Here is a 140886-nt window from a genome sequence, read left to right as displayed (position 1 = left end):
ATGTTGAGCTTAGGATGGAAAAAAAAATGGACCTACTTGGAGGAAGTTATAAAAAATCACACAAATACGTCTGCGAACTTGGCCGCTGTACAGCGGCGGTGCCGAAAATAGCTGCAAAAAACTGGGCTGCATCGTGGTGAGCAAAGCTTCAGAGAGCTGTGGCTTTTGCTGAAGCGTGAGGAGCAGGAGGTGACAGGAGGAAGGTGACGCCACATCTCATGGCGAGGGCTCGCTCTGCCTTGAGGAATTCACCTGGTTTAGCATCTTGCACGTTTGAAGGTCAACTTGCATTTAGTGGCTTGTTTTTAGATGGGCTCAAAAGGTATTTGCATGGACTTTGCAAACAAAAAAAACACAACATAAGTAAATGAAACACAATCTCCACAGGACATTTTGACATAATTGCTGTGACTCAACTTATTATGTAACTGTTGGTCTCGACACTTTCTTCTTGTCTTGTCTTGTGAGTGTGCTACTGGCCATTAATGGAGATAAAAGAATTTGTCAGGTATGAAGCTGAAAATTGGAATTTTCAGTTTTTTCAGTCACCCTTTCCAAATACAGCAGAAGAAGGGTCTCCACTGAGCCCTGCTGCGGGGACAGTCACCCCCCGTGGTGCTCCTTAATACCAAAACGGGGCAGGGTGCATCAGGAAGCAGGGTTTCATCCCTGGGGAACAGTCTCATCAGTGCTCATAAACATAGCACCAGGATTTAATTAAAGGTTAAATAGCTTGAGTTATGAGCGATGTAGGCTGGCTAAGGACTCTGGCTGCAGAAGTGGGGTCAGGAGGTGCAAAAATTACTTTGAAACTTCATGGCTTGATGGTAGCTCAGGTGGACACAGGTCACAGTCAGGCTGAGAAAAAATAAATATTTCAGCTCATTTCAACAAGACAGCTGTTCTTTGTATTGTTCTTTTTTAAATAAACACAACCGAGACATTTTGTTCTGATTTTATATTAATATGGGGTGATTTAAGCAAAATTCAAATGTACTTGTGGGAAATCCCCTTTAGATCTAAATCGTGTTTTCTGAGACAAAAGCGCTGTGGTGTGAAAGTTCCAAACAACTCAGATTTCAACATTTGTTTCAGTTACTCGAGATACGTTTAAGTATTTGATTTCATCTCGTTTCATGATGTAACTGAGCGATCCCTGGATGTTCATGAGCTTTTTATTGCCGGTAATCAGTGCTGGCTGGGTACAAGGTGCGGGTGACAGACGCCGTGAGAGCGGTGCCAGTTCATATGACTTCCCAGTAGCTACATAAACAAGTGGAATTGCCGCCAGCCATCGCTGCTGTACAGGGAAACCAGCTTAAACACAGCCCGAAGCCCCGTAAATGCAGGGTGCAAGGGCGGCTGCTTCCCAGGACGATGCACGATGAGTCAAGCTCAGCTGAACACAAGCGGCTGAGAAGCGATCGAGCTTCTTCAAGGGCTTGTCCTGGAGTTTACATCAGCTATTTCCAACCTTCTTTTTAGTGGCTGTGCATTTTGTTACTGGCAACTACTCCAACTAGCAAAAAAAAATAATAATAAAATATATATATGTGTATATACTTTGTTCACCTTGTGACTGAGGAAAGTCCATCTGCTGTCATGAGCCATCTCTACAAGTCTTGAGGGCTGTCCTTTAAGTGGCATCACATTGCCTTTCATTTCTAAACATCTGTATAGATAAATAACTTATGAAATAGGAATATGGGTAATTCTGATGTAGAGGGCAGCAGGAAGAGGCGCTGGGCTGAGGAAACCGAGGAACGTGCGCGTGTGCTGTGGGACCTCTGTGTTCAGGCGTGGAAGATACGTGTGAAGGTGTCCTGAAAATCCATCACTTTGGCTTTAAAGACCTTGTTTAAACGGGTGGTGCGTGCACCTGCGTGGGAAATACTGTTAAGAAAAGAGACTTCAGAGAAGGGTTTGCCTTTTTATGCCGCTTGTCAAAATCCCAACACCACTGACTGGACACTTTGCAAGAGCCTGTTCTTTTATTTTTCCAGTATTATTCTGCCTGATGGCTCTTGCCTATTAATATTGTTCAAGGAATTTTGCATCGTTCAAAAAAGGGTGAGTTTTGTGTCAGAGGGGGAATGTCCAGCTGACTGTTGGCAGGATACCATTAAGCAGTGTCTTTGCATGTATTAAAGAAAATAATCTGAAGTACATACCAAATACAACGTTTTTGGAGGACCAGAACTACCTGACTTACTACTTGTTGTTTACATTCCCTTTTCCAGAGAGTGAAAATGCCAGAAATAAAAGAGAGGAGTTACTTGGCAGAATTTCCAGTGATTTTGCAGGTTGAATTTCAAATCTGTAGAAATCTGCCCCAGGAAGGGGCCGCTGGTGAAGCTAGGGGCTCGTCTGCTCAGTTGGTGTCGCAGGGAGAGGCCAAAGCTGGAACCAGTTCCCAAAGTGTTTGTGGTCTGGTGCCTCATCAGGACTTTGGTTCAAGACATCAGGCTCTAATCAGTGAATTTTGGGTGACACGTGCATCACGAATAGTGATGACCATCTCGAATAGTGTCTGTCTGTCGTAAGGAGCTGGTCCGTCTGCCCTGTCGTGTCCACAGTCCCATGTGCTGGAGAGGTTGCAGGTACAAAACTGGGCTTTTTTTCTGTCAATTAAAGTTAAAATCAAGTTCCGTGCATATGCTAAAAAAAAAAGAAAAAAAGATTTTATTACTGGAGATGAACAGTGCACATGCTCAGAGACTAACATTAAGTGTCTTTGAGGTGGTAGGGAGAGTATCTGTGTCATTACCCCTGTTCTGCCTCCTTGCATTTTGGGTTGGGCCCCCACGTAAACACCACAGACGTATCAGCTGTTGGACTGCTTCCAGTCTGCTCCTCCAAAGTCATGCATCAGCACGTGTTGCCAGGCAAGAAAAGAAATGTATTTGGTTTTTTAATGTGCAAGTTAACAGGACGTAAAGACTTGGGGTGACTTGTGGCTGTAATACGTAATTTTTATTTAAAGTCTGTTGATTGGTTTGTTCAGTTTTATATGTGTATCTTGATAGCATGTTCCCTCTACTTCATACAGTTGTTCTTCAAAATATGAGTTTTCCATCATGCTAGTGCTGAACTTCCTGGCTCCATGCAACAGAATTTAGAAAATTATCACAAACAAGGGGTGTTTTCAAGCGGCCATCCATCATTGCCATACTTGTTATGAATAAGGACAGACTTTTGGGTTCTGATGTAATTTTGTATTCACTTAGCACTGATGTAATCTTAACTGCATCACTCAAATTCATTTTCACTTACCTAAGAAAAAAATAGGACAGTGTTGGGCCCATTTAATTTTCATCCAGAATGATAGAATGGTTTATTCAGTCAGCGAGGAGTCTCAGAATAAGGCAGATTTATCTTCTTTTGCAAGAGTGTGATAAATTTGATCGATCTGATCTTGTGGTCGTGAAGATTAGCCCATCTGATGGGGCACGGAGGTGTCTGATGTAGTAGGAGGGGTTGTTCTGAGGCCGAGACCTCTCTGTGCAGATGCTGTGCAGGCAGCGGAGACTTCTGCTGTTAAATGTCAGGCTCTCCTCCTAGTTCTGCTTCCCACCCTAGACACGGCTCCAGTCTTACGCTGCCTGCTCACGTGGAGATGTTGCATGCTTCAAGAGTTCAAAAGGGGAAGTTCAGATTTGGTTCTGAGCTCAAACAATGCTGGTGGTAGATCCAAAACCACCAAGAGATCAGGTCTTCCCTGCCTGAACGAGTGCTTCTGGCTCATTTCACATTATGAATTTTGCACGAGCGCTTCTGGCTCATTTCACATCATGTTGATTTTCTGCTGGTTTTTCTTCTGAGATCCTGGAGTCCACCATCAGCTTGACTAAGAGTTAGGTCAGGAGTCCCCTCCGTGGCTTCGTCCATGGGAGAGAGCCCAGCGCAGCCAGCCGCAGCCGTGAGGGGAGGCGAAGGGGCAGAGACCTCAGCGTCATCCTTTGCAAACTGGGCAGGATGGTGTTTGGAGCCCATGGGGGAGTGTCACTGGGAGGGGCAAAACCACTAAGATGGTGTTCTCGAAGTGTCCAAAATGATGGGTATCCCAAAGTGTCTGAAATGGTCAAGTCGCGTGGTACCCCGGGTGCCTGGAGACACCCTGGAAGGTGTGCTGCTAACCAGTATTTTTTTTTGCAATATTTTTCCCATCTTTTCACCTGCTAAGCAAAGCCTCCAACGTGGCGATGAGCAGGAGGGACAAAGCACAGCTCAGCCATCTTACACAGCACGAGGCTTTGTGTCATCAGAGTTATAGAAAATGAGATTACTGTGAGAGGTATCTCCTCGCAAAGGAGATGTGTCCGAACCTATCTGACACCTGAGGCCACCTGAAATCAAACCTCGGTGCTGCCTGCTGAGTGTGCTACTTTGGAGCCGCTGGAACTGAGCAGGCAAGAAGGACTTGGAGGCTAAATTTTGTTATTGGCTTGGTTGAAAGGTACTTGAGTCTTTTGAACATTTCTGTTGTGTCAAAAACCACAAAAATGTAGAAAATTTCACACAGAGACCATGTGTCCCATCCCCTTCACGCATCTCGCCTTGATTTCTAGTCTTGCTGTTTGGTTTGGCTAATTTCTAATCTTTTTTTTTGAGCCTGTAAAGGGAAATTTGCTTTCTGATCTCAGTAAGACATAGATATCCAAACACTTCACTCACCCTGGGTAAAAAAATATTATGAGATGCTCCAGCCTTTAAATATTCTGGCTCCTGGAAGCAAAAAACTTCCTACTTTTATTTTAATTAAAGTTCATTCTTGGGTAATCAATCTTTGCCGTTCTAATTCAATATAGTGTGTGTGATGTGGGACTTTGCAAAAACTACGTCTGATTTGGTCGCTGTGTTCTCTGTCCCACTGGCCCTGATGGAGGGACTAATGTTTCCCTGTAATCTTTCCAAAGTTCATCTTCCTATTCAGTGTAGTTCAAAACCTTCTTCATTAACAAAGAGAAAATTGTGAAGTTTTTCATCTTACATTTGATTTAAAGATATAAAGGATTAGAGGGGGTTGAAAGCAAACAAAAATATTTATATAAATTATCTCTTTTCACATAAATTAACCATTTTTTTGTGATTTTTGTAAAATTGCTTTGCCCTCTCCTTTCTGCTCTGCACTGCTTGCTCCCTTTTCTCATCTGAAAAACTTTTTCTACACTTTGCAGACAAAGTTTTTCTGTTTTCTACTGAAGAAAGCCGGGTGTCTTTTGGGTTCTTCTTTTCCTTTGGAGACAAAGTGAAAATTTCTCTCACATCTGCTATTTTTCCTCTGCCAGCACCCTCATTTTTCTGAGCCCTTTTACAGTGCCTCCTTGTTAGGGGACGGAATGATTCCAGTGATAACGTAGATGTTTATTTTGGGAGAAAATGTGAAGTACTGCTCAGGAGGGACCGCTTCTTTTGTGTTTTCCCACAGTAGATCAGCATTCCCGAGCACGGGGGGTTTCCCCCACGGACCTTTATCATCTCCTGGCTGCGCGGACCGTTACCGGCCGGTGGATGAAGTGTGACGAGCAGAAACTCTCTGTGCACAGCCCGAGTGTCGGGAGATGCTGCTTCTGCTCCGCTCCTGCCCCAGCCTGACACCCTGTTGTGACTTTCAAGCAAATCACTCGCTCTCTTCGCAGCTTCCTCGCTCGCAGGGAAACTTGAAGCTTTGGTGGTGGATTGGCATGTCCTAAGTCATGGATCTGGGAAATAACCAGCCGGAGGCTGGAGCTTATTCCCATGCCACAGCCATCCCTTGCGTCTTCAGTGGCTCAGAACTCCCCGTCTTGGTTCATATTTCTCATTATACACAACTTGCTTGAGTTTCATCACTTAGGTAGCCATAAACTCCAGAGCTTCAGGCACCTCCCCACTCTATTTCTAGCCAGCAGCAAGCCCTGCATTAGTCATTTTGTGATGCTCCAAGCCATCGCACAGGACAAGGCGGTGGAAAGCCTGCGAGTCCCAGCGCCGACCGACACCTCTGGCTGGTTCTTATTACAAGCTGGACGGTGTGCGAGGTGTGTCCTGTCCAGGAGTTTAAACGTTATCCCGGGTCATGAGGAAAGCAGATCTAGACAGTTAAAGCACCTTAAGACAGTGCAGGGGGTGAGGAATATGGGAAATTATATTTTGTGGTGAGCTGGGTAGGATGAAGTGGATAAACTTTTGGGAAGCAGAGACTGTGCCAAGAACTTCCACAGCTGTTGCTGGAGGGCTACAAAATTTGAGGCTCCCTGATCTAAGTTTTCATCTCCCAGCTGGATTGCAAGGAGAGAATTTTTGTCTTGGAACTGACTTCAGTGTAGGAGCATTAGGAAAATGCAGTTCTATGTCTTCACGTCTTGCCATGCCGAAGCCTTCTGCAGGGCAGACCCTACTGTCCACCTCAAGGTTGTGAGATGAGTGGGTGGTTGGCAGGGTGTCGGCAGACCTGCCAGAGGCTGCTTCAGTGACTGTGTTTGGAGAAGAGCATTACAGAATATACCAGAGGTAACACTGTCAGCTGTCTTGATGTCAGTGTTGTAAAAGCGTGTGTGTGTACATATATATATATATATATATATATACATAGACACAACACTTGCAGGGAGAATAGATATCAGAAATTAATTCACTTTGGCCAAGAAGGAATAATTTTTATCAGCTGATCTAGAAATCAGTAATATTCAATATGTTAACATTGTCCCTTTCCTTACAGCACTCGATATATGGTTTATAGCCAGAAGAGGCCTGGGATGAAGCCAAGGCTGGGAAGCCTTCCCCCTTGGAAGCAGGGATGCGGATCCTCACGGAGCAGCAGTTGATGGTCTGCACCCCAGCAGCTCTGGCTGGCAGCTGGGTGATGGTCGTGGGAAGCTCTCGCCGTCCGGCGGCTGTCAGGTGTCTAATGTGACAAGGGGACACCCCAGGGAAACGTGGAAGAAAGACGGTCGAGTTAGTCCTGAATCCGAATTCAGGTTCACAGCCACGTGCTTTGCAACTGGTAAAGATTAAGATCTTAATTTTGGCATTTCTTGTGCGTTCGGCAGCCAGGACACAGCCCGTGACTGCTCTGTGTAAGAGCCTTGGGAACGCTGGCATGTAGGATGTGTGTTTTCAGGTCGCTTCCAGAGAAGTGGGTTCATTTCGATGGAACCAGCTGACCTTTCGATGGAACTCAGCCGTGTTGTGATGGGGTTGAAGGACAGTTTCAACCTTACATCGTCTCGCTGTCGGGGGTTTTGACCTTGCTCACACATCTGTTACCGCTTGATTTATCTTCACTGACATTCAGACTCTGATCCTACCAAGATCATTATCAGACTGTCTCTGCATTTCAGTGGCCAAAGGCTCAAAAGCCAGGGCCCCCAGCAAGGGCTTCCTCTGCCTAACACAAAATAAAGACCAATCTGTGCTGAAATAATTCATCCCACTTTAATCCCTCTTCAGGAGGTCTCTTTGCCTTCCTGGAACCACCTGGTTCATTAGAAATTGGGCTTTTGAATGTATTAGAAATGTAGAGCTCATATTCCCACAGGCACGTGGGGACATGGCCGAACACATGTGCATATTGTATCTTAAAAATCTAATCTTCTGGGTTTGTCAGACTTTTTGAAGAAGGTTTGAAACAGGGACCAGTTTTATCTCACACAAGTGATTGGGTCCTCACTCAACTAACTGTGCAACTCCAGATAGATTTCTCGACCTAAAATACAGTACTATACACTAATCAGGTATTATTTAGAAAGTATTTGGTAAATAACATCTGCTGCACTGAAAATTAAATTAAGGGTGTTAAATAGGAGTTTAAAGAAAACAGGCTTGGGGGGAAAAAAAAAATCTCTGAAGATACCTATTTTAGTTCAGATTTCAAATTTAAATTTCCTCAAAGATGTTGGCAGGATTCATTACTCCTTTCTACACGTAATGTATTTGTTCATCTATGCCATTATACAGCTCCTTTCAAGCTGAATATTATACTGGAATACAGCAAAAGCCAGATTTAAGATATGAAACTGGAGGAGACCATATTTCATACTGCATAAAATGCACCTCTGGAATTTTCAGTTCTTCTTTTCTGCAGCATTACTAATGCCTTTATAAAGTATCATGGCTGATGAGCTAAAAAAAAAAAAAAAGGAAAAGGAAAAAAAAAAAAAAGAAAAAGCCCTGTGGCCTTAGATATATTCACTTCAAGTTTGTGGTTTGTATTTCCCAGGCTGCTTAGAGGTGAGCGTAAGTTCAGTCATCGCAGCGCTGCTGCTTCACCAGCCTCTGCTGGTGTTTCTAAATGACTCTGATAAAAGACTGTGAAAAATGGTAAATCGCATCATCCTTGTTATGTGTTTTAAGACGGGGCCACACCACCAGCTGTGTGTGGGGTCACGCTCAGCCTTCCCTTGCACTCCTCCTCCATCCCTGCAGCAGCCGCCGGTGGGTGCAAACCCGCTGCATTCTGCTGTGAATTGCGTAACCCCACATCTCTAGCCGTGCTGGTTTCCTCCTTTGCCCTACAAATTTCGCATTAGCTACTGGTGGTGGAGACAGCAGAGTGCTCTTTAGTGGGAGATCAAAAGCTTCACCAGGCGCAGAGCCCAGAGGCTGCTCGGGGTGGAAGACCCCAGCGCAGGATCCCCATCAGCTACAGGCTCTGAACCGAGAAATCCTAGAGCAGCACCTCACTTCCTCACTGCCTGTGCCCTCAACTGCACAACTGCTCTTTAGACCCGTTTCTTTCCAAAACACAAAGATTTTTTTCCCTCCTCAATCTTTGAGAGGTTTTACTTTAACCTCATTAAACTCCATTGCCAAAATCCAAAGCAGATTGAGTTGAAACAGCTGATAGGTGAGAATACGAGTCACAAATTGGTGCTGAAGAAACACTTGCAATAAAACAGCCTCTCCAGACGCGTCTTTAAACAACGTACATCTGTGAGTTACAGTAGGAAGACGTGGGGAGTCCCTGTGTGGCAGAGTTATGTCAGAAATTAAACTGAGCCCCATCTCTCTGGGTGCAGCCAGGGCTCTTGTCTGCTGGCTCCATGCACACGGTCGGTTGTTGTGGTGCTGGGATATATTTCTGTGTTTTATTTGTATGTAAATATAAGAAAGCAGAAACATAAACCCTCCCGTGTGCTTGGCTATTCTAAAATAAACTCACACAACCGCTTATTTTGAGGGAGGTAATGTAGATGCTACTACCATAACAAGTCCAAGCGACCCTGCTCACAGCCTGCTGTGCTGGCCTGTGCTGGCCCCGCGGGTACAAGTCTGGGGTTACGTTATTCTGGGGGTGTCCTGTGACCCCACGTGCAAACCCAATGTGCATCCACATCCCAAAGCAACCCCTGGTGCTTTAGGTGTACGTTAGGTACCGCAGCCGGGGAAGCTGCACTGCTGGATAGGAGTGCAGGGCTAATTTGCACCAGCACTTCGTTAAACCTTCCTGGCACCCGTCTGTGTTTGGGCACCAAATTGCAACGTGTCACCTGGAGCTGCAATGCTCTTTACTCTGCACTTTGCTTCTGTTGTTATGCGGTCATTTGCTCCACCAAAATAGTCCTTAAAACCTAGCACAAGTAACAGACCCTTTTGTTTTCAGTATTTTCTCTGCTGGGTACAAAACAAGTCAAGTCTGACAGCAGTAAGCCAGACTTTGCAGCTGAGAGGTTACTTTCCCTATTGCAGTTTTTGCACGAGAGGGAAAATGGTGTCTTAAACAAGAAGTGCCCCGCGAATCCGTTCCCACACGATGGTGTTTCCATCGGCACCCTGATGCCCTCGGCCATCCCGAGCCTGGCTCGGACCTCTCGCTTTCCCACTGATCGCAAAGAGTGGCTGTGCATGAAAGGAGGTGCCTGGATGTGAAACCAGCTGAGAAATATCCCGGCCACTTCCCTTTTCCCATCAGTAGATATTGCTTCAGTTCCCATTTCCTAATACTGTTGTTGGCTTCAGGCCCTTTTCACCAGTTGCTCGCCAAGGATTTCTGGACCAAGACGTATTTTAGCTATTTTAAATTAAATCTTTGATACTCCTATTGCATTTTGTCTTCAAATGGGAATTTATCATCCTTTCTACAATTTTTTTTCCCTCTTTTATGACTACAAGCAATACAAGCTAGAGTAAGATATTTACACCATGCAGGGCTCTGGCCACTGAAATAATCCCTGTCTCCTTTTGCCTACATCCAGCTTTTCCCTGCTCTTCCTTTTAGCCAGACCCTTCTGCCAGCTTTCTCTTTTATCAAACCCTGTGCCACTTCCCTGTCCTTTAATATTGAAGTAAAACGGACACCAACTTGTACCTCAAATACCCTGTAAAATTTGCAAGTTTCAGACCATTAGAAAATTGCTCAGATACTTGCGGTCACTCAGGCTGGAGCTGGCTGAGCGACACCCTCAGTCACGCTCCCATCCTCTCATCGCTATATTGCTGCTTCTGCAGTTTGGGTCTTTAATTAGTGCTGGTTCCATCACAGTGCCCAGGGGCCTTATTTTCCACCACGGATGGTGCTGCTGATTTGGGATCATAGCGCACAACAGTGAGGAGGGGGAGGAAAGTGTTCTCCTGGCGGTGCAACACACGTCTGGGGCCTGGGTGTTAGTTCTTGCTCCTACAGTACCTCTGCTTTCTCTCCCCCCAGGCTGTTAGACCCAACACACCTCATATCTGCACAAAAACTAACACAACGCAATGCTGATTTTGGCCAGGAGCCTCGGTAGTGCTGCAACATAAAAAATCAATAAGAATTTGCTTGTTTCCAAGAGACCTTTCATCGGGTGCCACCAGAAAGGAGCAGATCCAGACCCAAACTGCCCTCGGGCTCTGACAGCCCAACGTCACCCAGCTGGTCCTTCCCCACTGCCAGGTGTTGCTGTCACCAAAGCTCCTCTCATAAACCAGCTTCTGCACTGTCATGCTTGCACCGTGATGGTAAGCCAGGTAGGAAATCAGTAGGAAAAGTCAGGGTGGAACCAGTGGGGGTTTGGGCCCTGGCTCCTGAGAGTTCTCAGCTGACCCTGCACCAGCCTCAGCTGCTGGTGACGAGCAACTGTCCCAAAAAACCCCTGACCTTTGCCACTCTTATTTTCAGAGCTGTAAGGAAAAGGAAATAGGAAGCAGAGCTGCTGTAATGCATTTTTGTCTGCTGCTGGCTTCTGGTGTGCTCCGATGTGTGGCTGTTTACCTTGTGAGTGTTTTTTGTTTCCATCTGAATGTTGTAATCAGCAGCTGCAGCTCTTCATCTGAGCTCAGCGCTCTGCCACGCTCGGGGTTTGCTGGGGGGCAGTTTGGCCAGGGGTATGTCTCAGTGGCTATCAATCAGCAAGGGCTTTGCATGGTGATATTTAGCTCAGGGAGGAGGGAAAGGAGCCAGTAGATCCATTTATCTGAAAGCAGGGCTCCTGGGGCGGCAGGGCCAGCTCGGTAATGCTGAGCAGGGACTGCCCCTGCAAGATGTGCAGCAGAGCCAGGCTGGAATTGGCATCTCATCAGCTCCTCTTTGCACCAGGTACTCTGATATCATTTAAAATTTTTATTGCTTGTTTTCTAAGGGTAGAAGTGGTTGAGAGAAACTAGGAGTGCAATCCTGATGGTGGGGATGCAGTGGTTTGCTGATATCCTGGAGTTAGAGAGGAGACCCCGAGCTGATTTACTGGGACACTGGGTTGAGAAATAAGGGCAGGTAAACTGCAGGGTCTGGGTTTAATCACTCTTGATCTGGAGTTTCTAATGCCTGGTTTAGAAATATATCTAAGGAAGTTTGCATCTTGTTGTTTGAACTACATGCTGCAGATATTCTTGGGTTTAATTCCATTGTACCCTCAGAAGATGAGTAAACAAACATAATCATTTCCATGCGGTGGGTGCTGTGGGCTATCACTGAGTGGCATGAATCAAAGTGATTGAAGGACATTACTGAGGGCCCTGAAAAGGAAGAAAACAAGGAAAACATTACTGGTGGAGCTGCCTGCACCCATGTGTCTCTAGCACATTAGGAGTGTTGCATTTTAAGACAAAATGAAACTGTTTCTTCCTTTTTTTTTTTTTGTTCATTCATAGACAGAAGCCAAACTCTACCGGCTCTAGGCTTTCCTTTTCTATTTTTTTCCTCAATATTTCTGGTTTTGTCTGGCTTTCTTTCACTACACCTGTTCTTTTGTTTCCACTGTACAGGATACTTTTCCTGTGTGTATTTCTCCTGCCCTCCTGTTGCATTGCTCTGGATGGGGCCAAGCCTGAGGGCAGGCGATGTCTGTGAATGGGAATATCTGCAAACAAGGAAAGAACTTCCAAGGCACCAAGTGCCTTTTCCTAACCTGTCTGTGCTGATTCCCCTCCACTCCTATATACTTTAGTAAGAAATGAATTGTCTACTGTGGCTTATTCTAGTAATAATGCGCATTAAAAGTGCCTTCAGAGAAGCTTCCCACATTGTATACAGGGCAAGGGATCTCTTGTGCTTTAGTTTTCTGCATCTAGATTATTTTGTCTGAGAGGTTTCCTGAGAAATTGGAAGCACTGGTGAGCACAGCTGCAATAACCAAAGCCCAGGGCAGGCAGGGCTTCTCAAGACTCTGCAGAATTGCTGGTTGTGCTCTCCTTGGTGTCCCTCTGGAGACAGAAACAAGGGTGAGCAGATTGACCTCTGTGTCTTCTGGCAGCTCCAGCCTGTGAAGGTTATTCCCCCCTTCCAATTCAATGAAAGCTTTTTGTCTGATATTTCTTTGTTTGGGTGGGTGGGGGGTTTCTTGTTATTGATGACTCAGCTTTCCTCAGATAGGAAGAGTCCTTTTTTTTGAGTTTGATAAAGCAAATAGTAAGGCAGCATCTCAGTGCATAGAATGTCTTGGCTAGTGTGAAAGACTTTGGTAGAAATGCCAAGTAAAGTCTGGTTGGGATTTGCCTCTGCTTTTGAAGCTGATAGAGATGGTTTCACCTGGGAGCTTTATGCTGCTGCACTTCTGTGAAGAAACATCATACAACAAGTAAGGGAACAGCCACCAGTAGCTGTATTGCTGTGGCTGTGAGGTGTGGAGGAACAGGAGACCTAGCACCAGATTTTAACTGAAACATAATCAAAACTTCACAAGAAAATAGCTCTTCTGGGAGCATGGTCTGGAAACCAGCTGCTGATTAAAGGTGATAAACAGGTGGTAAATCAGTGTACTAGGCAGGAGGAGAAAGCAAAGAGCTGCTTGTGAACTGAACCACCTGCAATGATCTGCTTGCTGTCGGAAGAACACAGCAGTGTGGTCTTGTAGGGTAATTCACATGAGAAGGGACCTCGGGAGGACTCTAGTCCAACCTCCTGCTCAGGCAGGGTCAGCCACAAGGTCAGACCAAGTTGCCTTGGGCTGTTTCTAGTCTTGGATGGAAACTTCCCTGGGTGACCTGTCCCACTGCTTGGCTGTCCTTGCAGGAAAAACCATCCCTGATACCTTCTGCTGAGGATCTCAGAGCTGAACCTCTCATTTCAGCTTTTTCCCCTTGTCTCTCGTGCTCCTACCATGCACCCTTGGAAGAGTCTGGCTCTGCTTTCTCAATCAGGCTCTGGCAGGAGGGTGCCAGGAGCCCCCCAAAGCCTCTCCTGTGGCAGAACAAGCCCCCCTCACACCCTCCTCTTACAGCAAGGGCTCTATACCCTGGCTGTGCTGGTGGCTTCAAGCTTTTTGGGCTTATCGCTCCAGTTTGTCAACGCCTGTCTTGTACTGGGAGCCTCAAAACTGGACGCAGTATTCTAGGTGTGATCTACTGAGGGCAGGGTGGAGGGGATGATCCCTTCCTTCCACCTACTGGGTGGCTCTGAGGTGGAAAGCAGAGCTGGGGAAGTGCTGAATTGGGGCAAGAATCACGGACACGCTGGATTTGGTGTTCCTGTGACTGCAGCAGGTAGGGCCGGAGCTGCCCCCACGGCACTGACCCTCCTGTGCTGACAACGGGCACCAGCCATCAGCCCTTCCTCTGTGCTTCTTGCAGGTGTTGTGGATAATGTTGGTGAAGCATATTTTTTAAGTGACAATACATAACATGTGGCTTTTGCACAGGAGACCTCCCAGGAGCTCCTGTAGGTAGGGGGTTACCACGCAAAGCCAACGCTCTCCAAGCGTGGAGGTCTGTCCTCTGGTCTTTGCTGCATGTGGCCCCAGGCAACGCTGTCTGCTGGGTGTTTGTTGGGTCTGGCCTTGGTAGGATAATCAATGAGGGCCTGGAGGGACAAAAGCAAAGATAAACACTTACGCAGCGATGGGCCTGCCAGACCCCTGGGGTCACGAGTAACGGTTGAGTCGCTTCTCACCCGGTTGGTGAGATGTGGAGTGGAAAAGGATAAATCCATCTCAGCTGTGGGGAAAAGAGGATACCCAAGGAAGTAAACTCTTGGTTCTTCAGGTATGGCCTTACGTGATGCCCACGGGCCCTTCTGGCAACACTCCTGCTGTGGTAGCACTGCAATGTGTGCTCCAGCTAGGCACGCTGGAGAAATGCTCTGAGAGAAAGTGGCTTAGACTAAATCCACACTAACTGTGCAAGCGTTTTTACTGCCACCTCCCCAAGCGAGACAGGGAGTTTTCAACTACAGAATCGCAAACAGCCACACAGGACGCGCCCTGATTTATGCATTAAATACCAGGAAAGGCTTAAGTTCTGTTTGTCACTTAGCAGATGGTGACGGTTGCTCCAGCATGTGAAATATTTCATGCCTGACACCTCAATTCAGGAAACAGTGGTTTGCTCAGCAGAGGTACAGGAGGCAGCAAGTTGTTATCGAGTATAACATTAGCCTTTCTTGTAATTTTTCCTCCATTTACTGAGTTTGTTTTCCAGAGCAGAAAGCTGTACTGGGCTCTGCACGGAGGGCAATGGTGTAGCCCAGCTGGCACGTGCAGGCTTGGGGCACCTGCAGCAGGGGACGTGTCCCAAGTGCCAAGCTCTCGAGTGTTTTGTTGGGTTTCTGACACCATAGCAAGTTCGTTTTCCTGCAGGGCTGGGCTCACGTCCTGCAGACCTCGGTCGCTGAGGTTCCTGTTCCCCAGAGATGAGGTGCCTGAGGTTTGCTGAACCGCAGCAAGTTCATTGTGAAACTGTGCCACCAAAGTGGCTTCAGCTGCCCCTGGGTTGTTATTCTGTAAAGCAGGGTGAAGTCAATCCCTTCCAGGCCCTTACCAAGAAGTCAGGAGGTGAGCGCAGGGCTGTGCCAAGCAGATGCTGTGCCCATCCCGCAGGCGGGAGGGCAGCAGTGGGTTTCCTGCACCGTCCCCTCAACTTCAAAGAGAGACCCATGGTAAGGACAACATCTGTGTGGCCTCACAGCTCACCAGGTCCTGCACTGAAAGCAAAAGGAAACAAGCTGAAAGACCAGTGTCTTCCTCCTCACCTTTACAAGAGCCATGTGAAAAGGTCATGGAAATGATGGAGCAGCTCCTTCCAGCTGAGGGCCTGGGGGGGCTGGAGCGCAGCCCCCGCTGCTGGCTGGCACAGCTGCTCCCACCACTTCTGTGGTTGCAGAGACCTTCTAATTTCTAATGCACTTGGTGGGGATTTGGTGAGCACTAATAACCCTGGGAGAGCTGTGGAGCTGGGGCAGTGCAGGCCAGCCAGGGCTCTCCGCAGGTGGCCTTCAGCCAGCCCCTCTGAAATGCCCAAGGATGCAAAATTCCTGCAGCAACTAAGCAGCAAAAAGGAGTTGCTTGCTAAAAGTGGAGCGTGGCCCACCCGTGCCTCTCCCACAAGGTGCAGGATGGCACTTGGCAGTTCCTGGGGTGGCAGGAAAACTGTCATCATGCTGCAACCCGATACCCACAGCCTTTAAAGAGGGCTTGGGGTGTTGTTCTTGTTCACAGCAGGAACCTTCCCCAGGGCGGTTAGCTGGTTTCCCTGAAATACAGAAATTTTGCCTTTATTTGGATCTGTCTGTAAGGAACCATGCACGGATTTTGTGGCACAGTGTCAGTGCTCCAGCCTCGGCACTGGGAACAGTTGAGCATCAGCCATGGGGTGCCCTGTGCAGCTCCCCCAACCCAGGCAGGGTCCTGCTGCCGTCCCACTGTGGGGTCTGGAGGTGCTGCAAAAGGGGTAAAAGCAGAGTCATTCCTGATCCTGGGGACGGTGCCTTGAAAGGCCACCCAGCTGTGCTCGTCCCTGGCAGCAGGAGATGACACCCTGACATGGAACACAGGGAAATGTTATTTCAAGGCTTCCTCATACCCATGCGCAGTTTGAGGGTACACTCCCTCAAACACTCCCTAACCCCTGCCTGCTCGTGTAATGTAAAGGTGCACGCACTGTAATCAAAACACCTCAGTGAGTTGCTTCTCTCAAGGTGCTGATTAGGGAGATTTGCTACTGGTTTATCATGAGTAATATACTGGAGGAACGTGAGCTGGGGTCTGTCTCCTGCTGAGGGACAGGGATGAGGGGCTCAGCTGGTGCTTCCAGCAAAGCTCTTCATGCTTCTCCATGAGGGACTGCTGTTTTGAGGGAACGGAATTTTCTTGAATATAGGAATTACATTCACACTTCGCCTTGGATGTGGCTTTCAGGTGGCCACTGCCCATCTTGGAGCGGAGGCGCGGGAGGTGTTCAGCTGTAGAGGGACAACGCCAGGTTCTGAACTGTTGGGATGAACCCAGCAGCAAACCAGATCTGGGAATTAAGGCCCAAAAATTAGTCAGCTCTGCATACAGCTGGGCAAGGATATAATCTAGGTGAGCTCAAGCTTTTTAAAATCAATGGGAAAAAACTTGTCAACTCTAGCTTTAAGGGAAGATAACATTAAGAAAGGGCAGTTTCAGTAATAGCGCCTGTAATTTGAAATCTGGTCAGTCACAAGATGTAAATTAAAAATAGGTCCAAGAACGTACCTATTAATTGTTGTAGGCTTTTAAAATCCTCTTCATCTTCTTGATGGTTGCTTTCCTCTCCCTGCCTCATGGAGAAAAAGCCAGTCAATGAGACAGGCTGACTACCCGTGAACGGAAACTGTGTGTGTACCCTTGGCAAGTTGTGCTGGTTTGGAAAATTCCCCTTCTCTAGCCTGGTAGCATTTTGCACAGCGGCTGGGAAACGGCACATTTCTGATGCAGCCGGTTGATGTAAAACTTTTGCAACTCTTGTGGTTCAGACAATGTTCTGTAGGCAACATCTGAGATGCTTCTGGTATGGCTCAGATGCCGTTGTTGATTGTTGGTGTGAGCTTGATGGATGTTATGAATTAGTAGATGCAAACTACGTGAGGTTTCTTGATGTGAGGCAGCTTGTGCTGGGATCTTGGCCCGCAGCCGGAGATGATACAGCTGTCACATGAACATTAGGCAAATGAAGCACAGCTTTGCTGTGGACCCAGCCTGCACCGGGTGAGCTGGGACCTCGCTGTGGGCTGAGGGCGGGAGGTGTGGGAAGCTGTGGGGCAGAGCAAATGGTGGCATGACTCACTTGCCCGGAGGCAGGTTGCCCTGTTACACCCCCAGGAAAGTCTGTCTGTGGGTTTCCAGAAGCGTGGAGTGTGGCATGTGGAGCTGGAGGAACCCCGGTGAGGCTCTTCCAAAGCTGATGGCAAAGGATTGCTCTGGGCAGGAATGGCAGCTGCAGGGTATAACACTGAATTATTATTTCTGTGTGAAATACATATGTGCTAACATGGTTCACTTGCTGATTTTAAATAATGCCACAGGTAATCTATGCCATCTCCCTCCAGAATTTTTTAAAAATATCCTAAAAACCAGCCACAAGGCTGGGAACAGGCCAGCACAGTCCACACTCTGCTCTCTGTTCCCTCTTCTTCAGTGATAAAGTTGGTGAAAACAAAGTTGTACCTGTCTGGACTTGGCTTCTCAATTAGTTTCTTCTGCCTGAAAACTGTTGGTGAGATCTTTATAGTGTTTAGCTCACGACAGAACAAACTCAGTGAAATATATTCTTGCAATGCAGATATTAAAACTGGGCATGTTCAATGTTTATGCCTGTGGTTAGCCTGGCTCTTGTTATTTAATAGCCCTGCTTGCAAATAGCTAATATGTGTAATGCTTGTGCTGAATTCATTTTGAATTGGGGCCAGCATCCTTATGCTGTTTTCCATCCTTCACCTCCGTGCTATCACTGCTAAACCACCACCATGCTTTGAAAGGAGCAAAACCTCCATCTACTTTCCGGTTGCCTAGAGCTTCTCAGACCATTACCCCCTGCTCCTCCCAGTGAAACCTGCCTTTTAACCACTCCCTTGCTTTTGTATTTTTAACCATTGCTCCATGCAAACAGAGAAAACAAAGTCCTTCCCTCTGGCCGTGGCTGGCGAGGCAGCTGTTTCTGCTCAGGCAGTCGTGTGCGAGGTTGAATTCCCCTGGAAGATCCCCAGAGCTGCTGCACGCATCTCGGCTTGCCCCAGCGTTTCTGTGCTTTGATGCTGTGGCCACGTGCCCGCAGCGTAGCGTGTCGCAGCTGTGTGATGGGCAGCAACGCACAAGAAGCAGGAGTGCTTGTCTGAAGTGTGAAATTTCCTGTGCTGAAATAGGTCACGAGTTCACCTGCAACAGCTGAGCGTCCTCTGCGCAGGCACCGGCAGTCGTTGCTCAGGATGCTCATGTTGTATAAATAATGCTCGTGGTGTGCCAGTGATGCGCATCGCTGCTGCACTGGCCCGGGAGTTGGGTGCCGCTTGCCAGGGAAGAGCCACCTGGCAACCTGATGTGCCACCAGCTCAGCCTTCTCCTCCCCGCTGGTTTCTGGCAGCTGAGGAGCCGCCGGGGAGCGGTGAGAGGCAGGTCTGTGCTGGGCTGGCTGCGGCAGCCTCTCACCCCTGACCCTTCCTGACGTCCCCCGCTCCGCTGGCAGGTGACAGCGGCTGCACCCAGCTGGGAACCCACTGTCAGGCTCTTCAAAGTCTTCTGTAGGAATCGTGAACAAAACGAGCGGGGTGGCTCATCCTGAAGGTGAAGAGGCTGAAGAGAGCCTGACCACTTATGTCTGCTCTCAGAGGGCAGGGAGGGAGGCTGGCTCTGCTGTCCCATTTGCTCCCTGCAGATTGGATCCCTTATGCCTAGAAATCTCCTGATAACCCTTACCCAGGGCCTGTTCCATCCATGCCTTTGTCCTGACTCATTTACCAGCCTTATGGGATGATTAACTGCCTTGTACTCATGCAGACCCTGGTAACTTTTGGCACCGGGGTCCCAGCCTGTGGTGGTTTTGGACAGGTGGGTGATGAGATCTGCACCCCTGGCCCACTCCCTGGCCCTCATCATCTCCTAGTGCTGTGGCTGCAGCTTTTCCTGGCGATCCCATCCTCCTTGTGACTCCTGTCGTGCTGTCTGTGATTCAGCACTGCTCTTCACCTTGGTCAAGGCAGTTAGTGGAGCGAGCATATGACTGTCCGTGCCTGAGTCCTTACTATTGTGCTTTGACACCTCTGCTTACATCCAGCTGGTGACCAGACATGTCTGCCAGCAGGATGAGGAGGTTTTGTAGGTTTTAGGTGATTTATGGCTTCTGCTGGCTTGGGTTCGTGTGGCCTTTGAGCGTTCAGCTCGGTGGCAGTGCATGCCACGCTCTTGTTTGAACTCTGGAAAGGGCCATGGGAAGCTTTCTCCATCCCTTCCCAGCTGCTCCCATCTCCGCCAGAGCTGTGCTGGGACAGGGTGGCCGCCCACAGCCCAACGTGGCAGGGAACCACACTGCCCGACTTTGCATCCCAATGTTATCAGAACAGATAAGATCAAAGGTTAGAGGGGAGGGACACAGCATGCAGGCAGCCTGAGCTACATGCACCATGCTGCCTGCACGAACAAACGCACTTTTATTGTTTCTTTCGCGCATGGGAAGGCTGGGGAGGGATGGGGAGAGTGAGAGAAATACTGGAAAAATGTGGGAGGAAAAGGAACTCTGACGCATGGTGCTGCGGTGGAAGAGGGTGCGGAGTGGACTGAAGCTCTTGGTGTAGGAGAAAACACAACTTAGGTACAATTTGTCCATGAAAATGTGACTTCCCTCCCTTTCTAGGGAAGCTTTTTCCCATCTAAGCTCTAAAACTGACTTTTCTGCAGAAAACACTTCTTCCCTTGGCTCTCCCAAGCCTCTGTGAGAGGTTTCTGTCCTGCAGAAGTTTCTGTCCTCCTTGTGTTGTGTGTACAGACATGGGGGGGGGAAATGGACAACGGCACAGCAGCAGAGAAATTACTTTTGCAGTCCAAGACATTCAGTTGCTATCTAAGCAATAGTTTGTCTTTGCACCACAAACAAATATTCCACTATTTTTTGCAGATATAAATTCATACCTTTGGTCTGAAGCACTCCTATCCTTTGTAGGTGTGATACCGTAAATCATGTGACTGCCTGGAAATGTGTCCAATTATCAGGATTCAATCACCATGGCAAATAAAGGTGAAACCATAATTGCAGGCTCTGCTGCCTGGCGGGCAAAGCTCACGCGAGGTGCCACCGCTCCGGGCAACCCAGAGCGAAAGGCTCCTTCAGGCAGCGTGGTGTCGAGCTGCTCGCAGGTTGCTCCTAATGAGTGATCAAATTATGAGCAGTGTGCTAAGCAGACCACAGGGGAGGAAGTTACGTTTCCCTCTAATCATGGAAGCGCATTTTAACAATCCATTTGGACAAAGGTTAGGGGAAAAGCAACCACTCTATTTATAGGGCAAGGGTTTTCACAAGGAAAAGCTGCAGTTCACAGCTGTGTGATATCCTCGCCTCTGCAGCATGGCAAATCTTTATCGGCATGATCCAAGGTCTTCTGCTGCCTTGATGCAGGATGCTGCTGCCTGGAGTCACTGTAGGGCTTTCCCAGGTTCGGGTTGCGGGACTGTTTCTGAGACTGTCAGTTATTCTCGGGAGGCTTTGTCCTGTTGACATCCTAAAGCTCTAAAACTAAATCAGGAGAAATTTGGATTTGTTTTTGAATGGTTTCAAGGTTTGCAAGTCAGCTGCAGCCCGTGATGGTTTAAGTACGGGATAAGCGGTGGAGAGGCTCTGCTGAGCAGCCTGCCAAGCTGCAGCATCAGCTCCATTCATTGCCCAAACGACCACTGATTATACAACTACTACTTTTTGTTTTCCACCACAGAGAGGTGATCTCTCTTTACTTTTACAACAGTTGCATTGCCTGTCGATCTTTCTCACTGTCATGCAAGGTTCATAGCATAAGAAAGAGCTGTTTGCCCTTCGAGCCCTGCCCATAAAAACTCTTTTTATTGCTTTGTCTGGGTTTGGCAAGGGTGAGCTCTCCTCAATGACCTGCTCTCTTGGTATGTAATTACTTCCCAGCTGAATGTAGCTGTGTGCATATTAAAGGTGAAAGCAACTCTCATTCCAACACAGGAAAGCCAGCTGAAGTTTACTGGCTTTATGAAGAGTTTGATTAGGACAGGCAAGTTCAGACGAATTCAGTGTCAAGGTTTTAGAACTATTTTCATCGCATAGCTTATGCAGGAGGTTTATCCTGAAGTGCTCATGATGCTCCTGTGGGTACGAGCAGCCTAAAGGTCTCCTTAGGTTTGCACTGAGAGAATAAATGTTGCTTCTACAAATCCCACCTGCCCTGGAGGTGATGGAGGAGCCAGTCAGGCATCGATGCAGCACAGCAGCCTCTGGGTCTCTGCTGGGCTTCGGCAAGTCACAGCCTCCTGCGCTGGAGAGCTCGACTCTGCTTTATTTTCCCCTCCCAAATTGTTCAAAACAACAACAAAATACTTTGAATTTGGCAGTTATTCAGCCAGTGAAGCAATTGGATGGATAAATTCCACCCTGTCATGGGACTTCACCACTTTTCACTGGCAAAATACCTCACGTGTGGTTGGTCACACAGGTCCCTTGGCAGGTGGCTCGGGAAAGCATCTCCCCTGTCCTGGTGAACACACACTCGGAGCGTGTCTGTGGTCCCTGGCTGGGAGGCACTAGCTGCTGTTTTCTCCTGTCCTCAAATCTTGGTCAAGCCTTTTATCTGTGAAAATTTAAGTGCTGTTTATTAGTATCTGAGTATAACTGTGAAAAACTCGCTCCTTTTAATGCATGAATAGGCAGATTAATCTCTACCTTATTTTTAGCACTGTTTGCATCATGAAAAGTTTCCCTTCTCTCTCCCACACCCTGCCCGCTGTGTGTAACAAGTTCCTAAACAAAATTGATTTTGAGAGTGGTCAGAGAGTGGAATAGGCTGCCCAGGGAGGGGGTGGAGTCACCATCCCTGGGTGTGTTTAAGGGCCGTTTGGATGAGCTGTTGGGGGATGTGGTGTAGGGGAGAACTTTGTAGAGTCGGGCTGAGGGTTGGACTCGATGATCCCAAGGGTCTTTTCCAACCTGAATGATTCTATGTGATTTCCTCTGGTTGTGCCGGTGACACTGAGCTGGTGCCCCTTCCTGGGTGCACAGAGGTGGCTCTAGACCCAGCAGCCCCACACTCTTTCCCTGGTAGTAGCTGCTGCTTGCTGGGGCACAAATCTGATCTGGTGGGTGCTCATGCACAAAATATTCCTGCTCTAGGTCTGCATCTGGTTGCTGTGCAGGGTTTTGGGTGGGTGTGATCCGAGGCAGCCCTGGTACCCGGGGGGGTCTCGGCTGGATGGATCCCTTCCCAGGAGGTGGCCCCTCAGGCCAGATGCCATGCCAAGGAGTGTGACCACTGCGTGAGGACAGCAAGGTCATCACCCTCCAGGCTGCCACCTCCACAGAGCCAGCATGAGCCCTTGGAAGCTGCTCTCTGCCTGGTGTTGCCTGCAGCTGCCTGCTTTGGCTTGCCCTAGAGATAGGGCCAGTTAATGACTAACAGGCACTGCTGTAGCCCTGCCCAGCCTCTCCCTCCCTGGGCTGCCCATCCACCTTGCTGGGCCATGCCCAGGTTGTGCTGGATCTGACACCCTCCACCACCTGCTTCCCAGGACACTGCTTTTGTCCCTTTTCCCTCGGTAAACCCCACATCTGTCCCCATGTGTCTGCAATCCGAGTCGCAGCAGAGCCTGCGCCAAGGGCGGTAGGAAACGTCCGCTTTGTTCTAGCCCTTTGGGTTGGGTCTTCCTCTCCCGCAGCCTGATATTCTCCTTGGTCCACCCTCGCTCGGTGAATGAAGTTATTCCCCAAGGGCCCTCACGGCACAGCTTTGTTCAGCGCAGGGGTTTTCCAGGCGGTGTCAGATGCTGGTGGCTGCAGCTGGAGACACATTGCATCAGTCACGCTTGGCTCTTGTCTCCCGCCCTAGACGATGCAGTAACACATCAGACCTTTCCAGCCTGAGAGTAGGGCAAATGAGTTCAATATACGGGGGAAAACCAGCTTGCTTTCCCCCTCACCTTCTGCATTGTCCATGTGTTTTCTTTTTAGGCAAACCTGAGATATTCTTCACTGCCAATCTTCTCACAGAAGCCAACAGCACTGCTGATAGGGACACCCACAGCAGGGACGTGGTGCAGGGGTTTTTCTAATAGTGTAGCCTGCAACCCTGCTCTAAGTCAGGTCTGACTTGCAGATGATGGCAGATACACACCAACTACCCCACATGTGCACAGAACCTGGGCGTCCCTTCCCGGGACAAGCAGGATTCCACCCGTCAGCTGCCCTGAGCAGAGGGGAGGTGGAAAAGGGGAGCTAAATTCTCTCCGCTTTCATGACTCATGAAAAAAAATCCTCCAACTGTCTCTGTCAACAGCACAGCTGTTTGGGTATTTTCAAGGAATCTGGAATGCATTCGCAGAACTCTCCCATGAGAAAAAGTAAACACGTCATATATAAAATGTTTTTATTAAAACAAATATACAACACATTATATACAAAAATAAAATGTACAAGAAAATAAGTCTATTACAGCTTAGTGATTTGATTTCTATGTATTACACACGAACTAGAACCTCTTCCATCCTGCGCTCTCCTGCACACGCGGCCCCGGGGCGGGTCGGTGGGGTGTTCCAGCTTGCTGCATACAGTACTGTAGGTATCCTGGTAGAGTGCTAGAAGGGGTCTCAGAAAGGCATGGCATAAATAAAGAGCTCTGCCCCTATCAGTGCAAAAATTGTTTCATGCAGCATCTCTTCAGCTATGATGTGGAACTAGATAGGGCATGCCTGCGAGCAGATAACATCCTATGAGTGGATCTGGGTAACTGTACTATGTGGAAGCGAAGCCTAAACTGAATTTTCACATTTTATTGGTCTAAACTATTTACACAGTTTAAAGATCTGAAAGATGAGCTATGTGATAGAGTCAATCAAAGACGAGAAGGCCAATTAGTGCAATTTTTCTAAGTACAATGACAGTCATTAAGCTCAATGTCACCAGTGTTGCACAGGTAAGCAGCAACCAAAACTAACAGGCAAGAGACTCATTTGCAGCGTCTCCCCTCAGCACTCCGTGGGTAAAGTGCTCGTCCTGTCTCATGCGGGAGGACGACAACAGCCTCTCCCCAGGCCTCCGGCACAGTCCCCCTTCAGCCGTACCCTGCCAGGGCAGAGCCCACAGCACATCAGCGACCCTCCAGCTAAAGCTTCACCGCCGAGCGCTGACGAGGGGCGTGCTGCAGCTGAGCATCTTCAGTGCCAGGACTCCTACTACTGAGATGGGAGTCTTTTTTTTTTTTTTAATTTATAATGGAGTTTTTCTTGCTAACTTTTCCAGGCCTAAAAGTTAAAACGGAATATAAAAGCTACTTTCTTTGTTTGGTCAGTAACAAACAATTTCCTCCATTCTCTTCAGGCTTGTCAAAAGTTTTTACATCAGAGCAGTTCATGGTCAGAAGAAGCCGGGGGTTTACAAGCCACAGGGAATGACTTGCATGCTAGGTCTCACTGTCTCCAGCCAGGAGAAGTCTAGGCTGCTTTTCTGGTCGAAGAACCTGAACTCCAGCTCTCCTAGACAAAACAAAACAAGAATGAGCACTGAATCACACACAGCAAGAGCAAAATAGTGTATGTATATGTGTGTGTATATATATAAAAATATGTCAAAAATTTAAAGATTCCTCAGATGTAAATACCTTAGACTAATATTTTGCTAAAATACTCTAAACACTCTCTATTAAACTGTCCTATTTAAGCTATTGCTAGTGGAAATTCTTCAGTTACATTGCAAGCAGTTCCTGAAAGCTGGCATAGTTTACATGTGTATAACCCTAAGACAAATCAGTAGTATACTCTTACTGGAGGCATTTTTCTCCTTTTTCTTTTATGAATGAATTCCTTACAGACTCTTGACAAGCCACACAGAAATCTCAAAACACAGGGCTGTGTGAACTCCTCTATCTACTTGCTCCCTCCCAATTAGTGTCTTGCACAAAACCCCTCGTCTGCATTGTCCTTGACCGTCAGTGGTAACGGAAGAGGCTGTACCCGAAGTCGTGTCGATCTCCCCATCCTGCTCCTTGTAGCTGTAAGTGCTGCACATGGTCTGCGTGCCCGGCTCGTTGGTGAGAAAGCCTTTCCCCCCGACGCTGGTGGCGTGCCAGTCCTGGGCTGGTTCAAGCAGCTGTAAGAGAATAAGGAGATGGTAAAACCTGCTCCTTCTTTCTGTGAGTACAACTTTATTCCTTTCCCTTAACTAGAAGACAGGTAAGCTAAAAAGATCAAATTATATCTTCTCATGCTAAATTATATAAAACTCGTTTTACTCCCAGTTAAAAAAAAAAAGTTAATGAAAAACAGGGAGGGCCAGAGCACCTTCGGTGATTAAAGTCTTATCAGTGGGATGAGCGTGACATGTCTGCAAATACAGATTAAGCACCATACATGTCAGAAGTGTAGAGAAGGGCAAAATAAAGCCTAGAGAATATCTGCAGACTCTAAAACAGCCACCTCTACTTCTAGCAGTACCCAATAGCTTCCTCTGACTTTCACATGAAGAGTAAACTATTTCCATGGCTGTGTCCTCTCCAGCTCAGGTTTGCAAAGTAGCCTGCTTTTATATTTAATTTTTCAGGCTTCCTCATTAAATTAAGGGTCTTGGATTACATAAGCGTATGTTCAGCTCATGGAGGACTGGATCAGATAGCTGCTTCCCTTCCTCTCTTGGTGCAAGCAGCAACTTTGGCCAACTTTATTCTGACCAGAAGGGCTGGTTTTACCTTAAAAATGTCCGAATTCATTTCCTCTTCATCTTCATCTGTGACTGTTTAGAAAGCATGTGGAAAAAAAAAAAGAAGAAAACATAGACGTCAACTTTTTGCACGTTAGCCCTCACTTCTGCTTCTTCACCACGCAACCCGCTTCATATCCTCTTGTCACGCACCACCACCACCTTTGACTTCCCCCCCCACCCCACGGATGACACCGAGGAGGGGCTCATGGGTTTGAGGCGGGGAGGCCCATCAGCAGCTCCATGGCCCAGACACCCCCCAGCCCTTCATCTCAGATACTCTCCAACAACCCCATCTTGGGGTGCACGGCCCCAGCCAGCCCCAACGCCTCCCCAAGACTCCCCAAAGCAGAGCCTGCTTGGTATGCGGGATGAAGATGATTTGCACCCCAAGTGAAGAACCACTCTGATACGTCCACGTTAATTCCTTTTTCCCCCTCTGGGAAGCGCGGTTTCCTCCACTGTCACTACTGTACCCAACTCTGTCCTGCTTCTGGCATCGTCTCCTTCCAGCTGCCTCGGAAACCCCCCATCCCACCCTCCCAGCTCAGAAATCTCTCCCTTTTTTACAGGCTGATCTGTCCGTGCCACCACGTTGAGCCTGTGAGACGAAGCCTGCCCCTTTGCCCCCATGTGCAAAGTACATGGCATTTTGGAGCCTTTCACCCACGAGCAGCTACTTCTGCAGGTGGCACGTGCCCTTCTGTAACCTGGCTGCTTTGGTAGCTCCAGCCATCCAAAATCCATCAAGTGGAAGCTGTTTTGTTTTTTTTTTTTTTTTTCTACAAGACAACTCTTGTTTCTCTTGATCCCCCAGGCATTCTTTTATCCCACTGCCTTGCTTCCAACCAACAGACCAATGAAAGACCAGGGTAGGAAAAAAGAAATACCCACCTTCTGAGGATGAAGCTAGGGGAGACACCTGGAGCTGGTAGAGGTCGTTGGTGCTGTCAGCCATGGTGATCTCCATCGGCGGCCTCCAGTCGGTCAGGGAGCCGCTCACCTCGCACGACGAGAGGTCTGTGGGATGCACCAGGAGTTGGCACTCACGAGAGACACAACCACCTCTATTTCCTCCCTGCCCGTCTGATGCCACAGCCGGGCCCAGCCCCAAGAGTCCTCTTTGTCTTTTGGCGCAGAGATTGTGGGTTTAGCACAGGCGGCACTTCCCACTCTGCTCGGAGAGCTAAAACTGAGTCTCACCTAAGGTGATGGATGTGCTCTCAACCTCCACTTCCTGCCCCGTGTAGTCATGAACAGTGTAGCCACTGTGGTCATCTGGCAGAGGAGTGTTGGTTAGTCTTTCTGCTGACTCTTCCGTCCTCATGTCTTCATATGGCTACAAAAATAAGGGCAAAGCATGAAAGACTTGTCTAAGAGCACACAAGTTCCCACATGCAAAAAATTAAGCACAAAAACCACCAAAACCTCTAGCTTCTTCAGCTGCCTCTACAGACACATACCTTTCTCTTGCTCCTGTTTCTTGCTTCTCTTGAAGACTTTGACTTCCTTTCTGTTAAATAAAAATAAGGTGAATGTTAGAAAGGGCTGCCTGGCTGACATTTTGGGCGAGCTCTTGCAGCTCTGAGTCCTGGTCAAGCTCTGCAACTGCTGTCACCACCAGCAGCTCCTGATCGCTTCCTGATGATGCCTTTAGGCACATCTGGAGAATCTGGGATAAAATGAACCATTTGTCCAAACCATTACCAATGGCAATAACCAGTGACTAACCCCAGTAGCACCAGTGCTACCAACAGGTCTGTTATACCCCTGCCTACGCAGAGCCGGAAATTTAAGGGGTGTTTAAGAGCAGCAGCTGTGTAACCCCAGCTGGATTGCTGTGGGCTTACCTTTCTTCTGATCCTTTGTCAGGGGCGGCAGCATCCTGTAAACCCTGACAGCACTGGAGCCTTTGTTGATGCTTTTATCCTTCACTTCTTCGATGTCGGGCAGTGAATTCATAGCACAGCGGAAGTTTGCCTTCCAGGTTTTCGGATCAGGGTCTTTCTCACCTACTTTATATCTTCCTATAAATAAGAGATGGGGTGAGTATTTAGATTTTTCAGTGCTAGTTCTTCCCACCCCCAAAAAATTCATTTTTCTAGTTTCTCTGACATAGACACTAGTAGTTGATAAAACCACCTGGGGTGTAAATCAAGACCAAAAAAAAGCCTTGTCTGAGATATTCATGGGACTTATGGAAACATAAAGCCAGCACACACCTGTATGAATGGCCCAGCTCCGGAAGAGGCAGGCGTCTTTCTCCATGTCCCAGCCATGCTTCGCTGCGTGCTTCCATGGGATTTGAAACATCATCTTATCCTGTAGTTAAACCAATAGAGATTTGAATTAAAAAAGAAGCATCACATGCCAGTTTGGAACGATGGATTTAGCCAAAGAATTCTCAGTAGCAGCTCAGAAATTTTACAAACCCTCTGCTCTATATCTTAATTAAACATCCATTGTTCCATCTCTTTTGCTCAAGGTATTTAAGGTTTTTTATAATTTCTGAAACTGGGAAAAAAAAAAAACCCACACATGGTACAGTACAGTAGAAGTAAGCTGCAGTGCCAATTTTATCCCAGAATCATTTTGCATCACATTGCATCTAATCTATTAGTATGTAATAAACTACAGCATATTTTCTAGGTACACTTTGGTAGAGAATCCCTTTACAAAGTTGTGCATAAGATCTTGCAGGAATCCTAAGAAAAACATGTCCCAGCTTAAATATCACCTTGGGATGGATGTGGAAGCCTCAGAGACAGAGCCCTGGTTCAATAAGCCCAGTGATCTGCCTGTGCTGCAGGAGCAGGGGGTGCCTTCCCAACCAAAAAATACTATGTTTCTTTCTGGCCAAATCTTAAAACTGGGAGCAACTGGGAGAGTAACTGGAGGTAGCTACTTAACTGGGACAGGAGGTGATTTGGCTCAAGCGGGCAGCAGGAGCTAAAGGAGATGTGGGAGTTTTCTTGGTTCTCCATCCCATTCAGACTGCTTTTATTGTAATTCATCATTTCCCTGCTGCGAATTTTCCCAGGAAAAAAACAGAACTGCTACTTTGTGTGCCAACCAGAGCTACTTTTTCTAAAACAAAAACAGTTGGGTTTTAAACATAATGCTTGCAAGTTTTCTCCACGTTCTTCTGCCCTCTGTGATCTTGACTCGTGTAATCTAATAAGGATGGTTGATGACCCAGAAATAAGAAGAATAACAACAACAGTAATAAAGAACCCTCACCTTGTTAATCCATATCAGTCCTGGTATTTGATTGGAATTAATCTGCATTTCCAACCAGGGCCTCATGCGCATTCTTGACACTGGCATGTTGTCTGTGAAACAAACAACAGGTCAGCAAAAATCCCATCACTATTTTAACCATTCTGCAATGTCACCCCTCCCTTCCCCTCTGCGCCCCGAGCGTTACCGCTAACGCGACCGATGCGACCAAAGCGACTTTTCCAGGGGTTTAGTTCTCTTTCAGTATCTTCCACCTGCTGGGGGGAGGGAGGGGGCAATGCTTCCCGCTCGGCCCGGCCAGCACTAAAAAAGCCTCTCAAGTTTTGAATCCTGGGGGTGGGCGGATGGCGGGGGCTCGGCCCGTGCTGCGTGGGGCAGGGGAGGGGGCCGGGGGGAGCCCACCCCCATCACCCACTTTTCCAAGGAGTGGGTGCGGGTCTCCCCGCAGGGACCGGTGCGGGACCCCCCCCCCCCGCGGCCGCAGAGAGTCACTAACTGCACGGGCGCCTGCTGTAAGAGTTTATTATTAATTAAATTGCGCAAGGAACGGGGGGGACGATCCCCAATTAACAACGCGCCCGGCCCCGGCACAACCGCGCCCGGCGCTGCGGCCGCGCAGGAGCCGGCCCCGCCGCGCAGCCCTCCCGGCCCTTCCTCTGCAGAAATAATTTCCTGTTTGCGCCGTTTTTTCAAGACAGGCAGCCCAAGATTTCCGAAACAATACATTTCTAACTTTCACCACCAAAGCGCTCGGCGGTGGCGGCGGGACAAGGGCTCCGGTGAGCGCCCGCCCCGGGGAGGGGAGCTCAAGCCAAGGCTGCGGGATCCGGCCCCGGGGCTCGGCGCTGCGGGACCCGCTCAGCGGCGGCGCGGAGCCTCCAGCAGCCGCGTCCGGCTACACCCGGCCCCGCCGGTGCGGCGGGGGACATCCCGCCCCGTCCCCTCGGGTGGCTTCGGTAAGGACCCGCGACCGCTGCCCGCCGGAGAAGGGATGCCCGGTGCCCACCCGACGGCTGCCGCCGCGATGCACCCCGGTGTCCCTAAACCGCCTCGGCACGGTGCAAACCGCCGCTGTGCCCTCGCGGCGAACACAGCCGTGCCGTGCCGTGCCGTGCCGTGCCGTGCCCCCGCGGCTGTGCAAAGCGACGGGACGGGACACACCGCGACTCACCGAGCCGAGCCGAGCCGAGCCGAGCCGAGCCGTCCACCCCTGTTGCCCGCCGACCCGCCTCTGCCGCCCGCGGGCCGCGCCCTCGGGTATAACGCGGCGGCGCCCGGGATTCCCCGCCGCCCCGGGCCCGGCGGCGTCTCAGCCAATCAGCGGCGCCGCGGGGGGCGGCCGCGCCTCCCATTGGCTGCCGCCGGCAACGTCACTTCGGGGAAATCACGCTGTTGTAGCACCAGCGGCGCGGGGGGGAGCGCTGGCCCCGCCCCTCCGCCCCCGGCCCCGCCCCCGCCCCGCCCCGCCGCCGTCCTGCTTGGGTGCGGGCTGCGGCACCGGGGGCTCGGCTCGGGGACCCGCTCAGCCCGGCCACAAACAGCGGAGAGGGTCGTTATCCCCCCCCTTGGACCCCCGCCTCCACCCCCCCGCACTCCCCGGGGGATCCAGAGCCCGTCCCCACGGGGGAGTCCTCCCCTTGTCCCCACGGAGGGATCCAGGCCTCATTCCACGGAGGGGTCCACCCCCTGTCCCCATGGAGGGATCCGGTCCTCGTCTCACGGGGGGATCCAGTCTCCATCCCATGGAGGGATCCAGCCCCCATCCCCACAGATGGATCCAGCCCCCATCCCCACAGAGGGATCCAGCCCCTGTCCCACAGATGGATCCAGCCCCCATCCCCACAGAAGGATCCAGCCCCCATCCCCACAGAGGGATCCAGCCCCCATCCCATGGAGGGATCCAGCCCCTGTCCCACAGAAGGATCCAGCCCCGATCCCCACAGAAGGATCCAGCCCCTGTCCCACAGAAGGATCCAGCCCCCATCCCCACAGAAGGATCCAGCCCCTGTCCCACAGATGGATCCAGCCCCCATCCCCACAGAAGGACCCAGCCCCGATCCCCCTGCGGGGCTCAGCCCCGGTCTGTGCTCCCCCTGCATGGCTGCTGGTCACCCACTTCCCAGGCAGTGCGGACAACTCCCAGACTTCCCACCAGCACATAGCAACCCTCATAAATTCGGAAGGGAAGTGAATGCAAAGCAGGGTCTGGAGGGGGCTATTTTGAGTTGGGTGGGAGCTCGGCCAGCGATCGGGCTGCTCCCGTCAACTCGCTGCCAAGTGTCGAGGAACTGGCCCCAGTGCCGCTGCCGTGGGACTCTGCCTTGGTACCGATTCCAAAGGGCACACATCTGCTGTGGATGGCAGGACTAAAGATCAGGGAGGGCCCAAACTGTATTTTCATTTATTCCGTGTTAGCGATTTGCAGAAGGGATGTGGTAGGGCCTGGGGTAATAGCAACAGTCACGGCTGGTAGAAAGAAGGTCAAGAGAAAAGGGAAATATGTGAAGATTGTGAGTGATGCTCCTGACCATCTCCTCTGCATTTATGTGCTTAGGTGCACCGTGATGCGCACAGGAATTGCCTGACCTCGGCAGACCACCTTTCTGGTGAGAACTGGTACTACAGACGCCGCCTGGACTTGCTGGGTCGTTGGTTTGAAAGCCTCGACAGTCAAAGGGGATTCCTCAGCCTGGTTACAGCCGGAACGTAGTCAGTTTTCAGTGCTTTCCCCATAAAGCTCCCAGCTGATCCGCTCTCAGCCACTCTGCTGCAGGGGTTTGAGACATCCAGACGCTCTGATTTCACAGCACATGTTTGCCACGGGTTGTGCAATAGCTGATAGTAAGAGACGCGCTGCCAACCATCCCTTCTCAGTGTAAATGGCAAAAGGTGGGAGGCATTTGGCAAAACCTGGGAATGTTTTTTCTCCCACCTTCCCCTGGCCTGGGCCGATCTGAAATAACGGGGTTAGAGACATAAGGGGTGACCACCGGTATCGTCCTCTTCTGCCACTCACGGCCAAAGCGTGCGGAAGGGAAATAGTGTCCTGATAGAAGGCTACTGAAACTGTCAGGATTTCTCCCCAATTCACTGGATCTGGGTGGCAGTGAGATTAGATTTGCACCCAATGTCTTCAGGGTGTCTTCAATCCAGCAGAATATTAGAGGATTTTTAGTTATTTCCTTTTCAATACTTTCAAGGCAGGTTTGATGTCACATGCAACGAGAAGGAGAGAAGTAGAAGGATGCGTGGGCAGCCTGGACAAACAGCGTGACACCATCACACTGCCTGCCTCCACTGGCAAGTTTTCTCCTTTTGTTAACACAAAGATTAAAGAAAAGCCCAAACTTGGACTTAAGTGTAGAAAAAACACCCTGTAGGTGCCCTGTGCTTTGTCTAAACTAAATTTTTTGTTTGTTTGACACTTCACGTTGTGGTAGTATCCTCCAGTCAGGTCTTTGCTCTGGGTGAGGCACCATTTCAGCGTAGAGAAAGATATAACTCATTAGGTAAATTAAACAAGTAATCAAAGGAGAGGTGTACACAGACAAGGTAGGGACAGCACTAGGACATTTATAGTTCATAGTCTGTGAGAGGGCACAGGTTCACTCCTCAGTGTAAGATGTCCAAAAATCTAGAGTAGTAAGAGGTAACATAAAAGTAGCCTGAAAAAGAGATAGCAGAAGGAAGGTATTTGAGGGTCCAGTGCAAATGTCATCTACAAAAATAGTCACAACACCTCTTATACAACCTAAATACTGACAAAAAGGTCATGTTGTCCTTCCTTTCAAGCTCCAGCCTCCCATGGTTTGTTTTTACCCCCTCAGCCAGCTTTGAGAAAAATGAATTGGGAGCTTCCTGGTCTGATGGGCCAATGTGTGCATTCACTAAATGTATCTTAAATACTTTAATTGACTGCATTTTGAGCAGTGACTTGTTTGGTATATGACTTCAGCACCGTTATGATCCTTACTGGCTATTTTTAGTCTGTACCATCGTCAGGAATCGGCAACAGGCATCAAATATATAGACCTAGAATAGAAGTGTGTGAAGGAAGGTTAACAGCCCCAGCCCTAAACCTCCACTTCTTTCCTCGGGTTTAAACCCATACAGACCCTACTCAGTGGGACTTAACTGACGCTTATATCTGTGTTCTGCCCCATAACCACACAGCAAATTTCCATGGAACATGACCTGCCCAAGCTGGGATGCCTTATATTTGTTTGCTTCTTTGTTATCTCCCAGCTGAAACAAGGAAATAACAACTTGTCTCACCCCGATGTTATTGTGTGTCAGGCTCTCCTCACACTATGGTTACAAAGCCTTTTCCTTACAAAACCAACTCCTTCCTCCCATTTATTGACACTAACAATCGTGTCAGCAGCTTAGGTAGTGTAGCGAGGATATGCACTTCAATTTGACATGTCCTTGTATAAAAGTATGAACAAGGATTAATCCACGCACCTCACAAATCAACTAATGATTGGTCATAAAACACTTCTGCTCCACCCAGTTTATCACCCAGCAAGAATTCTGATGAATGCCAACATCTCTGATGCTCTGCAGAGCTGTACCCCTGCTCCAGCTTTATTTCACAGCAGTCTTATCTCAGACATCTGCTTGGCCTTTTGGCTCTGAACACCCTCTCACGTTCCCCCTTTTTCATATTCCACCTGTGATTTGCCAATTCTCTTGTCTTCATGGTAAACTGAGAAACAGATTGATAAAATATTTTATCACATTTACCTGATCCGGGGAAACCCCAACTCTGGGACTGTTTTCCTAATGCAGAGGAAATATTTAATAATATTTTTATTCAAACCCAAATCAAATCCCCAACGGATGCTCCAGCAAGTGGTATTTGTTATCCTATAACAGGCACCTCCCCGCATCAGCCAGTAGCACCCTGAAATAAGGTGCTGTATTTCAAGTACTGCTAAAAAGCATGAACTGCGTGGTGTCAGCCACAGAGCTCCTGGTGTAGCCTACAAGAAAGGAGGGTTACGAATTGGGCCGACAGGCTCTAACGTGGTTCTTTGTTCCCTGCCTTCACTGCCATGCTTGGTTAAGCAGCTCAAGATGGCATCACTCCTGTGCTGTATAAAATAAATCGTGGTTAATATGGCCCTGTGTGCTGTGAAACGGGCAGTTTCCAGCCAAACCAGCCGAAGGCCCGGCTGTCCCCAATGACAAGTGGCACAGACTTTCTCCTCGGTGGGTACCAGCCTGGTGCCAGGGCTGCTCGGAGCAGGTTGGTTTTCTGGCAGTGCAAAAGGAGCATCTCTTCCACCTTATCCCTGCAATGCTCTTCCCTCCTCGCTCCTTGCGAAATTACCCTTGAGTGGGGCTGAGACTTACCCCCAGGCAAACCCACGAGGATCAGAACATCCAGAAACACTTTTTTGAGGAGCTGGGGAGTGAAGGGGAGAAAACCAGCACACTCCAGTGCAAAGATAGTTGCGGAAGTGGGTACTCGCCCCAGGGCCACATTCACCTCTGGGTAAGTGCGTATGCCGGAGCAGCAGCGTGGGATTCTATCAGCTTTCTGATAACTTCCCAGCCCAGGGCTCCCTTCCAAGCTGAGCCAGAGGCGGATTGCCCTTCCCTCGCGGAAGGCGATGCTGCAGGAGCACGTGTGTGTGTGTGTGTGTGTGTGTGTGTGTGTGTGTGTGTGCAGCGGGACGGGGCTGCCCCACAGCACCTCGTTTAGCGCGTGGACCACGCAGCAGCCGATGCACTGGCCCTGCGCTCGCCCGGTGCTATACGTGAGGTGTGGACAGGGCAGATGACCCTCGGGTTTACAATCCCTAAGGTGTCTTGGGGGGAAAGAGCTTGAGCATTACACCAAATATTGATGGCAGTCTTTGCTTTGAAGACTTTCTCTCCCCAGGACTCTGAATACAACCAGCAATCTCTGCAGTGGGGAATCCCTGCTCCAGCGATGGGGAGATGGGGAGATGGGGAGATGGGGAGATGGGAAGATGGGGAGATGGGGAGATGGGGACGGGGGCTGGCACAGAAAGCTGCCTCTGGCAGATGGCAGCGAGCCCCGGGAGGGAGCAGAGCCCCCGGTCTGCATGCCCAGGCTGTATTTGGGTGGGGGGAGTGAACAACCACAGGATGGAGAGAGGGTTCATGGAGGGGAAGAGCTGGAGCATGGCGAGAGAGAGCCTCTTATCTGCTTCCTCGTGGCCCTGGCTGCTTCCTCCCATCACCGCATCGCGACCTTTCCATGCCCACCAGCACTCAACAGCCCTTCCAGACCCCCGCTCTCCGAGTTTGTTCCTCCTTTCTACCTGTTTTAAGAGAAACCTGCTCTAATGCAAATCCTTTCTCATTTTCTCCTCCACTTGCCTTCCTTCCCTTTCCCCACTGAACGCAGAAACAATTACTTCTTTTTGGAGCAGCTAACTGGGGCATACAAAATGGGTGCGGAGCACTCGCTGTCACCTGGGGAATGCCACGGTCACCCACTAATGAGTACCCGACAACTGTCACAGTATCATGCCAGGGCACATTCTTCCTATGGGCTCTCTGGGCTGAAAAGGGTTAATGCAGAGCAGGCTTTTAAGGAGCAGAGCTGGAATAGCAGCCTTCAAAACTGCAAAGGGTAACAACACAAAATAGCAGCTTCTCAGTCAGTAGCCCTTGAGAGAGCAGGACTTGCTGCAAGCTGTTTCCATTTCTTATAAATGCCTCTCTTACAAAAAGGAAGTTTGGTTGAAGCACATTCAGGAGAATGAATAATGTCAGAAATGTTGAAACTCTGCCCAGATGGCATGAGGTAATACTAGCGAGCGCTCTGATCTGCAGGCTACAATAAATATATCCTGGGATGGGCCGTTTACAGTTTCCTGGAATTGGGAAGACCTATCTCAGGACCCAAGATCAATTCAGTTCTCCCCACTGATGGTACAGTGAATTTTTTAAACCAAAGCAAAATGAGATTCTGGGCTTGGTTTGGTAGGAAAAAGAGGAAATTCCAAGAATTTGACTTGTCTCCCCGGACTTTCCCCACTCCTTACTTTTCTCTGAACCTCACAGGAGGACATAGACCTTTCATGAATTATTTGCCAAGGAAAGTCCTGTGAGCTGCAGGCACCTGGCAGCTGTGACGAGTTTGCCTAACGAGGGCACAGACTTGCCAGCAGCCTGAGCGTCCCTGCCAAAGGTCAGAGACTGGCTCCTCTCCCGGTGCATGTGGGAGCCGGCAGCCGCAGCCACAGTCTTCCTCGCCGAGCTGCTGTGCCTGCCCAGAGCCCGGGGGGCAGTGGGGGAGCAGTGGGGCAGGCCTGGGGGTCCTGGCATCCCTGCAGCTAACCCCGGGGAAGTCGAATGGGGAGTCCATTCATTTTACACTGCTGAAGTCCTGCCGATGCTGCTGGGGCTGGCATCAGTAGGAAAAAAGGTGAGTTGTGTATTAAAGAAGTATTTACTTTTTTTTAATGTGCCCTTAGAGTATCCATCTGAGGGTAATGGGTCTGGCTGAGCCCACTCGCCATCTGAAGAGCAGGAGTTAAACCAAAGGCTACAGCCCACAGGGCAAGTGGCGTGTAGTGGGTAAAGCTGGTTGTGCCTCGCATCTGGCTCCGAGCTGGGAGAGTTTCCTCTTTCCTGGCCTGACGGGAAAAGGTGCCAAATGTCCCGGCTGCTGGAAGGGGAAGGACAGGCCCACCGAGCCTGGGGCCACCAGTGACAGCGGGGTGCTGGGCATCCAGCCCATCGCAGGTTTAGGCAGGGTCCAGCTCATCCGGGGGCCACCACCCACCTCCTGCCCAGCCTCCCCGTGCTCCTGCCTGCACGGAGCTCCTGCCTGCACCCTGCCAGCTCAGCCTGGTAGCTCAAGCAGGCCAGGGTACCTGTGGGCACGGAGGCAGGGAGACCCTGGGAACTTACTGCGGCTCTCCAGGAAAAAGCGTCTCGATCTGGAGGCTGCGGCGCAGTGACCTGTGAGGGTTTCACCTTTGTGCTGCCTCAGGAAGAGCCTCAATAACCCCGGCTTTGTTTGAAATGTTTCGTCCCATCCTCGTGCAAAGGGGCTGCCAAAAAGGAAGCTCTTGCAGCCGCTGAAAAGTGCTGTTGGGCTCGTCACGGCAGCACCGTTAGAGCCGGGGCAGCTTCTGCGGGAACAGGGACATTGGTCGTGTGGCCAGGCCCGGTCCCAGGCGCTGGGAAGGGACCAGGGCATCAAAACCCCCCCCCTCAGAGCATCAAAAACCTGCCAGGGTGACCACAGCACATAGTTAAAACATCTGAATTTAGTCCTTTTATTATTAACAATTTATTGGCTGTTAACTTTGAAGAAGACAGCAAACACCTCTGCCCAAATACAGACCACAGGTGAGAACAGCAGCCGTATGGGATAATAACGCCATTTCCAGAAGCAAGAGTCAAATTTAGTGCTCGAAAAATCCTCAGAGTCGTTTCGGCCCCACCGGCAGCGCAGCCTCGGCCCCCGCGCCGCGGTGGGTACGCTCCCGCCACGCTTGGGTGGGGCTGGTCACGGCTGTCACTTTTGGGCATTGCTTTCAGACACTCTAAAAGGGGGGGGGGCTGGACGTGCTGGTCTTCCCCCCCCAAAAAAAAGGGAGAAGTTAAGTGACGTGTCCAGCTGGACGCGGGGGAGCTCATCGTAGGTCGGACAGCGCAGGGTCTGCGGGTCCCCTGCCAGGCGGGTGCAATTTCTTCTGAAAGCTACACAGATTATTTTTTTTTTATTAGTAGTAGTAGTATTTTTTAACATCTTCTGATGACCCCACAGAGACCCCCCGCCACCGACTCGCCTTCCGTGGCTGAAACCTCCAAGCGGCCGCCCTTGCCTCCTTCGGGGACGTGTTTGCCACCCGAGGCGGTTGGTGGCCGTGCGTGGCCACCCCCCGCGTGCCGTGGCAAGCGCGTGACCCCCGCCCGGGTTTCCGTGCAGAATTGCTGATTTATGGGGCAGGAATGGAGAAGTTGCCCTTTGGCGGGGCCCGGCGGGCGGCGGGGTGCGGGGGCGAGGCGCGGGGCTGAGCCGGCGGGTTGGGACGTGGCGAGGGCGAGGTGCGGGGCCAGACACCTGCCAGAGTGGCCGCGTCCCTGGGCACCGTGCCAGGGCTTTCTGAGGAGCATCCAGCCCTAGCCTGGGGTTTTGCCCCTTTTTTCTTTTGCCTTTTTTTCCTCTTTCCCCCCCTTTTAAAATTTTCTTCCTCTTTTCCCTTTTCTTCTTTTTTGTCTTTCTCTTCTCTTCTCTTCTCTTCTCTTCTCTTCTCTTCTCTTCTCTTCTCTTCTCTTCTCTTCTCTTCTCTTCTCTTCTCTTCTCTTCTCTTTTTTTCTTTTCTTTTTTCTTTTCTTTTTTCTTTTTTTCTTTTCTTTTTTTTCTTTTCTTTTTTTTCTTTTCTTTTTTCTTTTCTTTTTTCTTTTCTTTTTTCTTTTCTTTTTTCTTTTCTTTTTTCTTTTCTTTTTTCTTTTCTTTTTTCTTTTCTTTTTTCTTTTCTTTTTTCTTTTCTTTTTTCTTTTCTTTTTTCTTTTCTTTTTTCTTTTCTTTTTTCTTTTCTTTTTTCTTTTCTTTTTTCTTTTCTTTTTTCTTTTCTTTTTTCTTTTCTTTTTTCTTTTCTTTTTTCTTTTCTTTTTTCTTTTCTTTTTTCTTTTCTTTTTTCTTTTCTTTTTTCTTTTCTTTTTTCTTTTCTTTTTTCTTTTTTGTCTTTTTTCTTTTTTGTCTTTTTTCTTTTTTGTCTTTTTTCTTTTTTGTCTTTTTTCTTTTTTGTCTTTTTTCTTTTTTGTCTTTTCTTTTCCTTTTCTTTTTTCCTTTTCTTCCTCTTTTTGGGGGGGTATTTTCCTGCTGCTCCTTGCTTGCACCTTACTGATTCACGTACCTATTCCCGCAGCCCCAACTCTCCCTGTTCCTCCCCAGGCCGCGCACGGAGCGCGCGAGCAGCCGGTGCCCGCGTGCCGCCGGGGGAGGTCCCGCCGTTTCCCCCCCCCCCCGCCGCCGAGTTTCGGTTTCCCGCTGCAGGAGCCGCGCGGGCGGCGCGAGCCGCTTCCGGGAATCGGCGGGGCCGCGCGCGGCCGCGGGGGGGCGCCACGCCCCGGGGGGGGGGGGCGGAGCGGGGAGGGGGGGCCGGTCCATGAGTCAGGGCCGGGAGTGGCCGGGACTTCCAGCCGCCCCCCGGGAAAACCCGCCCGCGCCGGGAAACCCCCCTCGGACACCTGGATGCGGCTGCGGTGACCCCCGGGGGGGGGGGACACGGTCACCGCCTCCATCCGCTGCCCCCCCTGGGCGAGCCAAAAAAAACCCCCAAACAACCCAAAAAACAACCAACCAACGAAAAAAAAAAAAAAAAAGCCCCCCGGTTGGTTAGTTTTCGAGCCCCGTCACAGCACAGCCCCCCCTGCCCTGTAGCTGGTTAATTCCCCCCCCCGCGCTCGTTACCTCGCGTCCCCAGGTGTCCTACAAACCTCTGGGTTTCACCCAGAAAAAATTCAGGTTGAAACAGGAGGAGCCGACGGGGGGGGCCCGCTCGGGGCGGGGGGGGCCCAGGGGTGGGCAGCGACCCCCCGTCCCCGGCCGGGGATGCGCCCAGAAAATGGTCATTTCCCTGCCAGAGCAACGCTACAGCGGGGGGCTTGTGAGTTCCCAAAAATAAAGATTTGGGTAAAAATCTTCACAGACTGAGGCCGCGTGTGCAGGTTGTGACCCTCGAGCCCAACACGGTCCCGTTGGCTCGGGACTAATTTCGCTGGTTCGTTATCTGGAGGGTGCAGCCTTCAGCCAGATTCCCCACTCGGGGCCTCGATACCCCAAGGACACATCCCAGAGGTTTGATTTATTTTATTATTTTTTTTTAGCCGGTTGATCCTGTTCTGGAGGTTTGATTTTTATTCTTTTTTTGGCCAGTTGTTCATGTCCTGGAGGTTTGATATTTTTTTTTTTTTGGCCAGCTGATCCTGTTCTGGAGGTTTGATTTTTATTCTTTTTTTGGCCAGTTGTTTGTGGAGGTTTGGTTTGGTTTTTTTTTTTTTTTTTTTTTGGCTGGTTGGTTGTGTTCTGGAGGTTTGATTTTTATTCTTTTTTTGGCCAGTTGTTTGTGGAGGTTTGATTTTTTTTTTTTTTTTTTTTTTTTTTTTTGGCCAGCTGATCATGTTCTGGAGGTTTGATTTTTATACTTTTTTTGGCCGGTTGTTCACGGAGGTTTGATTTTTTTTTTTTTTTATTGGCCAGTTGATGCAGTTCTGGAGTGAGCAGTGAGGAGCGTGTCAAAACCCACCATTTTTGACCCTCAAAGGGGGTGGTGGAGGCTCCTGAGCAAGGCCAAGGCCACACGTAGCTCTGGCGTGGGACCCTGCAGCCCCCGGGCTGGACGGGGGGGTGAGGGGGAGGCGAGTCGGGCTGTCCCTGCTCCAGAATTCGGGCAGAGAAGGCAGCGCAGACACGCTGCCCAAATTCCAGAGCAGTCTGTGTTTGGTGAGCCATGTCCCATAGGGCTTCTGAAATCATGATTTTATAGACAACTTCTGTATTTGTGACAGAAAGAATAATGATGATCGTTGTCAGAAAAACACAGAATTGTTCTGTGGAAATGAATACTATATGCTTACCAGGGTCAATTAAAGTATAAAAGTGAAGTATTAAAAGGTTAACTGAAGTAAAAGGATGTTGTTTTATATTAAATATATGCTGATTTTTCTGCGCATGCTATAAAAGATGGTTATTTTGAACTTTCTATATCAAATCAGAATTAATACTTAAAATACAGCTGGAACCCTTCACACCTGAGAAGGGATATGGACTGGGGGGCAGGGGGTCTGTGGGGCAGAAGGACGAGCAGGCTGCTTCCAGGGAGAGCTGCCAGCTGCTGAAAAGGTAACAAATTCCTTTATTTTGGTGATACTGAACTTGTCCTGCTCGACCCGTGTCGGTGATGGAGAGCGGTACGCTGCCTTTGTCGCAGGTAGCTTTATCACCTTTTCCGTTCTTTTCACCCTCATTTCTTCCCGTCAGCCCCGTGGTGTTTTACACAGCCTGGGACAGCCGGAGGCCGGTCAGGCCGTTCCATTTCTCCACCTTTCCAGCCCTTCTGAAACGTGGGAAATCTGACCTGGGATCTTTACAGTAAGTACTCGTGGGCCTATATTTAACTTCTGTGCCATAACTGTACCGAGGGGTTATACCTCTTTGCTAATTCCCACTTGTTCTCTGGTTGATGACTTTATATTTTTGGCTGACACATCCTTCCTGCTCCAGTTACACCTGAAGCAAAAGGTTTGTGCGGATGAAGCTGGTGGCTCGTGTCCCACTGGGTCTCTCCTCCTCCTCCTCCTCCTCCTCCGCGGCCGCTGTGGTTTCAGCCGGGCAGCGCTGGCACTGGGCAGGCTGGGGGTTGCTGCGGCGATGCGCTGAACACCAACGGCACTTTGGCTCATCTCAGAGATCAGAATCGCTGTGAAATGGGGCTGTTGCGTTAAAGGAGTGAAGTGAATCCGTAGAGCGAAAATGCAGGTAAACGAGGGATGAACATTTTTCTTCCTTTACCTTTTCCTCTCAGTTCTAACAAACTGAGCTGAGCGCTGGGGACGTGCCCGGGCATCCCGCCGAGGACCCTCTCAGCCGACCCTGGTGAAAACTCTTGGTCAGGGAGGCAGGAGTGGTCCAGCAGCCACAGCGGGGAGACGGAGCTGGTACATCCCAACGCTCCGCCGGCTCCTGCGGGAGCTCCCTGCGGGTTTGTTGCTCCGTCTGCAGCCAGCAGCAGGGCTGTGACAGCGTTTACCTGTTCTACAGGAACGGGCAGTTGAATAAGAGGTAGCAGGAGGATTAATAAGCATGATAGCGATGTGGAAATGCGGCCGGAACAGCCTCCTGCACTGCCTTAGCATCCAGTGCAGTCAGAGCTCTGAACACAATCTCATTCAGTGATAATGAAAAGTAATATGGAAAATAATAAAAATATTTTAAAATCTCATGTATTTAAAGAGATGGTGTCATTAAGAGCTTCTTTTGGAGGTTTTCTTGTGCTGTGCTTGACATTTTGCTGGGCTGGCTGTACACCCTCCAGAGTACAACTTTGAAACCGCCTTTTGCTTTTCGAGGCCGTAGCAGCGCTGCCTTCTCGTTCTGCTGATTTGTTGCTTTTTTTGACACAGTTCAGCTCTTCAGAAATGCCTTTGTGCTGTTCAAGCCCAGCCCTGCCTTGAGCTTAGGCGGCAGGTCTCCAGTGCCGGGGCTGCCGGTGCCGCTTTGTGGGGCGCAGAGTGGGGCGCGGGAGCCGCCGGAGCGGTGTGCGCTGGACGTGCTGCCGTCCCACCTTTCCCATCTCAGTACGAGGGTTCAGGTCGGTGTCTCCTACTGTTAGTTTGGGTGTTGGTTTGTTGTTGGGTGTCAGCAGGCTTTTGCGTTACTGAAACACTTGGGAAGGGTTTTGGTGAGCGCTGGGGAACGCGTGGCTTTGGCAGCCCAGTTCCTCTTTCAGTATTAACTGTTTTCTGTCATCCCACGCAAATATCCGCTCCGAGCCTCCTGGGTGGGTGGTTGACCCTGATGTTTGTTTCCTTGACCACTCTCTGCGTGCCCGGGTGGGTGTTGCCCGTGCTGACATGGGGCCGGAGGACCCCAGTGTGCCATCAGCCCCAACCCGGTGACACCGTCCAGGAGCTGTGCGTGCGTCCCTGCTCCCTTGTTGGCCACGCAGGTGGAAACACAGCACCCGTGGGAAGGGGCTGGCTCTGCTGCGGCTGCGCCCACGGGTGCTGCTCCTGTCCAGCCTCTGCCCAGGGTGCCAGCACACAGCGTCCAGCCTCCTGTCTTCCCCACAGAAGGCCGCACCTCGATGACTGGGTTCAGTTTTGGGCCCCTCACTCCAAAAAGGCCATTGAATGACTCGAGCGTGTCCAGAGAAGGGCAACGGAGCTGGTGCAGGGTCTGGAGCACAGGTGTGATGGGGAGCGGCTGAGGGAACTGGGGGGGTTTAGTCTGGAGAAGAGGAGGCTGAGGGGAGACCTCATTGCCCTCTACAACTCCCTGAAAGGAGGGTGCAGAGAGGGGGGATGAGTCTCTTGAGCCAAGGAACCAGCGCCAGGACAAGAGGGAATGGCCTCAAGCTGCGCCAGGGCAGGGTCAGACTGGCTCTTAGGAAGGATTTCTTTGCAGAAGGGGTTGTTGGGCGTTGGAATGGGCTGCCCAGGGCAGGGGGGGAGTCCCCATCCCTGGAGGGGTTGAAGAGTCGGGTTGACCCAGCGCTGAGGGATCTGGTGGAGTTGGGAACGGTCAGGGTGAGGTGAATGGTTGGACTGGAGCATCTTCAAGGGCTTTTCCAGCCGAGATGATTCTGTGATTCTGAGAGCCCGGGATACCCGAGGATCCCTGTGCCTGGATGAGCCAGTGGCCGAGGACACCAGCCGCCTCTTCCAGCCCGTTCCCTGAGGTGGCTGCATCTGTGTGACAGGTACTGCTGGACAGCAAAAGCAAAATCTTTGCCTGCTGGATAACGCTCACACCTGGCATCACTCCAGAGATGCCCCAGCTGCCAGGGAATGACGTTTATCCACCATATCCCAGGATATCGTGCGCTGCCAGCTGCCTTCCAGCACCCTGAGGCTGGTTCACTGCTCTGGACCCCCAGGAAGGGACCCCCACCTCCCAGCAAACCCCCCCATGGGGGGTGAGGGCTGGGGCCAGCACCGTTCCCCCGGTCATACAGAGGGGTCACAGCTCTGAATATGGGGGGGCACGGCAGCCCAGGGGGGAGCACAGCAGCTGTGTAAAGCCTAAGCCAGACCTGGGAGCAGGGAGAGCCTTGGATTCAGCCTGCAGGGATGTTGAGGAGGTGTGCTGCCAAAATCGGAGTGGTTAGAGACATTTGCTTGTAGGTGCTGGTGTTCCTGGGTTGTATCGTGACAGGCTGGCCTGGGGCTTGCCAGGGCAGGAGGAGAGGCAGGGTTGGAGGGTCTGGTTTTGAGTCTTCTGTACCCTCGGTAGCTGGCTCGAAGTTCAAAGCCCATCTCAGGAAAAAGGCTGGCTCCCGAGAGCCTGGGAGAGGGAGGTGGGTTTTGGAGTCGGGGCTCACGCTGGCAGCCCGGGGAGGGGTGACCTGACAGGCAGCCAGCACTGCTTCACCCCAGCAGGGACTCAGCCTTGGGGTTGCTGGCAGGAGGGGTTCACCCTGGGGTGCAGTCGGGTGAGGACGGGCAGTGGGCGCCCCGCGATGCTTTGAGCTGCACAAAGCTTCGCCCCAGGGACAGCGACTGAGCCTCGTCCCCCAGCCCCGTCCTTAGCGGAGCTCAGCCAGGCATCATCACTCATTTTCTGTCAACAGTGCTGACTCTGGGCACATCCCAAGGAAATCCCTGTCTGTGATTTTTCCTGCTCAAAAGCTCACCCGCAAGGACTCTGCGTCTTGCATTTCTGGTCTCCTGTTGCCACCTGCCGTCAGCTGCCTTTCGCCTGCTCCTTCATGGGGGATTGCTGGGGCTGCTGCCTTGTGGAGACTGGCTTGCAGGCAGGCAGAGTGAAAAGTCTTACAGATCAACGTCTGCACAAATAATTTATAAACAATAATTTTGCTGATTAATCCTTGTTTCACCATCTGTGCCTGCTCCCGCCATCTTATGGAGTTGTACTGTGAAAAACTGTATTTTTCCCTCATAAAAGTTGGATGATAACACTTGGGAAAATCAGTATTGATGCGACAAGAAAAGATTTTACTTCTGCGTATTTGTTCTGGTATCACAGGATTCTCACCTGTGCTTCAGCGAGGATCTCTGGGGATGCACCCAAAAAAGGAGTAATAAGACTGACATGTTGTATAAGAATGTGTCAGACCCAGGAAATTCAGAACAAATGAAATCAAGCACTTGGGAACACTGTGACTACAGCTTGGTTGCTCAGTTTCTTTTTTTTGTGATGTCAAAATTGGTAAGTTTTGCAAGAAGTTTTTTCTGTGATTAGGAGGACACCAGAGGAAAGCACCTCTCTCTCACCAAAAATCTCTTCTCAATTTGCTTCTCTTTCCTTTCTCCTATATTTAAAACCTTTTTTTAATGAATTAATTTACTCTGGGATATTTATAGCAAAAAACACAAGCATCACCCAGGGAGCCCGAACCCTTCTCTAGGGCTGTTCTTTTGTGTTCTCCAGCTGAAATTGGAGTCATTCTTGTGGTGAGGAATGAAATTTGGGGTGAAGGTAGACCGATACCAGGGTAATATCGGGATTTTCAATATACCTGGCACCAGAGTTATGGAGTGACAGTATAACTGGTGTCCTGCCTCCTCGGCGCTGTGCTCGAGTCGGGCCGTGTGCCAGCACACCCTATCTCAGGCTGGTTTACAAACCAACCTGGGATTGCCCCTGTGAGTACCTGCCCCCATTTTTGCTACCCCGAGCTCAGAAATAGCTCACGAGAATTAGGGAGTCTGCGCTGGAAATGAAAACTAGATTTCAGGTTCACAGAAAGCTGCGCTTTTTAAAAAATATATTATGCAACCTGGTTTTATTCTGATTGAGAAGCAGAAATGAACACAAGAGGCAGGTTCATCTGAGGCACTTGACTCAAGGATTTTTTGGGGTGAAATGCATCACCCATGACTTTAATAGCTGTTAACCAGGTTCGTAGTTGCTCTCGCAGGGGTGAAATTGCTAGTTCTACTAGTCTGAGGTGCCAGCTAAGAGGGATTTTAGGACTGCGGTTAGGGACAGTCCCACCCTACAAGCCACAAGCCTGCAGGTGTGTTCCCTGAGAAAGCTGCTTTGACTGGAAATTTTGGAGTGGCTTTGTCCTGTCTGCAGAGCTGAAGAAGGATGAACATGCTCAAGACTCCCCTGATTTAATTTTTTTTGTAAAGCCCATTTAAGATTCTCCAACCCACTGTGCTTTCTAGGGGCTGATACTTCTAATACAAGTATCAGAAACATTTCTTTCATCTGTTTGTGCCCAAATTTTTGCAGGGGGTCAGGAAGTTGTTTGACAACATATTTTGAAGTCAGTACGCAAGTGCTTATCTATCAAAATATCTTGAGAAAATGTGGAAGAAATCCAGAAAAAAACTATACATAAGGGCAGGGGAGAGGATTCAAAGCTAGAAAGCATCTTCAGAAGGTTGAAACTGCCTCCAAATGGCATCCAGGCAGTCACCGGGCAGATAAAAGGCAGAATCACTGTTGGGCAAGCTAAAAGAGACTAAGGAATAATTAAAAAAAAAAAAAAAATTTCAGCACCCGCAGCCTCCCCAGGAACACCCGGCAAGGGGAGCTCGTGCCCCGGGCTGGACACAGCCTGAAACGAAAGAAATAAATGCGGATCCAAGTACCGTGGGTGTCACAGGCGTAACGCTGGAGGGCACAGCGAGCCCGTGGTGCCGGCTGCTGCCCCGGAGAGGGGGAAAATGGGGAAAAACAGGAACGGGGCACAGAAGGTGATAAAATGGTGATGGAGGGTCCTTTTGGGTCTGGTGGGAGTCGTCGTGCAGCAGAGCGGAGCTTGCAAGGAAACCTGCTGACCCTTTGAGTCAGATCTCTCCTTAGTTTTTATTCAGGTAAAATATTTAGAGATTTTTGTCCTATCCCAATTCAGACTGAAACGCTGGAAAATCTCTTCTGGATTTGTTTGGTTTTTTTTTTCCCCCTAATAATTTCTAATTAGTATTAAGCATTAGCTTGGGGTGCTGACTGTAGCTGGGTGTCTAAACCTCTCTGCAGAAGCGGGGGGGTCTGCCCGTGTTCTGGGTGACGTACAGTTAGCGCAGGAGGAACCTACGGCCAGCATCCAGCTTCTCCATTCCCTCTTTGTTACGTGCTTTTCATTACAACGTCCTAATTCTGGCAGTTTTAACAGGCAGACTGCAAGGTGCAGAGCTGTCATCTGGGGGATTTTGTTTCGAGCTGTGAGAGCAATAGAGGTCGGCTACAGCGTTTTGGTGTCTTGGTGGGGGTTCTGCTTAGCAGAGGTGTGGATCAGGACAGCTCTGGGGGTGCTCTCAGTGTGGCAGCCTCCAGCTTCCAGGAGGAGGGTGAAAACATTTTCCACCACAGGTACTTTCTTTGCAATTGTTTATTTCTGAATGGCAAAGGCTGGAATTTCTGTTGCAGATCTGTGGGGATGCTTGCTTGTTTATTTCAAAGGTATTTATTTTAGATTAGGAACCTCACCAGCTGTTTTTTAATCTGTTTGCAGCATGTTTATCCTCGTTGCTCGGAGTTACTCAGGCGAAGTCGGACAATCAGTATGTAGGATGCTGTTCAGATGCTGGCAGGTGTCTGCATCTGAGAATAAGCACTGAAAAACTGTTTGGCTTTGAGCTCAGGCATTGCCGCCACCTGGAGCAGGTTTGGCAGTTAGACTGCCACTTGGATTCTCTCCCCTTCTATTTTAATTGTTGAAAAGGAGGGAGAGAGACCAGTAAGCTTTTCTATGACCAGCCACGTAGGTCTCCATGGCCGAACAGTCCATGTTCTAGCAGGGGGTCCTCAACAGCTCTGTTAAAGTAAAACCAAATGTGCAAGCTCAGCCCTGTCACAGAGGTGTGCACCTTAATGGTCTCTCTGGTTTTCAATTTGTGCATCGATAGAAATAGCTTCTAGCAATACACTTGGTCACTCACCTCAAGGATCTAATTTCCTTGACCATCAGAGGTTTTACAATAACTAGATTTGCTCAAGTGTGGGAATAGCTTGGAAGAAATTTAGGGGGGAAAAAAAGCAGAGACAAACATTTATTCACTTTATTAAAAGTAGTAAAAATACAGAATAAATATTTTCTCCAAAATACATATATCTATAAAATGTCATATAATTTAATTGACACCATAGCAATAAATTCATACTGATCTAAACACTACTATCATCACCATTAGCTTTAAAAAAAACATTCATTCTCTAAGTAGCATATGCCCAGATTGTTACGAAATCTTTAGTTGCCAAATTTACACTGATCTACCAGAGCTGTAGGTAGAGGAAAATCTCAGGGTGTGTTTCTCTGTGCTTGTGAAAGGTTTGCAGCAGAGTGCTAAGCAAATCAAGGTGAGCACATTGTTCTGGTGCTCCTGGCTGATAAGTGATAGACACAGATACAGCGAAGCTCAGGCAAAGCTTAAGAGGTGGAATATTGTGCAAATACAACTTTTGCAGTTCATCCTCCTCTGGCTTCAAAGCAGTGGCAAAGCCAGCTCTGTACTAGAAAAGTTTTGCTGCTGTAATTATATTAATTAATCCTCTTTCCTGTAGACAGATATTACAACATTGAGATTTTCCCAGTATAGCCACACCAGTTCCCTGAGCTAAATCACCTCTTTCAGCAGCATCAGCTGTGTACTGGTTTAATGGTTTGTACACGGGTTCCTGCTCTCCCAGACCTGTTATTGAGAATAAAACCCATTCCACTGCGTTTATGTGGTACCAGCAAAACTTTCCAGCAGAAATTTGACCTTAAACCTGTGGTAAGTGGTAAGATCCCCAAGCCATACTGCTAGAGTGCATGCCACCCCCCCGACACTGGTCCACCCTAGTCTTAAAGAAAGGCAAAGGAAATGAGTTCACATCCCACCTCGATTTATCAGTCGGTGTTTACGCGGAACCCAGGGGTTGGCAATGGTTAGGTCAGGCGGTGTGTGAAACAGCTGCTTCTGCTCCTGTATTCATCCCTCTCTATTCATTCTCATTGTGACTGTTCAGAAATTAGCTTGACTTTTTCATGACAAACCCAAAAGTTTTATGCCTAGTCAGGTCCTTCCAGATTCCCCTGTATGATTTGCTTTATCCAGTATTTAAATTTTCAGCTAGAAATAGGAATGACATTTCCCCATCAATACTTCCCGAGGTTACATGCCAAACACAAACCAGTACCGTACAGCTGAAACCAAAGGTGTGCCCTGCCAGATTTTAACACAAAGGAAGAGTACTTTTAAAACAAATAAACATTTTACTGCTCATTTAAATTTACAACAATTCTAGAAAATTATAACTCTATGCTCTTGCGTTTTTTGATGCTTTTCGGATGAATGTCATCAGCTTTTCTAGGAATATTGCTGCATTTTTTCTCTCTGTATCACATTGCCCCTGAAAAGTTAATCAAGAAAATTAAGTTATATAATATATAACCATTATGTAGAGATTTTTTGGAAACAATTTTGTAAATGATATGATTTTCCTTAAACCTTAAATATGCTGATCACGCATATGAAACCTCATTTCAGAGGTGGGTCAAGCTGAAAACTAGGATGAGGGAAGGGTAAAAGCATAAAATAATGCCAGGATTTCTGCTTCCAGGTACTTAACAGAAGCGAGTACAAAAGTTATTCTCTCTCTTGTAGACATAAGGACTTTGTTATGAATTATGGATCACGTTTTATTACATCTCTGCTGCGTGATCTCTGTTAGACAAGAAATAAATTCCTACCTCTTTTGCCAGGCTTGGTGTGAGTGATTGCTTCAGTCTTTCAAATTTCTGGAAAAAAACACTGAATTTTTTCATAGCTGGACTAGTTTTCAGCTGTTCCGTTCCTTCAAAGATTGTGCTGACGCAATTCACATCCTAAGATGGAAGAAATAGCAAAACCGAGATGTAAGAATTTGTAACCATGAACTACAATAAGTTTATTAAAAATCATCTTGCGTTACATCCAGCTGCCTGGGAGGCAAATAAATTGCTGCCGACTTCTGGGCTCGTATTTGCAAACGACTTAGGTAAACATGCTTAACGCTTATTTACTCTGCAGGCAGAATCCTGGTAGATGATAGTTTCTGGTAGCGTATGTTTTGTAATGTCCAGATGACCCATATAATTATCTAAAGACTTAGCCCTGTCTCTTCTGCAGCCATCTGAAGACCGGTTTGATTTCTTAAATCTGTTCGTAACAGCAGGTTTACGTCTTCGGTTTGGACGCGAGATGCTTTCTGCCCCGGAAGCTAGAGCTGTCTGAACGCGAGAGAAGGAAAATAAATGAACCTGAAATTACTCCAAACATTAACCTCTGTGGCAGCTGACATCCACGTGCTGGGAGAGATGGGGACAGTGGTCACGCTCTCATCTCACAGCCCTGCCTGCCTTGCCCCATCCCAAGGGTGGCCGTGCAGCAGCCACGCTGCTCCTCTTCCACAGAGCGGTACCTGGCATTTGTCTCCGAGACCTCCTGGTCCGGGCAAGGTGGCCAGAGGGCTAGAGGGGATACGGGATGGAAGCAGAGCAAAGGGTGATGATGGTTGCGCTCACCAGTGCAGGGTGGGTTTGGAAGAGATCAGCTAAACTCGCCATCGGGAGCAGGAAGAGACTGAAGTGCACCGGGAGAAGAAAGTGATGAAAAATGAAGCAAAAACTAATCTGCAAAGATGGGAGGGGATGCAGATAGCTGCCAGAGGCCAGCATCATGCTCACGATGTTCTCGACCGGCGCTTGATCTCCTATTAGTCATTCCTGGGTGCTGCATGACAAGGAAGATAATTTTTCCCACAACCTTGCTTGGGAGGCTGCTGGCTTCTGCCACTGCTGAACAACAAACGCGGAGACGCTGGGAAATTCTCCCTCATCTCTGTATCTGAAGCACAGGTGAGAGGGAGCAGCTCTTCCCCCCGGAGGAGAGCCGGGCACCAGCACGGGGGGCTGCGGTGGCACCGCCGGGGACCTCAGCAGGGGAAGGGATGAACAAGCTGCTGGCGTTCAGCACTGCTGATTCTAAGTCTGTTTTCCTTAGTAAAAGCTCAGGGTTAAGCCTGGCCCAAGTCCCACCCTGGGAAGAGAGCCTTTCCAGACAGGATCCAGAGAGAATTGACAGATGTGGGAACTTTACATCTCATTTATAAGGAATGGGCTGGATTTGCTATCAAAAAATTTCACCCTCCTGTAGCTAGCTTACTGCACAAATATGAATTATTCTGCTCTTTCAATAAATTAATGACTCAGATTGCATCCCCACAAATGGCCATGATGTTATCTGAAGAGCTCCGTGCTGGGCTGTCATCTCATATTGAAAACAAGTTTCCAGTTGATGCACAGCAGAAAAAACCTCTCGTTAGCAGGATCGGCATCGAGAGGAAGTTGTTTAGCTCGCAAAGAAAAGAGCCTTTACGCCAAGAGAGAACAGGAGAAATTTATTGGAGATGCAAAAGAAGATGGCAAATGCATAAAGGGGAATTTGATCTTTAAGCCAGACCTACCAGGACACACGGTAGCTGGTGTCTTGTTCTCAGGGCATTATCACCATCCTTCAGACAAGATGTGGTAATACAACTATTTAATCCCCTTCCAGGTGGTAGAGGTATAAAAAGCCATTTCTAAAAGCTGACTAAGTGAAGTATTTTTGCAGATGGACAGGCAAGAAATGTGAATGAATTTGTTCTTTCCTTTCTACCTGTCTTTCATTTAAAAAGCTGATTCAGAAAATCATGCTCTGTGTGTGTTCTGCAGGAGATTTACAACAACATAGAACAAGAATAATTGCTGTCCTTGGCTACTTTTGCATCAGCACATTCCTTTGACTCAACATTTTATTATTTTTAATAAGATTTTATATCTTACAATAACATTTAATATCTTTAATAACATTTTATATCTTCTAATAGTTACACTTAAAGTCATTGTTCTTAAATACAAATAGAGTATTTTAGGAGACAATGATTTTAAAACTATCTCAATTTTCAATTACTAAATTTATGAAAAAGTTAGTTTTATTCAAAAAAAGGGGGTTTACTTACATCTATATTGTCTGGAGTTTCAATCCTCAGATTCTGAAAAATAATATATTAATTAAGCCTTTCAAATATCATCTTCATTAATAAACTAATAAAAATTGTCATATAAATAGTTTGACTTCCAAAAAAGTTAAATATTCAAGAACAAGGGGATTCAATATATCAAATTTTAGATTAGAATAGTGGAAATTGAACTTACCTGCATGTCCTTTGTCGTCGCCTCAGACATTTGCTGTAACAATGTCAGTAATTCAGCCATGCTGCTCGTCTGGGGAGCAGCAGAGATGCCTGCAACCAGCAAGAGGAGGCAGAGATGGATCTTCATCCTTCTGATGTGCTCACAGAACCTGTAAGTACCTCTGGACCAGTCCTCTCTACCATTTTATGGTCTCTCTACAAGGAAATACCAGTTTAGGGTGATTTTTGAAACTGATAGAATAAAGGTCACTTGTTGAGATTTTCTGGAAGAGAACGGTTCCAGTAAATTTGGTGTTTAACCTTGGGGCACACTCCTTACCCAATCAGCATTTCCACAGAAGTAGGTAATAAGTATATAAGGATGTGGCCTTTCATCAGTAAATCAGTAAAACATAGAATGGCCCAAAGTATGACCAAGCAGCTGCCATCTCCACGGCACTTCTCTAGAAATTCCCTTCTCTGATAACAGCGCACGATCTACTGATAGGCAATAGGAAAAAGGCTGTGGTGTAAGAAAAAAACCCAAACAAAACCCCTCAGAAGATATGTGGACCGCTCCTAGAAAGGGAAAATGACAGTATTTGTGGAAAAGTTTTGTCAAAATGCAGGTATTCAGTAAGAACCTGCTGCCCTGGAGCACGTGCTGGAGCGGGAGGGTGGCCCTGGGGACGGGCACAGCAAAGTGTTTCCTTTTTGGGGGGGGAAGGAGGGATGCAGGATGTCCTGAGTGGGTCAGCCCGGACCCCAAGGGCACAGCCAGGGTGGGGCATTGATTTTGTGTCCTCGCTGCCCTGCTCGCTGGCCGGGAGCTGGCAAGGGGGAAGCCCACCAGGTTTGCGAGGGTCACATCTAAGGTTCTTAGTTCACAGAGGGTGTAATGACTTGCTGCCTGGCCAAATCAACCAGCTCAGTGACTCACGTTTCTCTCTTTCCTGGAAGCTGGAGAAAGCCCTTTTCGATCCCTTTTTAGAAAAAAAATGGTGTCATTTTTCAAAAAACGCTCTCATTTGCTTTCTGCTTGCGGGTTCCTGCGAGGGCAGCAGCTGTAGTGGCAGGGGGTCCAGCCCCGTTTCCGCTGGGCAGGAGCAGATCTGCGTGGCCCGGTGGCCCGGAGCCCGACACCACAGCAGTTATGAGTAAACGTCTCAGTATCTCAATACTTTGAATTGGGGAAGTCAAAAGCCTGTAGTGGTTGTGTGGCTTAGCTCAAGCTACCCTACAAGCTGATTGCTGCTCACTTCGCTGTCATCTCTAACAGGAATAGGTTTCTTTTTCCATGCTGCCAGCTTATCTGTAGAGTTTTCTCATCATGCAGCTCCGAGGACCGTATCCTTGCAGGAGCACGGACTCTGCACCAGCACATCGCTGGGAGCTCTGCGGAGAACCCGCCTGGCACTGCCAGTCACCCACGCAGCTGAAAAATATTAAGCCTTGTTCTTGGTCCGCGGTGGTTTTGGCATTTTAAGGCTTGTTTCTTTTGGTCTCATTTTGATTTTTCAGGCAAAGCCTCCTCTCCCCTTTGGCTGGTACCCGGGCTGTACCTGCCAGCCAGGTGGGGGTTTGACCCCACCACTGGAGAGCTCCGTGGAAAACTTGGGCTTGAATTGCTGCAGGACCTCAAAATTGGTAATGGAAAATCTCTCTTTTTCACCTTTCCCTCAGCCAACACTTGGTCCACCCCACACCAGGGTGGTTCCCATCCCTGCTGCGAGGGATTTCCCACAGAACCATCGGCCACAGACACCCCCCCGCCTCCAGGCTCCCCATGCCAGGGCTGCTTTTCACAGCGAGCACATCTGGCTCCACTTCTGTTCCTGGCCGGCACAACTGCCAAGACATTTATATCTCAGGCCTTTCCTTAAGGCCCCTCTCTCGCCTTTGGGATTTTCAATCACTTCTGCAGAATCCCAGCACTGTCCCAGAACCTTGTATGAACTCTATAAATATTTTTTTCCCCTTGGCAAATTCTGTTTTTTTGTGTTCAGAAGATAATTCCCAGTTTCCAAGAACTATAGGGTATTTTTGTTGCACGTATCAGTAGAAGGAGCCAGCCTTTCAGCAGGGCTTTGCCTAGCTCCCAAAGGAACAAGACTGGGTCTTCACCACTGTATGACCCCTCTGTCTTCTTGTTACATATTCCAGAATCATTGGACTTTGCAATGCAGGGGTTTTTTATTTTCCTTTTTTTCCTCACGTTTTTTCCTCTTCTGCTTGAGATAACAGAACTGCTCGAGTATTAACTTTTCTTTCCAAGATGGCTCGGTGTCCCTACACAAACTGTAGTCACATCTTCCAGCCTCAGATTTGTTATTGTTCAGATGGTTTGGGGTTTTTTTTAGTGTGAATGCAGGGTTAGGAAGCTGAAGGACAATGTAAGAACAGAATAGGGCAATGTAAGCAACAGGTCCTGACCTCAGTGCTGTACACCTTTGATCCCTATGGCTCTGGAATCTTCTGATCTGTGAGTATGGGCAGAGCAAAGGCACCACAAACACTGATAGAATTGGTAAAAATAAAAAAATAACAGGAATAAGGATAAGGATAAGGATAAGGATAAGGATAAGGATAAGGATAAGGATAAGGATAAGGATAAGGATAAGGATAGAAAATGTTTCTGAAGAAACTCTGGAGAGTGGAGAAAAAGACAGCAAGTGGAAATCCAAACTGTTGGGTTATTCTGAAGTGTCTCAGTTTGAACTTGGAATGAGCAAGAGTATGGAAGTGAATAAATAATATAATTAATGAGTGAGTTCATGAATTCTGATACTAATGAAAAAGGTATTTCAGTGGAAGTCAGGGTGTGATAAGCAGTGTTCGTGTTATGGCTGATTTAGGAATATTATTGAAAAAAGACTCAGATGATGCTACAAACGTGGAAATGAAGCCGCCCTAAAAGCTGCGCAAGGTGCTGCTGACACCAGAGCTGCAAGCTGGGATCATCCCCTGGAGCAGGGGCTTCTCTGCATCCAGAAATGGCGATTCTGGTGGGTACGTGCCTGCATTAACGGACTCGATAGACTGGGCAAATGCCGTGTAAGAACGAAGCAAGTCAGCCTGCCATCACTGTGTGCTCACCAAGCCCGAACGGGCAAGACTAACGCTGAGCTTTTCTGAACCTGCTCGTGTTGCATTGCCAGCATCTGGGTGACTGTGGGAGCTGCTCAGCACTTGCTGCCTAGTCCCCAGCACAGGATTGATCCCCCAGGCTGTAGCAAAGCCATGAAACCCCTGCGGAATCCATGGCAGCTTGAAACACTGCAGTGCCCAGGGGAGGTGGACCTGAAGTGGCATGAGGAGCTAGTCAGCTATTGTATGCTGCTGTCACCTTCGTATCTTTTTGTTGGCATCATTAGCTGGAAGCTGCAACTATTTGCAGTAGCTGGTTTTGCTCCTTCATCTAGATAAGCATGAAGTTATGATGCTCAGATAAGGTTTCTTTACTCTTGCGAGTACGTAATGCAGCATGGATATGGTGCAGTAGCTTGTGCCTCTCTAGCCTGCCAGGCTCAAGATAATGGAAATTTCTGAAAATCAGGGAACAGACTTCCTTTTCTACACCGTCTTTCCCCTGAAGACAGCAAAGGCTGCTCGAAGCTGCCTGTGCTCCTCTGCTGGGGCAGGTCCCAGGGAGGTGGAGGACTCACTCGGAGCAGCGCTGCAGGGCGCAGGTAATGTTCGGGGGTGCTTCGGGGCAAGGAGCTCTCTGCAGTCCCCCCGCCTCGCCCCTCCTGTCCTGAGGTGTCAGGAGCAGGGGGGGTCCGAGGGGTGTGCAAGTGGTGACCGAGGGGTGTCCTCTGGTACCCCAGAGCTGCTGGCCGGGGCGTGCAGCCCACGGGCACCGTCAAGGGCACACTCTACGAAATGGTGTGTGGGTGTTTCGGTGGTAAATGGGACGAATGGGGGGGGGTAAAGGGAGCCCTAGGGCACAGTGACATTTGTGAAAGACTCTGTGTCGTGTCCTTTCCCTCCCTTATCTGAAAGGGCAGACTAGATGTATGAGGAGATCATGGGGCTTTGGAGGCCGTATCTTGTTTTTTAAATCCCCCTTAATAAATGGGCAGCTTTTGGCTGATGCAATCTCGCACACGGAAACTACACATCATCAGTTAACCTCATTAGTAAATATTACGTCTCATTTATTAAAGATAAGTATTTCCTGGGCATCTCTGAAGTGGCTGTGATGTCCCACCTGAGCAGATGCTCTGTGGCCCCGTATGGATTTCAGCTGCATTGCCACATATTTGGCCACATAAAAACCTGCAACTGTGGTTTGTGGGATCCCCCCCGACCAGCTCTTCTCTCCGCTCCTGGGAAAGCGGAGCCGCTCTGCACCGCAGGGTTTGTCTCCTCCTGAGCTGGATCCAGCCCCACGCCCAGAGATGAGCAGGTCAATTGGTGGGGCCGGGAGGGCTCCCAGCCACCCACTATCTTTTCTATTAGCATGTGAATATGCTTTTATTAACCTGCAGAAATGCCCTGAAATGCTTTCTCACAGTGATTATGTTTCAGTATTTTGTCCTGGGGGCTTAGTTTAAAGCAGTCCAGCTGAAGTGGAGTTTTCTCTTAACCTGGCAAATTTTCTGACCCCAAACGGACCCATATCCTGGGCTTATAGAGACTGTTTTCACCTTTAGTAATACTCTCACCTCTAACAGAGAGCAGTAGAGAAAAACCAGGTAAGTGCAAAAAGCGGGACATTAGCCGGGGGCCTCGAGTCATATTCATGGTATTTAGGGAATAAATACATAGCGGTTTGCTGCCTTCCACCAGTGCATGCCCCTTGCTGGGGCAGCTGATAAAGCGAGGTACGTACACATGTGCAAAACCAGGCTGGGATGCTCCAGCAGCGAGCCAAAATCCTGCTTTGTGCAACAGAGACGAAAGATAAACCCCTGGGACTTTGTTCTTGCCAGAAGAGCATCCCGAAGCAGTGCTGCTCCACAGCGCAGTTCCTGGAGCACCTCTGCCACAGAAACTGCTCTGGTGGTTGTTCAAAGGCCGCTCCCAAGCCAGGGAAATTGAGAAATTTTGTAAAGACAGATTGTGACCTGAATTACATAGAAGTAAAATCTTTTCTCAGGAAACAGGCTGTTAGGAGGAATGTTGTTTACGCTTCTGTAACAGCCTGTGCGAGTCAATGTTTTCTGGAAACAATGTGCAATATCTGACCTTTTTTTTCGGAGGAGAAAGGTTATAACTTTGCCTGGGGAGATCGGAGCCTACCACGCGGAGATGGGCTGGGTCAGGGCTACACTGGGAACGATGCTCTGACTGGGTCTTACAGGGTTAGTTTAGTATGTAGGGTTTATTAAGCATGTAGAAATTACTTAATGTATGTAATTTATTAAGTATGTATTACCAAATATACCACAAAAACATAAATTATTTTAAATGCAAGGACTAACCAAGGCTTTTATTTTCACAGATTTTCCCTTTTTCCACACAAAGTGACCCATAGCAAGAAACACCTGGTGTTACCAGGCTCCTTGGTGGTGTTAAAGACATCTGGAAGAAAAGAGGAAACATTGGCCAGATGACCTTGACCTAATCATAGAATCATAGAACGGTTTGGGTTGGAAAGGAACCTTAAAGCCCATCTAGTCCCAACCCCTGCCCTGGGCAGGGACACATTCCACTAGCCCAGGTTGCCCAAAGCCCTGTCCAACCTGGCCTTGAACCCTTCCAGGGAGGGGGCAGCCACAGCTTCTCTGGGCAACCTGTGCCAGGGCCTCCCCACCCTCACAGGGAAGAATTGCTTCCTTATATCTCATCTAAATCTCCCCTCTTTCAGTTTAAACCCATTCCCCCTCATCCTATCCCTACACTCCCCGATCAAGAGTCCCTCCCCGCTTTCCTGTAGCCCCTTTCAGTCCTGGGAGGCTGCTCTAAGGTCTCCCCAGAGCCTTGTCTTCTCCAGCTGAACCCCCCCAATTCTCTCAGCTTGTCCTCACAGGGGGGTGCTCCAGCCCCCTGAGCATCTTTGTGGCATCCTCTGGCCCCGCTCGAGCAGGTCCGTGTCCTTCTGATGTTGGTGCCCCCAGAGCTGGACCTAGCACTGCAGGGGGGTCTCACAGAGTGGAGCAGAGGGGGAGAATCCCCCCCTCGCCCTGCTGCCCACACTGCTCTGGGTGCAGCCCAGCACACGGGTGGCTTTCTGGGCTGCCAGCGCACGTTGCTGGCTCACAGGCAGTTTTCCATCCACCAACACCCCCAAGTCCTTCTTCTTGGGGCTGCTCTCCAGCCACTCCTCACCCAGCCTGGGTTTGTGCTTGGGATTGCCCCGACCCATGGGCAGGACCTTGCACTTGGCCTTGTTGAATTCCATGAGGTTTGCACATCCCACCTCTCCAGCCTGCCCAGGTCCCTTGGAATGACACATCCCCTCCCTCCAGTGTGTCACCGCACCACACAGCTCGGTGTTGTCAGTGAAATTGCTGAAGGTGGCTCAATCCCACTGTCTGTGTTGCTGACAAAGATGTTAAACAGTGCTGGTCCCAACACCGACCCCTGCGGACTCCACTCATCGCTGCTCTCCCCTTGGACATTGAGCCGTTGACCGCAACTCTTTGAGTGTGACCATCCAGCCAATTCCTTATCCACCGAGTGGCCCATCCATGAAATTTAGAGACAAGGATGTCGTGCGGGACAGTGTCAGATGCTTTGCACAAGTCCAGGTACACATCATCAGTCGCTCTGCCCTTATCCACCAATGCTGCAACCCCGTCACAGAAGGCCACCAAATTTGTCAGACACGATTTGCCCTTAGGGAAGCTGTGTTGGCTGTCACCAATCACCTCCTTATTTTCCATGTGCCTTAGCATAGTTTCCACAAACTTCTTTATTTACAGTCCACTATTGCTGCTTCTTAAAGGCAAGCCAGGGCACAAGTCGCTCAGGTAGGCTAGGAGAGCAGCACAGTTCCTATCTAGCACCAGACACTGTCGTCAGAGGGACTCTGTCAGATGCCACCCTAAGCCCAGCTTGTCTGAGCTGTTGCACAAAGTGAGACACTTCCTATAGAGAAAAAGAAAGGCAGAAGAGGAAAGCCAGGGAATGGAAGATGACCCAGAGGAGCCAGCTGTTGCCCAAGACTCAGCCAAAACTAATAGAAATGCAGATGTTATCTGCTGCTCGCTCTCTGCCCAGTCTGGAGCAAAGGGACGACCACCAGCTGACTCAGGCTGTCCTAGAAAGCTTTTCAGCATCATGGGAAATTTTAGTGGGAATGGTAGCCAGAATAATTAAAAAATAATCTAAACTGTTGTCCTGTAACTCCCTGAAGTGATGAGGCAGAGGAGCCGTAGTGGGATGTTCACCTCTTCGGATCTCAGCAATTCCTTCTGGCAGTTTAACACCTCTTCTAAAATCCTTTGCCTCCCCCAGCCAGAAAATGAAACTGGTAGGAGCTCAGAAACCTGTGATTATCGTTCTTTCAGCTTAAACAATTCAGTATTATTTGTCTCCAGGTTTTTGTTTCTTTGTTTTCTGATTTTTATCTTGGAAGCGATGCGCTGGGTTTCAGTTCTCACACCACACACCGCGCTCTGCAGGAGTCTGCCTCGGTGCGGGGTGTCCTCTGCATTCAGCGAGACACCTTCCCAAGAGTGGTCTCTGCCTGAGTTTGACTTTTTTTTTTTTGCCTAGACATCTTGAAAATGAAAGCCTTGAGGCTTTTCCTCTTCACTCACAAGGGTGAACAGCATTGTGTATGTTGAATGTGAATTTTAAAGGTTGCACAGCCAGCCTTGTAGCTTCCTCAGCCCCTGCATGTAGAGCCTTTCCCTCCCAGGACTCCTAAAAACCTCATTCATGTGCCTTGCTGACTCTGGTTTGAAACAGCACCTTTCCTTTCTCTTCTGAAATGACTTTTCAACAGGTTGGCCAGATGGCAAACGGATGATGCACTGCGTTGGCAGCACACCAAAAACCCATTTCTCCAACTAAGGGTATTTTAAAATGCTCCCAAGGACTCTTAATTGTTTTATATTCCTGGCACTAGTATTCCTGAAGAGCAAATAGCCTAAAATGAGAATTATGGGAGCTCCAAACTCTGTTAACTTGTACTAACGGGAAGTAAAATGCTTCTAGAAGAGCAAAACGGAAAGAAAATATTTCTATGTGCTCTGCCCCGTGTGGATGGACCCACCGCAACATAATGAGAAGGAATAGCAGAAGAATACAATTGTGTGAACTGAGTTTATGCAAGCCTGCATTAAAATATGCTGTAATTAGAGCTCTCTTCTGCTTAATTAGTTAATTAAGCTCCAGTGTGGTCTTTTAATCAGTCAGTAGCATTTGTCTGTGCTTGCCTGGTGAGGTTTAGCTTGGCACAGGTGAGCAACATTGTCGCCACCCACAGGTACATCACATTATAGCTGACACTTTTAACATGTTTTAGCCTGGTTTGGAAGGAAAGGTGAGTTTTTAGCACGACCTGTAGTGATGTTACAGTCACTCAGCAACGGCTGGATGAAAAGGGGGTTTTTTGGTTTTGTTTGAGACTATATCGTTTCTGCAAACATTGCAGTAAAATGCCAGCTGCTATTTTCAGCTTTATGCAGAAAGCTGGAATGAACCGTAAAATAAAAAACTGGTGCTCTCCAGCCTTGCCTCAGTTTTAGCAGCCGTGCGTCATTTCCAGTTGCTTGTGAAAACTGTTGTTTAAATACTGAATAACCCCCCTGTATGGGTCAGGTTTCCTGGTTTATTGCCTCTCCAAGGATGTGCCGGCGTTTCCTCGGGAGCTGCGTCAGAGGAGCACTGTTTAGAGGTACCTTCTCATGTTTGGGTCTTTCAAAATTCAATGTTTTGCTGATGTCTGCTCTTGCTAAACCTCCAGCAGTGACTAATGACACGGGCATTGGCTTGTGGGATGGTGTCCTTTGTGGTTCCTCTTTACCACTATATTTATTTGTTCCAGCTAAGGTTTATTAGTTTCACAACCCAATGGATTAGCCACTGTCACACCGCTAGTAACAGCGTCTGGTTTCCTCCTGGCTTTTCCCAGCCACCAAGATGGAAATCACTTTGCTGTGCACCCTTTCATTTATTTGTCGCATCTTGTCTATCTGTTACAATTGTCACAAACCTGCTGGTTCCTTGGACATAATTATACTCAATTACTTATTCATGTGGTTTACCTCATTGACAAGGGTCTACAACTTCCCAAAAATACATCTAGGCCAAACACCTTTGACTTAAAGCTTACACAATGCCTAGCTAGGCAGGTCCTCGAACTACTTTGTGCCCCAAAAGCCAGCTCGGTGAATCCACTGCATTTCATTTGGAGACCAATGTACACTTCCATACGTCAGCAGAAGTGTCGTCTTCCTCTGACACTTCAGGTTCTAGAAAAACGTAATAACTTTATTTAGGAAAAGTAACTCACAAATACATTCTTCACTTCATGAAAAATACAGCTTAAGGCAATCCTGAGGAAAAAAAACCATCAAACCCAGCCTAAATTCGACATCCTTTGCTACCACCGTTGCTTCTGTTGTAATTATCCTGTTGTAATATTTCTGTTGTAATTATCATTTCATATCACTAACATATTTCTGTTGTAATATCATTACCGTATTTTTATGGCAATAACCCGAGAGATCTGCTCAAGGTTTCACTTTGGCCTGGCACTGAGCCAACAAACACAAATTCCTCACTCTTGCTCCAAAATTTGAAGATAACATGGGTTGAAAAGAAATCTGGACTAATATTAAATATGATGTGCTGTCACAATAAATATATTAAATAAAGAGTGCAGGTATACTGCACTGCAATTATGTCATAGAATTTCAGGAAAACACGCTGAATTCAAACTTAATCATGCACATATTTAAAAGATAGCCTTTTCTCATTTTTTTTTTTTTCTCCTGCCTTCAGGAAATAAAGATTCTGCCAATTTTGTAAATGTCTGCAGGACAGCACATTAATGGCTCTGCCTTCTAATCTGTATTTTTTCAATTTCACTCACACAGTTTTATTCAAGTCTTGACGTATACTCTAATTATTATAGCACACAAACCCCACAACAGATTTAATAACTTTAAGTTCTTTTATTCATCATTGATTTGAACTTTAGGACTCTGTACAAACATAAAAGCTCTCTATAAATTAAATAAATATGTTATTAACTACAATAAGACATAAATATCTGACAATACACATATAAAACATTCACGGTAATGTCGTGCTGCCTCCCCGGGACACTCCGCGGCAGCTTTGCGGTGTTCCGTCAGAACCGGCTCTAGTGTTGGGTGAGAGACGTCCCCGCGGGCTGCCAGCACCCAGCAGCACCTTTTCTAGCACTTCTCATGCAGCTTCTGAAAGAACCTCTCGTAGCGCGTCAGGGCGCTCTGCGGGGGCATCTCGGACATCAGGCAGCAACCGTCTTTCTCGGGTTTCTAGAATAATGATACCAACAGGTAATAGTGATAATAAGGGAGAGGATAAAAAGAGCGTATCGCTGCGGAGGTGGTTGTTCAAGGTGATATTTAATCAGAAGGAAAGATAGATCTTCACGAATGAACAGAGAGAAATCTTTTGAGAATCAGGAATACTTCTTCCTGGCTGACTTTGCACTGAGACGTGGCTTAGGGCCTTTTCTTATTAATCCCCTGGTCAATGACAAGTCCAGGGTGATGCATCTTTTAGAAAACGGTGACTTCCATCCAGACGCTATGAATTTGGGCTGTTTTCTATAAAACCATTGCTGAGCAGCAGCCGTAATGCTCAACAGTGAGAAATTAAGAGTGCACAGAGATGGCATCAAAATTTTGCCATTGGCTTTAGTTGACCAGGATGCCGAGTTGCTTCATTTCATATGTTTTGAAAACAAATAAGCAGTCCATTTACAGTAATTTCACATTTTTACCTGTTTAATCACTATAAATAACTGATGAGAAACTTACTGTTCGTGCTTTATTTAAAGTTGTCACTATGCGGTCCATGTTTCTCTCCATCAGAGAAATGTGTGTTCTCATTTGGTCATTCTTAAAGTAAACTTTCAGCCGTTCTATGGTTCTTTTAAGGTGACAGGGAACATGATTGCACTAAAAAAAACCATATCAAACAGCAAAATTATATTCTGCCAAACGAGTTAAATTTTATCTTTCATTGAATTCAATAACTAACTGCGTGCAGAGCAGAAATAGAAATTACCTATTGTCTACTCTAATACTGTACAATTAGGGAAGGAGGTACTTTCCTATATTTTCTGGGATTTGATAAAAATCTACAGCAGGAGAGAAAAAGTATAAAATATTTTTAAAAAATCATTATCAAGGAAAAACAGGAAAAAGAGTTGTAAAAGAGGAATAAAATCCCTTGAGGTTGAAGCTTTATCAAAATCACACTGAGGAGTCTGAGGAGATTAGATCTGCTAATTGCCTTTCACAGCTACCATCTCCGTGTGGAAGGACAGAAGCACCCTACTCTTCTGTCTATGAAGTGTGGCTCTTCACCTTCTTTAAAATTGCAAAATCCAGATGTTTTTTCCTCTAAAGGCCTCCCAACAACAGGCTGCCTCTCCTCAGTTATTTTTCATGAACCTTTTTTCAGCTCATAGAGCTGTAGGAATCTGCAGACCACAGGCTGAAAACCACTGATCAACATGGCTGTGTGTGATAACTTGTCTTGCCTGCAAATTGCTTCCTTTGGAGACAAACTCCATTATGCTTTATAACATGGTTCTGTTTGCCGAGAGGTAAGAACGTTTTAGCGTTTCCAGTACGAACCGTATCCACCACCACCTGCTCTAAATGCCAGCAGGTCCCATTCAGGGTCTGCACCTCACACAGGGATGTTGAGAACAGCCTCAGCACTAAGCTCTCTGCGAGAGCTCCTGAGATTACCTTCAGTGGGAGTGTAACCAAGTCTCAGAGATCATGGTCTCAGAATTGGTTATTTATTTCCATAACTTTTTGCATACAAGGAACTTAACTGAATTTGATAGAACTGCTCATCAACACACCATTAGCACGTGTATTCCAGTTTTGTGAGATTCGGTCTTTTTTAGGAGTCTAACTCTCTCTTTCTCTCAAGATCTGCTATAAAGCATCAGCATTTTCCAAATGATTAACAACAGCTGTAATAAAGAAGCTTTAAATTCTTACCTGAAATTTCCCAACAGGTACTGGAAGAAAAGTCTAAAATTTTAAAAAAGAAAGTAGTGTTAGAAGGTATTTCTCTTCTAAGCGACTGCCACGTTGTTAAGCATCTCTAACTACATATCATCTTCATCAGGTTTTCTATTTCTGAACTTCCTTTGGGGAAACAATTGCAGCACCAGCTTCTGAGGAGAGGTTGACATGCAGTGCCTTCAGCATCTCAAGTTTAACAAACAAAACACAGGACACGCAAACGAGAGCTGAAACTAGCCCAGACTCGATTTTATACTTCCATCAAAAGAACTGTAGAAAATGCAGAGGAAAAGAAAATGACCCACCTCCTTGCTTGCTAGATCCACTAAAGCCTTGAAGTTTACTTGAAATTCTTCTATTGCACTGCCCATTGAGCCAGATAAGCAGCTACTCAATAAAAGGATATAGAGCAACAGCATTTTTGCTTCCAGGAAAGCTACTTTTGATTACGCCTTTTTAACACCACATGCCCTATATATACTCATGTACACCTTGAATATTAAATCAAAGGGAAAGTTTTCTCATATAGGAAAAGGCACAAGAACATAGTGTGAATTATTATAGGCACTGTGGGATGCCTCAGTGGGGACAGGTTGGGGGTTTCCTTCTGTCTGACATCAAATAAGGGGAAAATACCTTTGTAGATAAGAGATGTCATTTTCTTACATGATATCAAAAACTCATCACAGGAAATAGGAGTATTCCTTGTATAACACATATCTTTATGTGGTTCTATTCTTACTTTTGCATCACGTAATCAGATAGATGGAGATCTGGAAACCTAAGTAGTTCTTACATTCCACTCAGTAATATGACATCCTTTCTTCAATAGGATTTTCTAACAGAAACTGGAGTTCTAGATATAGTAAAAAATAATAGCAAGTTCTTAGACACACACAGACCCTAACATCACTTAACCAGTTTGAATTCTTTAGCCCTCCTCCTTCACCCTCGCTGGTCTGTGAAATTCAGCACGTAATACATAGCCAGGAAAAGCATGGGTTTAATTAGCAACAGCCTGTCAGTAAAAGCGTGGTAGGCATTAATGGCAGAAATTAGCAGTCCTGGCATCGAGTAAACACCTTGTCCTGCAACGTTAGTGGAAAAACTCTATGTACTGAAAAGTCCTGAAGTGCTTATAAATGGTTAAAAACTACTTTCAGACGCTTGGCAAGGGCTTGTGAGAGGGTAACAGTCACCCACTAAAAGGTTACAATTTTCCAGCAAAATCAGACAAATCACTCAACCATGTGAGAAGAGTCATCTAGTTTTCCATAGCTATCTGCTTGAGAGTCACAGAAGCAAAGGAGACCTTGTGCACATCAAATAATTAATTTCTCAATACATAATTTTATGATCAGATCTACTTAAGTCATGTGGCAAAACCTGCTAAACTAAACTTTTAAATACTTTTTAAATATTAAATATTTAATATTAATATTAAAATACCTATTCTTGTCCTAATTCAGCAAGAGAAGTATAACTAGAGATTAAAGAAACCCTCTTGAAAGGATCTTTTGATCCTAACTGAAAAAGCTTTTAACACTAGGCTCATAGAGCATCCAATTGTCAGAGCACACCCAAAGAGACACGAGGGGGCCCCAGCTGAAAATGTCTGGATCCTGGAAGAGCACGCAGGGAATAACATGACATATACTTACATTCCTCTCCAGAAATCAGCGTTTGACTACTCTGAGACAGGATGCTGAGTCAGATAGACTTTTGCCTGAGCTGGTATGGCCACTCTTCCCTAGAGGGAGAGAGATAAAAAGTGTCTATGATAAACTTGGCAGAAGAAAAGCAGATTTTCTGAAAGGTTTCCCTTTCCCACAGCGTGGGTAGAAAGCAAATATTTTGTTATATTTCACAAATAGTGGTAGTTTTATAAAAAACTATTAGTATAGATATTAGCATGTCTAGCATGATATGTTAATAGAGTATGTATTTTGTTATATTTAACAAGAATTAAAGGACAATATATAATATATAATGATATAATTAACAAGAAATAACAAGAATATTTCTTGCTGTATTGGCCAATAATCTAATCTTTTTGGGCTGTCACCAGCATCTGAATCACCAACAATGTCTTAGCTGGCTTTGAAATAATGAAAAATTTTTCCCCAAACTGATCACACCCATGGTGACATACCACCTAGGTATGATTTGGGAGCGGAACAAAATGCACATGATTTTTCATAATGGAAGACTTCTGTCCATCATCCATGGATAGAACCGTGGTAGTTCTTTGCGTCACAGTGTCAATGAGTCTTGCAGAATTTGAATAAAGAAAGAGTAGTGACATTACGGGAGGTACGTGGGAGTAGAATGGAAAAAATGTATGAAGGCAACATGGGATAAGTGTCTCCCAGTAAAATGCCCTGCGCCCAACTGCAGCAGAAACAAATGAGATCAATATGTGAGGTTCCATTTCCCAGCTGAGTGCAAACATCTTGTCTGTCAGACTCTGCATCCATGCTTATCCTGTATGGTAGAGTGAAATCAGAACTGACAGTACATAGGAATTAAAAAAAAAATAATCAGGTAAATGAAGATATCATAGTGGTTAAAAAAGTGTCAAGGAAGGATGGGCAGTCGGAGGAAAAATACTGATATAAGATATTGAGAGATAGGCGGTGCAGTGAGTGAAGAGCAGCATCTGCAATGACAGGATGGACTGCAAAGAAATGAGAAGACAAAATGATTTGGCTGGGTCAGCAGCTCCTGGGGAGACAGTCAGGTGGCTGTGCCATATCCCCAGGCCTGACCTGGACCTGAACTGAGTTTTCAAATCAGGGTGTGACAAAATCTACATTCCCCCCAGTGCATTAAGTTACACATAAAACGCATCTTGGACTAGTGAAGACTGGCTCTTCTGATGTGTTGGCCTTTAGAACAAGTCTGGAAAGAAACATACGTTAAAGTCATAGAACTAAATGGTAGAATAAGACAAAATGTAACACTGATTGCTGAAGATGGATCATGCCAGAGTGACCAGGTATCCCTCTTTGGTAAGAGAGTTCATCCTATAAGTAGACAAGGATCCTAGGTATCTGGGGTTTAGGAAAGCACTGCATCAAATGATAATGTATTGGTTAAGCTGGAGAAGATGTGAAAATACTATGGCAGATGATTTTACTGAGCTATGTTAAGAGTCATGTTGAAAAGGAAAGTTATTAGGCTGAAGTAGGTAACTAATGAATGGCCTCAAGATGTAGTCTCTGTCCTACAGTCATTAACAACGTCGTTGACCAGCTGAACAAAGAACTTGGACAGTGGAAGAGTTTGAATTGATTATGTAGGAAAATGAATGCTGAGGATATGTGCAGTCTATAAACAGACTGGGAGACAAGAGCAGGAAGAAGATATCTTAGATACAGGACAATGTTCAGACAAATCCAAACAGCAAACACTCCAGCCACCAGACGTTACGCTGGAAATATATAAGTTTGTAACTGCTAGTTGTTCTTGTACCTAATGTTCCAACCAGTTTTATAAAGGAGCATTGACAGATTTCTAGAAGGGATGACACGATCATACGTGCGGCAGGAGACTGGAAATAGTGACTCAGGTAGTCCCTTCTGCTCCTCAGCCTTTCACGTTCATACTGTCACAGATCCATGTACTCTGAAGGGCTGATAACTGTGCTGAGTGTCAGCCAAAGGAGGTCATAACGAGGCAGCTACAGGGCAGGAGACAACACCCAAATGGAGTCTAATCTAGTATCATCTATCTAGAGGAGTTGTATTTGCTTCTGAAAGATGGGTAACGGTTTTAAACTGAAAGAGAGCAGATTTAGATGAGATCTAAGGAAGAAATTCTTCCCTGTGAGGGTGGGGAGGCCCTGGCACAGGTTGCCCAGAGAAGCTGTGGCTGCCCCCTCCCTGGAAGGGTTCAAGGCCAGGTTGGACGGGGCTTTGGGCAACCTGGGCTAGTGGAAGGTGTCCCTGCCCGGGGCAGGGGCTTGGAACAAGATGATCTTTAAGGTCCCTTCCCACCCAAACTGTTCTATGATTTGATGACTTTGGCGATATTCTCACAGCCTGCTGTGCCAGTAATGTCTCAGTGAAGTGACTGCTAACCTCTTCTTCTCTCAAGATCTGTAGTGGCCACAGCTCACCCTTCATGAACCTTTCGCGCTCATAAAAAGTAGGATTATCACCAGACTACAAACATGGAGAAAGCCTGAATTGTTAGCCACAAAACCACCTGCTGGCTGCCAGCTTATGATAAGGCCCAGGCTTACTTCACCTATCATTCATGTGGTACTCATTTTAATTACAGATGATGCCGAGATTGAGTACAAAGGGCTGTTTTCCAAAGATTGCCTCCATTACCTAACCATGAACTTGACCTGATACAAGACCGGCTGTTTTGTTTCCCTTCATAGAGGAAGCACAGTAAGTGCTAAAATATCCTGGTAAAGTTATTATTTTGGAGTTGGCTGAAAGCACAGACAAATTAGATTCCCAAGACTGACAGCTCATCTGCTTTACCTATAGGTGAACCTGGGATGGCTCCTGCCTGGCCAGGGGCTGCCAGGAAGAGGTCAGGGTGTTCATGGCATCTGCAGCTGGCAGCCTGTCCCTGCAGTTAATCTTGGAGGGACTCCTGCTCCTCAGGAGTAGGATAAGAAAGCCCCAGAGATGGGAAGAAGGGGCAGCCCTCTGGCTTTTTTTGTTCTGGTTGGATTTTTTTCTAACTGGAAGATGAATAGGAGCTATGGAGGTAAGAGGAAGAGTTGCTTCTTGCAATGGATGTGGGAGAAGACTGGTATGAGGGGGCGAGGAAGTCTGTGGGCCCTAGAAAGAAATTAACTTGAGCAGTCAAAGGGAGAGATCCTTTTTCCTGCCCCCAGTCACCTGGGACCTTCCTGCAGTCCCCAAAACTGCCTCAAAACTCCGGTACTCCCTTCCAACCCCTCTGTAGCCCCCAAAGCACCTACAAAGTGTTGAGTAACCTCTGATTAAGCAGTGCCCGACAGCAGTAGCTGTGTAATAGCTGGAGTCCACAGACCACATCTACATCTGATGGTACGCAGCTCTTGACATGCTGTTTTATCCTCATAATGCTCTATTAGGTCACTTCTTAATGTGCTTTGTGCATGCGATCATTATTAACAACGTTATTTGGTGGTCTAAAATTGTGAGAGAGTGACTTTCTCATTATGGAAGTAAAGTTCAGTTGCAAAACTCCAGATTTGGCTTAGAATTTTGGACTTTCCTAACGTCCAGGATTTTTCCTCATATTCTTTTCCAGGACAGGCTGAAATGTTGAAAGTATTTAACAAACGATGCTAAGATCATAAATCAGCATAGTCAGCTAAGTCAGAAAAGCACCAATGTTAAGAGTTTTATGTTTTTGCAGGCACACAGAAAAGGATAGATAATGGTTGAGGACTAACCAGAAGCAGCTGAAGTTCTTTTGTATTTGTGGTTATTTCCCCTTTCCCTATTTTCTTCAGAGTAAAAAATAACTTAGACATTTTAAAGTGATTTGAACTTCTACTTCCTCATCCTAGTGAACATTGATAGGAACAACAGCTCTTGCAGCAGTTTCTGTCATTATATCCAATAATGGACATGCATGTTACCCATTGATTTCCTGTTTAACTGTTTCAGTTGTATTCTTTTGTGCCAGTTTTGTAACTACTTACTTTGCTGTTGAGAGCAGGAACTGTATCATACTACCTACTGAGTGAATATAAAACATGCACCTTTGCTGAAGGTATTATGTCTGTTTTAATTTTTTCTCTTGTTTCCTTCCTCTTATTTAAAAAAAAAAATCAGACTTAGCACTGTGACTAAAAAAGTATATAAAACAGGTGGAGTTAGTGGCAAAAAAATGTATGGAATTTTGACTACGTTATTTAGCAATCTCCCTTCAGATACATACAGGAGGCATTTCTGAACGCTTTCTTGTTTGGTTCTAATTTAATTAGGAAACTGAGTTTTTCTTTGATTTCTTTCTTTCCAGATTAGAGAAATTTCTGGAGTCACTCACGCAGTAGCGTGAAGTTGCTTTGCTCAGTTGCCACGGATCTGTCTGTCTGAACAAAATTCACCTTTGTGCATGACAACTGTCAGTCCACAAGACAGATTTGCAACAAATTATGAGAGAATAAGAAGTAGGTTTGGTAATGAAGGTATTCCTGTTTCTTTACAAACAGCTTATATTCTGTTTCCAACCATTTTTGTAGGCAGGTGTAAAATGTGGAAAAGAGCACTCTATGCTGTTAAATAAAACATTTCTACTTAATGAGAGGCCACCTGTCTGGGTTTCACACTCCATGCGTTGGAACGGTGTTTGAATGATTGCAATGACCCGTATGAAATTTCTAAGATAGGAAGCTGAAGTACAAGAGCGAGCGCCTCTGTGCCCGAGAAGCTCTTCTCCTTGGGAGGACGTGGCAGAGGGTCCTCACACATTTCCTCTAACAGCACTTCTCTGTATGCCCAACGCTTTTTTGAGTCCTGCTAAGACGTTAACTTCAAAAATATCTTACACCACTTAGCTTTTTCCCTATTTTCCATATGGATTTGAAGGAATTTTCCCCTCAAATTAAAGCTAAATGAAGCAATCCTACAATCAGATATATGACTACCTTTTATCCTCTTCCTGCGCTGAGCACAAAGAGATTGATGTGGAATTGCTGCAGTTTGTATTCTGGATTTCCTACTAAGGAAGGTGAATTACCAGATCACATAGCACCTCAGAGTTGTAAACCATTTCCTGACTCTCATCTGTCACCGTGAGAGAGGGATGCATCACACTTACACTGCCGACGGCGTCATGGTGAACCGCCGCTCACCACAGCCCCGAGGACTCGTGCCACGGCTGGAAATACTCGAGCACGCAGTTACTCCCAGCGCCGGCAGCCAGGTAGCTCTGCTGCTGCTGTGCCACCTCTCTGCACGCTGGTCGTTGATCCCGTGCTGGCTCTGATTCTACAGCGCGTAACAGGCAGAACGAGCGGACATCAAAGCCAGCGTCGGAAATGTGGTTTCTGAGACAGAAGCACCGACCTGGATTGCTGCGGGGATCTGCAGATTTCCCTTAAAAGCAGGGCTTGGCAGCGCAGCCTCACGCTCCCCACAACTCAATTACCCCCAGGTCTGTTCATCACTTACTCCCTGGGGGAAAAAGGGGGCTTGTCCACGGGATGATCCACTGTCACTCAGCTCCGTTTGATGACGGGGCTGGAAGATTTGTCTTCCAACAGCGACCTGTCTGCTCTGAGCGCTGGAGCTGGGGCCAGCTGGAGTTTTCCCCTGTCGCAGCTGCCGTACCAGTGCTGCGGGAGCACCGAGCCATGGCAGCAGGCTGGAAATGTTATTTGAAAACCCTCTGAAATTATTGTTTTACAATTGTTTTGTGTTTTTAATAAAAGTGCTAATGGCTCCTCAGCAGCGGAGGGGGAATCGCTGGGTGCCCATGGGGGTCACCAGGACAGGGCAGGCGGGAGAGGTTGGGCAGACGAGAGGGGCTGGGGGATGAGGAGAGGAGTTGAGGGATGAGGAGAGAGGCCGGGAGAGAGGAGAGGGGCTACAGGATGAGGAGAGGGGCCATGGGGATGAGGGGAAGGGTCAGGGGATGAGGGGAAGGGCTGTGGGATGAGGAGAGAGGCCACAGGAGGAGGAGAGGGGCCCCGGGGATGAGGGGCCAGGGGATGAAGAAGACGGGCCGCGGGATGAGGAGAAGGGCCGAGGGGACGAGCTGGAGCGGGTTTTCCTCATCGTTTCCCCCTCTTCGTCCCACACGGCCTGTGGCCAAGAGAAGACCGGCCGGAGCACCCGGGCGCAGCGAGGCGGCCGGGCCCTCCCGCGGGGCTCGGCGGGGGGCGGTAGCGAGTCGGGGCGGGCGGGGCCCGCCATGGCCGGGGCGTGGCGGTGGTGGCCGCGGTGGCTGCCGGGGAGCGCGGGACGGCGGCGGAGAGCGGAGGTGACCGGGCTGGGGGAGCGGGGAGGCGGCGGCGGACTCGGGGGGCGGCGGCGGGGAGGGGAAGGGCCGCCCCCGCCGTGGTGCCATTGTCTCTCCCTGGAAAATATCCGCCCCCGCTGCAGCGCGGGGCTCCGGGCGGGAAACTCCCGCTGCCCACCTGTGCCCCGGCAGCGGGGTTTCTCCAGGAAATGCCCTTTTCCGCCTTCCCCCCCACCCCTCCCGCCTGCCTCCAACCGCGGCGGTGCGGCCGGACCGGGCCGAGCTCCGCCGGGGCCTCCGCGGAGGCGCCTGGGCTCGGCCCTGCCCGGGGTGGGGGGGGCGAGGAGAGCCCTGAGGGGAGAGTGGGAGCGCACTGAGCACCGCTCGTTCGGCCGGGTGAAATACCCCCGAAACACACCTGAATAGACGTGTTTACCGGCGGTCAGCAGCGGGCTTTAGGGTAGGAGTTGCCTCCATCAGTTACCTGCCCCCCCCCACCCGCCACACGGGCAGCTCCCACCCCTGCACAGGCCCTGCCTGCCCCTCAAAGTCTCCCGCTTTTTTCCTTCCCCCTCACACCAGGACAAAGGTGATGCTGGGTGTCCCTTACGAATTTGTGAGAAACGGAGGCGGTAGCGAAGCTCGCACGGTGTTGGGTGGTGGATACAACAGTGGGGTTTTAAAGGGAAAAAAAAAAATATTGGGGCCTCTGTTGTGTTTGGGGTGTTCTGAAGGCACGTGCATGGGTTTTATGATGTGGAATAAAGGGTTATTTTGGGCCATTGGTTTTGATTTAATGATAAATAGTGTAGTACTTAACTTGATTAGCTTCTCAGTTTAAAGCAAATCAGAGTTTTGCCTTCATGTGTTCGGTACCTTGAGCCATAACTGAAGAGCCTTAGCCATGTTATTTGTCATGTTTTGTGCTTGTGTAGATGTGTTGCCAGCTTTCTGTGATAAGCTGTGATTTTTGCCTTCTAGCTTTTTCACGAAGCTTTATTTTACAGGATTTAAAACGTTTACACTCTGACTTTGGGAGAGAAGAATTCTGCAGAAATGGCGAAGATTGAGAAAATGAGTATCCTTGGAGTGAGGAGTTTTGGAGTAGAGGATAAAGACAAACAAATTATCACTTTCTTTAATCCATTAACTATTCTGGTGGGACCAAATGGTGCAGGAAAAACGGTAAGGCTTACTACAGCATGTTTGGTTTTGAACTGTAAATAGGTCTGAAAGGCCTCAAAATATGAATAGTGATCTCTACAGAAAGGTATTCATAATATTGCAAAAATCTTGCCTGTGTTGTTTAGCATTATTAGGCATCTGGATTTTGCAGAGCACTGGTTGATATTTTTTGTAGGAAACCGATCCAGATCCTGATTAAAACCAATTTTGCAAAGTACCATATTCTCACTATACTCAGAAAGTAAAATGTTATTTCCCTCTCCTTGCAGATTTGGCTCATTTGTAAGTATTTGGGCTGCTACTGTGCTTTTTTCTGTAGTCCATCTTGTTTACTCTAAATCACCAGTGTAACTACATACTTATTTCTGTTTTCTTAGACTATCATTGAATGCCTTAAATATATATCCACTGGAGATTTTCCTCCTGGCACCAAAGGAAACTCATTTGTTCACGATCCAAAGGTAAAAGTCATAGTGACTAGATTTAATGTGTGTTTAGCTCTAAGTGAAATATTTGACTGCACTCAGGGTTGTGATGAAAACAGGGATGCTCAGGTTCTAGGCAGACATGAGCTGACCGTATTGTTTCAGGAAAAACAGAGAGCTGGGAGAAATCATTTGTTTGTTTTATTTCTACTAAAGGTTGCCAATGAAACAGATGTTAGAGCTCAGATTCGATTACAGTTTCGAGATGTAAACGGAGAGCTCGTAGCTGTCCAGCGATCCATGGTCTGTACTCAGAAAGGCAAGAAAACAGAATTTAAAACACTTGAAGCCGTTGTTACTAGAACGAAGTAAGTTTTGTCAAGTTTTTTTTTCTTACTCTGACATGAAGATTGGTTTGGGTTTTGTATCTTTTTATGTATAAGACAAGAGAAAACTTCATAATGTGTTCCTTGAAGTAGCTACAAGTGCTCTTGGATTAAAGCTATGTAGTCTCATCACTTTATTAGTTGATTCAAAAAATCCTCTGATAGCCACTGCTGTAAGAACAACTTATACCTGTTAACTTACATTTATTTTAAAACTGTATTAATAAGGATACGGTGTGAAAGTAGCATTGTGTGGAGTATGTAGGTTTTACTTCCTTTAGCCCCCTTTTTGGTTTCAGATCATGGCCGGTGTTTAACTCCCATCTCCGCAGTTTAAGACGGGTATTCACTTCGTTCAGGATCGGTTTTGCTCCCTCTGGCGGTTGTACATAGTTCTAAAATGTGTAATAGTCGACTACAAATATTGACAGTGTTAAATGCATGTGTTGAACATGGTAATTATATATTTAAAAACTGTTACTCATTAAGTTTTTGAATCGGTGTGTTACAATGAGATTATACTGTTAAAAACGCAGTTTACTTTTAAAAGAATTTGCTAGTAACTTCTTGCGGGATTTTCTTTATCTGTGCTACATAGGCATGGTGAGAAGGTCAGTCTGAGTTCCAAGTGTGCAGAAATCGACCGAGAGATGATCAGTGCCCTTGGTGTTTCCAAATCAGTGATTAACAATGTCATTTTCTGCCACCAAGAAGAATCCAACTGGCCGTTAAGTGAAGGGAAGGCCCTGAAACAAAAATTTGATGAGATCTTTTCAGCAACAAGGTTTTTCTCTTTACTGTAACTTAATAAAAGCTAAGTAAGAAATGTCTTTTCTAATAATGTAGGTGTTAATGAAGGCATTGTTTCATACATAAGTATTGCTATATTGCCTGTAGGATCTGAACTTTATTTTTTTTTTAAAGGTATATTAAAGCACTGGAAACTCTCCGTCAGGTACGACTGAAACAAAGCTTGAAAGTAAAAGAGTGTCAGACAGAACTGAAATACCTAAAACAGAATAAAGAAAAAGCACAGGAAATCCAGGATCATCTTAGCAACAGAGAGGCTCAACTGGCTGCTTCTAAGGAGAATGTAAAATCTATTGAGGGTCAGCTTGATCCTCTAAAGGTAATTTGCGTGACGATTACATTAAGACTTTAATACAGACTTTAATACAAAACAGTGCATAAGCACCAAAGAACACAGAAAAATGTGAACGCTGGACGAATTTCTGGATTAAAATCTGACAGTTTTATGTCGTGTTATCTAATGCTTTGCTCTGAAGCAGAATCAAGCATACCTCAACAAACCTGGCAGATGCTGGTCTAATCTGTAAACAGGCGTTGGAGGTTTAAGAACGTGGTTTGTGAAATTCTTGTAGCAGCATTGGTTTTTTGTAGCTTAATTAATCTCTTTTTTTCAAATTTAGTGGTAAGTAAAACTATTATAAACTGTAGCTAAAACAAAAACTAAAATTTAACCACTCCTGTTTTTAAAAAATACTTATCAAACTGAAGGTTTTACACTTAGACTAACTGCATTGTATAGAACAAGTGACTGGTGAGATATTTTGCTTACAGCACTCTTCCCTTCGCAGAGTTCTCTGGCAGCAGTTGAACAGAATCTCATGAAGGTAATGAGGCTAGACAACGACGTAAAAGCCCTGGAGAGCAGGAGGAGGCAGATGGAGAAAGATAATCAAGATTTGCAACAGAAGATGGAAAAGGTTGCCTTTTAAATTCCATGCTGCCATCCCTTTTGCGGAAGAATCAGTCTGTCTTTTGCTACCCAGTGAACTAAGTATATATTTTATTATGCATCAGATATCGGTGAAGAACATTTTCACGGTCCATGTAGCTCACTTGATATTATCAAATATTGCAAATATGGCTCAGTAAAGCTGTATTAGTTTCTGTGTAATTTGGGTTAAATTGTTTTTTGTAACTTTTCCCTCCACTATAGACTAGCCTGCCAGGAAGGCAAATAGTGACAAAAATTTTCATAAAAACGATAACTACTGGTAACGATGACCTGCAGTGTGTAACGTGAAAATCAGTGCTTCTCACTGGTTGTTGCTGATAGCCAGCACTTATTTTGACCAGTATGGGATGGCTCCTGACATTAATATTATTCATCTCCCTGGAGATTTTTTAATTTCTTAAAATAAGAAATAATTGTCAGTCTTCTGTTGTGGTTGTGACAAGGCATTTAAAGGCATTTAAAACTATTTTGACAAATGAAAAGAAATTCCTTAGTGGTAAGAATTTAGATTTGTTCATGTTATTAGCCTAAAAAAACAGATTTTCCAGTTTCGCTTGTAGCATATTTATTTCTTCTCAATATAGAAATTCTGTGTGGGAGGTGCTTATGTCTTATTTCTTGAATTCTGTTATGGTAAAAACTATACTTTTCTTAAAACATCATGAACTGGCTTATAAATTTAGTTAAAAAGCTAACTTTATTCTGTATTGTGTTTGGTGTACAGGTTTTTCAAGGAACAGATGAACAACTGAGGGATAGATACCAGAATCACCAGAGAACAGTGAAGGAGAAGGATAAGAGATTATCAGACTGTAAGCGTGAATTAGATAGAGCCACTAAAGAATGCCAGAGATTTACCAGTGAGAAATCAGAACTACTTATTGAACGAGGTATTTTAGACTTTGTCTATCACCTTGTATTTATTTTTTTATGTAATTAAGTTCTGAAATGGAACTACTCATAAGAATTGAAAGGTTTTGACCTGGACAAAACCCCTAAAATACATGTGAGTTTGGGGTCAGCTGCACAGTATGGTATGAGACTCTCACAGCTGGACAGGTCTTCTCCTGGAGTTTCTAATGTGCTCTTGTTGTTCTGAGCTATAATTACAGTACGTAGTACCTTTGTTTTCAAATGAACCATTCTTTATAAAAATTTCTAAATAGATCATTTATGGTGGCAGAGATCAGTGTCAGCCTAGCAGTTTACGACACAGTTGTTTTTACTGTCTGAGCTTGTATTTTCCTTAGGTGATAAAAATGCCCACTAGCCAGATGTGATTGTATAAGTGTGTTTTAACCAAGAAAAACGTGAAAGCTGAATGTTTGGCTGGTCAGAGAGCTTTAGGATGATATTCTCTCATATATTGTGTATTCTCTTGTAAATGGACTGTGGAAGTTTCAGTAAAGCTGTAGTGGTTCAGACACAAAATGTATGCTTACGTGAAATATGTTTGGGCTTTATTTATATTTATCAGAATAATATTTTTAGTGTTTTAAGAGGCTTTCTTTTAGGTTCTTTATTTAATTAATAAAAATTTAGTTACCTGAAACAGCAGTCTCTCAAGCTACAGTTTGTTTTTACTCTGGAGCTTTTTGTGTTGTTCAAAAAGACTTCAGTTTCAAAGACTTTAAGAAAATAGTTGCAACTAGCTTTGAATCCTAAATGTATCTTCTGCCTCAGTTTTTGAGGGTTTGTCACGTTTTCTTTTGTGAAGGCCGTCTTCAGCTGCAAGCAGATCGTCACCAAGAGCACATCACAACGAGGGATTCATTAATTCAGTCTTTGGCAGCACAGCTGGAATTAGATGGTTTTGAGCGTGCACCTTTTAATGAAAGGCATGTTACCAGCTTTCACAGGTTGTTGAAGGAGAGACAGGAGAGAGATACAGAAGCTGCAAATCATTTGATGGTGAGAATTTTGTTGCTTTAGTAGTGTGGTTAGTATTGGTTGTTGGGATGTTACTGGTCCACGTGTGTCTTCATGGTGCTGGGCGGAAGAGGAATATTGGAGGGGGAAAAACTAGCCATTTTTTTTCTTTTAGAATTCTTTATTATGAGTCACCTGAATGTTTCCATGGAAATTAGTTTTGGAACTAAGAGTGGTCATCAAGTGATCTGAAATGCCAAAGCTATTGAACAGGCAGTTCTTCAGATAGGTTTTTCTCAGGAGCCCTCTCGTGTCGGTGGATCACCGACAAGCTAAAAAGCCTGAGGAGGAATTACAGTGGGCAGCTGGTTTAAAAATAAGCAACTTTTTGTTGAAGTCATCTGCAAAATGGAGTTGCTCTCACAGAACACTTATCAGTATGATGCAGCTGCGTTTTCCTATTGAAACATTTCAGCAAAAAATTTTGGACGAGTTCTATTTATCTCAGTATTTCAATGTCTTGTATTACAGTGGTGAATATTTGCAACCCAGTGAGAAGAAGTGTTTTTAATTGTTATTTCCCTATTAAAAAAATGAAAAATTATCTTATTGCTGACTCCTTTCAGAGAGAATTTGCACAAAAAGAAGCAATGAAACAAAAACAGATAGATGAAATAAGAGACAAGAAGACTGGATTACAAAGAACCATTGACCTGAAATCAGACATTCAGAATAAGAAACAAGTGGAGCTGAAGAATGTAAAATACGAATTGCAGCAGTTGGAGGGGTTTTCAGACAGAATCCTGGAGTTGGATCAGGAGATTGTCAAGACCGTAAGTGAATGTAATTGAAATATTTCTAGAAGTTTGAAGTAAAAACTTTCAGCTTTATCATTAAAAACACACAGACAAGAACCCCTTGATGTTTACTCCGTCTGCTGCATTTTTTCCCATTGAATACCCTCTCTGTGCTCTGTCTGTTTGGATGGTGTGCCCTTTGGGGCAGGGGCTGTTCACTCGTTGGTTTTGTACAGTGCATGTGTAGAATATACTGCTCTGCTGCTTGGTGAGTTCTCAACAGGGCAATACCACAGCTGGTGATATCCTAAGATTAGTCAGTCTTAAATTACTGGGCCAGAAAAATATGACCTAAAGTACTTTCCAGATAACTTGTCTGTGAGATGGAGTAGTTGGTTATAAGAATTTGATCTGATGACATATTTCACAGTTAAAAGCATTTGACGTCCCAGTTGAACAGCTGGTTATGCCTTTGTAGCTAAATATTTTATGTTTGTTAGTGCTGTATGAATTCAGCGCTTGACGGTGTTTCTTCTAGCCTCCTCACCAGGGTAATTCCAAATTTAATGTACAGTAGATGCTAAAATACAGAGAATCAAACTAAATATGGGTGAGCTTCCTGAAGTGAAATCATGTGGTTATGACTTACAATAAAACCATGAGCAACTTGGGGCAGTTGCATGTTCCAGAACAGTGCATCCAGTATCTGCTTTACTTTCCCCATGCCAACATCACAGCCTTTGTCCTTTTTCATGTATTCTTTACAAATCTGGTGTCATTCCTGTAACAGCTAATGATACTGCTGACAGGCAGTTTAAGAGCTTTCTTCTGTTTCCTTTAGTTAGAACTTTATTGATTGGCATAATTAAGTCTTCTGGGCTTTTATTTTTTGTTTAGGAACATGAGCTGGAGAAGGCTGAGAGGAACAGCAATGTAGAAACACTCGAACTGGAAGTACGAACGCTGCAAAATGAGAAAATAAACCTGGACAAAGCTCTTAGGAAGTTGGATCAAGAGATGGAACAGCTGAATCTACATACCACAACAATTACCCAAATGGAGATGCTGAAGAAAGACAAAGTAATTTTTCTATCATCATCTCATAAGAGGGGGACATGAAATTACTGCAGTCCCTTCAAGATTTGTGTATTTTTCAAGTGTTTATCACCAATCATATGTAAAGCATCTGTCTGGTTTCATAGAAGCCAGTTACTCCATGAACGCATTGAGTGACATAAACTTGAAGATAGGGAAAAATTAATCTAAAATGCCTCCTTTGATACAAAAGATATGAAAAAATTAATCTAAAATGCTTCATCTCCCCAGGCAGAAAAAGAAGAGCAGATTAGAAAAGTAAAATCAAGACATTCTGATGAACTGACATCACTGTTGGGATACTTTCCAAATAAAAACCAACTTGAAGACTGGCTTCATGGTAAAAATAGAAAGATCAATCAGACAAGGGATAGTCTGGCTACCCTTAAGTAGGTATTAATTGATTATGTCTCCATAACTATTTATGTAATTACAAATTTAAATGTTGGAAAGTTTAATATGCTTAACATACTTGTTATTTTAATTCGTTTTTGTTTATTTAGGTATCTGCAAAATCAAAGGATCCTGCAGAATTTGTGTCGCCTATAGCTGCTATAGTTTGTGCTGGTTAAGAAAATCACAACAGTTGTAGTATGTCAAAGGCAGGACTAAAAGCAGATAGCAAAATACTGTTGTGAACATCCTTAATTGTTTAAACTAATCCTAGCTGAATGAATGTGCTTGGGGGTGGAAATGCTGGTCTTCTGACTTATAAAAAAGTCACAGAGTGGTTAGTGACTATAGCACGAGTTCATGTGTGATACCTGTTCCTGGTTTCATTTGATGATATAAAACAATTTATTAGAAAGAGTAGGTAACATGAGCACACTGCAGTGATACACGTTAAGCTTCCACAAAACAACCCAAGATTTTAAGTATAAGAATATGACATAATTCAAAAGTATGGAACATGAGTAGGAGAATGCTAACATTCTTTGCTTAAGAAATTGAGTAATATCTTGTAAGCAATAATTGCTGTAGGGGAAAAACGTTGATATTGTATCATTCTATCAAGTTGTGTATGGCTTGGTCGTTAGAAATTAGTTTCTCATCAGTAAGCATCTAGAAAACAAAAGGGAATTAAAATGAAACACTTTATGCTGTACTTAGATTAATTAAAAGTTGACACTAGGTTTGCTGAAAAATCATTAAAGAAGAACTGGTGAACAGCTCTGTAATATCAATTTCAGATTAACTCCCATGTTTTTGCTTGAAGTTTGAAATGTTTGGTTTTTTGTAATAAAAGTTTATGCATTGATGTTTCAGCAAACGACTGGCATCAGTAGAATATCATAAAACTTACGTCAGCAATGAGCTGAAAAAAAAAGAAGCACAGTTGTCCCTTCATGAAGCAAAACTTTTTGATGTTTGTGGAAGCCAAGATTTTGACAGTGATCTGAACAAACTTCAAGATGAAATTGAAAAAAATTCAAAACAGCGAGGTAAATTCGTATGTAGCTCTACTTTTTTCCCTAAAGCTTGTTTTAAATGTAAGCCACAGATATTGAGACAGTCTGCTGCTTGTGCAGGACAAACAATAGGCACAGAAACTGATTTAAGGGACATCATGACAGAATCTTAGTATTTTTTGTAACACATTTTCCTTTACTACTATTTCAGTTTTATACTTAAGCAGGACCAGTAGTTTTAATTCTTTCGGTTAATTCTCTCATTATGTGTAAATGACATAATGATCTGCCAGGTGTGAAGAACCCACCCTCTGATGTGAGTTTGGCCCATAGTGCCTACCACTAACTGAAAGAAAGTGATTTCTGAAGGAAGTACTCGCTTTCACGGTTAATTGCAGAGGGATGAGCATGGTTTAATAAAACGGACTCACAGACTAACTCAGGTTGACGAGGGCTTGAGGAGGTTGATTTGGGGCAGCCTGCTGAAAGCAGGGGCAGCACTGAATTCAGACCAGGTCACGTAGGGCTGTTTCAGTTTCCTACCTTTGTGGTTTTGTGGGTTATAATTTTATCTTCATTTATGGCAAATACCTATCTAGTTCAGATCTGATCATGCACTGTTTATTCAACATAAAGTCTTTTGTTTCTTTTTAAACCAGCTGTGCTTGCCGGAGCCACGGCAGTTTATTCACAGTTCATTACACAACTGACAGAGGAGAAGCAGTCATGTTGTCCAGTTTGTCAAAGAGTTTTTCAAACAGAGGCCGAACTACAAGATGTAATTAATGATCTGCAGTCTAAGCTGCGTCTTGCTCCAGACAAACTGAAGTCAACAGAGTCTGAGCTTAAAAGAAAAGAGAAAAAACGTGATGAAATGATGAGTCTTAAGCCACTTAGGTAAAGTACTTAGCAAACCATATTGTTGCAAACTGTTCTCTTTCAAATGCTTGTTTTTTAATTACTAAGAATTATGCAGACATCAAGGAGCCTTTGTTTTAGGGCTAGTTAATTCAATTAAAAAATCTCGTTGAGATAAGTATTTTGCTAGCATTTGTTCTCTGCTCATTCGGACTTTAATATTAAGCTGGTTTATGGTTTTGGTATTTCTGGTCCTTTGGGGCTTCTCGTGAGAGTGAGGCAGAAAAAGTAGTTACATACTTCTCTAGTGATTATTTACACTATAGAGGCACAGTTCCCTTCCTTGTTATTTAGCATTGTAATTTAAACTGGACAGGCTGTTTGTGTTGTTACTGAAATGTTTTTCATGCCACGTCACCTTAAATATGTTTCTTAAAAATACTGAAACAGCAGATTGTATAAACAGAATGTGAACTGAACCTATATTATGCACCCTTTAATAATATCTTAATTTATATCTCCTTTAACAGTACGTTTTGTATGAATTACAATGTCTAGAAGGACATCCCTGGGTTTTTTAGTGGACTCCCAGTGCCATTTGTGTTTCTTTGAGGTTCAGGCATGTGCAGTTCCATCCTTTGGGAATTCATCTCCGTCTCCGATACTGATAACCCATTTTAGATTGGACTGAATTTATTCCTTTATTTTAGTTACTTAAAAAACCTTTTTATGTTGTGGGGGTTTTTTTTGAACTTTCAAGGTAATACAAAGTGTAGGTAATGCTAACAAATTCAGAAAAGGTGCCTACAGTATTTTCTGATTTCCAGGCTGAATTAGTCTGTATTTTTAAAGCTGTGAAAATACTAGACAGGCTATTTTGTTGTTGCCTCCCTTTTCTCTTACTGTTGCCTCCCTCCAAAACATAAACAAACAAAACTAGCCCTAAAGAGTTTTTGTCACAGTCCTGTATTTTTTTTCCTTAGCGTATGAACAGCATTTAAAGTAAGAGTAGAGGATGCAGGTTTCCTGCAAGTAGGTGAAGAGGCTCTTAGTCTCAAGAAATTTTCAGACCGTTGCTCTGAGAGAATTTGGAGAATGTATGTTAGAGGGTAGACCTTTCCTTCACAAGAGGGCACTCTTGTATAGTGGATTTAGACCCTCTCATGAGCACTTGCTGTAATTAAGTTAAAAACCAAAAGAGATCTTGTTTGCTTGTTTCATCTCACCTCATGAGGGATGTATTACCTTAGCTGGGTATATGGCATGAGCTTAATCAAACGTGGGGAAGGTTAAGGGGATACTACTTTGGCTAAATTTAGTCTTCAACTGTTAAATCATATTACAGCTTTTGTGATCTCAAATATCTTGAACTTATGCTACTGTTTTTGACAAAAAAATTTTCCGGATTTCTATTTTATTTAAGGCGAACTGTAGTTGAGCTCCAAGATAAGGACATACCAGACTTGAGGAACAAGATACAGAATGCAAACAGGGATTTAACAGGCCTAAAGGGTGAGATAGAGGAGCAGGAATCACTCTTGCAGACAGCCTTGTCCGAGGAGGACAGTGCCAAGGCACGTTTGCAGGATATAACACTAATGGAAAGGTACCAGGTATGCTTTGGTAATTTCTTTTAATAAATAAAATGATACTCACTTGCTAGCATTTAAATATGTAGTTATTCAATAATGTGACAAAACTTTGAGGTCTTAAGACTTTCCAAACAAAGTAAAAATTTTTTAAAAGACAGCATAACATAGGTGATCTTAGTACTAATAAAACTTCCAAGTTTTATGTAATGCTTTTTTCTTTTGGGGACCACGGAGTCCCTTGAGTTCTGATTCAATTCTGTGCTATAGTAACTGGGAGAAGAGGTTAATCCAGAACTTAAGCACGACCACAAGTACACCAGAGTGTTTTCCAGTTCTCATAGGCATTATAGTTTGGTGTATTCTCAGCATCTTCTCTGTGCTTTCTGAAATCTTATCCCGTGTTCTGTGCCATCTGAAGATATGGTAAAGGGGAATGGATATCCTACACTTCTTATTACTCTGATGTAGGAGACTGTTTTGAACAGTCTTCATGCCTTTATTACCAACACAAAATTGTTGCTCGGCTGAGAACACCGAGAGGAACCGTTATGTAGAGAACCTGGGGCCAGACAAAGGACCAGGAGCATTTCATGGGTGGGAGATGGCAGCAGCTCCTGAGGCTCCAACAGTTCCGTTGTCGCAGGGACGGGCAGCACCTGTAACAGCTCTGAGGTGGGCTGGGGATGTCAAAAGCCCGTCCATCCGTCTTGACTCATTATCTTTCCCAATTAGGAATTCCAGTTTCTGTCAGCATGTGGGCTGACATAGCCTCACTGCTAACGGTGTGACCTGGCTCCAGCAGAGGAGATAAATTTAAAGGTCTCAAGTCATGTGTGCCTCAAGCCCCAAGCTTGTTCTTGTGTGCCAAAGATACAAAATACATTTCTAAACACTAATACAATAGTAATAATACTTTTCCTCATACTTTCAGACTGATATTAGAGACGTTGAACGAAAAATTGCTCAGCAGGAGGCTAAGCTGCTAGGGGTCGATTTAAGTAGAACTGTTCTACAAGTAAGCCATGAAAAACAAGAGAAAAAACACTTGTGGGATACAGGTAGGTCATACAAAATGGGTATTTCATTTTTACATTGAAAACAACGTTCCAAACTTCCTGCCATTAAAATCTTAGCTTGCTTATTTTACATTCTGAAATAAATGTATTCTAATAGTTTGTTGTTTTGGTTTTTTGGGGTCATATTGAGAGTTAAATTTTCACAAGGAAGACAATAAATGTTTTTAATAACAGATTGTTTCATTCTGTGTTTGCTTTCATCTGTAGTTACTGGTAAAATTGAGTTAAATCAAAAGCTCAAGCAAGACCAGCAAAATCAGATTCAGCAACTAAAGAGTACAGTTAATGAGCTTAAAGCAGAGAAACTTCAGATTTCCGGCAGCATGCAGCGTCGTCGACAACTGGAGGAGCAGACAGTGGAATTAACCACTGAGGTTCAGTCCTTATGCAGAGAGATCAAGGTAGGAAACACAATTATTTAACCCTCAGCTCTCTTGTCCTGGGGAAAAAATAATAATAATCTTGTTATATTTAACATTGTAATCCCAGCAAATAAGATGTATTTTTAAATGTTTATCCTGTGCTGTTATTGCATATCTTTGGGAATTTCCAGAACTTTATTAATACATATTTTCACGGTTTTTGGTTGTTTTTTTTTTTAAATACACACACACAAAAAAAGAAAGAAGTAACCACATGAGGTTTGTTACCACTTGAAAAAAATGTTGATCATTAACAGAATGAGAAAATAAAAAGAACTTTCTCCAACTACTTTTCAGGAAGCAAAAGAACAGGTATTTCCTTTGGATGCAACTTTAGAAAAACTGCAGCAGGAGAAGGAGGATCTAATTAATACAAGGACTGCAAGTAGTAAAGAAACACAGGAGAAGGTTTGTTTGCCTTTGACATAGCTGGGAGATAGGAATATATATTGTTTTTCAGGCATGGCTGCAAGCCATGGTAATGAGTTTGCTTTTAGGAAACAGCAGTGATGTTAGCAAATGCTTTAAGTTGGTGGAACTTCTAGGGAAGAAGAGGAACATAACCAAGTCAGGAGACTTAACTCAGTTGTAATTCACCTTTGGCAGTCTTGTCAAAAGGCTTTGAGGGACAATTGGCTATATTTAGTGAGCAGTGGTATTCAAAGCCCTTCCTAATAGATCCAGGAGAAATCACAAGGGTGACTGTAACCTGTCCTCGCTAAGAGACAAACCTATTTTTCTCAGGTGAAGTGTAAGGCAAATGAATAATTAACCATTTGCTTTGGAAAACATTTTCATGGTAATAAGGAACATGTGGGTTTCAAAAGTTGTAGGCTTTATCGTAACTCCCTTTAATTTACTAATAAGGAATTGTACTTAGACAACAGTGTTATCCAGTATCTAATTTTTGATACAGAGCATATCAGTTCTTGGACATAAGACTGCATTTCATTTGAAATCTTTTCCCTGCAGATAAATGGCATAAAAGAGAAAGTTAAAGATATAAACAAGTACATGAAAGAAATTGAAAACTATATTCAACAAGGAAAAGACGACTATAAAAAGGTAACTTCGAAACCAGTCAATAAAAAGTTGACATTGAAAGCACTTTTGTGTTTAAATCATATACCGTTTTATTTCTTTAGCAAAAGGAGTCTGAACTTGATGAAGTAAGTTCTCAGTTAGCTGCCTGTGAGAAACAGAAGGAAAAGATAAGTAAAGAGATGGAAACGATTCGACAAGATATTGACACTCAAAAGGTAGATGCATTGTTTTACAGTGAAGCATATTTTGCACAGTTGGAATAATTTCTGGGTTTGGTTTAAGTCTGCCTAGGTCCGTAGTGGTGCAAAGTTTGTCTCCTGATTTACTTAGTTGTTAGGATTAGTCAGAATAGTTGCTATATGTGCATTATGCTGAAAAAAGTCTTGAGATTTGTATATGCAAAAGCAGATGCATTTTAGAAAACTTCTATCTTTTCGTGGTATTTCCAAAAGGGGTAGGTCTGTTGGGATAACAGCCAGTATTTTCAAAAGTATCTTTGTGTGGAGGATACCTGCCTTCTGAAGTAGGACAGCTGTAAGGTGTTTCTAATTGCAGGTACCAAAAGGTGTTAGTCACTCCAGATTTTGTCGTGTACTTCTAATTCTCGTGTATATACTCCAAATACTGTTTAGATTCTTTATAGGAAAGATGTCTTTCCCCATTCTACCCCACCACTTACTGTCTAACTTGCAGAGCTGAGATGGGGGACTTTGTTAAATCTCATCCTAAATTACTTGCCCTCTTTGAAACAGATTAATATTTGCACACAGGATGGCTCTTGTGTTTGCCTGTGACAATAAATACCATATTATTTCAGACTGAAATACGAAATAATACTGCTGATTTCCATGAAACCCTATTTCTTGCACAAGCTACGTTCTCACTGTGATAATTTTTGTAGTTGTGAATTATTTTATGCTTGTAGCGTGTTTTGGAGTTGTGCAGAACTCCTGCTTTGTAACTGAGAATCAGTAGACTGAAACATCACACAGCTTCTTGCTTTCTGGGGATATAGATCCAGGAGAGGTGGCTGGAGGACAATCTTACTCTGAGGAAACGGAATGAAGAGCTAAAAGAAGTTGAAGACAACATCAAACAACTTGTGAAGGAGATGGGAGAAATGAAAGTCCCGCAAATGAAAAAGTAAGCATCTTCAAAGCAGAACGGCATCTTTTGCACAAGAATTTGCTGAATGTAATATTCACTGTGTTTTAGTGTGTTTCCTGGGCTGGTTCTTTCCCCATTCATGTAGACCACTTCCTCCTTCAAGCTCATGTTTGCATAGTATCCCCATGACGATAACATAAATGACTCAATGATAACATATAGTGCTTCTGGCTAGAAATACATGTATGTGCACATGTGCCCATACCTGTTCCAGTCTAATCCATTTTTTTTAATGAATGCCACTGCTAAATCCCCATTTTAAAATAATTCATGTCTCTGGATAAGAATATTTAGTTTTCATTTTCAGTCTGCTCACTTAAGTCTCAGCAGCAAATTTTATATTTACTTCAGTAGTTGAATTGTTTAGATAATAAACAGTTTTGAAAAGCAACTAGCCCTATGCTGGTTCTTATGTGTGAACTAATTATTTAGCTTTCTAGAGGCTACCTAATTAATTCATCTTATTTTGCTCAGTATTCTAATTTAATTCCACCTATGAAATGAATTATTTTCTATGTTTCTGCATATAGCACTTTGGCGTTTGAACTTGATAACTTGCTTCTCCCACTCAGAATAGTGATTTTAATATGTTCTTAACAAGCTTTAGTATATTTTTATTTCAATAATGTCTTCATTTCAGTGGCGTTAGTACTATAATTTTAACTGTTACAGACTTTATAGGTACAATATAATGAACTACAGTCTAACATAAACTCAGAATTAGAACCCTGATTAAAAAATTGTGAAACACCAGATACAAAAGACTTGTATATCAATTATGGTTTCACAGTGAACAAAAACATTTAGAGGAGAAAATAGAATCTTTGAAAAGAAACCATCATGTTGCACTTGGCCGACAACGTGGATTTGAGGAAGAGATTGTTCGGTTTAAAAAGGAACTTCGAGAGTCACAATTCAGAGATGCAGAGGAAAAGTACAGGGACATGATGATTGTTATGAGAACAACAGAGCTGGTGAACAAAGATCTGGACCTTTATTACAAGGCTCTTGATAAGTAAGTACTGTCACATGAGGGTAATTCTTAAATGTTTTTGTCTTTATTGATAACGTTGATGTGAAAGCAGCTTTCAATTTCAGACTTCCAGGGGTAACGCAGAAATAGTAAATTTATATAATTATTTGAGGTATATCATCATTTCTCCTTATAAAATCTGGTATTTAAATATTAAGATAACAAGGTACAGCTTTTTAAGTAAATTGATGAAAATATACTACAAACAGCACAGGATTGGTAGGATGTTGAAAATTTGTAAGTTAATGTATATAATGTACTTACAGTAAATGCATTGATGGTAATAATTGGAGTTTAATATAATCATAGGTAAATCCAGTTATCATTATCATTTTATTCCCAGTCCTCTGTAGGACCTTTTTTGAGATACGGCTGTATGTGTTAGGACTCATATTTGCAATGCAGCAGTTCAAGCTGAGAGAGGTAATAGTGAGTGAACCCAACACATCATCACCTTTCTGTGCTGAATTCTTGGTGTGAAATAATCTTTTGTTGTGTTGCCTGTGGTCGTTAGAGAATGTCCAGGCAGCAAACACATTCAGCTTCGGTTTTCGTGTGAAAAACATGTGGAAGAGCCAGCGGAGCCGCAGGCTCTTCCTCTGTCCCTGTTCCTCTGTACCTTTTTTCCCACCTGAAGGCATTTTTAGGAAGCTTTTATAAGTGTGTCTCCTGAAATTGCTGATGGTTTTCCTTTCTTCTTGTAATTTTGGTGGGTTTTTGAGGGAAGTAAAAGAATTACAGGATATGCAATGAATAATTGGGAGAATGTGTTTCTTAAAAGCCTGTCTCGCATATTATCTCAAAATATATAAACTCCACAGTACGAGTTTAGGAAAGGTGAAACCAGTGTTTAAATCCTTCATTATTAAGCCGGGTCTTTCTTGCATGGTCTCTCATGCTACTTTCCTTTCTATATTAATATATTTTAGCATCATCTGGTCATATCTTAACATGAATGAGATATGCCAGGTAGATTTCTTGTTCTACATGATCATCTTCTCAGATAAACGATTGTGTTTTCATTAAAGAATATCACAATATAGAGGTGGTTTTTCCCCTTCTCCAGTGTGGGTGGGTTTATGCCTAGAGAAGGCAAGAGCAAAAGAAACATCTTGCATTTGATGGAAGGTGTAGTATACTTTCTGATTGTTTCTGCTTCCTCTGGGAGCTTGTCGTCTCGTCTTGGACTGACTGGCCAAAAATAGCATCTCAAAATTTGTAAACATATACTGAGTAAAACATACGGCTCCCTAAAAACCCCCTGTATATTCAGTTTTAGTGATGGAATTGCAGTGAGCTATTGCAACTTGAGGAACAATGGGGAAGGATCTTGGAAACAGTGGATATGTTTCAGGAAATACAAAACTGGTGCTTAGTGACAGAAAGATAATTTGAATATTAGGAACAAAAAAGAGAAAGAGAAGCCTTTTGGCCACTGTATGAATTCCGAATACACCCATGTCTTGCATATGGTATGGAAATTTGGTCTCCTGTATTAAAAAGGGTCTAGTAGTGGTGGAAGAAGGAGAACGGAAGAGCAGTAATGTGGTTGAGGGTACAGCGTAATGGTCAAGAAGAGAAACTAAATAGATGAGAAATTTCCAAGTTGAAAAGATGGTCTAGAGGAAATGTGTTTTAAAGAGTTTTAATGATAAAATAAAATTAAACATAATATTAGAATGTAAGCTAATCCAAAATTTATTTTGTGAAGATCTAAATTGTTCAGAGCATGTATAATTCTTCCCTTTCAGCTTAAATGGAAATGCACTCCAAGAATTTCCCTTTTAGAATTCAGAATCTTTTTGTATGGTATCAAATTATCTATTGTTTCTATTTAAGGCAAAACAGGAAATCAGTCTTGTAATTTCAAGAAAAATAGATAAGCATCACTTATTGGTAATCGTCTGAAAAATCGGTGAGACAAAATGTTAGCTCCAATGGCCAGAGACTGAAAGCTCTATCTGTAGCTGGGTGTTCTGTGCTATCAGCTGATCTTTATTGACAATATTTAGAGGTTTATGATAAATATTGATGAGGAATGCATTCTCGGGTTTAATTAAGTAAATAGTTGAAAACACTTTCTTCATTCTTCAGACTTAAATCCTATTAAAGTTGATGCTTCAGTATTCCCCAGAACAGGTGGAAATCACTCCTGTAAGAGGGGGAGGCGGGAAAAGCATGGGTCAAAGTCCAAGTTCAGAAATATATTTTATTTCCACCATATTTTTTGAAAGAAGACACCGGCATAAATTGAGCAAGCATTTTTTTCATTATGGAGTACAATTTTTTTTTAAAAAGCCAAATTAGAAATGTAGCATCCTGTCCTTTCTTGAATGCTTTCTTAAGGAATCATCTGTTGAACTGAAGTCATGTTGATATGTTAACCAGGGAAATTAAATTGAAAATTATTAATGACACCCTATGTCACTCTTGCTGCTGAGGAGAAAGGCAGCTCTAGTCATAACATCCGCTTGGGTGATTATAAATTATATTCTTGATAAGAATTCTCTGCTCTGCGGACACTTCACAGGCTCCTTTCCTACCGAGACCCAGTTACTTGCACTGTTGGGGCCTGTGATGAGTAACACCGCTGTTGGTCTGGATGACTTAACATCAGATTCTTCTTCTGGGAGTCAGTCTGAAAATAGACCTCACGCACAAATTACAAATCTCTTAGAAAGTCAGGGAAACTTGCTTTCTGTTGAGTGACTGCAAATCTTTTTGTCTTCATTGCTCTCCTACTTCTTGAGACTGAGCTGCTGGTGAGAGTAGAATTATTTACGCAATAGAGTGTGGTGAATCTTTAGATACTTATGCATTCAAAATGAACTAGTACTTACTACATTTTTAGTAAAAGTATTTAGGGACTGGAAAGGGAGCTGCTGCCTGCCTTAAAGCTCCTGTAGTCCATAGTAGGCCATGGCTGCACCTATAATAATTTGCACTTTTTGTTGTTCTTTAGAGCAATAATGACATTTCATAGCATGAAGATGGAAGAAATCAACAAAATAATCCGTGACCTTTGGCGAAGCACCTACAGAGGACAGGGTATGTAATTTTTTGTAGTTTTGCCCATATGTATCCATTTGTTACTGAGCACTGCATACTGAAAAGTGTTTTCAAAATACTGAAAATCCAGGATCTGAAGATAGTTGGCTCCATTCTAAAGGCTACATCTGTTGGTCACGGCTGTAATCTTTATTATGCATTATGTGGTTAGTTTCAGGATAAATAGAGGTAGTTTTCCCTTTTCTGTATTTTCCAAAGTTATAGTTTTCTTGAGATAGGGGAAGTGCATGAGTTCATTCCTTCAGCTTTGGAAAGATTAATTTCAAAGACATATCTATTAGTGAGAGTTCGGAAGAAAACTTTTGATGGTTACTGTATATTATACCTGTCAGCTCTGTTTAATCCTACAATATTTTTGAAGGTTTTTGATAACGTAAAAACTGTCTCCTTCCCATTTTCAGATATTGACTATATAGAAATTCGTTCTGATGCAGATGAGAATGTCTCGGCCTCTGATAAAAGAAGAAGTTACAATTACAGAGTAGTAATGATAAAGGGCGATACAGCACTGGATATGCGAGGAAGGTGTAGTGCTGGGCAGAAGGTAATAGCATTTTTTAGTACGAGGTAAAGAGGATTCTGAAAACTGACTCAGGTGAATGTAGGAGAGTAATGTGTTCTGCAGTGACCCCGACGACCAGGCACCTCCAACTCTAATTTACAGCCCTGTACAACTTCCCCTCCCTGTGTCTGGATTTTGCTGACAGGTTGCAATCTGTAATTCTGGACATCTGAACCGTCTTTTGGGGGGCCAAAGTCCATTGTTTCAGTAGGGGACTGGTCAGAGTCCCTTCAGGAGTGAAGAGTTTGACTTCCCTCTCTCCTCAAGTTCAGATCCTCCCAGTCTGTCTCACTGAGGTTCCCGTAGCTTTAGGTCTGTTGACTTGCTCCTGTAGTTTTTCCTTCCCAAGGGCTGGCCCTTGATCTTTTTTTCACCACTATGTCTATCTCTAAGTGTGATGAGACCTCTTTTTCTCCAAGTTACACTACTCTCCCCTGTTGCCAAATACCACCTTTCGGTCGATGTCACCACATACCATACCATGCTGTACTTTCAGGTGCTGCCTTGCGTTCTGCCCTGCCTGGGTCAGCTGTTGGCTCTGCACTCTTGGTACTTCACTAGTGCTCGCTGGGCCGGTGGCCTCATGTCCCACCAGCGTTGAGAGTTGTTGGTTCCACCTGTCTGTTGTGTTACGATCACAGAATCCCAGAATCATTGAGGTTGGAAAGGACCTTGAAGATCCTCCAGTCCAACCATGAACCTCACCCTGACCGTTCCCAACTCCACCAGATCCCTCAGCACTGGGTCAACCCGACTCTTCAACCCCTCCAGGGATGGGGACTCCCCCCCTGCCCTGGGCAGCCCATTCCAACGCCCAACAACCCCTTCTGCAAAGAAATCCTTCCTAAGAGCCAGTCTGACCCTGCCCTGGCGCAGCTTGAGGCCATTCCCTCTTGTCCTGGCGCTGGTTCCTTGGGTCAAGAGACTCATGATATAGAGCATCTAAAATATTCCTAAGCCAGAGAAAAGAACTAGCCTTGTTGCTCTGTCTCCAAAATCACCATCTGTACTGTTTTTTTTATTTTAAAGAGCTGAGGTATGGGGAGGAAAAAAAATTAATACTTGTAGCCATTTGACACTTGGCGTGTTGGTTATGCAGCTTGGGCAGCCAAAGCTACCTGCAGTATTATAGCAGGAAACTGCTGCTTCCCTAGATGAACCATTTCCAGCAGAACAAGTGATCTTCCTAAATGCAGAGATAGTAGAAAGGGACACAAATGCACGTAGGGATGCTTTTATTTCCTCCCTGCTGGAACACTTTCTGCCCATCCTTGGTGCCTGCTGCACTGTGGAGAGCTCTCCTTGACACTTAATGCTCTGTGGGCAGGGTGCCAGCACAGCATAGCCCAAGGACACTGCAGCTGGAGAAGAGAGGTACCTTCTCCTTCTCCTGCAGTGGGAGCTGGAGCTTTCTTATGTTGCTATGATGGCAACAGCTTGAGATCTCTTTGATGTTGAGGAAGAATTTGCCATTATCTGAAGTAGCAAACTGCCCACTTCCTTACCTCCAGAGTAGCAGTTCCCACTGTGCTACTCCAGCAGAGTTTCATTGCCAGCCAGGCCTTTTTCACAACCAGGTGGTACAGGCAGTAGTAGAAAATGAAATCAATAAATGGAACAAAATGATACACAGTATTTTTAAGTGCATACAGCAACAGAATCGTGAAAGGATATTTCATGAGAAAATGAATACTGTATTGTTGCTTGAATATGAAAAACGCTGTCAAATTCATTCCCACCTGAGTGCAGATGTGTACTTGGTTTTGAAAATTCCATACTAATTTGGGGGGAAATCCAAATCTTATAAAACAGCAGTATAGGCAAAAAATGTGCCCTCTCCTAAAGTAGTCTAGGATGTTACGTTAGAGTCCTATGTAAATGAGAGTGAAACTTATTCACAGTTTCTTAGCTTATATTCTGAGAATTCTTTGATCGTGAACTGTGATGCCAGCAGTCGTGATAATTGGAAAGTATTTTTGGCAGCACAGTTTCCATTGAGTGTTCTGTAATTTTCACTAGTTCAGGACATCTAATAATAATATGATTAGGCATATTAATACCAACCTTAACATGTAAGGTGGTAAATCCTACTACCTTTGGTTTTAGTAAGTAGTCAGGAGTTCGGTAACTCAAACGTAGTGCTACGGGTGCAAATTTGCACCATCCTGCTGCAGAGGGGTGGGGCTTGAGCAGAGTGTAGCGGAAATGCTGGTGACACTGTCGTAGCATCTTGACCTCGGGTTGGAATCCTTCCTTCTAGCGTCTGCGGAATTTTGAGTATTTGACTTTTCTCTGATATTTTTCCAACAGTACTTTGTAGAATGGATCTTTCAATTCAAACTTGAAGTTTTAATGTAGTTTTTCAATAATTAATTAGTCACCGTCATTTTGTGAACTGTCAGCACATTGTTACGTAAACTTTAGTGGTGATTTGTAATGGCATTAAAAATAGCATGTTCCACGTAGTTCCTCTATAAACACTTCAAAGAGTGAGATTTGGATGTTTGATTTTTTTTTTTTCTCTAGGTGCTTGCTTCTCTTATTATTCGTCTTGCTCTAGCAGAAACATTTTGTCTCAACTGTGGCATATTGGCACTGGATGAGCCTACTACCAATCTTGACCGAGAAAACATTGAGTCTCTTGCACATGCCCTGGTGGAGTAAGTGATCTCTTGTTCTGAAGCTATAAAATGGATCTTTTTCAAATTTTAACAGTAGTTGGCAGAAGTGAATTATATTTTAAGCTGGCATATCTTGGTTGGCATCTGCAGATAGACATGCAGAGTGGTAGCTTTAGCTTCCCTATTGGTCTGGAAGAAGAAAAATATTTCTTAAATAATTTGGGATTTTTTTATCTGGGTAAAAAGAGTTGCTAATCTGCATTAGATTTCTTGACAGTTTGTGTTATTATCAATAGTTAAATATTTTTGTACTCTGTATTTACAAATTCTACAAAACTAGAATGTGACTTTGATAAACACTAAATAATATCTCTTTGTAGGATAATCAAAAGCCGCTCACAACAGCGTAACTTTCAGCTTCTGGTGATAACTCACGATGAGGATTTTGTTGAACTTCTGGGCCGTTCTGAATACGTGGAAACGTTCTACAGGATAAAGAAGAACATTGACCAGTGCTCTGAGATCATGAAATGCAGTGTCAGCTCCCTAGGCTCCTACGTTCATTAGAGTTTCAAGTAATTACGTATTGTAGGCTGGCTTAGCTGCCTCACTTGATAGAGCTCAGATGAAGGCATCTGAAAATACAGTTCCTTCATATCCTATACTACTGAAGACTTGTAACAGTTTTTAGGTAACTTGTAACTCTTTTAGCTAGAATCTGAAACGATTAGACTTTGAAACTTCCTGTCATTCTACATGTTTGTGTGCCTGGGTTTAAGAATCACCGTGATTTGGAAGAATTTAAATGAATACAGTGCAGTTAACTTTTAGATGTATTTTACGCTTTAAAAGTGAAAATAAAGTTGTGATGTTCTTTGGGTATGTCCTGGCGGGGAGATCCAGATGCAGATTCTTTGGAACAGCTGCAGCTCTGGCGATAGAATGGCACTTGCCCTCCATCACCGCGGTGGGGCGAGTTCAGGATGGATTTGCATCTCTAGTCAAGGCGTGTTCAGAGCTACCCACCTAGTCTACACAAAGTTCACAAGCTTCTGAGAGAACTTTTACTGGTTTCTCTACAAGGTAACATTAAGAGAATCTTCACAAAGTGTAACAGTTCTCTTTAGAATAAAGGAAAGTCCCACCTCTAACTAGATGGCTGAATGAATGGATGACAGAAGCATATTTTAACCATATTCTCTTTGCTTAGTGTCATTTACCTCTCTGCTGCTTTCAGGTGACATGAGAGCTATGTTATGTTCTGATTCTCCATGAGACACAAGTTCTGTGAAAATGGTACAGAAACGCCTTAGAGAGTTCATTTGTGTGGAGGCTGAGCTTCTTGGCACAGCAAGGCCCGAAGGCCCTGCAGAAGGCAGGCCGGGGGGACCCACTGCTCGCTCAGAATGGCAACGGAAGGCCAGGAGCAATGGCACACCTCAAAATGCAAAGGACCTGGTCGCCACAAATCCTGAGATTTCAGACAAAGGCTCCTCAGCAACATACCCAGCTGCCTCTGAAGCCCTGCAAGCCCCGAGGGGTGCGATTTCTGGGTCTCTGTTTCTTCGTAACCAAGGGGGCACCTCTTCTACCTTGAACTGTGGGTACTGGATCCAAGCAGAAGCTGGACTTACACCTCTTTAAATCCTTGCAGGCAGCAGTGACAAACCTCCTTGGCAGACAGCGTATGACCAACGCTCAATTTCAGAGCAAGAATCTTTAAACCACCACAAAAAGTTCAATGTTTGTAACGTCGGGACGTTTGTCTTTGGCAAATACGGAAGTGAGCCTGGAATGTTACACGCTGCCTTCCTCACTCTTCAGGATGCAGGAATCCCTGTTTCATGGATTTCCCAGGGAGGAAGCGCTCGAGGACAGGGGCAGGAGTGCGGGCAAACCTGGCAGGCGCAGGCAGGGCCGGGGCTGGTTAAGCACCACGGACAGAGGCGGCCCCGGGACCCGGCCCCAGGACCCGGCCCCAGGCCTTTGCCCACGGGCACGGTGACGCAGGGCCCTGCTTGCCCACTGAGGTTTTGTTGTGGCTCCTTCCTGGCTCTGCTGAGCCCCTCACGTTAAACTGGACGCCGCCGACACCACCTGGTAACAGGGCTGGACGTCTGCACCAAAAAAGACAAAAGCCAACACCCCTGGGTCTGATTCTTCATCTCAACTCATGTTCTTCAGCCTTCTACATGAGCAGAGCATGAAGCGGCTTAGCGGTAGGTGCCTTAAAGGGTAATGACAGAAAGTGAGCACTTGAACTAAGGATTATTTCCACCTGAATTTTCTGAAACTGCAAGTCACTAGAGTCAGGGTGGCCCCAGTCATCGGGAAACCACTCAGAGATAAGGAAATGAATGGGACTTCCTAGCAATTACGCTCTTTCACCAATCCCCTGAAAAAGCAACGCCGAACTGGGGAGGGAGGGGGAAGAGAAGGCAGAGGAAAATGCTACTAACATGCATTACGTTTGCAGTTTTAAGTAAGCTTCACTGACTCTAGTACTACTTCCTGAAGGGGAATTTTCTTAAAGATATAATCAACAGAAAAAAAAAAAATGGCTTTGAATTTTCAAATTTTCCTGTACTGTTTATTTTAGCATGACACATACATCCCAGCTCATGAAGAATCTTCAGAAGCAACTCCCCAACCTTTGTGAATTCTGTGGGGTTTTAAAACCATGGTTTGCAATTCCTCCATAAAGTAGTTCAGACACATTTTGCCTAAATCAGCCCTTCTATGTTCCCCAGCTGCAAAGTTTACTGTCACACACACACTTTGGGGGTTAAACTTTTTGCCAGAACTTGGACATACAGAAAATGGGGTGGTGAGAAACTAACCTTTCCTGTATCAAGTGTCAGTATTAAAATGACAAAAAATAATTCACATCATTATTTTTTTCCACACCTTTCATTTGAATAATCCATAGGCTCCTCTATAGCTGACAGCGTGGAAAGAGACTCCACCAGCCCCATGGCTTTGATACAGACCAGGAAACAAAAAAATGTGCTCGTCTGAGTCGGGTGGAGGAGAAACTTTAAACACTTTCATGATCCGCTGCTGCTCGTGGGCACCTTGGGGCAAGCGAGGACAGAAAGGGGCCCCCGCCTCTCCTGTGCACCCACAGGAAATGGGGCTGCTGTCACTGGGCACAGTCAGCCGCCCCCGACGCCGCGTCAAGGGCATCCCTGCTCCGCTGTGGCTTCCTGCCTCACCCCGCGGGCAACAGGGCCGCTGTGCAGCAGCTGTTGGTGGTCCCGGCTTGGCCTCCTCTCCAGCCATGCCCAAGAGGAGCAGGATAACGAGGGGAAGGGGCTTCACCCTTGCGTGATGCTACACAAAGTTCAACACCAGCCATGGTACAGCACCAAGCAGAGACATTTTAAAGCAAATTGGGCACAGATTTACTGCGGTAACTCATTGGGCAGGTGACAAACCGGTCCAGAAACTCTCCACTTGCCCTTTTGGTTGGAGCTGAGGCTGATTTCCAGCACGGAGAGCGCCCGTCCTCCACGCAGCGATGCACACACACGCCTCAAGGAAGGCAGAGCCACAGGCAGACACTCCCTCGGATATGCTGTGATTTAAGAGCCAAAAATGACAACTAAGAATAATTTTAATGGCCTTCCTAGAACTATCAGTGCGTGGGATTGCAGTGAGCTCAGGAGCCAAGATTGGGGCAGTTGCCTGGGACGGTGGTTTTGCAGCCCAGCAGGCACCCAGCACCCCTCTGAGAGCCTCTCATGCCTGAACAGGCAGATGGGGGCAGGTCAGCCCGGAAGGGTTGGATGGGTAAAAATCCCTCACGAGGGATCTGGGGCTGATGGCAGCCTCAGCCCTGGCGAACACTCGGAGCCAGGAACCAGCAATTGATGGAGGGTTCAGGCATGCGCCGATGACTTTCCTCCCACCTTTGTGCCACATCAATTATTTCTTCAGCAGCGTAACTTATTTTCAGTTTATCTGCACTTAGTAAGCAAGGTGGCAACTACTTTCACTAGAAAAAAAAAAAAAAAGTGGCCTTAAACACATCACTGAGCTTATATTAGCAGCTGAAAACCAGTACTTGGGCGTTCTGACGCTTCCTTCGCTGTCACTTACGCAGCCCAACACTGTGCTGCCTGCGTAGAGGCCGCTGCAAAGACAGAAGCTCTGCCCAAAGTACTTTGGGTGTTTAAAACCTCAGAGAAGATGAATTTATTTTTTTTTTCTTTGCAACCAAAACTTCTTTCTGACCTGCCTGAAGTAAAAAAGTGACTCTGAGAACATGTAACTTGCTACTCCCAGGAGCAGCTTTTCCATAAAGTTTCCAACTGGGGAGGTCCAGTTTTCCTCCTGCTCACCACGTTTCAGGTAAAAAAGCTTTTGCCTGCCCTAAAAATTAAAAAAAACAAACACATGATTATCTACAAATAAACACCACAAACCAAAGCAATAAATATAGAAGATGCTTTCAAAAGCTTAATCATTTAATGTTGCCATGTATCTTTGTTAACATTTAAATGTCACACTAAATATCATTTCTAATCTATTTCAGTATGACGGTTTGTTTACTACCCCCCCAGGGCAAGCTGCCAGGAGCCAGCACTTACTCTCTACTTACTGCAAGATTACACCTTTGGGAAATGTGATGCAATTTGCAAATCCTCCTTCATCTAGCTTCATCCTATTCCGTCTAATTTGATTTATGCGGAAAAAATAAATTGCTGTAGCTGTAGCGCACCTTTGCCTCCAGCTGCAGGGGCTGAAGGAAGCAGGTTGGCTCCAGCACAGGGTTTGAAACACAGTTTGTAAACTCAACCACTGATTCAAGAGATACTACATGTGCTGATGCTAGACATTACACGGTGACCCACATTTCGGGGTTTTTTTCATGTTATAAAATGTTTTATTTAAGTTCACCATCTTCTGCAAGTAAGGAACAGCACACACCAGCAAACGGCCTGGAAAAAATGTTGTGGCTTCTCAAAGAGGATTTTATAAAAGGCAAAGCTGGAATAGTATTGGAAAGAAGATGGTTAGTGGAGTCATCCAAAATCAGGCCCTCAAAAAGGCTAGGAGAGACCTGAAGTTGTTTATATCCCCTCAATTAAAGCATCTGCTGGACCTTATGAGTTCTGACATTGTTTCTTAATGACCCCGTCCTGTCCCACCACCAAACCTGAGCCTTGGCGCAGCTGGGACTGCCGCAGGGTGAGGAGTCAGAGAGGGACCTGGGGGGGTTGGTTGCCAGCCGGCTGAACAGGAGCCACCAGTGTGCCCAGGTGGTCGAGAAGGCCAATGGCATCCTGGCTTGTATCAGCACTAGCGTGGCCAGCAGGGACAGGGAAGGGATCTCACCCCTGTGCTCGGCACTGGTGAGGTTGCACCTCGATGAGTGGGTTCAGTTTTGGGCCCCTCACTCCAAAAAGGCCATTGAATGACTCGAGCGTGTCCAGAGAAGGGCAACGGAGCTGGTGCAGGGTCTGGGGCACAGGTCTGATGGGGAGCGGCTGAGGGAACTGGGGGGGTTTAGTCTGGAGAAGAGGAGGCTGAGGGGAGACCTCCTGGCCCTCTGCAACTCCCTGAAAGGAGGGTGCAGAGAGGGGGGAGGAGTCTCTTGAGCCAAGGACCCAGCGCCAGGACAAGAGGGAATGGCCTCAAGCTGCGCCAGGGCAGGGTCAGACTGGCTCTTAGGAAGGATTTCTTTGCAGAAGGGGTTGTTGGGCGTTGGAATGGGCTGCCCAGGGCAGGGGGGGAGTCCCCATCCCTGGAGGGGTTGAAGAGTCGGGTTGACCCAGCGCTGAGGGATCTGGTGGAGTTGGGAACGGTCAGGGTGAGGTTCATGGTTGGACTGGAGGAGCTTCAAGGGCTTTTCCAACCTGGATGATTCTGGGATTCTGATTCTGTGGAGGCAGAGGTGGGGAGGCTTCTTCCCATCGCTGAGGCAGCCAGGGAGAGGCAAAGCATGGGAGGAGGGCAGGCGGCCAGGCACTGGGAATCGCCTGCCAGAAGCTGGGGCCTTCCCTGGCCCCTCGCCCCGTCCTGAACGCAGCTGGGTAGGAAACCTCCTGCTCCTCCTGCCTGCCGCTGCGACGGCCCGGTAGCGAGACAGGGCTTCTGCCTGTTCGACTGGAAAGGCACAAATTCAGCCCATCTAAAATTATGGACTGTAGTTCCTGCATTTCCTACAGAGCCAGGAGCAGGAAGGGGCTGCTGCTGCAGGGTGCTGTAGCCCCTGTAAATCCGATTTACCCGTCGGCCGTACCTGTTTCTTTCCACTGATTCCATCCGTGCCCACCGATGCCATCCCGTGCCACTGGTGGCCACAGCTCCAGCCCACCCCACCGCTCTTCGTTTGTGTCTGAAATTGTGGGCAACCAACCTTGGCGTTACTGCTGGAAAAAAAGAAAAAAAAAAAAAAAGAAAAAAGCCATGGCTTTGGACATGGAACAAAGGGAAAAGTCTGGGTTTGGTTGCACTGAGGGCCTCTCCAGATGGTTCCTCTATTTTCTGGTGTCATCATCTAGAGATGCAGCTGTGGAAAGGCCCAACTAGCACCAGCGCAGCGGGTGCCTTCCCCCCCCGCCCCGGCCTCTCCTCTATGTGGGGGCAAGAGGAGACAGATGGGGAAACATGGACAGTGGGATTGAGGCACCTTCAGCAATTTCATTGGCGACACCAAGCTGTGTGGTGCGGTGACACGCTGAGGGAAGGGATGTGGCATCCTGAGGGGCCTGGACAGGCTGGAGATGTGGGACGGGCAAACCTCATGGAATTCAACAAGGCCAAGTGCAAGGTCCTGCCCATGGGTCGGGGCAATCCCCAGCACAAACCCAGGCTGGGTGAGGAGTGGCTGGAGAGCAGCCCCAGGAAGAAGGACTTGGGGTGTTGGAGGATGAAAAACTGCCTGTGAGCCAGCAATGTGCACTGGCAGCCCAGAAAGCCACCCGTGTGCCGGGCTGCACCCAGAGCAGTGTGGGCAGCAGGGCGAGGGGGGGATTCTCCCCCTCTGCTCCGCTCTGTGAGACCCCCCTGCAGTGCTGGGTCCAGCTCTGGGGGCACCAACATCAGAAGGACACGGACCTGCTCGAGCAGGGCCAGAGGAGGCCACGAAGATGCTCGGGGGTGCTGGGTGATGCACAGGCAGAAATTTCCCTTATTATTTCACAATCCCCACAGGGTTTAGCGCTGAGTGCAGCCGAAGATGCTCTGACGGAGCAATTTCGGTTCCCCTCAGGTCAGTGACGCTCCCAAAGGGCTGCGAGCCCCTCTCCTATGCCGCCTCTCCCCTGAGCCCCCCAGTTTCTCAGAACTGGGCTCCACTATCATCTTCCACCCACACGAGCCGAATTGATACGTGTCAGCCTTTCCCATCATCAGGTTTGTGTTACCGTATCAATAGTTCATTGAGGGAATGATTTTTATCTGCCTTTGGGGGAGGTGACACACGCTCTCCGTGCGGCGTTTGCAGATGGGGGGGGTTCGCACCCCCCCCACACCCCCCCACAGCCTCCTGTGGCCCCGGGACCCCCCCAGGGGTCATCCCGCTCCGGAAACTTGGCTCAGGGGCCCCAGAGAAACCAGCTCTGGGACAGACGGACGGATGCACACTGCGCCGTGCTGCCCTGGCCCACGCCAGCTCCTACACCTTCCTCCCAGTGCCAGCGAGGGGAAACCTCCAAACTCTGACCCAGCCTCTCGATTTTGCGGGAAATTCAATGATTAGGAATCGTCACCATCTTTTTTCCCAGGAAAACCCGTTTTTTCAGGCTAATTTAAGCAGTGGAACAGGTGTGCTGCAGCCTGGTCCTGTCATTGTGATGTCCGGGCTGCCAGTACAAAAAGAAATGGGAAGGGGTTTGGTTGAAATGTGAAATTCCTCGGGCTATGCAACACCTTGACTTTCCTGAAAGTTTAAAAAAAAAAAATATTTAAAGTTAAATGTTTGTATGTTTTCTAGAAGAATTTAACAGTTTACAACTATTTACACACAGCACTGTCTGATGGTGTTGGGTGTTGGCATGAGCAGAGCCGGTGCTGAGCCGCTTCACCTGCACTTGCAGCAGCGCATGGAAAAAGGCATTTAAGAATTTGGGGAAGAAATGAGCCATTTTGGCCAGTCAGCTTTTTTCCCCTACAAAATTCCCACTAATAAACACAGTTCAGCCATGGTGGGAAATAATTGCGGGTCCGTGTCTGCTCTTCTGCTCAGGGATGTGGTGGTTTGAATCCCTGAGCTGCTGCTGGGCTTCTGGTGTCCTCTGGGATGGTCTGGGATGGAATGGGATGGTGTGGGATGGCACGGGACAGTGGGGGGTGGCATGGGATGGTGTGGGACAAGGTAGGATGGTGTGGGACAGCGTGGGATGGTGTGGGAGAACATGCAATGGCATGGGATGGCGTGGGAAGCGTGGCCCACAAGCACAGCACCGCGCGGAGCTGAAAGGCGCCGTGCCAAGCCGGCGCTGCAGGAGCCATCCGCGCAGGATGGGATACGTGCTGCAGAGCTGAGCAAGCCCTCGTTAAAACCTGAACACCCACATGCCAGAAAACCTACTCAGCTACTTCTTCCTTTACATGCAAGAGCATTTTTTTTTTTTGTCTTTGCAGATGTTTAACATCTTGATAAAAGTTTTGAGGTTTTCTTTTCTTTCAAATCTGACTTTGGCTAATGGAGCTTGCCATGGCTGCTGCCATTATGGCCAAACGATGTGAATATTTTCTGACACACGGTTCAGCTCTTCCTCCCTGACAACAGCCACATGCCATCTCCTTCTCCAAAGCGCCACCACCACCCGTGACGCCCTTCTCCACCGGCAATGGCCAAGCTGCACCACAGGGCACCGTGGTCCCAGCATGTCCCCAGGGCCACCGCCAAGGAGAAGGGACCACGCGGGAGGAGAGACCCCCACACACATCCGCCGGGGTGCCCTGGAAAGCAGCGCCAGGCACTGGGTGCTTGCACCTACAGCCGTGATGGTAGTGACCCTGGGGTGGGTGGGCTCTGAGCTGGCCACAGGGCCCTGCGCAGGTGGCAGAGGTGCCAAAGCAAATATCTGCTTTCGTGTGGCTTTGGCTCCTGGATTTCTAACCCGAGGGTGACGCCGATCCCCGAGCTGCAGCCACAGCGCACAGCGCACAGACCCACCTGCACGGCAAGGCTGGGCTGGCTCCCAGCGGGAGATGCCTCCAAACTCAACCAGATACTTCTGGGGTCACATAGTCCCACGTGAGACATCAACACCCAGGGCAGGAGCCTGGCAGGGATCCGGCCACGCGCATCCCAGAGCCGATCCCTCCTCGTAACTCTCTTCTCCATCACGGAGACAAGCAAAGCTTCAGGAGATATTTCTCTGCACATAAGATCATGGCTTGACTCTACTTGAGCCTTGCAACGCACTCGGTTAAGTCGTGCACACATTCATGGTTTTCCACGTGCAGCGTGTGACAAACACCCTCGATAGTAAATAGATCCTCAAACATCAAAGAGAAATTCTCAACTTCTCATCCCGGTATCTCTTCATCTATCAATTAGGTGATTAAAATCTGCATGGTAGCTGAATAACAGATAACGTTGGTTAAGGGCAAAAAGTCTTCGCCGTCATTACATAATGCCCTTCTTTGGGGCGAATGGCCCTTCCCACTGTCTCGCCTGATCAGCACAGGAAGACACCTATATTTGGTAGTCAATGGAGATGCCGGTCCTTCTTCACACTATAAAAATGGTGCTCTGCCAAGCAGCCAGCAGAGAGGCCCTGGCCAGCCCGCCCAGCCGGCACGGGAAGCGCTCGACGGCAGCGACAGGATGCTCCCCTCACTGAAGGCTGCTCTCGCTCTCCTCTCCCTGCTCCAGCTCATCTCCTCCAAGCCGCTGACCACTACCTCTCCCAAACTGAAGCTGTCAGAGATCACCCACCGCATCCAGCAGCTCAACTCAGGAGTGCAGGTAAATGCTGCCACACCTCTTGGCTTTTCTTTGCTTACAGACCAGAGGAACATAATTGATGATGATGATGATGATGTTCCTTGGTGCTCAGGGCCAGGCACTGGCACCCTCCGGGGCATGCAGGAGCTGTTCCCAACCGGCTCAGCCCGCTGCATCCTACCTCCAGCTTTGGGCACCCCAGCCCTTTTCAGCCCTAGACTTTGGGTGCTCAGCACATCACTTGGTGGTGCAAGAGCTGATGGGGTCAGGCAGGGTGAAGTTTTCCACCTGACATTGGGCACATTGCAGAAAAAAGTGCTGAGGAACAAAACAACCTCCCGCAAACAACAGGCAGAGCTGTGTTGGGGTGACTGGGGCAGCTTGGGGATGGGGACATGGTGGCCTGGCGCTGCGGGAGCTGCCGATGGGTCCCTGCTCTGCTGAGCACCCGGGGACCCTCCCACCCCTTCCCAAACAACTGCCTGCACCAACAAACCTGGGGCCCATCTTCCCAGGAGCCCGTTTTGAAACAATTTGCTGAATGATGGATCTCGGCGGTGGCAGCGGCGGCACTGGGGTTCATCCACGCCGTGTCCCGCCGGAGAGGGATGGGGACACGCTGCCCATTCCGGGGGAGGGCGCAGCTGGCGGCTCCTCGGGGACGGTCTCGTAAGGACGGTCTCGTAATGACGGTTCTCCCTTGTGCCACCTCTCCAGGTCCCCTGCAATGACACCCGCGTGGCACAGGTCGCCTTCACGGATCGAAAGGTAAAAGATGATGGTGAGATAGGCGGGAAAATGCGTTTGTAATAAACACAGACATAGCCGGCGCCCTCCTCGCCGCGGCGCACAGCCCACGGAGCAGAGGTAGTTTTATTAGTCACCGAGCAAGAGCTGCTCAGGTGCCAGTGGCTGGGGGCGAGCACACGGCTGCACCCGAGGACCTGCCTCCAGTGCCTCTGTTCCCCCCCAGCTCCCCCTAACCCCGGCCTTTGGGCACAACCCAGGGCCTGAGTCACCACCCAGGGCTGTGATTACAGCCATGAATGAAAGGAAGTTTAGGAAGTTGCTGTGAAATCTCCCACCAGCCCTGGACACCTTGATAAGTAGCATCAACTTAAATCAACTCTAGGGTTCTAATAATTCCCCTCTCCGCTGTTTTTACCAGCTGTCGGAGCAGGAGCTGCTGTGCCAGGCTGCCACGGCGCTCACCCAGGTCAAGAAGTGCGAGAAAGACTATGAGCCATTCATCGTCAACCTGAAGAGCCTGCTGCATGGTCAGACGGTAAGCAGGAGCTGCATCCCCCCCACCCCCCCTCCAAACTCACCACCCCGCTCTGTGGCTCCGGGCCCCGGGGTGGCTGTGTCCCCCCACGCTGGCTTCACTGAGTGCTGGCTCCCCAGAGGTACCCACAGGGCTGAGCAAGCCGGTATTTGTGACCTGCAGAGGATCATTTTCCTCCCCGGGAAGAGGGTGAATGTCCCCGGGCCAGTCCTGGCCACTCCAGGCCAGTGGCCATGGGGGTCACGGCGCTGGGGACAGGAGCTGGGTGCTTGTCCTTGAGCCAAGGACAAATTCCCAACCTCCCGGGGCAGCATCCTCACAACTATTTGCTGAATTATTTATATAGAGACAGAGGCAATGGAAACAAACCATCTGCTTGGGCTGGTAGCCTGGCTACCTGCCCTCTCAGCCGCTAAACCCCACTGTCAACTCTAATGTCTTTACACTTTCCCTTCCCCAGAGCTGCTCCCTGAGCAACGAAAACGAGATTTATCTGCGCAACTTCTTGCCGGAGCTGGGGAACTTCACCCAGGGGATGTACAGGCACCTGGCCAGGTTGGCTGCACAGTGAGACGGGGTCGCTGCCAGCCCTGAGCCCCGGGATCTTACTGCTGGTAGCTCTTAAAATAGGTTTTGCAGAGGTTTTTTTTTTTTTTTTTTTTTTTTTTGCTCCTCGTTGCATGCACTTCCTCAGCTCTGCCCCAGCCCTCCTAAACCCAACGCACTCCTGACAGCAAGTCCCAGCGGGTAACGCTGGGCACCCGGGATTGTCCAGCCACGATGGGAAACTTCCCTTTCCCGGCACCTCCCCAGCTTTCCCTCCGAGTTAGACACAGCTCAACCTCCACAGGAGAGGCCTTGTCTGGCCGAGGCTGCCCTTAACCGCTCCCTCACAGCCCTGCGGCTCTTCCAGCCAGCATGAGGTGGGATGCAGCCCCCTGGGAGGGCTGGATGTGACCCCCCGGGAGGGCTGTGGCCCCCCCAGGAAGGCTGGATGTGACCCCTCAGGTGGGCTACAGCCCCCAGGAAGGCTGGATGTGAGCCTCAGGAGGGCTGTGGCCCCCCTGGGAAGGTTTGCAGGAGGCTTTGCCTGGCCGGGAGGAGCAGAGCATCACGCCTGGACTGGGCGGCCGAGGAGGCCGAGCTTTTTAACTTGTTCACCTCCTCCTGCAGCGCCTACCAAAACCAAAACCAAATTATCTGCTTCCTGTTCCTCTTACTGAAGGGAGGCTTCTTCATAATCATCTCCTCTTCCTAAAGAGATCAAAATCTAGGCTGAAATGATGCATTTTTCGCTAACGAGTTACTACAGCAGTGTGGGGGGGGACGACTCCCCACGGTGCCCGGTGGGAGCGGAGCCAGGGAAGTGCAGCATCCGAGAGCGAAAGCTGGGAGGGGAAACAGCAGAGGGAGGGGGCTGCCTCGCCGCCCGCCAGAACTTAGTGTAGCCTTTATTGTGTCTTTTATATTGTCCGTGTGCTTTTAAGTTATTAATAGTGAAGACCAGGAGAGTCTGCAGGCTAACTTTGGATCTAATGGGTGCTCACTAGCATCATACTTCTGGAGTTTATTTATTATTATATTTTATTTAAATAACTTATTTTTATACCGCGTAATCTAAAGATTTAAGACCAAAAAGTCCTGGCTGTTGAAAGCTTTCTTCCGCTTGGGACCCAAAACAAAAAGGAAAAGCCAGTATTCAGGTGTTCTATTTTTAAGTTATGTATGAGTAGTTCTCTGGAATACAGTCATATTTACAATATTGCTACCTCATCCTTAGGAACTATTATTGCCTAATTGCCTTTCCACAACAACAAACGAACGTGTGCTGAGTCGTAATTTATTGTTCTTCCCTCTATTTAAAATATTTGTATTACGACAGAGTTAATATATTCTATAAATTACCATGTATTGTGATGTCTTCATTTTATTTTTATTTTTCATTTCAACTTTGCACTGATGTTATAAAAGTGTCTCAGGGCTTAAGCAATAAACTACTGAATAACAAGCTCTTGGTACTGATGGTTTCTGCTGTCAATTCCCCTCTTACCTTCAGCAGTTAGTGAAGAGCATTGGGGGGGGTGCTGCCTCCTTCATCAGTTGGCATGGGGGAATGGGGTGGGGAAAGCCGGTGTTTTGGGGCAATATACAGCAAATCTACTCAGTCATTGAGAGCAGGATTTCAAGAAAGCAAAAGGCACCAATGAACCTACCTGGCTTGTGGCGTAGGAAATCACAGGGTGAAGCGAAGGGTTGGAGGAGCAGGGATGAGAGTCCTCAGTTGGGATGAAGGTCTTTGCCAGTCAGAGAGGGACCTGGGGGGGTTGGTTGCCAGCCGGCTGAACAGGAGCCACCAGTGTGCCCAGGTGGTTGAGAAGGCCAATGGCATCCTGGCTTGTATCAGCACTAGCATGGCCAGCAGGGACAGGGAAGGGATCTCACCCCTGTGCTCAGCACTGGTGAGGCTGCACCTCGATGAGTGGGTTCAGTTTTGGGCCCCTCACTCCAAAAAGGCCATTGAATGACTCGAGCGTGTCCAGAGAAGGGCAACGGAGCTGGTGCAGGGTCTGGGGCACAGGTGTGATGGGGAGCGGCTGAGGGAACTGGGGGGGTTTAGTCCGGAGAAGAGGAGGCTGAGGGGAGACCTCATGGCCCTCTATAACTCCCTGAAAGGAGGGTGCAGAGAGGGGGGATGAGTCTCTTGACCCAAGGAACAAGCGCCAGGACAAGAGGGAATGGCCTCAAGCTGTGCCAGGGCAGGGTCAGACTGGCTCTTAGGAAGGATTTCTTTGCAGAAGGGGTTGTTGGGCGTTGGAATGGGCTGCCCAGGGCAGGGGGGGAGTCCCCATCCCTGGAGGGGTTGAAGAGTCGGGTTGACCCAGCGCTGAGGGATCTGGTGGAGTTGGGAACGGTCAGGGTGAGGTTCATGGTTGGACTGGAAGATCTTCAAGGGCTTTTCCAACCTGGATGATTCTGGGATTCTGTGTCTTGTGCATGGGGCCAAGATGATGGGGAGTACGTTGGGGTGCAGCCTGTGATCTGGGGGGCAGCAGGGCTGAAACAGGAGCCAGCGAGTGGCAAAGCAGGCAGGGGAAGGCACGTTCGGCTGATGGGTGAGAGAAGGGACGGGACCAGCTCATGGGACAGGGGCCTGCTTGGGCAGGTACACAGGTAGGCAATAAATGGGCTGTTGGAAATTGCTATAAATACAGGAAATTATTATAAATGCATGAGCTGGGGCATTAAAACTGCAGCCTTTAGCTCTGGATAAACCTCAGCATTATTAGCACCAGGCATGGCAGGCAAGAGAGACATGCATGAAAACAGCAGCACATCCCTGCCACTGCCCCCCCAAGTTCACCCTGGGCAGCTTGTGACACCCAGGCAAACCCCCATAGCCTGTTCTTAGTGGCTGTCCTGGAATTGCTCTGGTTTGGGCCAGGAAAAGAGCCAGTGGCCGTGGCTTTCAGTGGGGCTTGGTGGCTGCAGGGAAGCCGGCGCTGGGAGCCCAGGCAGGATCCTCCTGTGATGGGGAGATGCTTCAAACCACAGAGCATGAGGAGAGAGAATGGCAGTGGAGAAAAACTGAAGACGCATTTCTGAACCAAGCACCTTCCTTTGGAAGGGAAAATGGCAGCAGGTTCAGCCCCTGAACGATGGCTGAGACAAAGGTGCAGCCGGGGCTCCAGAAACGACCCTCCTGCCCAGCACAGGCAGCGGTGGGCGATGGGGCCATCGCTGCCATCGGCCGCATCCCACCCTCGGGAAAGGACATGGGAATTTTTCCCTTCACTGGTGACTTTCCCATCGCACAGCGATGCAGTTTTCCACCATGAATCAGCCTGAGTAGCTCAAAGGTTACATTTTTCTGCTAATTTAGCATTTTCTGTTCATTTACTCCAGCTTCAAAGCTTTTCACCATGATCACTGGGGAAACCACTGAGTCTGCAGGATGGGACCACCAGTTCCATCCCCTTCCCCAGCACCACTTTTAGGCAGGGAGCATCCTACCACTCCCCTTCCCAGACCCCCGGGGTGGCTCCGGGGATCCCAGTGAGGAGCCCGGCCCCACGGCCACCACCTGCTGAGGCCGCCGGCGCTGTGCGGCCCCGCAGCCGGAGCGCGCTCGCTTATCTGCTCTCCATCGAGAGCGGTGCAGGTAGGAAACGGCGCAGCGCTCCGCCGGCAAATCCCTCGCAAAGGTCTTTCTGAGTCAGTGGCACTAACTTCATCTGGGGTATTTCGTAATTAGACAAACAAAATTACTCTCAGTCTGGCTGCTCCTGGATTAATCGAGCACTCGCAAACTCTTATCAAGCATCTGATGGCAAGTTGCTATTTGAGTTAGAAAAATACCTATTAGTTATTACAAAACTCCGAAGTTTCCCAGCTCAGCTAATTTCTCAGCGCGATTTCCTGCGGCAGCGCTGGTCGGTGGTGCCAGCAGAGCCCATCGCCTGAACCCCGAGCGGGGCAGGACGGGCCAGGGCAGCCTCCACCTCGCCGAGACGCCGGGCGCTGGGACCAGAGTCACAAAAATCTCATTTTCCCAGACAAGCACCGGCGCTCCCACGCATCGACGCCACAGGACCACCCCAGGCCAGATCCCTGCCCCTCGCCCACGTCCCCGCAGGGTGCCACGGGCAGGGTCACGCTGTTTCAGGGGTCCCGTTTGGCCAGGAGGGCCCCCAAGTCTCCATAAACCCCCCAGCCCTGGGAGGCAGCAATGCCCCGCTCCTCCCCAGGAGGGTTTTGTCCCCACGGGCCCCAGGCAGGGCTCTGCCGCGCTTTCCGTTTCTCCCCGGGCGCAGGTTAAGATAACCGTAGACAGAAAATGGTATGCAGATGAAGGATGCTTTGCATGATTTGGAGATATTCAAATGAAACACGAGATGGAAGAGCTCGCAGGATAGTTAGAACAAAAAAAAGCAAAGCTTATTTGAGCGCGGTCAGAGCTGTGGTCTCCTCGGTTCGGCCACTTTCACCTCACGGTATCAAGTCTTGGGATACGGAGAAATGAAGAATCCCCAAACCGGGCAGTTTACAAACTTCTCTTTTGTACGTGACCTGACTCCCACCACCGTTATCTTACGGTGGAAATTTCCTACGTTGAAACGTAATGCAAGATCAGAAGAAAATCTTGACTTTTACAAAAAAGACCTGTTGTCCTAATTGGATAGGAGCAACTTTGGAAAGTGCAGATAAGGGAAAATAAGTTTTTCCTACAGGTTCAGCAATTTTACAGCCTTAAATTGAGATGTTTCTTCCAGAAATGCACACACAGGTATAGATCACCAAAATATCCAGAAACTGTGAGCAGTTTCAAGCAGGCCATGAGCATCCTGGTCCCAGTGCTGCTCACCTTCCTGGCGCTGTCAGCCTGCCAGGGCCACACGGCTGCTCTGCTGCAGACCTCCAACCTTCTGAAGGAGAGCATCAGGCTGCTGAGCCATCTCCTGCAGACCAAGGTAGGGCTCTCTCACACGGCTCAGCCTTTCCCCACTGATGGGAGGGACAGAGCGTTTCACCGGGCTCGATGAGAGCAACGCTGAGTCAAAGGAAGGTGCTGGCCCCGGGGGGGACCGAGAGCGGGCGGACGGATGGGTGTGAGTCAGGATGGATCCACGTGAAGAGGTTTCTCTAGCCTGATTGCTCCTCTCCTTTGTGTCTTGATAAAGGTTTCCTGTGACAAGATGAACGTGACAAATATTTTTGCAGGCGATAAGGTAAGAGAGAAAAACTAACTCGTCCTTGTTCGAAAACAACCACACGGCCACAATGGGTACTGGGAGAGGGTGCTGGGGGCCAGAGGAGAGCGCGGGGCAGCCAAGAGCCAGGCCCTGGGCGTCCTGCCTGGCCCGGTGTGGCACCACACGGGAGCAAGGAGCCCATCGCCAGCCCCGAGCGGTGATGTTGGGCTGCCAGGCTGCTCCTCGCCGCTCCCGGTGCCCAGCACCCATCCCCACCTCCAGCCAAAGCAGCATCGGTGGCTCTCGGCCAGCCCGGGGGCCAGGGGGAGGCCAGAGGGGCAGGCGGGAATGGGCAGCGCCTCTTTGAGCAGCACAGAGCATTTTTCACACTTTTCAGAAAGGAAGAGAGAGGAACTTCTTCCCTTGCCTTGGAGCGGTGTGTCACTGTCTCACAGACACCCACACGCACCTATCACGCAGCATCTCGAGCTCTGGTTACAGACACTATCCCTCTTTAGCCCCTTATCTGGGGGAAGGCTCTTCAGTTAGCAGGAGATTTAATAGCAGATAATAAACCCTATTTTTGCTCTGAAAATTGCTGCCTAAGCCCAGCTCCCCGGCACCAGAGTTCCTGTTTTCACAGAAAGCCGATGCCCTCACCTCGCGTCGCACGGGCAGGCGGCAGCCGAGGGGTGCAGCAGCCTCCTTTTTGGGGGGGGCTGGGGCTGAGCACCCCATCGGGGGTTCCCCACACCCCTCCTGCCACAGGGACCAGCCCGGGGAGTGAGAAGAGACACCAGGGACGCTGCAGGACCCAACGCCCGCAGCCCCGGCCGTGCTCACGGGGACAAGCTGGTGGCTTTGGTGGTGCCGTTGGGGTGAAAGCGGAGGAGATGGGAGCAGGCAGAACTCAGCGACCTGCCCGCACTGAGCATCATCCCCCAGGGAAGACAGCTCCACACTTTTCTAATTACCACCAGCTCCTCACCTTCCCCATGTCTCTGCCATGGGACTTTATCGACAGAGGCAACCTCTTCCCCAGGGCTTTTGTTATTCCTGTAGAGTCTCTGCCCACCCAAACCAGCTCCTTTCCCCCAGCACAGGCTCCCACCAGCAGCAGGAGCACAATGCTCCGAGCTGCTGCTCCCAACTCTGCCATGACTTCTCACCGAGAGGATGTATTGCTATAAAAAAAAGTATTATTTGTGCTGTTCTCACCTGCTGCTAATGAAGCCATGACTGTACACAAGATTTCTAAAGAAAAGCCATGTGTGTCTTTTTTTCCAGAAAGACGACAACATGGAGATCTTATGCAAAGCCTCCACAGTGGCTTGGGAGGGCCGGAGCTGCCACCGGCACCTGGAGGGCCTTCACCTCAATTTGCTCCACCTGGTCCAGAGGAAGAGCACAGTGCACAAGGTAAGCCAGGGCCCCCCCTCGCAGCCCTTGGTCCCTGCAGCACCAACCGCAATGCGGCTGTACGACCCTCAGCCATCGAGCGTTCTGCACGCCCAGCTTCTCCCTCGGCCGCTGGTTTTTGCTTTCAGCCAGTCCTCTCCCGCTGCAGAACGGAGCCCTCCCCCAGCACCCTCACGGCTGTTTTTTCCTGTTGCAGGCACCATGTCCCGTGGCAGCAGCCAACACTACTTCACTCCATGATTTCCTGCTGGACTTACGCAGAGTCCTCCAACGATTAGTAAAAGACTAAAGGTTGAAGTGAAAAAAACACAGTTTGTTTTTTTGTTGTTTTTAAACTATAATGACACTGTATTTTTCAAAATTATTTATAATAATTCTTTAAATAAATGTATTTTTGGACTAAATCTGCTGGCATTGCGTTAAGATGTTTCTTGGCCAGAAACTGGAGAGTGCAGGAGCACGTTTGAGAGCTCGAAGATGCTGGCTGGAGCGCGGGGCTCTGGGCTGCAGAGCAGGGACAGGAGGACACGTGTTTTCTATCCTCATCATTGGAAAGGGGGAAGTCAGTGACAGAGTTGGAACTCAGGGCACAACTCAAGAGTTGAGCAGTGATGAGTTGGTAGATGGAACTGGGGCTTTAAAACCATGAAGTCAGAAGTAATTTTTGTTACTTTGCCATATAAGTTGCAAGAAATACAAGGGGCTACAGCAAACAGAGTCCAGACTCTGCTGGCACCAGGGTGGTGCAGGTGAGAGCTGCCAAAACAGAGTTTGTCCTGCTGTGGTGTTAATGCTCGTACCAAGAGGAGGAAAGCAGGGCTAAGCTGAGGAAAAAAAAAAAACAAGAAAAGGCAGATTGGAGAAGATGGGGCACAAACCAGGCCTGGTTCTGAGAGCTGGGAACTCAGAAGCGTGTGCTAGAGCTGCAAAGGGAGATGCCAGGTCGGGAACTGAGCAGCCCCTTAGCTCTCCCCTCACTTTATAGCCTATTTATGGCTTATATTTATATATTTACATACATGCCATTTATATACAGCACAGCCCTTTGTGGCCCAGGAGTAGAAAGGCTCCAGCAGCAACAGCAGTGCAATAAACACCAGCAGGGAGCAAACCTGCACTGTTGAGGGGATGACCAGCCTGCAGCAGACCTGGGCCCCGGTTGAAGTCTCTCAAGCACCAGGGGAGCGGAGCCTCGCAGGTATTTAGGTGTCTTTTACCATTTTGCAGCTTTGGCACAGCGTGGGAGAGCGCTTTGGAAAGTCCCAGGACTGTGCAGGGTTTGGTTCATGCATCAACTGAGTCACAGTACTCAGGGGAGCTGCAACGTTAGCAGACCACAAAAAAACCTGTTACCTACTGCCTGAGCAGGCTGAAATGTCTTCCAGGGCAAGAAATGTGCTGCAGGCCAGGACAGTTTATGCAGCAGAGGAAAGAGCTGAACAGAGACTTGGTTGAGCAGGGCCAGAGGAGGCCACAAAGATGTTTGGGGGGCTGGAGAACCCCCCTGTGAAGACAGGCTGAGAGAGTTGGGGGGGTTCAGCTGGAGAAGAGAAGGCTCCGGGGAGACCTTAGAGAAGCCTTCCAGTACTTAAAGGGGCTACAAGAAAGGGGGGAGGGACTCTTGGTCAGGGGGGTAGGGATAGGGCAAGTGGTAACAGTTTTAAACTGAAAGAGGGCAGATTGAGATTAAAATAGAAGGAAGAAATTCTTCCCTGTGAGGGTGGTGAGGCCCTGGCACAGGTTGCCCAGAGAAGCTGTGGCTGCCCCCTCCCTGGAAGGGTTCAAGGCCAGGTTGGACAGGGCTTTGGGCAACCTGGGCTAGTGGAAGGTGTCCCTGCCCAGGGCAGGGGGGTGGAACTGGGTGATCTTTAAGGCCCCTTCCAACCCAAACCATCCTATAGTTACTGTAGGTAAATTCACACCCCCATCTCCTCCCCAGCCTTGCAGAGCAGCCTCTTGTTCTGCCCCATCAGCCCTGGGGGTGACCACACCCCCCCCAAACTCACTTCTCTAGCTTCTCCAGTAAATGCTGTGCAGCCCAGAGCTACGCAGAGGATTTCAGCCACCCTTCCTGACACCTCCTGCCTCGGAGTTAGAAAGATGCTGTATGGATAAAGTTAATTGAAAAACCATGCACAGAGGTGGAACTAGGAATCTGGAGTTTTATTTCATGGTATGAACATGCTCCGGGGACATACTGATATATACAGTGTAATGAATAAAGTTTAATCATAAAAGAAAGAATAATCAGAAACAAACAGTTAGAAAACCAATAAATAGGAAGACAAATTATACAGACTAGCAGTTTTTCCTATATACAGGACTGGCTAAGCAGAACTGTTGAGAAAGGTGAAAGCTGGACACGTGCAGACAGTGTAGTCAGTGAAAGGCACTATGGACCATTTTCCCCTCCTCTTAAAGAAAGGATCAGGAAGAAATTAAATACAAAATAATACATTTACACAACATTAAACAACATAAAGCATCGAAAACCGCAATGTTAAGGTTGATGTTCTGGAATGAGGGGAATCTTCTGGTAGCAAGATGTAAAGATGAGCATACACAATATATTATTATATGATTTTTGATAAATACTATAGAGCACATACTGACCTGGGATGAGAATGGCTGTATTAAGCTCTAAAAAACCCCATACAAACCAAGCCCCTTCCTCACAAAAACATGGTATGGACCCTTTAGACATTCACAGATTGTCCAGGGCTAGAGAGGGCCCATATGGTAACCTGCAAGCCAGACCCTCTGGTTTTAAACAAAAGTTCCCAGAACTTCACCACTACACATCAGTTACAAGTAAGCCAAGCTGATAGATCCTCATGACCATGAGTGTTCCACTTTATTTAAAGTCCTCTTCTAAGAGCAGATAATTTGTTCTCCAAGCCCCTGTAACAGATTACAACCAGCTTCTCCAATCTGCCAAAGGTGTGCAAGCAATTATTTATTGTTTTCTCTGCCCCAAGGCTCACTTAAATATGTAGAGTACTATTGCTTTGAGCAGCAGAATTGTAACTTTAAAATTGTAAAGCATATTTAGGCCACTGATGTCTGTCAGGTAAAAGACTTTTCAGTGGTCTTTTTGAAAGCACAGTTCAGGAGAAGCTCCCTTAAAAACAGATCATTCAACTAATCTTAGCACAAGACATAACACAAAAGGGAAATAAAACAGTTATCCCTGATTCTGAGAACTAGAACAGGCCAAAACTGTGCATCTATCTGCATGGGCTCAGAATGGATATAAGGCTTAAGAAAAAACAACATTTAAGCCATTTTCAGCCTGTCTTGTTTGAGGAGAAGCATCTAACACGAGATAACCCAACTCTATCCGAGCACACCCAAGGTAAGGTCGGCTCTTCAAAAGCAAAACCAACTAAAGCTTAGATCGACCAAACTTCTGAGTATTTACCTCAAGCACTAGGCTAGAGAAAATAAATGCCAGTGTTTGTATCTTGTATGAACTTAGGTGACACTCCCTTCCCCCCAAAACAGAGGCCAGTACGTTCTTCTAGGTCACAATCCTGAAAAACACATTTAAAAAACACAAGGAAAAGCTTACAACTCATTTAGGGAAGCACTGAACATATCGCCAGAGCAAAATATGCCTTGACAAGACCAGTTTTAACTCTTACAGATCCTGTTACAGAGCCACGAGGTCCATCCAGTTAAGCACCAGGACAGTAAGGAAGGGGCATCAACTTTTCACTACTCTAAGTACTTCACAAGAACATTCTGGTAATCGCAAACGTGGCTACTAGCAAGAACTCAGGACACCGAAGGAGCCGTCTCATCCTTTGCCATGCTTACGGACTCAGTTTCTCCTATTAGTAACCCCCAGGTAACACTGAGGTGACGTGGAAGTTACAGCTAACGAGCACCACCCCAGCCAGGAGCTGGTAAGATGCCAGCAGGAGTGATAAAGCACACACAATCCTAAGGAGATGCATTTTCTGTGACACAAAAGCAATGTATTAAAGTGATATGTGTCTATTAGCAGCATAAATATCAAAGAAAAAGAGCAGCCACCACAAATAAACGGTTATTATCAGAGACCAGAATTTTTTTTCCTCTCAGAGCATAGCCAGAAACTCAAGACGATACAGTCTACGCAGGAACAAACTGCATCAGCTATTTCAGGGGATGGTACTCTTCTGGGAAAACTGGGCAGTTCGTGCCTGTTTTAATACAGGAGAACCAAACTCATCCTCAGTTTAGGGCACTGGTCCAGTGCCCTTGTAGCCAGGGATGAGAAAACAGAGCCCTCATGTTCACAGTCCCAAGGCTGAAGCCAAGTCCTAGTGTTCTAGCATTCCCCTTAAATAATCTCTGCTGTTCAGATTACAAACCAATTCACATATATTTAAAAAAATTCCAGCTCAGAAGCATAAAAAGCAGCCAAAGCAACGCTGCAACACAGCCTTAAAAAGAAAAAAAGCTCTCTTTTGCCTTTGCATCAAAGGCTTCATTCTCCACAGTGCCAGCAGATCACACACACAAATAGACAAAGACAAAAGCACTACTTAGACACACTTGTTTTCTGTTGCACTTAACCAGAGCGTGATCCCTTCCCAGAAATCTCAGACTTTTGTAGCTCATGTTTCTCCTATCCAACTACTTCCTTTGTACAGCAAGACAGCAAACAAAAGGAAAAGGACTGTGTATTTGATACACAATACAATCAGGTTAATAGACACAGGGGATAAGGATTTAAATAAAAGGGTTTGATGCTCTTCAAGGTTGGCAGCAACCACATTCAAACACAGCTCAGTGCAACAGAGGACAATAGCGAAAGCTGGCAGTTAGGTGCAAAGCAGGGCCTAAGTCAGATTTACCAGCCTTAAGTTCTAGGATTTCATCAACCGTTTTGAGCTAACATGTCTAGTGCTTGAACACACATCTAGAACCTTTATTTTCTATACATTTCAACAAGGATTGCCAACAACAGTTTCCCTGCACAACACGTTTACCACATGGAATTTCACAACCATCACATATACCAGTTTAATATTATGTTAATATAACATACAATATACGGGCAACTAAGGAAAAATACATTATTTTTTTTAAAATAAAGCTCCATACCAGCAAGGCATGGATTTTATAGCCATGTCAAACTGTGCCATCTCTTGAATTTCATATTCTGGCCAAATCTTATACACTCACTGATTTTTACGGCAATTCTGAACAGGTCACACCTACTGCAGCAGAGAGTCAATGACGGCTCCTGGCTTTGCCGAACGTTTTCTGTTTGGAGAGCAGAAAAGGGAAAAATAACACCATACACACATCATTATGCTGTCAAGGAAAGATCGGGACCAGCCACATTTCAAGTCAAAACTATACAACGTTACTCTTCCACAAGTATTTGTCAAAACCAAAGAAAAATAACCAAGAAAACCCATGCTGAAATCTCCCCCAACAGCACATGACTTTCCAGTAACACCAGTATATGCACTGCCAATGTGTCAGATGTTAAACTGAACCACAGAACACCAGAAAATAAAGCAAGAAGCTGGAAGAGGGGAATGCAGCACAAAAGGCCATCAGAAAAATTCCCAAACAAGTCTTTCTGGACAAGATTTTACTGTAGTAAAGAGATTTCAGCTTGGTTGTTACACTTGGCGCTGGTAAACTTTGTACCGCGAAAAATGTTAGTAATTTGTCTTCTCATTAAACAAATGTTTGAAGACTTACAGTAAGTTTGCATGCACAAACTTAAGCCTTCCCCTGGGTAAATCCCCTGTTACATATAGATACTCCAAAGTTCTTCACCTTCTACCCGTCTTGGGCCTGGATCTTCCTTTTGAAGTCCTCGGCCTCTCCAGCTTCATCAGAGATTGCCTCAAGCTTTCTTCAGTGTAAGCTAAGTAAACATGGGAAAGGTCCACTTCAAAGGGCTAAAAAAAGAAAACCCCACAAAACAAAAATGTCAGAGTAGTTTCATACACTGATCAACATGCTTTTGTAACACTAGAAAGACTCATCTCTTCAAAAGAAAATTGAAATCGGATAGTTTCGCTATAAATATGCAGCAGTAGCCACAGGCAGCAGAATTTAGACTTATGCAGTTCAGTACATGCTTATAAAAAGTCACTCACATCTTTTTCTTTTTTATCCAGGACAGGCGTCTGTTTCCTCATATTGTTTCCTGTATATGCAACACATTTCTTAAAGAAAGAAAGGTCTGTTAGTAAAGAGTACTGTACACAGTAGAACTGACTACAGGTTCATCCATTTACTTCTGGGCTCAATTAAACTCCTCAGAAGCTGGTGCCAACGTCAGCTCGTACATGAGCCCGTCGGTTAGCTTACCAGCTGCCACTCCCCAATGTCTTCATTCCAGTGAACGTAGTTTTCAATCATTTCCTAGAAAGAAATTAAAACAGTAACTGTAATAGACTTGCAGTAATAGTAATACAGACCTGCACAATCTACCCTCCAGATGCATCTTCCAGAAGATACATCCCTAAAGGCCTGGACAAGCTACTTAAGTATTGACCTTTCCAAGTCGCTTCTATCAAGACAGTCATATCATGTTCAAAAATCTCCATTTACATTCTGAAGACTACAGAGGAGAAAAATACCACTCCCAAATCGTATGCACTGGAGTTCCCACAAACCATGGGTTTCCCCTCATGCCAATGCCATCAGGCTAAAATAAATACATCGTAATATGGAAAAAAAGATTAAGGGAAACAGCTTTTATATCTTCTATTAAATAGCATGCACCATATTTAAGCTCATCATTAATTTTCTGGAGATTGGGGTCAAAGAAAACAAGTAGTGAAGAGTTCCAAGTTCAGCCTCACTACTCTGCATTATCAGACTTTAGGAAGCAGAACTTCAAGCACAGTGGAAGAAAGGTTTCAAACACACCCCGAGCATGGGCACACAGTGAATACACCAGTTAAATACAAGGTGAATGTGATTTTTTTTTTTAAACCATTAGGAAAATATGCTGCAAGAAAACTGAGATCAATATATCTCTCTGCTTACAACAACTAACATATTACACACTGATTCCCTAGAACAGATTCCATAAGCATGGAATCGTAGGCACAGTTATCCAAGCCCTGAGAAATACAAAGCCACTCTGCACTCATTCACATCATTGTGCTGGTTTTGGAGCCAAGTGCACCCACTAACTCTGATCATCTTCCAGTTGAACGTCAAGCAGAAGTCCACCAGGTTACAAGAGTCACTTGACAAAAGCATCTTTTCCTACTTAACATCGCCTGGTTCTAAAAATCCAGATAATGGCACAAACACGTGAATGCAGGCAAGTCGTACCCGCTCCGCTGAGCCGCAAACAAGCTCACTGCGAGTGATCCATGCTACAGCTTCAGAGAAGTGTCACAGTTCACTGGGAGTACCTCATGAAGAGAAAAGCACCCAACTCATTCCATTTGTTGGACAGAACCAGAGCTCTGCACACATAGCACAGTCCTACATCACAAGCTTAGGCTCTGTCTTTACCTGGTAGTCCTGAGGAATGAAGTTGTCTATGATAAGCATCTGAAGACGAAGCTCCCTGCTCAGCTGTCGAATATTCTCCAGTAATCCTTCAATCTCTCTCTGATGCTCCTGTTGCAGATCTGCCATCTGAAGATAAACCAGGCATTTGAGAGGCATCAGAGCCAACTTAAGACATGGCAACAGCCTGAAAGAGAACAGCCTTCTGCCTATACAAGGTTTTTGAGCAACAACAGCAAACTCTGGTTCTAAGTGCTAGAATATTTCTCTCTGAAGAATAACCCCCCTGAAACATTCCAGCTCGGAGATGGCTGAAAGTAGCACTAAGTTCTCAGTTTCATAAAAATGAAACTGGCCTTCTGCCAGTCCAAGCTCTGCACCAGGTAAGAGCAGATGAAAAGCGTGCAGACAAGTTACATCCCTGGCAAGATTTCGAGGAAAAATCTCTGATCTCAAAGACAAAAGGCACTTCTCATGAAACAAACTCTAGATACCAGCCAAAGGACACACTGAGACACTGACTGAGGAAGAAATAATGGGGGCAACAGGCAGAAGAGACAGACAGCTAAGAGCAGAGGAGCATTTGGGCTGCTGCATAGCAGGAGACTGTGCTGCCAGCAAACAACTTATGTTATTTCAGAAATAACCAGTGTTTTTCCTTGAAGCTCTGAATATCTCAGGGTCTCACACACACCCCCTCTCAGCCTGGCTTGGAGAAAAGCTCTACAACATGCTCCTCTGAAGCTCTGACACCAGCCTGAATTAGATCTTTTTGAATTACATGAGCCAAACAGCACAGAAAGGCATTTCTAAGCGTCTGGCACTTTTTCCAGTGTCACCAAGCTGATGGCTTACCCTTCCCAGCTATAGTCCCCCAGGTGAGCACAGGCTGGGCACTTCAGATACTAACCTCTGATTTTGCAGCCATAAGCATGGTCCAAACTTTCTTCAGCTTTTTGGTTTTCCCCTGTGCTTCTTCCTGGAGGCTGGTGTACTTCTCCTCGATGTCCAAGCGTTCTTGCTGTGTGCAAGATTTAGCACAGACATCCACACATTAACACAATCAAAGAAACTATCCATGCTAGCATGAACAAGAGAAACTACTTGAATAAAACAAAGCATTTACCAAGGGCATGGAGACCTGGCTTAGCCAGGCTGGCCCAGACCCCCAGCGTTTGCACTGCCCTAGAGCTGAGCACTACCACCACAGTTAGTTTCTGCCATTCTTTCAGAGCAGAGCCATGTTTCATCCACGTGAGCAATGCCAAGGCACACATGGTGTGTCCCACCACTGCTATTTCCGGACAGCTACAGCATATAACCCCACCTCCTTCTCCTCGAGCTCCTTGCGAAGCTGTTCTGCTCTCTTCCTTCGTTCTTCCAGTTCCATATTGGATTCCTCTAGAAGCTTCTCTTGCTCCTCTGCTTTTGCCAGCAAGTCCACTCCTCCCACGATCACCTTCTTCTCCAGTGCAGAGAGTTTCTCCAACAGGGACTGGTGCTCTTGTCTAGAGACACAGCATAAAACTTCCTATCCCACACTGCTTGCAAGGCAGCAGGTCCAGCTTAGTTTTACAGCCCAGACAGCATTTGCAGGGCTGGAAAAACTTGTCTTGCTGCCAAGGGTTTAAGTGGGGGTGAGGCAGTGCAAGCAAATGCAGGGAGTTCCCTGAGCTCCAGCTTACATTGCTTCCTCACAAGCAAAACCAGGTCAGAAAAGCCTCTCCTGCCACAAGTCCCCTCTGTGAGGGGCTGCAAGGCACCAGCAATATCACCAGGCTCCCCAAAGCCCCTGCTCCCCATGGGCCCTGCCAGCGCAGCAATGCCCAGAGGCAGCTGCAGAAAAGGAAGAGAGCGAGCAGAGATGAAGGCAGGGCAGCTGAGATGCAAACCAGGAAAGCTGGCTGGTGCTGGAGCAGCCTCTGAGAGCAGGACTGTCCTGTCTGCATGGGCCAGCGTCATCTCAGCAGCTTTTCAGCTCCAGAGTGGAGAATCCCTACACCCAAAACGACATGCTCGTGACAGTGTGCCACAGGAAACCTGGCGTGCTACACAGCTACTGCCCACTGATGAAGCAGCACAGCAGTACCACTGCTCTGCACGGGGCTCCAGGTTTGGAGGACTCATTTATATTTCTAGGCTATCTTGCACAACTAAAATTAAGAGAAGAAAGAAGTGGCAAGAGCATAAAGTGTCTCTTCCATCTGCTCTAAACTCTGAAAGCAGAGTAAGCTCCTCTTTCACTTTGTAACTGAACATATTGCTATTAAAGTCTGACAGGCACCGCACCGTGCATCTCCAGGTGCCCATACCCGACTTGTAGATTAAGGAAAAACCCACAGGACCACATGAACTGCAAAGAGCAGGGTACTCACTGAGCTTTAAGCAAGTCTTTTTCTCTCTTCTCCAGTTCAGCTCTGGCTTTGTTTCTTTCTTCTTCTTCCATATCAAGCTTAGTTTCAAGAGCTTTTCTCTCCTCTTCAATCTTTGCTTGCATCTCTACCATCTTATCAGGGGAAACTTTCTTTTTGCCTTTGGGAAGAGATAGGGAAAACAAATTCATTCACAGAAAAATAAGACAGCCTCTGTATCACAGCATTTTTTCCAAGTTCAGATTCAATACTTGCATTTAACAAAGATTAATTTAGTCAGATGTCAGCTCTAAGCTGGACACAACTCAGTCTTTCAAATCCCATTTTAACACTGACCAGTTGTCACCAGTTCCTACAGAGAAGGAACGGTATATAGCTAACACTATAACCTAATGCCCCCAAAATAGAAAACATCCAAAGAACACTTGGAGAAGGAACACTGCCTATACAGAAGTCCGAGCTGGGAACTCAGATGTTCTAACTATGTAGATTAGGCCAAATGAAGGAACACAGAAGACTGCCTTGACCTATAGCTACAAGAGCTGAGCTACCAAGAGTCACACACTCAAATTTCAGATTAGCATCCCCACCACACCCCTCGTTTGTTCTCCTCCTTCCGAGCTTACCTACTGCAAAGTGAGCACATAGATATTTTAAGAACACACTACTGTGAAAATACAGAGACTCAAGAAATTCAGAACAGTCCTATGAAAAACAGGCAATTAAAGAAACTTTTTGATGGTATTCAGTCTATGTAACAGTGACTACCCACAGATTTGAAAGCACTGAGGTTTGCTGTGACTTAACTGCATCTTTACAACCCCTACAGCAACCCAGGGACACTTCATAGAGGGTTACAAAGGAAATGGCCAGGGCAGCTCAATGAACACCTCAGCCTGAAGCGCTGGTCCCAAAACCAGTGATTTTGAAACAAAGCGTGAGGCTGCTGCTCTTGGAAGTCAACTGTCACTGAAATCCCAAGAGTGCCTAAGGCAGGCGAACACAGAAATCCTTGGGGGTTATTTGGAGTGAGCAAGAGCCCAGCGTATGTGCATCTCCTCAAATCCACAAGTCTTCAAAGTCCTAAACCTCCCTTTATTCACTACAAGTAAGTTCATTTTCTTGTTTTGCTCTTCTCCAGAGGAAAAAAACCTTAGAATCCAGATGCTTAGAAACTACCAGAAGCCACCAACTGTCAAGGGACTTTCTCAGCGACATAATAGACATAGTCAGTGTGCTCAAGGAAGTTGTTCAGTGAAAGGCTTCCCTCCAGTTTTCATGGCATTCAGCTTTATTTATACATATATAGGAACTCTAGCAGATAGACAAAATGCACTGTATTTGTAAACACACACGTACATATCTGTATTCATGTTTGTTCACGCACACTAGAGAATTCGTTAGCTTTGTGGCACGGTCAGGACTTCAGCACTACAGCAAACAATGTCTTAGTTTCCATCTGCTAAACTTTGGCATCAGATAATAAGCACTTATTTCTGGATTTGTGGTGGAAAAATCTCTCTTGTCTTTGAGTAAGCAGCTTTCTGAAAGTGCTATACAGAGCTCATAAAAAGAGGTAAGCCAGGTAAAGGCTTCCTACTGTTTAGTACACAGCCCTACATATTCTCATCTTAGGAGAAAAGGTAAACTAAACCAAGTTGTAAGACCCTTTCACAAGCTCTGCAATTGTATTATAAGGAGGTGGAAAACAATTACACCAACCTGCTTGATCTTGCATTAAGAGGAAGTAGAAAGCAAATCGCAGAGAGGCAGCACGTGCAAAAAAAGAGGAGGAAAGAAAATATATTACTGCTTTGATCATTCTAGACAAAGATAATCAGCATCAGAACAATTTTATAGGCATGTTTCTACAGTAGAAAACACAGGATAATCATCACTAAAAACTCCATTAGAGCAAACATTAATGCATCATGATTTTATGCTAAAGCAGAGAAAGTTTCTGTACTTCAGAGTGCTTTGCATATCCAGGATAATCTTCAGCTCACTCTTGCATTCTTCTGCCCATTCAATGCAATGCAGAATCTAAAGGTAACATTACAAGCCTGCCGCAAAGATCATGCCCTAAGAAACAATTAAAGAGGGTAGATTTCTTCTTCAATAAGAGACTTAATGCTTCCCCCCGCCACTCAAGAGAGCCAATTCTGTTATATTACCTGTAAAATATTAGCATACAGAAGACTCATTCTAACTTTTAACCAAGTTTCCAAGCCAATTCTTTGCAAGATACATGACAGTTGCACATAGGGAGTCTCAGCACAAGATTTCTCCATGTAATTACACAGGGTATTAGTAGCTTAATTTGCAGTAACTGATGCTTCCATAGAGGTATATAGCCAGTTTGGGTTATTCAAGCAAGTGCAGCAAAAAGGGCAGGACAGGAAAGGGATAATGAGAGCCACCACATGCAAGAGGGTCACGCTTGAGGACAGTTAATATCCCAAACCACACACAGTCACGCTTATCCTAGTCACCAAAAGCCCAGTACAACTTGCACAACAGAGCTGTTCTCCAAACTTGCAGGAGATGGACTCATCCACCTGCTGCCACATCAGCAGTTTGCTATTAACTGTCCTCATCCAGAGAAAATATTGAGGTTTCAAGCAAGCTTTGAAAGAGCAAGTTTGAAGCAAGCAGATTCCAAGCCTACCATCATATGACCCAAAGGTCTCCCTCAGGCTGTGACCCTTCTTAGCCTGCACCACACCTTTCTCCAAGCTGGTGCTTTCCACTAATGTAACTAGTATAAATTTGACTGAATTATAACTCTATAGCAATACTTTCCAAACTCTCCACACAGGGAGGAGAGTGAACTGCATCTATACAGAATAACCACAAGAGTGGGTGAAGTCCCTACAAGCCAAGTCCTGAGATGTGATTTATTTCTTCAGTCTTCACTAAACCACTGCAGAGTTTTTACAGGGACAGAGCCCTCTCTGACCAGGAGCAGATCAGACTTTGCTCACTGCTAGACCAAAGTCTAGATCCCTTGTTCCTCTGAACTAAGTCCCACAGTGATCAAGAACTTAATGTCAAGGGGCAGTTAAACCCCAACCACCGAGGACTAAGTATCAGCCAAAATAAAGCTAATCAACCAAGCGTTACCACATTTTCTTTGCAAGTATAAACTTCATGTTGTTTGACTGTCGACTGCTCCATTCTCTTCTCCAAAGTTAGTTTTGAGAAGCAGAGTCCAATATAACACAGCACAACCCATTTCACCTGTCTAGCTGTCCTTTTTACAAACTCCTTTGTAGCAACTCCCGTAAGAAGTTATCAGACTTTTTCCTGGTATTTTAGAGGCAGCGTTTAACACAGAAGTTAAGCTGGTTTTTCTAATCTATTATTTCTCAATTGCCTTTAAATCTTGCTCATGCAGCGTACTAAATTGCTTCCTATCCTCTCACATATCTGGCTAACAATGTGCACATTGAACAACTGTTTCAAGCATGGAAGCAGCAAAGGAAAGGCATGCTTTAGCAGAGTTAAAAGTTCAGGTTTATCTTTCCAACAGACACAGCGGGGAAGAGTGCAGCATTGCAAAAATGGAGTGTGTAGATTATGGAAAGGCCAAAGCTTAAAGGACTTAAGAGCTCCCACTCACTAGTGAAGGACTTATCCAGAGGTTTCTCTATGACAGAGCATGTGGAGTCTGAACTACTGCTGCTGCTACTGCCTGGAAAACAGAAATGCGTCCCACAGAAAAACCCAGAGAGGAAGAAACATGCAGATGGGAAGTTAGTTCTAAAAGGAAAGAAACCCAGAAGGGCCTGCAACCTAGTTCAAAAAGGCACAGGTTCCCATTAGGAAGCATTTGCTAGGATCCCTCCCAGACTCAGCTTGCAAAGCCACCGTTTCCCAGCACAAAATAGCATGCTCAGAAAGACACTTCAGTTAAACCCATCTTAACCAGCCTACAGCTTAAAACAACATGCCAAGGCAGCTTCCATTTCAAGCAACAACAGCACAGAAAACCAGATCATAGTGGAGAAGGCTGTGGATATCTGCAGTAGCAGAGGATTCAGCGACCAGGAGTCCTTTCCAGTCTTATGTACATGGCAAGGTGCACTTTCCCCTCTGGAAGGCAGGATCAGCTCAGGCAGGGACAGTTACTGTGTGTACTCCTGCCGAGCAGCGCCCTTACTGAGGGAACTTAGAGTGGCTTGTCTGGAAGTTCAGTCAGACAGTTATTTGCCCTCTACTCCTTTCAAGCAGCGTTTTGAAGGTGGTCTCCTCTTGGAAGGAGATTTGGGCAGGACTTGGTTCTTGATTGAGACAGTGGTCAATCTTTTTGCTTCTAGAAGTTACCAAAAGGTGAAGAATAAAGTTGTTACAACTACCAAAGACATAACACAAAGGTCATTTATGACCCTACTTGGACAGACACCAAAATGAAGAGCTTAACTAAAGCAGGAATGCTTTAACAGGAATTTTTTTTTTAAACAGATGTGGGTGCTCCAGGACAGGAAGGCAGTTTGAATGTCAAAATTAGTTTACTAGAGAAGCTGGCCGTTGAGGCATAGCACTGGGCTTGACTTCTCTACTCCCCATGAAGAAACATCAGAGGTTGTAGGGGTATAGCAAGCTCCCTGAAAGCCAGAGCATCCCATGGTACCCAGTGACCCCAGTTCTAAGTTCAGCAACATCCCTTGGGGTTTAAACATTACACAGGAGTTTAACACTGGTGTTGGACAAAGCAAACTTCACCATAGGATTTCCAGAGTGCTCCCAAACAAGGGATGTGCAGCTCCCATTCAGATTTTCAGCTTGCACAGACACCCAAAGGTCAAATTTTACCTCTATCGACATAAAATAGGACACCAGAAGAGTCAGTTACTGAACATCCATAAGACAAATGAATCCTCTGCCTAAACCACAGCCAAAATTCCCCTCCAACCACTCCCATGGTTATAAAAACCACATCTGCCTACCACTGATCTTTGGTGCCTTCTTCCTCCCACCTCTGCGAGCAGGGGAAGTTCCACACCACCAGTCACAAGCCATACACAGCCACCTTGCGGCAACCAGGGAGCCACCACAAAAGAGGATGTTACCACAAGCACAACTACCCAAGTGGAAGCAGATACTACACAGGTTCGGAGCTGTCCATCTACGGAGACGGCACCAAACAGCTTCGTTTCTAAGAGAGGCATGATAATTGCAGCGGCAGTAGGGCAGCTCTACAACTCCACTTCTCCCCGCCTGGCTCTGGCTAGTGTTTCTGACACCAGCTCCTGGCTCAGAGGACACTGGTGGCACTGACAAGAATCTCTACTGCCTTACCCCGCCGTTTCTTCCGTTTCTCTCCATCCTCTCCAATCTCCCCATCGTCATCTTCATCCTCCTCTTCAGATTCACTGGTCTCAGAACCAGATATCTCTTCCCCTACAACAAAAAAGTGCTTTTTAATGTGCTTTCCTTCACCTCCTGTCAGCTTGTTACTGTGACAGCCACATTTGGCCAAACCCAGCAGTGCCTGACATCAGCTTGTGAGTACCTGCAGAAGTGACTAACTGCTAAGCAGACAGACAGCTTGCAGTGGCTCAGGAAACTTCAGGAAGATAAGCAATTTAATGCCATGAAGTCAGTGTGTATATGTTAAAGCTCAAGTGGGTGCTTTTCAGGGGAAATAAAGCATCCTTGCACTGCTGAAGTGCAGTGCACAACAGCTTTCCTAACAGGATCTCCCCACATCTTCTCTTCCATCTCAGATGGAAGGGAAAATGGTCAGAGGAACAAAGTTCACACTTAATCAGACACCTGCATACACAAAGCTAGATGGCTGTTAATCGAGAAAAATGTTCCATTTCACAAATGTTTTTCATTGTTGCCATTGCAAACACAATGCTCAGATATTTCAGGCTTAGTTGGGAAACCAAACTGAATAGAATCCAACACTTAACCTCCTGGCCTCCCAGTAATGTTAGCAAACGTAAAGCTGTTTCTTCTGCGGCTCAGAGTAAAATTTAAGCAGCCACCCTCAGTCCATCAGGGATGAAACAGCTACATGCAGCTTCCAACCCTTGAAGATGATGTTGCTGACCATTCCCTGCTTCTCCCAAACAGGGCAGACTCCCAGCAGCAAGCCCTGTTGGAGCTGCTGCCGTGAGCATCCCTCTGGCGAGAGCTGTGCCAAGGTCGCTGGTCAGTAAGCAGCCCCCTGGCAGGGTCCTTCGATGCTGATGAACAAACAGTGTCACAAGGCCACAAAACTACAGAGCTTCAAGCTTTTTGTTTCCCCATGCAGTGTTTGGAAGTCAGCCCCAGGTCTAGCTCCACAGATTTGGTTCATTTTTCTCCCAAAAAACCACAACCCACCTCCTCAAACAGGGAAGATATTTGCCCTTTTGTTAGGGTACGTTTTAATTCCCTGCGCCGTGCCCAGAGCCCTCCTGCTCTCTGGGTGAGCCCGGGCACACCTAAACTCAGCCCAGGAGCCACCACTTACCCTAGTGCCAAGTGCCACCTAGCGGGCAAAGCCAGGCCCCCGCTGGGGCACCACGGGGTCACCACCAGCTGCGCTCAGGCCACCTCTCCTGCAGCCCCGCAGGGCAAGTAAAATGAGGGCACTAGCCTGCAGCAGCTGCCAAACTCATGTGACACAAAGAATGCTCGAACAGAATGAGCACTGGCATAGCGAGAAACCCGAGGAGGAGGAAGAGGAGGAGGAAGGGGAATCTCACCTTCTTCCAGTTTTTTCTTAAGCTCTTCGATTTCTTTTTGAAACTGGCGGAGCAAAGCATCCTTGGGATCTTCGTTAATCCTGGCCTTGTTCTTGATGTTCTTGGCTCGGTTTGCATACCTGAGAGTGCTGATAGTCTCATCGTAGTTGTAGTCTGCTGGTCCGATGTTCGCACACTGTGACAGACGGAGGACAGGGTCAGAGCCCAGAACGAGTCATTTGAGGGGCCCGTCCCCAGCTCTGCCAGTCTCACACTGCTACTCCTTCCCAAGCTCTCCTGCTGCTTCTACATCAAAGCTGCTTTAGGCTACCCAAGCACAGCTTCTGTGTGGTCTTACAGACATGCACTGTGTTTAGAACCTCAACTGTACCAAGGCAAAGAGAAAAGATTAGAAAAAGATTCACATAGAAGGTTCTCTAAGGTGCAAACAGCTCTGAAACAGGTAAATGCCAGGCTGTTCTCATGGCAAAGTCACTACGTTATCCCTGTAAAAATCCAGCTCCCATAGCTGGCACGGGAAAGGGCATCTCAGCTTACCATCATGGTTTTGGAGTTGCCCCCCAGAGAATCCTGAAGGAGCCGTGTGAGTTTGGAGTTACGGTAGGGCACGTGGGTGCTCTTGCCATCCACCAGCGCAGAGATAACGTTCCCCAGCGTGGAGAGAGAGAGGTTGATCTTTGTAGCTTCCTTCAGTCGCTGCCCCGTGGCTCCGGTTTTCGCCTGTCTTTCAGAACCCTGGAAAGGGAACAGCAAGCAGAAATTACACCAGATCCTCCAATACATCGCCCTCCTCTAAATAGGATCAACTACACCTGAAGTCTTGCTAGCAGCCTGCCACTGACCACCCCATCCGTTATTAGAGAACCTGGCTAAGTACCTCAGACATGGTTAAAGAGACACAAAGACATCTTAACTGAAGCTTTCAGTGCTGGCAAATACTGGATTGCTCAAAGTAACACTGCTGGAAAAATGGAGATTTTTGTCCCCCTGAACAAAACTTGAGAAGCAAGTCAGCACTTAGCAGCTCCAGCTGAGGTGCCTCCTAAGTACCATCTCCAGCCTTCCCTGTCAGCAGATCAAGGGAGAAAAGCAACACTGCAATTATTTTAAAGAGTTTCATAGAGCAACCTAAACACACATCATGTAAATAAAGTCAACACGCAGACACTGAATGGCTTTAGTCTCCCCTTTCCTGCATCTTCTCCAAGGAAAGATACTCCAGTGTAAAGTTTGGGGTAAAGACACATTTTACCAGCACAATTACATTGGTTCAAAGCGAGTGACAGAGGGAATGAACCTGCAAGTGATGAACTGCACAGTTACAACCCTCAAAATAGCACTTAGGGATATGGTGGAGTTGAGAACAGTCAGTGTTAGGTTAATGGTTGGACTAGATGATCTTCAAGGGCTTTTCCAACTGAGATGATTCTGGGATTCTGTGAAAATAAAGAAATCCTCTTGCAGAGACTCAGTTCTGCTGTCCAGAGCGCTCTTTCCAATGTAGTTTATGCATTTAATGATTAATTTATAGAAGCAAGAGAACTTTTTTTACTGGGACGGGCTCTAGCTACATACCCTTTCTGGTACACCTCTGATTTTAGGCCCCAAGCAAACACTTCACAAAGTCCAGTGTCAAACAGAAGTCTGGGCTTTAGCTGTGAGATGTGGGACATGCCCTTTCCTGGGCCTCCAACACCACATACTCGAGCAGCAGCGCTCACCACACGGGATGGCAGACCCAGCTGGTCCTACTTACAGCAAGATCAACGAGATGCAGCTTGCCCATGCGCACGTGCATGTTTCCATCAACCCCCTTCTCGCTGCACTCGATAGTGATTGTGAAGATGGCGTGCGAACGAGAGCTGTGCTCGTTCATGTTTGTGGCACCAACAGAACCTTGTAACAGAGAGAAAAAACAGTCTTGTCTTCAGAAGGAATCACGTGCTCCTGTCACACTCTTCCTGCTCTCAAAGGAGACTTCTCCCCGCCTCTTCACCCAACCCTGTTTTTCACAAGATGGAAGAGGGATGCTCAGACTCTGCAGGAAACCGTATTCTTGGGCACTGAAGTTGCAGCGCATCGCCAATCTGGACTAGCAAAAGTGTTACAGCCTGCTGTAGCTCTAAGCCAACCACAGACTCCCATCCCACGAGCAGCAGTAGTTGTCATCTGTTTCTTTAAGGCTACAAAGATCAGTAGCCTAAGATATTCACAGCTGATCTCTGAAAACAGCTGTATTTTAAGAAATAAAAACACAGCAATCCATGCCAAGAGCAACAGTAGTCAGAACTTGAGGTCATAAAAGGATCTGAGATTAACTCAGTTTTCCAAAAAACATAAACCACCTCCCACTCATAGCACAGGGACTAGTCGTTGTTCATCCTGATCAGAACTGAAGAGGGAAAAGGACTGAGACACACACACACACCAGTAGTTCTGACAACGCTGACTGCCCTCACTGCATCCCTCCCTTCACCATTTCCCCCTGGCACTGGCCGATGTGGGAGGCACAGCCTTCTTCACCTGCCCGTGCACAGAAGGGGTTTGGGACGAGGCATCCCTTTTGCTCTGCTCAGCTGAACAATCTTTCCAGCATTAGGACCAGGATCTTACTGTGGGTCTCATAACCAGCCCTTTGTTCTGTCTGAGCTATAAACCTGCCCACAGCAAGGCTACATACGGTTCTTGTGGCCCAGAGTCATGATTCTGTCCATATCATCTGCATTGTTCACGACATAAGCTGAAAGGTCTTTGATATAAACTCCCACATCAGGTCTCTCTTTAACCTAAGAGAGAAACAGTTGAGATGGAGCATCCTTCGGAGATCCCCAATAGCAATTTTCAGTGGTACTACAATAGTACAGTGATTTACTCCTCCAGGTTCTGGTTTGCACATAAAACACTCCAACACTCAGAGCAGTTAAGGAATGCAGACTCATGCAGGACAATGTCCTACTGGTTTCCGCCAGTGGCAAATAGTGACTCAGGCTCCAATCCCTAGAAAGACTGTAAAGGGCCTTTGGGGTAGAACTGCAGGCACAAAACTGACTTGGAGGGAACAGCCAGTTTCTCACTCTGCAAGTGACCAAGTGGAAAAGATTCTGAGAAGTGATACCCAGCAACTGCATCTTAAAGGAAATGGTACATGTGCTGTGGAGCCCGACCTGCTGCTTCCCTGGTCTTTAAAAATATAAAATTTCTCACCAATTCAAAACAAATATCACATGCAGAACAGCAGGCTCACCTCTAATCTCTGTGTCTGGTCTTTGCCTAGCAGGTCCCGCACTTCTTCATTGTAAATTTCTAGGTAAGACACACGAACCAAAAACCTGAAAATAACAGTTGGGTAGCTTTCTTAGTTAAGACATTTGTGGAAGTCCAAAAAACACAATCACAGAGCGCAAAGAAAATGCAGTGATATACCAGCACAATCCTGCTACCCCGTCAAGAACTGCTTAAGTAGGAATCTTTCAGCTAGGGCCACAGGTACCATTTCAGTTGCCACTGTCAAGGTCAGGCTCCTGCAACAGCTGGACACACAAAAACCAGAAGCAGTGAAGAGAAGGTATTTACCTTGTGTCCCCCTCTGCCTTGGCAATGTGACCAAATATATGGGCAAAGGAATTGGGAATGATGCCTCTAAGCTCAGGAACTGCTCGGACCCCTTCCATGGTGAAAGTTTTGCCTGTTCCAGTCTGCCCATATGCAAAAATAGTACCTGAAGGATAAGAAGATATAGGAACACACTCTAAGAAGTTGCTAACTGCAGTTTTACTTCACCCCTTCTTAGCCCAATGGCACTAAACACCTCTATTGTTACAGAGTTGAAATCTTCCACCCACTCCAGTAGATACTGTACAAGGGCAACAGAAATGCTGGACAACAGCAGCGAACAGGGCTGAGCCCGTTTTATCCAGCCCGCAAGATATCCCAAAAAAACTCAGCTTAACTGTGCAGAGTGATTAAAGTAGGGAGTGCTAGTACACTTAGGTCTCACACACAAAGAATTAAGGCAAGCCCAATTAATAACACAGTCAATTCGATGAATATCATTATATACCAACTGTAAAACCAACTATTGCTAAGCCACAGCACAAACAGTGTGAGGCTTCTACAACACAGGCCACAGCACAAGCCCAGTTCTGAACCTGCAAACAGCTACAGTTTGGACTAGAGAACCAGCCTACACAGGAAAACACCCAGAAAACATACCGAGATCCCAGACTCTGGTACTCCAGAGATATACTGGTTCTTAAGTTTAGCCTAGCACTGTGTAAAACTCAAGTTTTGATTGTCAAGCCAATGACTTGACAATTTGGAAAAGCTAATTTTTAATCAGCTGAAACCTGGGTGTGTTAGCACAAGAGCTTATTAGGCATTTAACAAACCTTTAAAAACCTTGTAATCTGTTGTTGTTTATAGCATACTGTTATGGAAAGCAGTAATTTGCTTCCTTACTAGCACCTGCTCTCCTTTACATAATACATTTACATGCATAAACAGACACATACACAAATCATGGTCAGACTCTTCCCAGCTGTAGGAAGCAACAGATTATCTGTGGGGCAGGGCAGATGTGTTTAACTAGTCATCTTAGTTTAAACCAGCAAAGTTTAGAGGAGAAAATGCAGCAGTTATATGCACAAGTCTGGTATGCATACCTAGTTACTGCAGGACCACAGTAGCTGCCTGGTTACTGAAATTGGATAGTGAAGAGCCGCTGAGAATTCTGATAATGAGATAAAGTATATCTTTTGCAAACAGAAGATACAGAATAAAAACATACAGCTGACTGACCTCAGCTCAGTCTTGTTCACCAATCTCCCACTGTTAATGATCATAGTAGGTACAACCACCGAGCACTCAGCACAGCAAGGACCTTCAGGCTGTTTTAAGTTAGAGGCCACAACAGAAACAATACAGGGCTCCAGCCCTCAAAAGGTGAAACTCCCTTAAATAAGATCAGCAGGAACTCTAAGAATGCAAAGAGGAGATGGGATCCCTGACTTAAAACAACAAGGGACTTACCATTGTATCCTTCTAGGACAGAGTCAATAATAGGTCTTGCAGTTAAATTATAGACATCCAGCTGTTTACTCTCTGGTCCAAACACTGTGTCAAACGTAAACGTCTTAGGAGGCTCATTGGATGAGTCTGTTTTATGAACTGTTATAGTTCCTCTCATTTCATCTACGTTGACTGCCATTTTGTAGCCCGTTGCTTTCTCTCGTTCATTAAGAGGCCGGCATCGAACAACCACCTTGACATTATCACAGCTCTCTGGCTTGTCCAGCTTCTCAGGCTTGTTGATCTAGAATTGTTAAAAAAGCAAGAAAAAAATACACAGGCTGTAACACTGCTGTTAACATACCTGTGTGTTTAAGCACAAACGTTGTTGAATCAACTCAAGTAGATGCATACACCTCCACAGGATCGTAAACGTGGAGACTTAAAACCAGAACTGCTTTATAATTAAAGCTGAGAGAATAATGTATGCTTATTCAATCATTGCAAGCTGCTTCTCCTTGCTAACGTGGAAACTGATGGAGTAAGACTTGGGAATTTCACCTTCAGGATCATCTATGAATTTCTTCAAGAAACAATTTCATGCTTGCAAACAACCTGCAAACATTTTGCTGGACGTAGCTGCAGCTGTGCCTTTCTTTTACATTAACACTGACCATGCTCCCTCACTGGAGCACACAAGTCTCAAACCTTACAGATGACATAAGCAGATATCAGTGAGCAGTGAAGGGAATGCATTTAAGTTACAAGCTTCAGTGTACTCGCTGAATTTTAATCATTTAGAAAATTAAAATGCTGTATTATAAAGCCTCACAAACATTTTATTTCAGTAGTAGTCCAGTACAAATTTGGAAGCACCCCTGATTAATATGACATCATGTGCTTCTCTTGATTAAATACATCTAATCCCACATTGATCAGGTAAAGTCTAAAGCACCACCCCTGGTGCTAAGTGCTGTAGCTGAGCATTTAACCACTTCTAAAGCAGCTATGTTGGATGTCAACAAGAAACAAACCCAGTTTCCAAGCGTGCCTCTCCCACCAGCTGACACCTGCCCAGATTCCTCCCAGGCCTCAGCAGAGGCCAGAAGCAGCTTCTGGTGAAAGCTGAGAGCTGAGCCTCATCTTGTTGGAGGAGGGATCCTATAGCCCTATTCTACCCCCGTAGGTGGAAGAGAGTTTCCGAAATCAGCTCCAGAATTAGTGAGTCACGATGAGCTGCCTCTCCGCTGTCCTCCACAGCCTCCTGCAGGCCAAAACACCACCCGAGCAGCGCCCACACTCCACCTACCCCCCACCTCCCCAGCCAGGGCCATTCCCCTCAGCCGAGACCCCCCTGCGAGGCGAGGCCACCCCTCACCGCCCCGGGGCCGCCGCCACTGCCAGCGGCCTCGGCCCCCGCCCCCCGCGGCCCCCCACCCCACCGGCCCCGCTCAGCCTGGCAGGACGGCACACATCACCCGCGATGCCCCATCCCGCGGCGCAGGCGGCTCCCACATCGCGACGAACGCGAGCAGAGGCCGCGGGGCCTACGCCCCCCCCACACCGAGAACCGCGGTTCCTGTCAGCGACGGGCCGAGCAACGTAGGAACCGGACAGCACCGGGGCGGGGCGGGGCCGAGCCACCGCCCCATCCCCGCCGCGCACCCCGAGCCCGGCGGCAGCCACCACCCCGCCGCGGACAGCCCCCTCCCCGCGGAGGCCGCGGTCCTGGCGGCCCCTCACCGGCATGGCGGCGGCGCGCGAGCAGGGAGCGGCGCCGGGCGCGAGGCACCCGCCGGCTGGCACAACGGAACAATAACAGCACCGCGCCTGCGCCCGCCCCGCCCCGGCCCGGCCCGCAGCCAATCCCCGCGCGCTGCGGAGGCCGCGCACCCAATGGCTGGCGAGGAAAGGAAGGGCCCGGCCTGCCCCCTAGCGTCGATAGGTGCCAGGCGCCAGCCAATGGCGGGGGCGGAGCGGCGGGGGCGGGCGGGGCGTCGCCATGGGAACGGCGAGGGGCGGGGCGGCCCGGGCTGCCGGTCGTGTCACTGCGGCGCGATGGCGCCGGCCGCGGCCGGGGTGGGGACCGGCGGCCGGGGTGGGGACCGGCGGCCTTGGCCGGTGTCCCCGGGTCCTACGGCTCCGCCACAGCGCTCCGGGGTGCTCCGGTTCTCGGCCTGACAGGCCTCTGTGGGGCTGACAGGGCTCTGGGGGTTCTGACAGGGCTCTGGGCCTGACAAGACTCTGACCGATGGGGCTCCAGGGCTCTGACAGGGCTCTGGGCCTGATGAGGCTCTGAGGGGACTGACAGGGCTCCAGGGGCTCTGACAGGGCTTCGGGGCTCTGACAGGGCTTCAGGGCTCTGACAGGGCTCCAGGGGCTCTGACAGGGCTTCGGGGCTCTGACAGGGCTCCAGTAGCTCTGACAGGGCTCCAGGGCTGTGGCCGGGCTCCAGAGCTGACAGGGTCACAGCCCCAGCCTGTTCTCCACACAGGCAGAAAATCCATCTCCTTTTCCTGATCCCTGATCTCACTCTGGTATTTCTGCACACCCAAATCCTGCAGGTCGCAGGGTGTTGTGCAACTCCTACTCCTCCCTGTGCTGCCTTTGCTCTGGATGCCAAGGCCTGGGATCCCAGAGCAAGGCCAGGAATGACCAGCAGTGAGCACCAAGCACGGGAGCAAGCTGAGGCTGTAAGTCAGTTGGGCTGGGTTTTTGCCAGAGGGCTGTAGGCGGGAACAGGAATGTGGACGGGATTGATCTGGGGCTTCCAGAAGGGTTTCTGATCTCACCCACCAAACTCACCGCTGTATCGCAGGGCCGGGAATACGCCAGTAATGACAGGACAGGGCTGTTCCCTCACCCTCAGCTGCACGTCAGCAGGTGAGTCAGGAAGCTCAAGGACAAGGTGTTCAGCAAACACAGACACTTTGCTATTTTACATCACCACGGTGTTACTCAGAGCTATATTGTATGCAAAGATTTGTAGACTAATAGAGTAATTTAGCACCAAAAAACGTATAACCTAAAGGGCTGGTGAGAGAATAGAGAGTTGTGTGTGGGCAGACAAAGCTGAAGAACAAGGAGAGGTTTAACATAAAATATTGGAACCAGCTCCCAGAGAAAATGCTGCGTGAGAATAAAAGGGAACCAAGGGGGAAGCTGAGGAGAGTGGTTGCAAGAGGTGGAGAGACCCTGGTTGGAAGCAAACACGGGGTGAAACACAGATGCTGGCAGAGTGGCCCAGGCCTGGGAGGGGACAGAGGTGCTTATGCTCCATGAAACACCAAAAAAAAGGATTTTTCCCAGTGTCTGGAAGGAAAACAGCTTCTGGCAGGTGTTGGGGACAGTGTGGATGCAGCAAAAGGGTATTTTGGACAGGGCCACGCCAAGGAGAAGGGGCAGCGCATTTGTCAAGGCCATAACCGGTGCCAGGCAAGGGGGTAGGGGTGGGTTTGGGGGCTGTGCTGCAGGTTACGATGTTTTTCACCTTGGCAGAACCTCGCCCTGATCCCGGGATCGCGGGGCTCTGCCCGACACTGACCGTGACCTCCGGGCAGGTGAGACGACGTCCGCCGGGGAAGCGCCGAGCGGCTCGGGCCGGGAGAGCGGAGACCTGGAGATCCAGCCCAAACATTCCCCGTGGGATCAAGCTGTCCGTGGGACGAGGACCAGGAGGCGGCCGTGGTCGGAGCCCCACCGAGGGCTGGAAGAAGGAGCTGTGCCGAAAAGGACCTCCTCACCCACGAAACGGTTGGTGGGGGTTTTTTGGGTTTTTTTGGTTGTTTTTTTTTTTTTTTTTTTACCGTGGTGGCTTAATTCCACCGAAACTACTGGCTGAGACGTTCAGCAGAGCCTGTGGGCACTGAGGAGGGGAGGAAACATCTCCCAGCTCCGTGCGGGCCGTCCACACGAACCGCCTCTCCCCCCACCCCGCCTCCCCGCCTTCCTGCCCGGGGCGGGCCCTGCGCGCAGCCACGGATGGCAGCGGGCGGCCCCCCCGGCCCCCCCTGCCGCTCCGCTCTCCGGTGCCGGGGCCGCACCGAGCCCCCCGCCCGCCCTCCCGCCGCCCCCATGCCCGGCGCAGCCCGGCAGGGCGGGTAAGGACGGTTCCGCGGCTCTTCCCGGTGGGGGGGGGGGGGGGGCTCCTCCCGGGGCTCCCCGCTGTCCCCGGGCGCTCCGCGGGACCGGGAGGGCAAGTCCGGGCGTTGGTGGTGCGGAACCTGCGCGGTGTCGTTCTCAGCGACAGCCGCGGTCAAATTAGCCGGAGGGTGAGTTTTGAATTAATTCTTCTTCCCCGCCCCCCCCCGCTACACAAGGATAAACTTTTCTGTGCATCAAACCGGACAGATAAATCTTTCCCAGCTTTCCCTCTGCTGAAATGGTCCGGGCAGTCTGGTTTGGATGCTCTGACATCCAGTGGCAGCGAAAGCCAAAGTCATGTGCGGTTCCTGCTTTCAGTGAAACATCCCAGAGTTTCAGCTTTAGAAACGTAGAACAGTTTCCAGAGGATTCAGGGCACTTTGGGGGTTTTAATGGAGCTGTAGAGATAATGGTGTCAGCTTCCAGAAAACACTGACGAGGAAGCCCACATCCACCACTCTGCAAAGAAAAGCAGAAATTTTATATCTAGGAACATATTCTTTCTGCTGTTAGAGAGACACCAAAATGTAAGCATTGAAATGCTTGGTTTCAGGCTGAGATGTTCTCACTGCTTGGATCTTACCTTGTTGAGATGTTTATTTGATGTAAATACGTGCTTAGTCTGGAGAGGGGTATTTCCAAAGCCTTGCTGTTGCCTGCCTTCAGCATCAACAGAAAAAGATTAAGACTGCTTTAAGGAAAAGTGTTAACTGGGAATTAGTAAAACTCCTAAGAAAGTCATCTTTGAGCTTCTGTACTAAACCAATAGACCTCTAGTTGCCAGAAACTTAAAATCGGGTGATAACAGGTTGCAACTCCATAGCTCTGCAAATGGAGAGCTGAATGTGTGAAACAGGGAGTAATCCGTAGTGCTCACCCAAGGTTGCTCAAGCAAGCTTTTACCCAGCCCTGGAGGAAAAAAGCTGGACTGCGGTGTTGTTCAGCCATCTGACATGTTTTCTTTCATCATGAGCTTCTCCTCAGGGAAAATGGGTGACAGGGTCGCTCTGTCTGCAAACAAACAAGTCGCATGGCTGCTCCTGACTTAGTGCCCAGCGTTGGAAAGGCATCGCGAGAGGAAATCATACTTAGCACAAGGAGCTGGCGCGTTGCTTTATAATTATTTTCTTGGTTTTGACAGCGGCTCCCATCAGGGAAACTGGCTCAAAGAGTTGCCATGAAGTGCCCTGGACCTCCAGAGAGCTCAAGACTTGCCTCCTTCCTGGAAAATGCCTTGGCCAGGGAGGCTAGGATTTGGAAAGTGCCAGTTTTCCAGAATCTCACCCTGAAGGTACTCTCCCCTCCCCTCTCTGGAAGCCCCTAAGGGACTCTGCAGAAATGCAGCGCTCCGCCTGCCACTTAATCCCCCCGAATGCAGGAGTCACCCACCATGGACTGAGCTTAAGGAATGGAGGGGAAGGAGGGTCTGTATTGGCCCCATTTTACATCTTACTAACGCCCTGTGTAAACCAGGTACTTTGCATTTTGTCCTAACTCCAGTAGTTTTGGGAAATGTGGTGGAGCTGGTAAGAGCAGACGACTGATGTAAAGCCATAAATACATCATGTTAGAGTTAATTGTGCTCGACACCATCTTTGAATCCCATCTATTCAGGTGGGAGAAGAGGGAATTCACTGAGGCCTAACAGAAACCCAGCCCCGTTTGAGTCAGTCCTTAGCTACCTTAGGAAGCTACAACGCTGAATGGCCTCTGTGCACAATGGAAACTTCTGGGAAGTGCCTCAGACCCAGGGAAGAATGCACAGAAGTGCCCTGCCAGTCTTCTCTTTTTTGCAATAGTGTAGAAATGCTGTTTTTTACCAAGTATTTTTACTACCAAATGAAGCAAAATAGTGAAACTGGATTATGTGTTGAGTAATATTAAATGAATTGGTGGTCAGTGTTTGTTCTGCGTAGCTGCTCGGCCCTTTCAGTTCTACAATAATGGTCAAATACGTGCCATGGGTCGTGGGGAGCATTGTAACGGCAGCCAGAGTAAACTCCTTCCTCTCACCTGAATGCATCTTCAAATAAGATAGAAGAAAGAAAAGCCTGAGTACATTTTGCCTTGTGCCTTGGGGGAGTCATAAACCTGGCTTCTGTGGTCCCGCCACTAAGCACATTCAAGGGCTGTAAAAAAAGAAATCTTGAAGAGTAAAACACCTCCTGACACCAGTTTCTCTCTCCCTGTCGAGGCTGAATGAAATGTGGGCTGTGTCAGAGGCTTCAGTCTCCTCGGGAGGGGGGAATAATGAGGACAGTCAGCACCTTGGCTGTAAGAGCTCGGTTCGGGGGTTCACACGCTGTGCGAGCGGAGGGCTGG

General features: G+C 47.0%; 4 protein-coding genes across 14 annotated transcripts; 2 read left to right on the top strand and 2 right to left on the bottom strand.

Moving 5' to 3' along the window:
• Positions 1-23693: 23693 nt before the first annotated feature.
• Positions 23694-30539, bottom strand: IRF1 (interferon regulatory factor 1). 2 transcript variants are annotated; one of them, XM_074838502.1, is made up of 10 exons: positions 30446-30539; positions 29275-29366; positions 28257-28356; positions 27885-28061; positions 27498-27547; positions 27238-27373; positions 26929-27054; positions 26024-26067; positions 25293-25428; positions 23694-24815 (listed from the first exon to the last, which is right to left on the bottom strand). In XM_074838502.1, the coding sequence occupies exons 2-10, from the start codon at positions 29359-29361 to the stop codon at positions 24715-24717; spliced, it is 957 nt and encodes a 318-aa protein (XP_074694603.1). In that variant the 5' UTR covers positions 29362-29366; positions 30446-30539; the 3' UTR covers positions 23694-24714. The 2 variants fall into 2 exon arrangements, with proteins under 2 accessions (XP_074694603.1, XP_074694604.1); XM_074838503.1 differs by having other exon boundaries at positions 30436-30488.
• Positions 30540-72150: 41611 nt separating this feature from the next.
• RAD50 (RAD50 double strand break repair protein) lies at positions 72151-95437 on the top strand. 3 transcript variants are annotated; one of them, XM_074838493.1, is made up of 26 exons: positions 72151-72204; positions 73191-73368; positions 73746-73829; positions 74010-74161; positions 74778-74963; positions 75104-75308; positions 75778-75906; positions 76666-76831; positions 77659-77852; positions 78437-78643; positions 79505-79687; positions 79934-80091; positions 80969-81144; positions 81771-82008; positions 83393-83582; positions 84493-84619; positions 84845-85038; positions 85357-85467; positions 86032-86124; positions 86205-86318; positions 87119-87246; positions 88061-88285; positions 91266-91351; positions 91774-91916; positions 94461-94594; positions 94936-95437. In XM_074838493.1, exons 2-26 carry the CDS (start codon positions 73240-73242, stop codon positions 95120-95122), a joined length of 3939 nt encoding a protein of 1312 aa, XP_074694594.1. In that variant the 5' UTR covers positions 72151-72204; positions 73191-73239; the 3' UTR covers positions 95123-95437. The 3 variants fall into 3 exon arrangements, 2 of the variants coding, with proteins under 2 accessions (XP_074694594.1, XP_074694595.1); XM_074838494.1 differs by lacking the exon at positions 72151-72204 and adding an exon at positions 72551-72643; XR_012624990.1 differs by lacking the exon at positions 91774-91916 and having other exon boundaries at positions 94936-95073.
• A 15151-nt stretch (positions 95438-110588) lies between these two features.
• IL4 (interleukin 4) lies at positions 110589-113145 on the top strand. Its single transcript, XM_074838610.1, has 4 exons — positions 110589-111215; positions 111426-111473; positions 112725-112856; positions 113053-113145. Exons 1-4 carry the CDS (start codon positions 111081-111083, stop codon positions 113143-113145), a joined length of 408 nt encoding a protein of 135 aa, XP_074694711.1. The 5' UTR covers positions 110589-111080.
• On the bottom strand, positions 111233-136229 carry KIF3A (kinesin family member 3A). Of its 8 annotated transcripts, XM_074838603.1 has the most exons (19): positions 136165-136229; positions 134443-134725; positions 132988-133132; positions 132659-132743; positions 132095-132200; positions 131171-131310; positions 129952-130149; positions 129415-129589; positions 128015-128116; positions 126336-126407; positions 124436-124444; positions 122717-122873; positions 121669-121849; positions 121252-121362; positions 120345-120470; positions 119181-119234; positions 118967-119035; positions 118641-118765; positions 114999-118112 (listed from the first exon to the last, which is right to left on the bottom strand). In XM_074838603.1, the coding sequence occupies exons 1-19, from the start codon at positions 136168-136170 to the stop codon at positions 118064-118066; spliced, it is 2193 nt and encodes a 730-aa protein (XP_074694704.1). In that variant the 5' UTR covers positions 136171-136229; the 3' UTR covers positions 114999-118063. The 8 variants fall into 8 exon arrangements, 7 of the variants coding, with proteins under 7 accessions (XP_074694698.1, XP_074694704.1, XP_074694697.1 ...); XM_074838597.1 differs by lacking the exons at positions 124436-124444; positions 126336-126407 and adding an exon at positions 111233-111430 and having other exon boundaries at positions 118032-118112; XM_074838596.1 differs by lacking the exons at positions 124436-124444; positions 126336-126407.
• Between the last annotated feature and the right edge of the window lie 4657 nt (positions 136230-140886).

This window comes from Strix aluco, chromosome 13 (genome assembly GCF_031877795.1).
Source record: "Strix aluco isolate bStrAlu1 chromosome 13, bStrAlu1.hap1, whole genome shotgun sequence".
Lineage (NCBI taxonomy): Eukaryota > Metazoa > Chordata > Aves > Strigiformes > Strigidae > Strix > Strix aluco.
The sequence above is the reverse complement of the archived record's forward strand: the minus strand, read 5'-3'. Positions and strand labels throughout refer to the sequence as shown.

Coding starts and splice junctions, on each gene's coding strand:
- KIF3A (XM_074838603.1), bottom strand. Junction 131,311..132,094: donor GACTCTGGGCCACAAGAACC/GTATGTAGCCTT, acceptor CTCTGTTACAAG/GTTCTGTTGGTGCCACAAAC. Junction 118,766..118,966: donor TGGATAAAAAAGAAAAAGAT/GTGAGTGACTTT, acceptor TTCTTTTTTTAG/CCCTTTGAAGTGGACCTTTC.
- RAD50 (XM_074838493.1), top strand. CDS start 73,240: ATGGCGAAGATTGAGAAAATGAGTATCCTTGGAGTGAGGAGTTTTGGA. Junction 76,832..77,658: donor AGAACTACTTATTGAACGAG/GTATTTTAGACT, acceptor TCTTTTGTGAAG/GCCGTCTTCAGCTGCAAGCA. Junction 83,583..84,492: donor CACTAATGGAAAGGTACCAG/GTATGCTTTGGT, acceptor TCATACTTTCAG/ACTGATATTAGAGACGTTGA.
- IRF1 (XM_074838502.1), bottom strand. CDS start 29,361: ATGCCAGTGTCAAGAATGCGCATGAGGCCCTGGTTGGAAATGCAGATT. Junction 27,548..27,884: donor GACAAAGGATCAGAAGAAAG/GTAAGCCCACAG, acceptor TTTATTTAACAG/AAAGGAAGTCAAAGTCTTCA. Junction 26,068..26,928: donor CCTAGCTTCATCCTCAGAAG/GTGGGTATTTCT, acceptor CTTTCTAAACAG/TCACAGATGAAGATGAAGAG.
- IL4 (XM_074838610.1), top strand. CDS start 111,081: ATGAGCATCCTGGTCCCAGTGCTGCTCACCTTCCTGGCGCTGTCAGCC. Junction 111,216..111,425: donor GCCATCTCCTGCAGACCAAG/GTAGGGCTCTCT, acceptor GTCTTGATAAAG/GTTTCCTGTGACAAGATGAA. Junction 112,857..113,052: donor GGAAGAGCACAGTGCACAAG/GTAAGCCAGGGC, acceptor TTCCTGTTGCAG/GCACCATGTCCCGTGGCAGC.